The sequence below is a fragment of the Pelobates fuscus genome, chromosome 9 (assembly GCF_036172605.1).
Source record: "Pelobates fuscus isolate aPelFus1 chromosome 9, aPelFus1.pri, whole genome shotgun sequence".
Taxonomy (NCBI): domain Eukaryota; kingdom Metazoa; phylum Chordata; class Amphibia; order Anura; family Pelobatidae; genus Pelobates; species Pelobates fuscus.
The window spans coordinates 15,803,670-15,947,848 of NC_086325.1; the positions used below are offsets into that span (position 1 = coordinate 15,803,670).

The following is a 144,179-nucleotide window of genomic DNA, read 5'->3' on the forward strand; positions in this document are numbered from 1 at the left end:
CCCTACCGCCTGGCAACCCAACAGGGTGCCTTTGCCAATCAATGCACATAGTGCTTACCAAGGACTCCAAGCACTCGACCAGACACCATCAGCACTGTAGACTCTTATAAGAGCTAGTGAATATAATCCAAGGGAGTATAATGAGTATAACAATCCCCAGAGTGAATATAGCTGTTCCCTTCACACGTGACAAGGCTCTATGTTGAGGGTGAAGAGGAACTGATTTTAATGGTGCCACACTTGGCCTTATAGGACAATCCCCATGAAAACGAACAAACTACCAAACAGAGTCAATAATTTTACCGTGGAGCTTGTTCCCCTCATCCAGATGAATGATCTCACCAAACAGTGCCCTTCGAAGCTGAATAGAAACAAACGCAGGTGATGATTGAAGTCCAGCGGTGTTCGGGAGTTTCTGTATCAGATTTTTGTTCCATGAGATTCTGTAGCGGTACTTACCCTTTCCAGGGGCGGGCCGGAGTCCTCTGTTCGAGCCGCGCGCGGTCCTGCTGCTGCACGAGCCGAGCGCGGCTCATCCGACGGCTGGAACAGGAAGGCGGCAGTGACCGCGAGAAGCGGTCACGTGTCCCGCCTGACTCTAAGAGCGCACCGCGGGTCTCAGGCGCGCTCTTAAAGGGACAGTGGGAGCCTAAATTGGAAAAGGCCTCCCATTGGTCCCTGTCATACCACACTCCCCATACACTTACCTTTTGGGGGCGTGGATATGACAGGGGCCAATCAAAATAGGTGTTTAGTTATATATACTCACCTTTTTCCCTTAGTTCCTTGCCCTATCGTGGTTTGTGTTACAGTTCCCTTTAGCGCTTGTTGTATTCAGTTGTGTTCCTTCGTACTTGACCTTGGCTTTGTTCTCTGACTACGTTATCTCTTTATTCTTATCTGTTCTGTTTGCTGGCTTGCTGTTTACTGTGTACCAGACCCCGGCTAGTCCTAGTTTACGCTGTCTCTTTGTGCCCTTGACCTCGGATTGTTCCTGACTCTCTACTTCTCCTATATACGTAGAGTCCGGCCACTCTAAGGTCCGGTAGACGTTTCTCCCCTCTGTGTTGTCTTCTGTTTAGCTGAATCCTGCGTGTTGGGGTATATTTTCGTTACAGATTCATGCTCACACACCGATGCTTGCGTTCATGCGAACAAGATGGCCGCCACCTCGTGGTTGTCCATAGGAATTGCAGCCACCCAGACGAACAATTAGAACACTGCGGTGAGAACCGTTCCAAGGTGTTAATAGGTGTTAACAAGCTCCAGGGTGTTCTCTGGTTCGTACGGATGTTCGGTAATTCGGAGTGCTGCTTCGAAAGTTAGAAGTGTGGCCATACAAGTCCAAAAAGGCACACACAGTGGTTTTATTAAGGTTTAACACAGGGGCCATAGTCACAGGGTAGGAGGTTGGCAAACAGGACCCTCCAAAAACCAGTGGCGAGGTTACTTTTGCCACAATATATTTCACACCAACTCTATCATGGTTATTTATTGTAGTGAGAATTCAAAGTGAATTTTTTCAGGTCAGCTGTGCTTCAAGTTTGGCTTCTTAGGACTAAAATGTTAAATCTTTGCATCTTAATTCCCACTTTAGTAAAATAACCCTATATATTACTCAATCGCACTCTATATCACCTACACTCGAACACTGTTATTTAAAGGGACACTATAGTCACCTGAACAACTTTAGCTTAATGAAGCAGTTTTGGTGTATAGAACATGCCCCTGCAGCCTCACTGCTCAATCCTCTGCCATTTAGGAGTTAAATCCCTTTGTTTATGAACCCTAGTCACACCTCCCTGCATGTGACTTGCACAGCCTTCCATAAACACTTCCTGGAAAGAGAGCCCTATTTAGGCTTTCTTTATTGCAAGTTCTGTTTAATTAAGATTTTCTTATCCACTGCTATGTTAATAGCGTGCTAGACCCTGCAAGAGCCTCCTGTATGTGATTAAAGTTCAATTTAGAGATTGAGATACAATTATTTAAGGTAATTTACATCTGTTTGAAAGTGAAACCAGATTTTTTTTCATGCAGGCTCTGTCAATCATAGCCAGGGGAGGTGTGGCTAGGGCTGCATAAACAGAAACAAAGTGATTTAACTCCTAAATGACAGTGCATTGAGCAGTGAAATTGCAGGGGAATGATCTATACACTAAAACTGCTTTATTTAGCTAAAGTAATTTAGGAGACTATAGTGTTCCTTTAACCCCTTAAGGACACATGACATGTGTGACATGTCATAATTCCCTTTTATTCCAGAAGTTTGGTCCTTAAGGGGTTAAGAAAGCTAGAATTATTTTATTTATTTATTTATTATTGCCATTTATATAGCGCCAACAGATTCCGTAGCGCTTTACAATATTATGAGAGGGGGATTTAAATATAAATAGGACAATTACAAATAAACTTACAGGAACAATAGGTTGAAGAGGACCCTGCTCAAACGAGCTTACATTCTATAGGAGGTGGGGTGTAAAACACATTAGGACAGGAATTTACAATCAAATAAGGTGGGCTGCCCTTTAGGAGAGGGCAAGAGACAGGTATGTGAGGTAAGGGTTAGTCTTGGAGGCCATAAGCTTTCCTAAAGAGATGGGTTTTAAGGCACTTCTTAAAAGATGCAAGACTAGGGGAGAGTCTGATGGCGGTAGGCAGGCTATTCCATAGGAAGGGAGCCGCCCGCGAGAAGTCCTGCAAGCGCGAGTTGGCCGTACGAGTGCGGACAACGGACAGGAGGTGGTCACGGGCAGAACGGAGAGACCGAGAAGGGACATACCTATGGATCTGTGAGGAGATATAAGAGGGGCTAGAGTTGTTCAGTGCTTTATAGGTGTGAGTTGGTACCTTAAATTGACTCCGATAGCATACAGGAAGCCAATGTAAGGACTGGCAGAGGGGTGAGGTGTGAGAGAAACGACTAGAGAGGAAAATCAATCTAGCAGCAGCATTCATTACGGACTGTAAGGGTGCAGTACGGCTATTGGGGAGACCAATCAGGAGAGGGTTACAATAATCCATGCGGGAAATTACTAGAGCATGGACAAGCTCCTTGGTAGTATCTGGTGCAAGAAAGGGGCGGATGCGGGCTATGTTTTTAAGATGGAATCTACAGGATTTGGCAACATGCTGGATGTGAGGCTCAAAGGTGAGACCAGAGTCAAGTATGACGCCAAGACAGCGCGCTTGCAAGGATGGACTGATGTTGGTACCACAAACTTGGAGGGAGAGCGAAAGAGGAGGATCAGTATTAGGAGGAGGAAAGACAAGGAGCTCAGTTTTTGAGAGATTGAGTTTCAGAAAGCGGGAGGACATCCAGTCAGAGATGGAAGAAAGGCAAGCAGTGACACGTTGCAGGACGGCAGGGGAGAGGTCCGGGGAGGAGAGATATAGCTGGGTGTCATCAGCGTACAGGTGGTAGTGAAATCCAAAAGAGGTAATAAGTTTGCCAAGAGAGGCAGTATAAAGAGAAAATAGAAGGGGACCAAGGACGGAGCCTTGGGGAACTCCAACTGAGACAGGGCAAGGGGAGGAGGTATCATTAGAAAAGGAGACACTGAATGAGCGTTGGGAGAGATAGGAGGAAAACCACGAGAGGACAGAGTCACAGAGACCAAGCGATTGAAGAGTTTGAAGAAGGAGAGCATGATCAACGGTGTCAAAGGCCGCTGAGAGGTCAAGAAGAATTAGTATGGAGTAGTGGCCTTTGGATTTAGCTGCGATTAGGTCGTTAGTAACTTTGATAAGGGCAGTCTCTGTAGAGTGGAGAGGGCGGAAGCCAGATTGAAGAGGGTCAAGGAGAGAGTTGGAATTGAGGAAATGAGACACACGGGTAAAGACAAGTCTTTCCAGAAGCTTTGAGGAAAAAGGGAGCAGGGATATGGGACGGTAGTTAGAGGGGGTGGATGGGTCGAGGGATGGTTTTTTTAGTATAGGTACTACAGTGGCATGTTTAAGGTCAGCAGGGACGATGCCAGAGGAGAGCGAGCAGTTGAAGATGTGTGTTAGAGAAGGCACGAGACAAGTGGAGAGAGATCTAATAAGGTGAGATGGGACAGGATCGAGCGGGCAAGTGGTGGGGCAAGAGGAGCAAAGAAGAGCAGCCACCTCTTGGTCAGTAGCTGGGGAGAATGTCTGAAGGGTAGAATTCAAAGTAAATATCGAAACTAAGGTCAAAACAGTCAAACTGGGAAAAAATCTTTTTAACCCCTTAACGCTGTTAGGGCATACTATGCCGCCCCTGCATTTAGTGAGCCTAAATGCCGTTAGAGCGGCATAGTACGCCCTAATGATCGTGAGCTCCCCTGTCTCTGCAAACTTACCTGGTCCGGGGGGGGGGGGAGACGACTGCCTCCCAGGCAGAAAGTCCAGCAAATTTAATTTACAAGCCCTATATTTAACCCTGTAACTTTCCAAAACCCCATAAAACCTGTACATATGGGGTACGGTTATACTGGTGAGACTTCGTTAAACATAAATATGAGTATGATATCATCAGTATTATTGCATTTTGTGTGTGAAAAATGCAAAAAAAAAATAGAAATACTAACTTTGGCTAGGATTTGTGACTAAGTGGCTACTACAAAAGACCAGACACCCAATTCTGAATACCTTGGTTGTCTACTTTTATGAAGAGGATGTCATGATGGGGGTAATTTTCATTCCTGGGCTGCCATATGGTCTCAAAGGCAGCCTGGGCCCAGTAAACCAATCAGGCAAACTGAATTGGGCAAGCCCTGTACTTGTCCCTGTAACTCTCCAAAACCCCATAAAACCTGTACATATGGGGTACTGTTGTACTCGTAAGACTTTGTTGAACACAAATATGTGTTTTCTAGAACACTACAACTTGTAATGATGATGATGATATCATCAGTAAAACTGCAGTTTGTGTGTGAAAAAAAAAACCACACAAATATGAACGCTACATTTGCCCAAGGTTTGAGACTAAGTGGCTACTACAAAAAAACGGACTTACCACATTCTGAATACCCTGGGTTGTCTACTTTTATGAATGGTATGCCATGATGGGGTAATTCTCATTCCTGATCTGCCATATAGTCTCACAGGCAGCATAGGCCAACCAATCTGGCCAACTGAAATAGGAAAACGCTATATTTGACCCTGTAACTTTCCAAAACCCCATAACACCTTTTAGGAGGGTACAGTTTTACTCGTGAGACATCGCTGAACATAAATACGAGTGTTTTAGAGCAGTAACATTTAGAATGATATTTATATCATCAGTGAAAGGGCACTTTTAATATTTATTTTTTAAATGGAAAATAAATATGAATGCTAATTTTAACCATAGTTTGTGACTAAGTGGTCTAAAAAAAAAAAAAACAAACAAACAAAAAAAAGCACACCTTTGCAAATGGCATGCGATGGAGGTATTTCTCAATCCTGGGCTGCCATACAGTCTCAAAAGGCACCGTAACCAATGTGGTAAATTTTAATGTGAGAAAAATGAAATGGGTAAGCCCAATATATTGCCCTGTAACTTTTATATATATATAAAAAAAAAATTATAAAAATAAATAAATAACAAAACCAGTACATGCAGGGTACGGTTTTACTCATGATAAATGGTTGAACACAAATATGAGTGTTTTAGAGGAGTAAAATATATAATAATAACGATGATGATGATGATGATGATATCAATGAAAGTGCTGTTTTTGTGTGAAAACTACAAAAAACAGAAATGGACACTAACTTTGGCTTCGGTTTTGTGACTAAATAGCTACTAAAAAAAAAGACTGGACATACCCCATTTTGAATACCTTTGGTTGTCTACTTTCGCAAATGGTATGCCATGATGGGGTAAATCTCATTCCTGGGCTGCTATACGGTCTCAAAGGCACCATAACCAATCTGTCAAATTTCAAAGTATAAAAAAATGAAATGGGCAAGCCCTTTATCTGACCCTGTAACTTTCCAAAATCCCATAACACCTGTACATGGGGGGGTACTGTTGTACTCGTAAGACATCGCTGAACACAAATGTGTTATTTAGTGCAGCAAAAACTAACATGATGACATTTACAGTTAAATGCAATGGAGAACTTGAAAAATAACAAAATGTCTTAAATTTATCAAAGTTGTTTTTTTTATGTTTCAAATATAAATATTTGATATGAAGTGAAAGCCCAGTTTCTTGTAAACAAAATGATAAATAATACATGTGGGTGAACTTAATATGAATGAGGTACATAGTGCAAATTCCAGGTTTTGTTTTGATCAGAACATGTACAATTGACTCCGACCGTAAGAGGTTAAACCAGCAATGCTTTCAGCACAGCCCCTGCAGCCTTAAAAGGACCACTATAGTGCCAGGAAGATAAACTTGTTTTCCTGGCACTATAGGGTCTATGGGTCCCCCACCCTCAGGGTCCCATTCCCGCTGGGCTGAAGGGGCTAAAACCCTTACCTTTCTCCAGCGCCAGGCTATCTTGGCGCTGGGGAACTCTCCTCCCTCTGCCGATGTCAGCGCCGAATGCACATGCTCGGCAAGAGCCTCGCACGCATTCAAACCGCCCATAGGAAGGCATTTCTCAATGTTTTCCTATGGACGTCCAGCGTCTTCTCATTGTGATTTTCACAGTGAGAATCGCAGAAGCAGCCTGTAGCGGCTGTCAGGGAGACAGCCACTAGAGGCTGGATTAACACTCAGTGTAAACATAGCAGTTTCTCTTAAACTGCTATGTTTACAGATGTAGGGTTAAAACCTGAGGGACCTGGCACCCAGACCACTTCATTGAGCGGAAGTGGTCTGGGTGACTATAGTGTCCCTTTAAATTTGAAATTTACTTTAAATTCTGTCTTTAGTAATATGTAATTCGCTCTATATCACTCATAATATATAAAAAGAACCAACTCTGTATATTTTTTGAACTCACGAGATAGAGAGAAAGAGAGATCAAACTCCATGTCACACACACGCACTATATATCACACACACTCTATATATACCCCTTACACGCAATGTCACTCACTATAAGTTATTTTGTTTATTTCATGTAATTCCATTTGGTAGCTGTAACAACGGAACACCGACCACCCCCTGGCTCATTACCTTCCAAGAGAACAGTCATTTAAGCCCTCTCCCTGTGTGTCGTATAACCGAACGCCATGTGGCTGAGAAAACGGCGGCCATCTTGTTTACACGAAAGGAGGCAGCAGGACCTGGTCTTCGAGTGTCTGGAACTAAAATCGGACACTCGACTTCACGAACACTGGTCCCACTGTACAAACACCTGCTTACTTTTCCCGAACAGCGGGGAGAGCGCTGTTCGGTAGTTTTGTTCCCACGAACGAGGGGAACAATCGCTACTATGAGCCAGGGGGAGCCGTTCATGCATTTATTCGCTTTTTGAGACTTTGCGAACTAGACCAGCAAAACCACCAAAACTTGTGGAACTGTTTTGGGCAGGAGCCCCGTGTGTGGCCGGTCACCTAAGACTTCCATGGAATTAGAAAACCCCTGAACTGATCTGGATGATTGTTGGATATGTTGGTCACCCAGATCAGGGCTATCAGGGGATATGACTTTTGTGGAAATACTGTGTGTTTTGGGGTACGTTTCAGAGTTTGGGGAAATTGTAACATTTTCTGCCTGGAGACAATTAAGTTATTACTTTATCAGCCTCAATTATCTCCAGGTAGAGAGGAGGGGATTGTATGTTTGAACTGGGAGTGTCACAGTTTTTTTCTGTATTATTATTGGCTGTATGATTTATGTTCCTGTGTGAGGTCCCCTTGCAGTGGGACTTGCATAAAAGCCAATGTGGGATCAATAAAATTTAGTTATGTTACACCCTTCATCTAGACTTCGGCTGATGTTTGGGTACCTGTCTGCTTTACTGGAAGGATTCACTTGGGAAGCTGTTATTTCGTTTAAATCGCTTACTTTATTTCCCGAAACTGACGAACGGGTATAGGAGATACCAGCGTTCGTTACAATATATCTCCCACACTCTATATATCCCACTTACACTTAATGTCACTCAGTATATATCAAACACACTCTATATATACCCCTTACATAGAAATATAGAATGTGACGGCAGATAAGAACTATTCGGCTCATCTAGTCTGCCCAATATTTTAAAATACTTTCATTAGTCCCTGGCCTTACCTTGTCACTCACTATATATCCCACTCACACGCTGTCACTCACTATATATCCCACTTACACGCTGTCACTCACTATATATCCCACTCCCACTCTGTCACTCACTATATATCCCACTCACACTGTCACTCACTATATATCCCACTCACACTGTCACTCACTATGTATCCCACTCACTATGTATCCCACTCACTATGTATCCCACTCACTATGTATCCCACTCACACACTGTCACTCTCTATATATCCCACTCTCTATATATCCCACTCACTATATATCCCACTCACTATATATCCCACTCTGTCACTCACTATATATCCCACTCACTATATATCCCACCCTGTCACTCACTATATATCCCACTCTATATATCCCACTCTGCCACTCGCTATATATCCCACTCTGCCACTCGCTATATATCCCACTCTGCCACTCGCTATATATCCCACTCTGCCACTCGCTATATATCCCACTCTGCCACTCGCTATATATCCCACTCTACCACTCGCTATATATCCCACTCTGCCACTCGCTATATATTACACTCTGCCACTCACTATATATCCCACTCACTATATATCCCACTCACTATGTATCCCACTCTGTCACTCACTATATATCCCACTTTGCCACTCACTATATATCCCACTCTGACACTCACTATATATCCCACTCTGCCACTCACTATATATCCCACTCTGCCACTCACTATGTATCCCACTCTGTCACTCACTATATATCCCACTCACTATATATCCCACTCACTATATATCCCACTCACTATATATCCCACTCACTATATATCCCACTCACTATATATCCCACTCACTATATATCCCACTCACTATATATCCCACTCACTATATATCCCACTCACTATATATCCCACTCTGCCACTCACTATATATCCCACTCTGCCACTCACTATGTATCCCACTCACTATATATTACACTCTGCCACTCACTATGTATCCCACTCACAATATATCCCACTCTGCCACTCACTATATATCCCACTCTGCCACTCACTATATATCCCACTCTGCCACTCACTATATATCCCACTCACTATATATCCCACTCACTATATATCCCACTCTGCCACTCACTATATATCCCACTCTGCCACTCACTATATATCCCACTCACTATACATTACACTCTGCCACTCACTATATATCCCACTCTGTCACTCACTATATATCCCACTCACTATATATCCCACTCACTATATATCCCACTCACTATATATCCCACTCACTATATATCCCACTCTGCCACTCACTATATATCCCACTCACTATATATCCCACTCACTATATATCCCACTCACTATATATCCCACTCACTATATATCCCACTCACTATATATCCCACTCTGCCACTCACTATATATCCCACCCTGCCACTCACTATATATCCCACCCTGCCACTCACTATATATCCCACCCTGCCACTCACTATATATCCCACCCTGCCACTCACTATATATCCCAACCTGCCACTCACTATATATCCCAACCTGCCACTCACTATATATCCCACCCTGCCACTCACTATATATCCCACCCTGCCACTCACTATATATCCCACCCTGCCACTCACTATATATCCCACCCTGCCACTCACTATATATCCCACTCTGTCACTCACTATATACCCCACTCTGTCACTCACTATATATCCCACTCTGCCACTCACTATATATCCCACTCTGCCACTCACTATATATCCCACTCACTATATATTACACTCTGCCACTCACTATATATCCCACTCACTATATATCCCACTCTGCCACTCACTATATATCCCACTCTGCCACTCACTATATATCCCACTCTGCCACTCACTATATATCCCACTCTGCCACTCACTATATATCCCACTCTGCCACTCACTATATATTACACTCTGCCACTCACTATATATCCCACTCACTATATATCCCACTCACTATATATCCCACTCACTATATATCCCACTCACTATATATCCCACTCACTATATATCCCACTCACTATATATCCCACTCTGCCACTCACTATATATCCCACTCTGCCACTCACTATATATCCCACTCACTATATATCCCACTCACTATATATCCCACTCACTATATATCCCACTCTGCCACTCACTATATATCCCACTCAGCCACTCACTATGTATCCCACTCTGCCACTCACTATATATCCCACTCACTATATATCCCACTCACTATATATCCCACTCACTATATATCCCACTCACTATATATCCCACTCACTATATATCCCACTCTGCCACTCACTATATATCCCACTCAGCCACTCACTATGTATCCCACTCTGTCACTCACTATGTATCCCACTCTGTCACTCACTATGTATCCCACTAACTATATATCCCACTAACTATATATCCCACTCCCACTCACTATATATAAAGTACTTACTCTATATGACCGTTAGGGGCCTCCGCCATCTTTGTGCCTCCAGCTAAGCAGAGCTTTACCACCGGCGCGCGGCCTCTGACGTCATATAGCGGTGCCGGTAATATTGCGCAGCCCCTCCTCCTCCCCCCCCCCCCGCGGAGAGACCACGCCCACTAATACAGGTAGGCGGGGGCGGGGCAGGAAGAGAACTGGAGGGACAGTATGGCGGCGGAGGGGGGAGGGTAGCATGGAGACTCCCTCACTCCATCTGGGTGAAATATATTAACTGGATTAAATAAAGTCCTGAAATAATAATAATAATAACAGCATAGCCTCCACTCCGCGTCACACTCAGCCTTCACTCCGTGTCACACTCAGCGTCACACTCAGCCTCCACTCCGCGTCACACTCAGCCTTCACTCCGTGTCACACTCAGCGTCACACTCAGCCTCCACTCCGCGTCACACTCAGCGTCACACAGCATAGCCTCCACTCCGCGTCACACTCAGCCTTCACTCCGTGTCACACTCAGCGTCACACTCAGCCTCCACTCTGCGTCACACTCAGCCTTCACTCCGTGTCACACTCAGCGTCACACAGCCTCCACTCCGCGTCACACTCAGCGTCACACAGCATAGCCTCCACTCCGCGTCACACTCAGCCTCACACTCAGCCTCCACTCAGCGTCACATCACACAGCATAGCCTCCACTCCGCGTCACACTCAGCCTCACACTCAGCCTCCACTCAGCGTCACGTCACACAGCATAGCCTCCACTCCGCGTCACACTCAGCCTCCACTCAGCATCACACTCAGCCTCCACTCAGCGTCACACTCAGCCTCCACTCCGTGTCACACAGCATAGCCTCCACTCCGCGTCACACAGCATAGCCTCCACGTCACACACAGCCTCCACTCAGCGTCACACACAGCCTCCACTCCGCGTCACACAGCATAGCCTCCACTCCGCATCACACAGCATAGCCTCCACTCCACGTCACACTCAGCGTCACACTCAGCCTCCACTCCGCGTCACGTCACACAGCATAGCCTGCACTCTGCGTCACACAGCATAGCCTCCACTCCGCGTCACACTCAGCCTCCACGTCACACTGAGCCTCCACTCCATGCTCATTGTAGTTATGGTGCATATAATATTATGGTTTATATTGTATATGATATATATTATTAGTATGCTGTATAATATAGGATATAGCACCATGGCTCACTGTAGTCATGGTGTATATTGGTATATAATATATGATATATTAGGAGTATGCTGTATAATATATGAAATAACACAGCGCTGGCTGCAGGCACTGTGGCTCACTGTAGTTATGGTGTATATAATGGTGTATAATATATGATAGAACACACTGAGGGCCCCCACCCCTTAACCAGCCCCTCTCCCTGTCCATTATTGGTCCCCTCCCTTCCCTGTCCCTTAGTGTTCTTCTAACCTCTCCCCTCTTTTCCCTGTCCCTTGGTGCACCCCCTTAGTGGTCGCACTCCCCTTCCTGGTGTGCCTCCTACCTCTCTTGTAGCGTTGCGAGTGGAGGATATCCCCTACAGGAGCTTCAATTTTCTGTACCTGGCTGGACTGACAGGGAGTGCTCTCTCAGTGAGCACCTCCGGTCAGTCTGGCCGGGTACAGGAAACAGAAGCTCCTGTACTGCGCTCTGCCACGCTACACTCAGTGGTGTATACACACTGACCGTCACACACACACTCAATGACAAAACACACAGACTCACTGATCTGACACACACTCATTCATTGACACACACTGATTGACACTCATTGACAGACACACTGATAGTCACACACAGAGTCAATGACAAAGATACTCTCACTGATTTGACAGACACTCACAAACACACACATACACTCACATGCAACACTCATACAATCACTCACAGACACACACTAATTATTTTTATAAATAAAAATTTTCCACCCAGCCTCCCTACCTGGAGAGCTGGTGTGGATGAGAATCATTCCCTGGGTTCCAGTGGGGCTGATGAGCGGCGTGCGGCAGTGCTGTGATCAGACGCGGCGAGGGAGCTCTAATCTCACCGCTCTGCTCCCTCGCGCGCTATCTGCTGATGCCGCGGGAGCCGGAATATAACGTCATATTCCGGCTCCCACGGCATCAGCAGATGGCGTGCGAGGGAGCAGAGCAGTGAGATTAGAGCTCCCTCGCCGCGTCTGATCACAGCACTGCCGCACGCCGCGCCGGGGGTCCAGAAGGTGGCCTGGCAGGCCTGAAATCTTGTGCCCCCGGAGCGCTCTAAGGCGGCCGCCTGTGCCGCCTTATGGACGCGCTGGCCCTGGCTGCAGGCACTGTAGCCATAGAGTATATAATATAAAAGTACTGCTCTGGACTGAAAGGAAGGACAGACATGACTGCTGCCCAGTAGTAAAGGGGGATGGCACAAAGGTACAAACATTGTTGTAACTTGGAGGGGAATAAAAAGGAGAACCAGGGGAGAACCTCACCAGTCACCTAGAAGGAGTGTAGAGAGAGGCAGTGTTATATACCTTGGGTAATGATCCATCTGCCTCAGGTGGTCTTTGATAGACAGGTATAGCCACAGGAAAAGTGCAGGCCCCTAGTGCTGGAAACAAGACAAGGTTTAACATCAAGCTAAAACATGAGTTGAAGTGTGGTTCAGAGGCAAGACAGCAGGAACAGAACACATGAGGGCCTCAGTTCAAATCCCATGTTGGGCACTTTGGGGGAGACTGCATCTGGCCCTTTGAATATCACGGTGAGAACCTTGTCCAATTCAGTTGGTCAGGGCTTATTTGGATGCAAGGCCAGGGGCGTCGTTGTCTCCATTGGGTCACCATTGACACGATACCAGTTCTCCTCATTGCTTCGGTTAGGGTTGGGTGCCTGTAGAGTGGACGCCTCTGGGTATTCTGCTCACTCTTTTCGAATTGGAGCCGCCACGCCACTCTTAGGTTATTCAGCAGCTGCGATTAAGCGCTTGGGCAGATGGGACTCAGGTCATTTTTGGCTGTATCTTCCACCGCACTTGTTACGCTTCCCTCTCTTGTAGGTCCCCCTCCTTATGTGTGGATCCTGGGCCACTCATATGTTTACTGGGCAGCTCGCAAAGCGGAAGTGAGGTCCTACGGCAGGAACTTAGGCTTCCCGGATGAAGTGGCCAGGGTTCGATGGCTGGGGATTAGGGGGCTTTCCTGGGGTCAGTTTTATAACGAATGTGTTGAACTTAGGAGGTTTGTGTCGGGGCCGGTAACTCTGGTGGTGTACATGGGTGGGAACAATTTGGGCTGGATGAGAACGGTAGATCTAATTCACGTAATCAAGCAGGATCTGGCCCACTGTATGGCTCTGTTTCGGGATCTAACGCTTGTCTGGTCCAAAATCGTTCCACGCCCTTGTTGGCGTTGCATGCTCGGGGCCTCGAGCGTGGGCGGCAAAAGTTGAACATGACGGTCTCTCAGTTTGTGCAATGGATGGGTGGCATGGTGGTCCTTCACATGGACCTGGAGGGCACAATTTGGTCTTAATGAGGAGAGATAGCGTTCATCTGACGGGGATTGGTCTGGACATTTTTAACTTGGGACTACAGTCTGGGTTGGAGGTGGCGCTGGCTGTGGGGGTGCAATGCCGACCGAAGGGGTTAGTGTCGGTCGACATCGCGGAGGCGGTGCTCCTGGCCAGCGAAATGGAAATTTATGGGAAACGATGAGTCGGCTTGGGGAGTCACAGGCTGCCGAGGGCTGATGACGGTAGGCAGGCTGATATGAACTCTGGACAAGGAAGTGGTACCTGTCTGTTGTTGGAAGTTACCCAACAGCTGACAGTTGGATAGAATGCTGGTCCGTTAAAAAGTTGTAAAATTAATAAAGCTGTGGTCGTTGCCCTTACCCCTATTTCTGGTCTCATGTGTTTTGTTGAGGGCAACTGGAGGAGAGGATTGGTCAGCAGTCATGGGGTGCATTGGTATATAATATATGATATATTATTAGTATGCTGTATAAAATATGATATAACACACTGTTTTCTGCAGGCACTGTGGCTCACTGTAGTTATGGTGTATATAATATAATGGGGTATATTGGTATATAATATATTATCAGTATGGTGTATAATATATGATATAACACACTCAGTTCTGGCTGCAGGCACTGTGGCTCACTGTAGTCATGGTGTATATACTATAATGGTGTATATATTATATTATTAGTTTGGTGTATATAATATAATGGGGTATATAATATATTATTAGAATGGTATATAATATAATATTAGTATGGTGTATATAATATAATGGGGTATATAATATATTATCAGTATGGTGTATATAATATAATGGGGTATATAATATATTATTAGTATGGTGTATATAATATAATGGGGTATATAATATATTAGTATGGGGTATACAATATATTATTAGTATGGGGTATATAATATATTATTAGTTATGGGGTATATAATATATGATTAGTATGGTGTATATAATATAATTGGGTATATAATATAGTATGAGTATGCTGTATATAATATATGATATAATACACTCAGTGCTGGCTGCAGGCACTGTGTCTCACTGTAGTCATGGTGTCACAGGATTTATAGCCTGGATGGCACCTACACCACGCCCATGCCCCCAAACCACGCCCACCCCACACTGTCACCAGGAGGGCGCAGTGACATTCAAATCCAGCCAATAGGAGCAAACAAACCCTCTGCCCCGCCCCCTTCATTAATTATTACACACGGTAGTCAATCAATTTTAACACGCCCAGTGGGCCTGCAGGAGGACCTGGAAATGCCCGCCCACTACTTGCAATCCTTGGCCAATCACAGGGAGACATTGTCTCTCTGGCAGAACCAGTTTATAATGGCTGTGGGAAGGACCCCAGTGTGAGGTGTCCAGCGCACTGCCTGCTCTCTGCCTGCTCACTATTTAAAAACTCCTTTTAAGTTGTCTTCCTGTGTGGGGCAGAGAGGCAGAACATGGACTAAATAACCAGCTGGGGGAGCATAGTGATACCCTCTATTACCCCGTGTTACCCTCTAGTGCCCTGTAATGCCCTCTATTACCCTGTGTTACCCTCTAGTGCCCTGTAATACCCACTATTACCCTGTGTTACCCTCTAGTTCCCTGTGTTACCCTCTAGTGCCCTGTGTTACCCTCTAGTGCCCTGTAATACCCACTATTACCCTGTGTTACCCTCTATTACCCTGTGTTACCCTCTAGTGCCCTGTAATGCTCTCTATTACCCCGTGTTACCCTCTATTACCCTGTGTTACCCTCTAGTGCCCTGTAATACCCACTATTACCCTGTGTTACCCTCTAGTTCCCTGTGTTACCCTCTAGTGCCCTGTGTTACCCTCTAGTGCCCTGTAATACCCACTATTACCCTGTGTTGCCCTCTATTACCCTGTGTTACCCTCTAGTGCCCTGTAATGCTCTCTATTACCCTGTGTTACCCTCTATTACCCTGTGTTACCCTCTAGTGCCCTGTAATACCCACTATTACCCTGTGTTACCCTCTATTACCCCGTGTTACCCTCTAGTGCCCTGTAATGCCCTCTATTACCCTGTGTTAACCTCTAGTGCCCTGTAATACCCACTATTACCCTGTGTTACCCTCTAGTTCCCTGTGTTACCCTCTAGTGCCCTGTGTTACCCTCTAGTGCCCTGTAATACCCACTATTACCCTGTGTTACCCTCTATTACCCTGTGTTACCCTCTAGTGCCCTGTAATGCTCTCTGTTACCCTCTATTACCATGTGTTACCCTCTAGTGCCCTGTAATACCCACTATTACCCTGTGTTACCCTCTATTACCCTGTGTTACCCTCTAGTGCACTGTAATACCCTCTATTACCCTGTGTTACCCTCTAGTGCCCTGTAATACCCTCTATTACCCTGTGTTACCCTCTATTACCCTGTGTTACCCTCTAGTGCACTGTAATACCCTCTATTACCCTGTGTTACCCTCTAGTGCCCTGTAATACCCTCTATTACCCTGTGTTACCCTCTAGTGCCCTGTAATACCCACTATTACCCTGTGTTAACCTCTAGTGCCCTGTAATACCCTCTATTACCCTGTGTTACCCTCTAGTGCCCTGTAATGCCCTCTATTACCCTGTGTTACCCTCTAGTGCCCTGTAATACCCTCTATTACCCTGTGTTACCCTGCAATACCCTCTACTACCCGTGCTACCCTCAAGTGCTCTGCAATACCCTCTATTACCCTGTGTTACCCTCTAGTGCCCTGTAATACCCACTATTACCCTGTGTTACCCTCTAGTGCCCTGTAATACCCACTATTACCCTGTGTTACCCTCTAGTGCCCTGTAATACCCTCTATTACCCTGTTTTACCCTCTAGTGCCCTGTAATACCCACTATTACCCTGTGTTACCCTCTATTACCCTGTTACCCTCTAGTGCCCTGTGTTACCCTCTAGTGCCCTGTAATACCCTCTAGTACCCTGTGTTACCCTCTAGTGCCCTGTAATACCCTCTACTACCCTGTGCTACCCTCAAGTGCTCTGTAATACCCTCTATTACTATGTGTTACCCTTTAGTGCCCTGTAATACCCTCTATTACCCTGTGTTATCCTCTAGTGCCCTGCAATACCCTCTATTACCCTGTGTTACCCTCTAGTTCCCTGTAATACCCTCTATTACCCTGTGTTACCCTCTAGTGCCCTGCAATACCCTCTATTACCCTGTGTTACCCTCTAGTGCCCTGTAATACCCTCTATTACCTTGTGTTACCCTCTAGTGCCCTGTAATACCCTGTGTTACCGTCTGTTAATTTTTTTGTTATTACCATGTGGTACCTTCTATTACCCTGTGATACCCTCTATTACCCTGTGATACCTTCTATTACCCTGTGATACCCTCTATTACCCAGTGTTAGCCTGTGATACCTTCTTTTACCCTGTTATACCCTCTATTACCCTGTTTTACCTTCTATTACCCTGTGATACCCTCTATTACCCTGTGATACCTTCTATTACCCTGTGATACCCTATATTGCCCTGTGATACCCTATATTGCCCTGTGATACCCTATATTGCCCTGTGATACCTTCTATTACCCTGTGATACCTTCTATTACCCTGTGATACCTTCTATTACCCTGTGATACCCTCTATTACCTAGTGATACCCAGTGATACTCTCTATTATCCAGTGATACTCTCTATTATCCAGTGATACCCTCTCTTATCCAGTGATACCCTCTCTTATCCAGTGATACCCTCTCTTATCCAGTGATACCCTCTATTATCCAGTGATACCCTCTATTATCCAGCGATACTCTCTATTATCCAGTGATACTCTCTATTATCCAGTGATACCCTCTATTATCCAGCGATACTCTCTATTATCCAGCGATACTCTCTATTATCCAGTGATACTCTCTATTATCCAGTGATACTCTCTATTATCCAGTGATACTCTCTATTATCCAGTGATACCCTCTATTATCCAGTGATACCCTCTATTATCCAGTGATACCCTCTATTACCCAGTGATACCCTCTATTACCCAGTGATACCCTCTATTACCCAGTGATACCCTCTATTACCCAGTGATACTCTCTATTATCCAGTGATACCCTTTATTACCCTATAATGCCCTCTATTATCCTGTGATTCCCTTCAGTACTCTTTTGCCTTGCGATACCCTCTATTACCCTGTGTTACCCTCTAGTGCCCTGTAATACCCTCTATTACCCTGTGTTACCCTCTATTACCCAATGATACCCTCTATTATTCTGTATTGCCCTGTGATACCCTGTTAATCTCTATTACCCGGTGCTACCCTGTTTTACTCTGTATTGCGCTGTGATACCCTGTCAAACAGCTCTAGTACTGTAAACAAAATATTAATTTTTACCCCTTTGTGCACAGATTAGTCTATTTAACCATCTTAAAATATGGTAAAATGAATATAGAATTCTTGGAATTTACCATTTGGGCTTTGGCAGAGGTTAAATTATTATCTGTGTCATATTGTAAGTATTTTAAAATGCAAAGCTCTTATAAATAGCTATAAATATATATATATATATATATATATATATATATATATATATATATATATATATATATACACACACACACGTTTGAAATTGTGTTTTGTTTTTTAATTTAGTGTTTCTTGTTGTAATTGGAAATTGTAGCACTTGTTGTGTAAAGTAGGAGCCTGTCCAGTAATGTCGTCAGGACTGGCGTGCAATCCCTCGCCATAGCCAGTTAATGTCATAACTTCTGATCAATCACCATCACAACCGTTACTCCTTGACCATGTAATGCCACCGGCTCTCTGCTGCTAATCACTGCGGGCATGCACAAATGGCTGCATGGCTTTGCCTTCTCTGGCTGTATAAGAACTTGGATGGAGTGTGCATGCATGGAGCGTGGAAGCCCTCAGTTAGAACTTTCTCAGAACACAAAGTTCAATTACTAATTATTATATTACGAAGAGGAGTTGTATGGCCCTGTATTAGAACAGTCAATATAGAGTAAGCAAATACAGAGAACATTTCAAATAGATTGCTGTGGGTTCCTACACTGGTCTAATGCAAGTTGGTATATATGAGGGGTTCTCTGATAGAACTACAACTCCTTAGATGTTTTGCCAGCTTTTAGAATGGTAAAACATCTTGCCATGTACAATAGTTGCCATTGTAAAACATCTAGGGTTCTACCTTTTGCTCCCCAATATCAGTGAGGCCAGTAGCTACCCAAAATCATTGGTGACATGAGCTCTCCAATGTCAGAGGGGCCAGGAGCTCTACAATGTCAGAGGGGCCAGGAGCTCTCCAATGTCAGAGGGGCCAGGAGCTCTCCAATGTCAGAGGGGCCAGGAGCTCTCCAATGTCAGAGGGGCCAGGAGCTCTCCAATGTCAGAGGGGCCAGGAGCTCTCCAATGTCAGAGGGGCCAGGAGCTCTCCAATGTCAGAGGGGCCGGGAGCTCCCCAATGTCAGAGGGGCCGGGAGCTCCCCAATGTCAGAGGGGCCGGGAGCTCTCCAATGTCAGAGGGGCCGGAGCTCTCCAATGTCAGAGGGGCCAGGAGCTCTCCAATGTCAGAGGGGCCAGGAGCTCTCCAATGTCAGAGGGGCCAGGAGCTCTCCAATGTCAGAGGGGCCAGGAGCTCCCCAATGTCAGAGGGGCCAGGAGCTCCCCAATGTCAGAGGGGCCAGGAGCTCCCCAATGTCAGAGGGGCCAGGAGCTCCCCAATGTCAGAGGGGCCAGGAGCTCCCCAATGTCAGAGGGGCCAGGAGCTCCCCAATGTCAGAGGGGCCAGGAGCTCCCCAATGTCAGAGGGGCCAGGAGCTCCCCAATGTCAGAGGGGCCAGGAGCTCCCCAATGTCAGAGGGGCCAGGAGCTCCCCAATGTCAGAGGGGCCAGGAGCTCCCCAATGTCAGAGGGGCCAGGAGCTCCCCAATGTCAGAGGGGCCAGGAGCTCCCCAATGTCAGAGGGGCCAGGAGCTCCCCAATGTCAGAGGGGCCAGGAGCTCCCCAATGTCAGAGGGGCCAGGAGCTCCCCAATGTCAGAGGGGCCAGGAGCTCCCCAATGTCAGAGGGGCCAGGAGCTCCCCAATGTCAGAGGGGCCAGGAGCTCCCCAATGTCAGAGGGGCCAGGAGCTCCCCAATGTCAGAGGGGCCAGGAGCTCCCCAATGTCAGAGGGGCCAGGAGCTCCCCAATGTCAGAGGGGCCAGGAGCTCCCCAATGTCAGAGGGGCCAGGAGCTCCCCAATGTCAGAGGGGCCAGGAGCTCCCCAATGTCAGAGGGGCCAGGAGCTCCCCAATGTCAGAGGGGCCAGGAGCTCCCCAATGTCAGAGGGGCCAGGAGCTCCCCAATGTCAGAGGGGCCAGGAGCTCCCCAATGTCAGAGGGGCCAGGAGCTCCCCAATGTCAGAGGGGCCAGGAGCTCCCCAATGTCAGAGGGGCCAGGAGCTCCCCAATGTCCGAGGGGCCAGGAGCTCCCCAATGTCCGAGGGGGCAGGAGCTCCCCAATGTCCGAGGGGCCAGGAGCTCCCCAATGTCCGAGGGGCCAGGAGCTCCCCAATGTCCGAGGGGCCCGGAGCTCCCCAATGTCCGAGGGGCCAGGAGCTCCCCAATGTCCGAGGGGCCAGGAGCTCCCCAATGTCCGAGGGGCCAGGAGCTCCCCAATGTCCGAGGGGCCAGGAGCTCCCCAATGTCCGAGGGGCCAGGAGCTCCCCAATGTCCGAGGGGCCAGGAGCTCCCCAATGTCCGTGGGGCCAGGAGCTCCCCAATGTCCGTGGGGCCAGGAGCTCCCCAATGTCAGAGGGGCCAGGAGCTCCCCAATGTCAGAGGGGCCAGGAGCTCCCCAATGTCAGAGGGGCCGGAGCTCCTCAAGTTTATTAACCTGTAAAGGCAACTATTTATTGGAATTTACATGTTTTGTGGTTAGTTTGCTTTTTGTCTGTGCTGGCAGAAGGAAATGTCAGGGTGTGATATATAAAGTAATGATTGTTACTCTGTATAAGGAGCTGGTCACTGTGTATGAAGTGATGATGGTGACTCTGCATGAAGTGATGATAGTGACTCTGTATGAAGTGATGATGGTGACTCTGTATGAAGTGATGACGGTGACTGTACAAAGTGACTGTATGAAGTGATGATGGTGGCTCTTTATAAGGTGACTCTGTATGAAATGATGATGGTGACTCTGTATAAGGTAAATGTATGAAGTGATGGTGACTCTGTATAAGGTAAATGTATGAAGTGATGGTGGCTCTGTATTAGGTGACTGTATGAAGTGATGATGGTGACTCTGTATTAGGTGACTGTATGAAGTGATGATGGTGACTCTGTATTAGGTGACTCTGTATAAGGTGACTGTATGAAGTGATGATGGTAACTCTGTATTAGGTGACTGTAAGAAGGGATAATTGATGGTGACTCTGTATTAGGTGACTCTGTATAAGGAGCTGGGTCCCTCCCATTGGGCTGTATTGTTTGTGGTGGGGAGGGGCGGCCATTTTGTTGGGGGAGGGGTGGAGCCATGTTTCGGGCAGTGGGATCTCATTAACCCCTGTATAGCCGCCTGCCGGCTGTCTGTGTCCCGCTAACCCCCTGGAAGTCCCCTGAGAGCCCGGCCGCCGTGGGCCCCCGTGATCAGGCATCGCCCTGGCCAGCTATCTGGCTGGGCCGCCGGGGTCCTGCGCTGAGAGCCCGTGCTGGGGGGACTGGGAGACCCCGGGCCGACTGCTGCTCAAACACCGCGGTGAGTTGTTACATTGTAGCGATTTCTCTTTAAATGTCTGTAACCTGCACCCCCCCAGCACCCCCAGCCCTCACCCCTCCCCCACCGCGGGCACTGGGGGGCTGGCACCGGGCCCCCCCTGCCCCCCGCATTCCTGGCCTCCAAATCAACCCCGATCACAGGCAGCCGGGGGGAGCACAGGGGGGGCTGGGCCTGGGGTCTGTATACACAGAGAGAGAGACCCCCACCCCAATAATATACCCGCCGCCCCCCACAGCCCAGCCTTGGGGGACCGGGCCTGGGGTCTGTATACACAGAGAGAGACCCCCACCCCAATAATCTGCCTCCCACAGCCCAGCCTGGGGGGGCCGGGCCTGGGGTCTGTATACACAGAGAGAGAGAGAGAGAGACCCCCACCCCAATAATCTGCCTCCCACAGCCCAGCCTGGGGGGGGCCGGGCCTGGGGTCTGTATACACAGAGAGAGAGAGAGAGAGACCCCCACCCCAATAATCTGCCCCCCACAACCCAGCCTGGGGGGGCCGGGCCTGGGGTCTGTATACACACAGAGAGAGAGAGAGAGAGACCCCCACCCCAATAATCTGCCTCCCACAGCCCAGCCTGGGGGGGGCCGGGCCTGGGGTCTGTATACACAGAGAGAGAGAGAGAGAGAGACCCCCACCCCAATAATCTGCCCCCCACAACCCAGCCTGGGGGGGCCGGGCCTGGGGTCTGTATACACACAGAGAGAGAGACCCCCACCCCAATAATCTGCCTCCCACAGCCCAGCCTGGGGGGGCCGGGCCTGGGGTCTGTATACACAGAGAGAGACCCCCACCCCAATAATCTGCCCCCCACAACCCAGCCTGGGGGGGCCGGGCCTGGGGTCTGTATACACAGAGAGAGAGAGAGAGAGAGACCCCCACCCCAATAATCTGACCCCCACAACCCAGCCTGGGGGGGCCGGGCCTGGGGTCTGTATACAGAGAGAGAGAGAGAGAGAGACCCCCACCCCAATAATCTGCCCCCCACAACCCAGCCTGGGGGGTCCGGGCCTGGGGTCTGTATACACAGAGAGAGACCCCCACCCCAATAATCTACCCCCTGCCCCCCACAACCCAGCCTGGGGGGGGTTGGGCCTGGGGTCTGTATACACGGAGAGAGAGACCCCCACCCCAATAATCTGCCCGCCACAAGCCAGCCTGGGGGGGGCCGGGCCTGTATACACAGAGAGAGAGAGAGAGAGAGAGAGAGACCCCCGCCCCAATAATATACCCCCTGCCCCCCACAACCCAGCCTTGGGGGGGGCGGGCCTGTATACACAGAGAGAGAGAGACCCCCACCCCAATAATATACTTCCTGCCCCCCACAATTACGATCTCAGCCAGCCTGGGGGCCTGGGTACTGTATACACAGAGTGAAACACCCCAATAGTATGCCCCCCACAACCCCGATCATAGCAAGCCTGGGGGGTCGGGCCTGGGGTCTGTATACAAAGAGAAAGACTCGCCCCCCCCCCCCCATTAATATACACCCTGCCCCCATCACAGGCAGCCTATTATTATTATTGCCATTTATATAGCGCCAACAGATTTTGTAGCGCTTTACAATATTATGAATCGGGGGATTTAACTATAAGTAGGACAATTACAAGAAAACTTACAGGAACGATAGGTTGAAGAGTAGTGATGTCCCGAACAGTTCGCCGGGAACCGTTCGCTGGCGAACATAGCGAGTTCGGTCCACCCCCTATTTGTCATCATTGAGTAAACTTTGACCCTGTACCTCACAGTCAGCAGACACATTCCAGCCAATCAGCAGCAGACGAATGACGAATAGGGGGCAGACCGAACATCGCGCGTGTTCGCAACCGCGAACACGCTATGTTCGCCTGCGAACGGTTCCTGGCGAACTATTCGGGACATCACTATTGAAGAGGACCCTGCTCAAATGAGCTTACAATATATAGGCCTAGGGGGTATATCAAGAGAGACCCTCATCACTGGGAACTACCCCCAATAATCTACCCTCCCTGGGCATCTACCTCAATGCCCCAATAATCCACCTCCAATCCTCTTCTCCCCTCTACCTCCATTAATGAACATCCACTGGGCATCTATCATCTCTACATACAGTCATCTACCCTGTGTACCTCCGACCATGTACCCCCACCACCTCCAACTATGAACGCCCCTCTGCCTTCAATTAGGTACCCCCGCCTCCATTCGTCTACCCCCTCTACAGCTCCTGTAACCCTCTTTCCTCAAATCTCCTACTCCCTAACTCTGCTTAGCTGTCAGCCTTCTCCTAATCAATATACCCTGCTAAGCAACTTCTACTGATTAATTACCCCCCTGCACCTAATCCGTTTCCCATTGCTCCTATAAAGTTATTATTCTGTATAATTTGGAGGACACAGGGTTAGTTTGTAAGGAATTTTGTTGTGGATGTATTTTTTTTTTTTTTTTTAAATGTGTTTATTATTCAGAAATTACTTTGCAGTTTCTGTGCAATAAAATGATGAAACCAGCCCCGTAGTGAAAATTTATGTATGTATATGTGTATAAGTACACACACAGGGATGCCTATTTCTGAGTGCAACTTGTTTCAATGCTCCATAGTATATGCCACGGACATTGTACCAAAGTTATTCTATACTATAGAGAGTCAGTTTGTTCATACTGTATGTTAGGAAAAATTCCTATGATCAGCTGAGTAAACTGACCGTAATATAGGGGATTTGGTTTGTAAACATGTCTGTGTGGGACATTGTACTGGTGGGACTTGGTGTATATTGCTTGTTGGATGGGGACATTGTACTGGTGGATATGGTGAATGGACCTGGTTTGATGGGGACATGGTACTGATGGGATATAGTGTTTGTAGCTGATTGGATAGGGAGATTGTGCTGGTGGGACGCGTTGGATAGCGCTAGTGGGATTTGGATGTTTTGCAGCTGAATGGATGGAGACATTGTACTGGTGGGATGCGTTTTATAGAGCTTGTGGGGTTTGGTGTTTCAAGATGATTGGATGGGGACATTGTAACATGGTGTATGAGGTTGGTTGGATGGGATACTGTGTTTTGGAGCTGATTACATGGGGACATTGTACTGGTGGGATGCGTTTTATAGAGCTGTTGGGATTTGGTGTTTGGAGCTGATTGCATGGGGACATTGTATTGGGGGGACATGGTGGTGTATGGATGGGGACATTGTACTAGTGGGATTTGGTGTTTGGAGCTGATTGGATGGGGACATTGTACTGGTGGTACTCAGTGCATGGAGCTGAAAAAAATATACTTTTTTATGTTGGATATAGTGGCACATCCATTGTATTGGTGGGAAAAAAATAACACATTTTCAAAAATGCCTGCAAGAGTAAGCTAGAATATAAGTTAGTTTGAGCAGGGCCCCTCTGCACCTTCTGGTCCTCTACGTCCAACTTGTCTTCTTGCAGCTACTTGTTGTTAGTCCATCAGTTGTACAGAACTGCACAATTGATGGTGGCTGTTTGGTATACAGGTTGCACATAGTATGGGTCACATTTGGGGATACTGTACCCAGAGCATTGTCTGCAAAGAAGGTTCGTTTCCGGCTTTGTACTGGTTTGTTGTATTGATAACCGTATATGGAAGTTGTGCTTTGTAGACATTGTTTGAAAATGTGAGGGGACGCGGTGATGTTCGCAAATGTGAGGGGACGCGGGGACGTTCGCAAATGTGAAGAAGTTGGGGGTGTTATTAAATGTGAAGGAAGGCACCAGAGGGGAAATAAAGGAAAAGAGTGTTGACATTTGGATCCAGTAAATCGCTGGAAGGTGATGACATAACACTGGTGGAACTGGTTAAAATCTAAGAAGATTATGGTGTGGCATCACATGGATCTGATAGTTTGGAGGAAAATTATGATATCTTTAGCATCAGCCAGTAAGAAGAAGGTTGTATAGAACCATAAATCAGTAGAACTATGTAAATGGAGGGGGGTGGTACGAAACCAAAGGGCATGCTAATTGGATCCTAGTATGGAGTCAATGGGACCTAAAGGGACACTCCAGGCTCCCCCACACACTATATGCACTGTGTAGGTTAGATTACAGTTAGTTATACTGGGTGGGTTTATATTATTAAAGGGACACTCCAGGCTCCCACACACACTAGATGCATTCTGTAGGTTAGGTTACAGTTATACTGGGTGGGTTTATATTATTAAAGGGACACTCCAGGCACCCAGATCACTGGGTGCCAACTCCCACTACGCCTAACCCTGCAAGTATAATTATTGCAGTTTTCTATAAACTGCAATAATTACCTTGCAGGGTTAACTCCACCTCTAGTGGCTGTCTACTAGACAGCCACTAGAGGGTGCTTCCTGGATTATAGCACAGATTATCTGTGCTAGAGCGTCGCTGGACTTCCTCACGCTGTGTGAGGACCTCCAGCATCGCTCATTTCCCCATAGGAAAGCATTTAAATTATTTTTCAATGCTTTCCTATAGGGAGCGCTAATGCGCATGCGTGGCATTGCCGCGCCTGCGCATTAGGACTACCCGGCCGGTGGGCGGGATCAGTCTCGCCCACCGGCCGACGGAATCAGTAGGAGGAGCGGCTCGGAGGAGGAGACGGTGACGAGGGACATTGTCAATGCCTCAGGTAAGTGACTGAAGGGGTTTTCACCCCTTCAGTAACCGGGGATTGGGGGGTGGGAGGGAGAGGGGACCTGCAGTGCCAGGAAAATGGTTTGTCTTCCTGGCACTGGAGATTCCCTTTAAAGGGACACTCCAGGATCCCACACACGTTAGATGCACTGTGTAGGTTAGGTTACAGTTAGTTATACTGGGTGGGTTTATATTATTAAAGGGACACGCCAGGCTCCCACACACATTAGGTGCACTGTGTAGGTTAGGTTACAGTTAGTTATACTGGGTGGGTTTATATTATTAAAAGGGACACTCCAGGCTCCCACACACGTTAGGTGCTCTGTCTAGGTTAGGTTACAGTTAGTTATACTGGGTGGGTTTATATTATTAAAGGGACACTTCAGGCTCCCACACACGTTAGATGCACTGTGTAGGTTAGGTTACAGTTAGTTATACTGGGTGGGTTTATATTATTAAAGGGGCACTCCAGGCTCCCACACACGTTAGATGCACTGTGTAGGTTAGGTTACAGTTAGTTATACTGGGTGGGTTTATAGTATTAAAGGGACACTCCAGGCTCCCACACACATTAGATGCACTGTGTAGGTTAGGTTACAGTTACTTATACTGGGTGGGTTAATATTATTAAAGGGGCACTATAGTCACCTGAACAACTTTAGCTTAATGAAGCAGTTTTGGTGTATATAACATGCCCCTGCAGCCTCACTGCTCAATCCTCTGCCAACCTCCCTGCATGTGACTTGCACAGCCTTCCATAAACACTTCCTGTAAAGAGAGCCCTATTTAGGCTTTCTTTATTGCAAGTTCTGTTTAATTAAGATTTTCTTATCCCCTGCTATGTTAATAGCTTGCTAGACCCTGCAAGAGCCTCCTGTATGTGATTAAAGTTCAATTTAGAGATTGAGATACAATTATTTAAGGTAAATTACATCTGTTTGAAAGTGAAACCAGTTGTTTTTTTTCATGCAGGCTCTGTCAATCATTGCGGGGGGGGGGGGGGGGGGGGGGGGGGGGGGGGGGGGGGAGGGGTGTGGCTAGGGCTGCATAAACAGACACAAAGTTATTTAACTCCTAAATGACAGTGAATTGAGCAGTGACATTGCAGGGGAATGATCTATACACTAAAACTGCTTTATTTAGCTAAAGTAATTTAGGTGACTATAGTGTTCCTTTAAAGAGACACTCCAGGCTCCCACACACATTAGGTGCACTGTGTAGGTTAGGTTACAGATAGTTATACTGGGTGGGTTTATATTATTAATATTGTTGCCATTTTTCCGAAGTGTTAAAATTCTCTTCAATCTGTTCTCCAAGGATTAGTTAATAAGGACCGAATGACAGACGCTGTATTCTCAGCTTTAGTAACATTTCCAGTTAATGATGGTTCTTTTTATGGGATTTGGGGTAACAATGAATCTTTACAATGTCTCTCCAGGCAGTCTCTGACTCTGTAGCATGTGCAGACACCGATTGTAATACTGGATTAATTGAGTGATTGGTAGAATTCAGGCAAGAGTGCCAAATGAGCATCAGTATATATAATCTGTTTCCTAACTTTATATCTGTTTTGTGAATGGTGATTTACATTGTTTCTTTAGAGGAATGTCCTCAACCGCTCAGGTAGGTAAAAATTGGCTACGGTTTCATGGTGTGCATGGCCTAGTGGGTCCAGGTGGCTGCCTGCAGATCCCTTCAGCACACTGAGATACTCCAGGCGGGTGCGTCTCATTCTGGACTATAGAGACTGATCTTTGTCCATAATGTCTTGTCTAGCAGGTGTTTATGGGATGTGTAGTTAATCCTTAAAGAGTTACTAAAATGTTCACATAAGATTATTTTAACAGCTCAGTAAACTGATTGCAGCTGCAGTATGGCAGTTATCTGTTTATAAATATCCCGGTTCCCCGTTTAGTGAACAGAGGTGTTTTACTATTGTCAAAGTTGTAGACTGCGTGTGCACACTCCACGACACAGGTCTCTCCAGGGAGTGGGAAGAGAGACCCTTCTTTATTGTGTATGAGACATGCGCAGAAACGCTGCTTAATTGACCAAAGGCTACGCAGGTAACTGAGAGCTAGTGCATGTTCATTAATCCTGGCATCACGTTCACTCACCTCAAACCAGTCTTGGCTGTTTAAAGGGACACTATAGTCACCAGAACAACTACAGCTTATTAAGTGTTCTTGCATAGCAAGACCACTTAATGTTATCTCACATATATATTATTATTCTTATTATAGCCAAATTTACCACCCTAACTCCTCCCACAGTTTTTACACTACATAGACAAAAATATACCAAAACGTGTGGATTGTTCCCGATCGGATTGCTATTACTTTGTGGAACGTTTCGACCGAATGGTTCACGGAATATCGTCGTTCTTGTGGCGAAATTGGTCCCATAGGAATGAATGGCAAAATGTTCAAAGCTAGAGTGGGAACTGGCAAAAGCTGAAAAATCAGGACATGATTTCTAAACTGCCACCAATCCCTCATTTTCAAGCCCACCTGCACAAATCGTATATCAAAATGTTCAGCTATCCCTGCTGCCACTAGAAATGTCCACGGCTAATCCATGGTCCTGATAGTTTTCACAATATGACCATTTGTTTGCAACTCACGCCTTCTATTGACATTCATTGAAACTTCACTCAAGCCAGCTCAAACTTGAAGGGTAATTTCTAAACTGCGACTGTGCCTTCATTTGTAATACTTCAGAGACATACTATGCATCAAAATGTAGGTCTGGGTCTTGTGATTCTCACAATATAAAGCTCTTCACTGTAGGATGTATAGTTTTTAAAATACGACCGTTTGAAGATGGCAACCGCCAAAATACTCTGACCTGTGCCAGGCTGCAGCAGCAAGTGATGTCATAGACAGGGCCTTTTGCACCTGATAATGTTTTCATAACTGTATGTTTTAATGTAACTGTGAAGCACTTTGGGCAACAACGTTGCAATTAAATGTGCTATATAAATAAATAATAACAGTTACTCCGCCCACTCCAGTTGTAGACTACTGGTGGAGGCAAGAACACTTCACACAATTTCCCCAGAAATTGTAGCTTTTCTAGTTGAATTTGTTCTGGTGAGTAGAATCCTTCCCTTCAGGCTTTTTGCTGTAAACACTGTCTTTTCAGAGAAAATGCAGTGTTTACATTACAGCCTAGTGATAACTTCACTGGCCACTCCTCAGATGGCTGTTAGAGATCCTTCCTAGGTTCAATGCATCTCTATGAGGAGATGCTGATTGTCTAGGGCTGTGCTTGAATCATTCTGGCTCTGCCCCGATCTGCCTCCTTGTCAGTCTCAGCCAATCCTATGGGGAAGCACTGTGATTGGATCAGGCTACCACTTCTGATGATGTCAGAAGACTGCTTGTTTTTCTGAGACAAACAGCATGCAGAGTTACAGCTTCAGGGTTGAATACAGTAAGACTTTGCTATATGTATGGATGCATGAGGGTCCCAGGGGGGCTAGACGGTGGTTTTAACACTATAGGGTCAGGAATACATGTTTGTGTTCCTGACCCTATAGTAATCCTTTAAATTGCTCATTGGTCTTCTGATAAATTATGCTTTCAACCAAAGTGTTCTTTAAATGTACATAATCCAGTGGACTCGCTCACTATAAACTAGCTGCAAAATCCACAAATATATTTGTTTTAGGACATATCTGATTTAGTCACAAGTAACAGGGCTTTAGTTATATGTATATGATCATACATTGCATACGCTTGCCTTGTGTACTATAAATAAATAGATTTTGTCTCCCCACCTGGGTGGTATGTACGTGTATTCCTCATTCTCGGTTCCTCTACCAGAGGCCTGGGAGTTTGAGGGTTCTGCGCAGTATCTTAGCTGTTCCCAGAATGCATTTTTTTGGACCGTGATTTCAGATGTCCCACCTGGCAGCTGTTGAAGCCACTCCCCCAACTTGGGGGTCACAGCGCCGAGTGCTCCTATCACAACTGGGACGACTACTACTGCCTTCACTTTCCATGACCTTTCTAGCTCTTCTTTCAGTCCTTGGTATTTGTCCACCTTCTCATGTTCCTTCTTCCTAAAGTTATAGTCACTGGGTATTGACACATCCACCACCATTGCAGTCTTCTGTTTCCTGTCTACCACCACAATGTCAGGTTGGTTGGTGAGTAGATCAACAGAGAAATATTTAATAACCCCTGTATGGGGGATATCCCAGTCAGGGGTGGTCAGTGTGAGTGGTACCAACCCACACTGGGCATGAACCCTAATAACGTTAGAAAAGAAAAGGGGGAACATCTCCTGAGGATATACTCTATAACATCAACCTCTTACCTTACATTTGGACAAGTCAGCATCTTGGCAAATCTCTCCCCTTTTACCATTCTTTTCTGTGTTTTGGTTCAATAGAAGCCCATTACCGTATATACTCGAGTATAAGCCGAGTTTTTCAGCACATTTTTTGTGCTGAAAAAAACCAACTCGGCTTATACTCGAGTCAGAGTCTGTATTATGGCAATTTGCATTGCCATAATACAGACAGGTGGCTGTGGGGGCTGCAGAGCGGTTACTTACCTCTCCTGCAGCTCCTGTCAGCTCTCTCCTCCTCCGCGCCGTCCATTTAGCACCTCGGTCAGCTCCCAGTGTAAAAAGGAGAGCCCCCTCCCTGCCATGTATCAAGCAGGGAGGGGGGACGAAAAATATATATATTATAATACTAAAATTAAAAAATAATAATTAAAAAAATAACAATCTAACAAAAAAATAAAAATTAATAAAGTAAATAATATAACAAAAAAAGATTAAAATAACAATAAACAAAATGCCCACCCCCCAACACATACACAAACACACACTGCATCACACAAACACACACTGCATCACACATACACACACTGCATACACACACTGCACTCATACACACACACTGCACTCATACACACACACTGCACTCATACACACACACTGCACTCATACACACACACTGCTCTCATACACACACACTGCTCTCATACACACACACTGCTCTCATACACACACACTGCTCTCATACACACACACTGCTCTCATACACACACACTGCTCTCATACACACACACTGCTCTCATACACACACACTGCTCTCATACACACACACTGCTCTCATACACACACACTGCACTCATACACACACACTGCACTCATTATATACACACACTGTAAATAAATATTCTATTAATATACGGTAATTTTTTTATGATCTAATTTTATTTAGAAATTTACCAGTAGCTGCTGCATTTCCCACCCTAGTTTTATACTCGAGTCAATAAGTTTTCCCAGTTTTGGGGGGTAAAATTAGGGGCCTCGGCTTATATTCGGGTCGGCTTATACTCGAGTATATACGGTAATTTAAGGTCGATTCAAACCAGATATCCTGATGGCTTAATACAATAACTGTTTGTAATTGAGAGACTTTATGCCATAACAGACTAATACCATTAGTACCATTCTGCCATTTATTGACAGATATGGGTGTTTCTGGGTTATACATTTTAGGCAAATAAATATAGCCTGTTTGTTTACATATTAGATATCTAGTCATCCTACTGTCACTATATGGTATCTACTATAGTATCTCTTCCACATTAATTGTTATGTTGTATTTTTTTGTCACAGCCTATTTACCATTTTGTACCCCAATGGGGATCTCTCCTCAGGAGATTATCCCCATCTTCTTTTCTGGTTGGCTAGTACTTGCTTGTTTGTCTGGATCTTAGCCCTGTCTTTCTCAACCACCCTTTGTAGTATCTCTCATCTGGACGTAGGCAGGTCCAGCCCATATTCTTTGCAGATATTTTGGTACACAATCCTCCTTCCTTCCTGCTGGAGTACAGTCTCCGGTTGATGGTTTTCGGGTGAAATCGTTTCTGGGTCTTGACATCCATGGTGACCAGCTCTTCTCTTGGCCAGGTTATTATTCCAGCTTGGTACCTGATGACTAGTAGGGCATATGTGTTGATGACTTTTATCTTGTGCTGAGACTTTAAGACTCTCTTTGGAGGTACTTGACTGTTGCTATCCTCCTGGTCTCTTCCTCTTGGTTGCCATGTGTTTGTAATACCCCCAGGCACTTGCTGTTCTCTACATCTCCTATTTGACCTTCTGGTACTTTAACTCCTTCTGTCATGATCATCTTCACTTTTTTGCCATCTTATTTAGTCTGGACGACATTCTGATGTTCTTGCTGTATATCCTAGTTAGGTGGATCAATGAGTCAGTATCTCGCTCACTCTTGACATACAGCTTGATGTCGTCCATGTAGAGTAGGTGGCTGATGGTAGCTCCACTCTTAAACCTTGATCCGTATCCACTCGTCACAATGACATGGCTTAGGAGGTTGAGGCCTCTGCAGGTCAGTATCATGGATTGCACATCACCTTGGTAAATGTCATATATGATGTTCACTTGTGTTATTGTCCTGGAATTGGCTTCTAGAGTTGTTTTTCTACTTTCCCATTGAGATACAGGCTCTTAATGTCTTGTTGACCTTGTTTAGAGCCAAACATTCCAGTATCCATGTGTGTGGCATTGTGCCATAGGCTTTCTTGTAGTCAATCCAGGCTGTGCACAGATTGGTCTGTCTGCTCTTCATTTCCCATGTAACTGCTTGGTCTACCATCAGTTGGTGTTTTGAGCCTCTGGTGTTGTTTCCAATCCCCTTTGAGTATTGCTCCTGTACTAATCCATGTGTCCATCGATCTTGGAGGCTATGATGCCTGACAGGACCTACTATGTTGTGGAGTGGCAGGTGATCGGCCGGTAGTTAGATGGTGGTGTTCCCTTGTGGACATTCCTCATAACCAATATTGTGTGTGTGTGTGAGGAGTCGGCCAATTATTAGTTGCCTTTTTGTACTGATTGCCGATATTCTGTACAATTAAAGTTCTCTACACAAATCTGGCATTAACTGAACATTTGGACAGGAGTCACACTCCTATCACTGTCAGCCTGCTGAGTTCATTACAGTAGACTATTTACGGTCTCCCCTCCCTGCCTTCAGCTGAGCTGCGCATGTGGGGACTCATAGAAAGGGGTGACATTAGATCTCGACGTGGCACTTCATTGGTCAACAGCGTGTGGTGACTGGGAGAGATAAGTTATCTATAGTGTCTGTAAATTACAAGGCAGATGACTATTAGCAGTAAAATATTGATCTATCACAAACGCATATAAGTATAGAAATATCACAGACAAGTGGGATACAGTTGTATACTTAAAAGAACACTATAGTCACCTAAATTACTTTAGTTAAATAAAGCAGTTTTAGTGTATAGATCATTCCCCTGCTATTTCACTGCTCAATTCACTGTCATTTAGGAGTTAAATCACTTTGTTTCTGTTTATGCAGCCCTAGCCACACCTCCCCTGGCTATGATTGACAGAGCCTGCATGGGAAAAAAAAAACTGGTTTCACTTTCAAACAGATGTAATTTACCTTAAATAATTGTATCTCAATCTCTAAATTGAACTTTAATCACATACAGGAGGCTCTTTAAAGGACCACTCTAGTGCCAGGCCCCCACCCTCAGGGACCCCCTCCCGCCTGGTTCTGGAAAGGGGTTAGGGGTTAAAACTTACCTTTTTCCAGCGGTGGGCGGGGAGCTCTCCTCCTCCGATCCTCCTCTTCTCCTCCCCGTCGGCTGAATGCACACGCGCGGCAAGAGCTGCGCGCGCATTCAGCTGGTCACATAGGAAAGCATTCATAATGCTTTCCTATGGACGCTTGCGTGCTCTCACTGTGATTTTCACAGTGAGAATCATGCAAGCGCCTCTAGCGGCTGTCAATGAGACAGCCACTAGAGGAAATAGGGGAAGGCTTAACCCATTCTCTGAAACTGCTATGTTTATGAAAAAATGGGTTAACCCTAGAAGGACCTGGCACCCAGACCACTTCATTAAGCTGAAGTGGTCTGGGTGCCTAGAGTGGTCCTTTAATTAAACAGAACTTGCAATGAAGAGAGCCTAAATAGGGCTCTCTTTGCAGGAAGTGTTTATGGAAGGCTGTGCAAGTCACATGCAGGGAGGTGTGACTAGGGTTCATAAACAAAGGGATTTAACTCCTAAATGGCAGAGGATTGAGCAGTGAGGCTGCAGGGGCATATTCTATACACCAAAACTGCTTCATTAAGCTAAAGATGTTATAAAGAAGCTTATACTATGTCCTTTCTCACTTTATTGGTGTTAAAATTTTTAACCATATTGCTATATATACACATCAATTCTAGAGAGAAAAAAAAAAAGCTTATCATGCTGTTGTAGAACACATTTATTTTTCATTTTTCTTATGAATAGCTTAATAAATTCATTTGTTAATTATATTTGCTATGGTGTTATTTACAAAAGAATATTTTGTATGTAGAAACATGTTTTATTTATTAATTTCTTTCTCTATATCTGTTTTTTTTTTTTTTCCTGTATCTGTGTTTTTTTTTTTTTCTTTCACCAACAACATTTACAAATTCTTCAGTGTTAATCATCAAACGCTTTTTTCGAAAACTATAAGAAAGATATAAAAGAAGGAAAATAAATGTATCCTATTAATAAATTCACGTTTGTTTTTTTTTGTCCTCAGTGGAAGGCAGTGTGTGACTGGCACATCCTGAGACGCATGGCTAGTAAAGTGACATGGAGACTAGCAATTTGAGGGTAATAATGTACTTTGGGGCTAAAGCACTAAAACCACTTCAAAACCTTGATTGGCCATTATTGGCTCTAAGCAAACTGCCTTTGGTTGCCGGGGAGAGAGCTGTATTTTGGACAGCACCCAGAGACCCACTGAAACATAACCACTACTGTGTGATATAATCATACAATCACTTGTAGACAAAATGCAGCTAGAACAGTGTGTCATGGCCGCCTGTTGGAATGCTCCGTTGACGCGGTTTATTTAAGCGCTTTCCATTAATCCTTTTTAATCGCGGTTAGAGCGGATTGCAGACACCGGATGCTCTCGATTTAAAAAAAAAAAAAAAAAAAAAAAAAAAAAAAATCACATTTTGTAATCATGCAAAGTTGTGATGGTGCTTGGTGTCACTTGCTGGAAGTCAGGTGGCTAATTATAGTCCTCTAATGTTATTAACGTTTCAATGAGGAAGAATGCTTTCAATTAACGGAAAACATGCTGCCAATTACCCACTGCTTATTGTAAAGCTATTCCACCGCACATAATGCGGGACCGGGTTAAATATATATTTATTGGAAGTTCTGCTGCGGTATCCCGGATATCCTATGCATTGTGACAGCTGCGCCACATCTGCAGGCGTCGATATATAGAAAGATTGATTCGCCCCTGGGAAACATTCAGTCTGGTGATCTGAGTTTTAATTTGTGGATGGATTTAATACTTCATTATACTCATTGTTCACTGAGACGTTCTTGAGCTAGGATACGCTCCCCCGTCAGCACATATATGGTGGACTACATCTCCCATAATCCTCTTCCAGCCATATGGCTTGCAAAGCATCGGGAGATGTAGTCCACCACACCTGGAGTACAGGCGGTTGCCTACACCTGTTCTATAGGTAGAATCGTCGTATTCCTTTGCAGTGCTACCTGCTGGCAGAAATGGACAATAATAATAGGGCATCGTTTGTGTATTGCATGTGTGCTCTCATTGAAAGCTGTGCTGTGTATGAATGCAAACTCAGATCTCCCATGGACAGGCCTCTACATTGTTTATCCCGTAATACCAAAGCGCTGCGTCTGGGAATCGCTACAGCGACCAGAAACGGAGCGGAGGCAGGGGAGCTCTGGGCAGCATAAGCTCTGGTTAGCGGTACTGGTAGCTCAATGTATTTCTTACTTTCACCTTAAATGAGAGATTTTTTTTATATTTGGTGCTTTGCAGGCTCTACACGCTGCCCCTTCAGGGCAACCCGCTGATTTAAAAAATTACTGTGCATTATTTACGTTTGGAAATGCATAGGCCTAAGGTGAAACCGCTGTATGTTTTAGTATGATCATTCCCTTGAATTTATATTTCTTGGCTTGGGAAATCATATTTGCTTATTGCTGCATTAGCGACGTGTATTTTTCTTGCATAATTCCATTGCGGGGGCAGCTTTGTTTTACAATACGCTGGAACTGATCAGTAAACTCCAGGTGAATAAAATTGTCTTTACGTTCCTTTAATAGAAAGCATTAATGGGTTTAATAGGTATTTTTACACATAGTTACAGATACTTGGTTTGAAGTACCGTATGTTCTTTTATACATGCACAGAAATCGTTCCAATTTCCTAACTGGTAAAGGAACAGGTTTTTGTTGTTGTCAGTCTTTCTTTTATTGAGGCGTAAAGTTACAAGGGTACAGAATGAAGAAGGGGAGACGATAAAGATGCATACAGGATGGGGATAGTACAGCACAATATAGATCATTATATATTAATTCCCGGCAAGTAGATTAAGGGCATGCATGTAACTGTAATGTAAGATTGTTAAATTATTACTGAAACTACGCTTGTAGCAATACGATTAATGTAGAGGCAATATGCTAGTTGTTAAAACAAGCTAGTGCGGTTAAACTATTCAGTAGTTGAGTGTTTAGAAGCATGCTAAGCTGCTGCGTCTTAACTGTGTGTGTGAACATAGAAAACGTAACGCCTTACGCGAGATGGTGATGTCTTAGCTAACTTTCCTATTGCCCATGAGTGATAATAAGGCATGTTGGGTATCGTGAGTGTAGGGAAATGCATTGGTATTGTACTGCGTTTAGAGAGGCTTTGTAGGCAAGATTAAGTCTCAGGCATGTCAGACGTTGAGTATGGTATGCAAAAAGTTAACAGAGGGAGCGTGTCTGCTAGGCGGGAGCCCTCCATAGAGCATCAATTTGGACACTGCGGTGGGTCCCATAAGGCGCACAGCCAGGAGCTTTTTCTGTCGGGACTGTGAGGCAGAGTCATTAGTCAGCCGATACCCCTGCTGGGCAAGGTGGCACCTTCGGCTAAGAGAGTCCACGGGGGGGGGGGGGGGCAGCAGGATGCGGGTATGTGACGGCTGTCTGCAGGCCCCAGGTCTGGGTGCTGGATGATAGGTACTCACACGCTTAGCCGTCCGTTGGCCGCAAGGTGAGTATGGTAGCCTGGTGTGGACTGGGATGACCTCGTCTGGTGGGGGGGATGTCTAGCATGCTTCTAAACACTCAACTACTGAATAGTTTAACCGCACTATTGTTTAACCGCACTGTTGTTTAACCGCACTGTTGTTTAACCGCACTGTTGTTTAACCGCACTGTTGTTTAACCGCACTGTTAGTTTAACCGCACTGTTAGTTTAACCGCACTGTTAGTTTAACCGCACTGTTAGTTTAACCGCACTGTTAGTTTAACCGCACTGTTGTTTGTGAGCCTGGAGAGCGGCTGTCTCTCTGTGTCTCAGCCTTGTGTAGGCCGTAATCCTCGGTCTGACAGCGTTAGGGGTTGCGTGGTGTAGGTTGCGGTCAGTGAGTGTCGTTTTATGGGGTGGAACACCCCAGTTTGTGTCCCCAAACGTGGGAGCTCGTGCTGAGCACGTCTGGTTTGCTTGGCTGCTAGGCTCTGCCCCCCGCTCCCTCCAAGGAACAGGTTTTGATTACCATTATACTGATTTAGAGAGGATATACCAGTCTTCTCATTACTTATAGTGAGATTCAGGGGTACGGCAGCTTGACTTATCTTAACCACTGTGCTATGCACCTTGCTGACTATAGTTTGGTGATTTTTAAAAAGAAAACACCAGTTTTGCATGTGATCTTCCTGAAGCTTTATAAAGTACTATCACTACCTCTCTATGTCCTCCTGGGGTCTGTGGCTTTCACGATTAGATTTTCTTTAAAATGATAGTTTAATTTTTTTTAACATTTATTTATTTATTTTTTAAATAAATGCATTATATGTAAGATTAGGAAAAAATATATCCAAGATATAGGCCAGGAGCCCCTCATTCTTGTTGTGGTCACAGAACAAGACCACAAAATGCTAAAGAGCAACACTTTTTTTTTTCTTTCTCCCCCTCCCCTCTTCTCTGATTGCAACACTTCCTGCCGAGCTCCTAACTGCTTCTGGAAGTAAAGCCAACACAGAAACTGTTCATCTGGAGCTTCAGAAAACTGGTTCCCATGGGCGAGCAGCTTTACGTATGTCACGCTCACTGTGTGCCGTGCCCAATGTTGGCTAGAGTGGTGTAATTCATTTAAAAAAAACATTTTTTTTTTTTAAATTTTATTTTTTATCTTTTGAAAAGTGGAACAATATCACCTGTAATGATGAATTGATCATCACCCTCAGATGGACAAGTCTGGAGGCACTATGATAATGCTGCCTGCCCACGTAGGACCAACCTTCGATGATTGGTGGAGGAAGCATGGTGTCTGGGGCCGTTATTCATGGCTTGTGCCAGGCGTGTTAGTTCCAGCGAAGAGATGTTTTTAGTGTCGCAGCATACAGTGATGGCCTAGGCTATTCTGTACTTCCATCCTTGTGGCAATATCTTGGAGAAAGCCCTCTCCTGCTTACCAGCTATTCAGAGCCGCAAGCTACTTGACCACTCCCAGGCCCGTAGTCTAGTTTACCTCTCAGAAGTGGGGTCCGAGCTCACCAGTGTGCCATCTCGTGAAAATGTTCCACGCTAGGACGAAGAAGTGAGAGGAGGAACGAGGGGTCCAGCTTCATGTTAATGGTCAAGATTTTTATATGGGAGAAAAACACCCACAAAGTAACTGCTTTCAGTTTCCACAAGGAAAGGTTTAGAGTCATTATAAGATGTTGAATCCAGAGAAACTAACCGTTTATTATTTTGGTCTTTCTTTACACTGAGTAACCATGAAGGTAAACTTGCTGAGCCAGTCCAAGTTCGGTGATTCTAAGAGGTTTAATGAATTTAACTTGAGGACAAACAAACATGCTTTTTGGATGTATTCAGAGTTTGGAGAGAGGATGGGGGGCTAGCAATGTTACACTTCAGCTTTACAAATAAATAATTTTATTGCTAAGAGTGGAGTTCCCCCAGATCTGGTTTACAAGGATCCCTCAGCTCTGCTTTGAGTGAATGCTCAAAGCCATTGAGAAATGCCATCCAGCTTCGCTCATGCGAAGGAGTGCGGGTTTCTCTTAAATTTGGCACTTTTATAACATGAGAGCGAGGGGACTTGCACGGCTTGCTCACGGTTTTTAGGGGTTTAAAACACTGAGGCAAAATAGTCTCTACTTTATCTTTTGGCTGAATTTCAGTGATATTCCAACACCATCAATGTAAGCATTTCATAAAGATTCAGTGTTTATGAAATACTCTTTTTTTTTTTATATCAGGGTGACCGTACTGCTTTAACCCATTAAGGCAAAGGGAGGGCTTTAACGCCATTGGGGTAGCATTGAACTCCCTAACGATTGTCAGGCAGATCCCCCAACATAGGGAGAGGGGGACCACTTAATTATGACCAAACAAAATGTAAATATGCAGTGTGTGTGTGTATATCTCAATAGTCTGCAAAATGCCTAGGTGCTAACCCAATTAAATCTGAATAAACCTATTTGGATGTCTTAATAATGACCCCATAGGGTCAAAACGTCAGATTTTTGTTGGACGTGTAGCAGTAAAGACACTTTTGTGATGTCCTCTGAGTGCTGCCAATTATTGTGTGTGTGTGTGTGTGTGTGTGTGTATATATATATATTCTATTGAGAGACCTGCATGACAACCAAGGCAGAAGGTCCAGAGAATTAAATTTTTTAAAAACTCCTAAAACCTGTACATGGGGGGTACTGTTGTACTTGGGAGACATCACTGAACACAAATATGAGTGTTTTATTGCAGTAAAAGACAACAATATGAAGACATTCACAATTAAAATGCCGTGCAGAAGTTGGAAAATAGCAAAATGTCTTAATTTCACACTTTTTTTTTTTAAGATTTCATTCATATTACATTTTCATATATAAATATTTGATGTGAAATTAAAGTCCTGTTTCTCCTGAAAAAAATGACATCTAGTAAGTGTGGGTGCAATCAATATGAAAGAGGTATATTATGGATGAACAGACATATGGTTCAAATTTGAGGTTTTGCTTTTGTTTTGGTCCGAACTTGTACAATTGCCTCCGTCCTTTAAGGGTTTAAACCTTAGATCTGACCTGCAGGGAGGTGTGCTGCCAGGAAGGGTTTATTTCCTGCGGAGCATTCTTATTCAGGAAGGATGTAAACCTAAGTGTTGTAAGTTGTGGAATTGTGTTTGGAAAAGAACTTCATGCTTTTTTAGATCAATTATGTACCAATTGTATGCCACAGCTGTAATATTCACCCCTCTTCACATTAAATTGGGCGGGTAAACATTAATAATAAATTATTGATGGTGGTACTGGATAATTACTGCCCTAAATCCCCATGCCGTGCTTTAAATTTTTGCAATAGAGATAAAATTATATATTTCTACAGAAGTTCTGTACATAGTTCTGGATGCTTCTTTCTGTTTAAAATCTCGACAACTGTTGCTGTTTCCCTCTGTTGCTGCCGGTTTCTCTCTGTTGCAGTCCTATTTGTTAGCTGCCGGTTTCTCTCTGTTGCAGTCCTATTTGTTAGCTGCCGGTTTCTCTCTGTTGCAGTCCTATTTGTTAACTGCCGGTTTCTCTCTGTTGCAGTCGGTTCGTTAGCTGCCGGTTTCTCTCTGTTGCTGCCGGTTTCTCTCTGTTGCTGACTGTTTCTCTCTGTTGCAGTCGGCTAGTTGCTGCCGGTTTCTCTCTGTTGCAGTCGGTTAGTTGGTGCCGTTTTTTCTCTGTTGCAGTTGGTTAGTTGCTGCCGGTTTCTCTCTGTTGCAGTCGGTTAGTTGCTGCCGGTTTTTCTCTGTTGCAGTTGGTTAGTTGCTGCCGGTTTTTCTCTGTTGCAGTTGGTTAGTTGCTGCCGGTTTTTCTCTGTTGCAGTTGGTTAGTTGCTGCCGGTTTCTTTCTGTTGCAGTCGGTTAGTTGCTGCCGTTTTTTCTCTGTTGCAGTCGGTTAGTTGGTGCCGTTTTTTCTCTGTTGCAGTTGATTAGTTGCTGCCGGTTTTTCTCTGTTGCAGTTGGTTAGTTGCTGCCGGTTTTTCTCTGTTGCAGTTGGTTAGTTGCTGCCGGTTTCTCTCTGTTGCAGTCGGTTAGTTGCTGCCATTTTTTCTCTGTTGCAGTTGGTTAGTTGCTGCCGGTTTCTCTCTGTTGCAGTCAGTTAGTTGCTGCCGGTTTTTCTCTGTTGCAGTCGGCTAGTTGCTGCCGTTTTCTCTCTGTTGCAGTCGGTTAGTTGCTGCCGTTTTTTCTCTGTTGCAGTTGGTTAGTTGCTGCCGGTTTCTCTCTGTTGCTGCCGGTTTCTCTCTGTTGCTGCCGGTTTCTCTCTGTTGCAGTCGGTTTCTCTCTGTTGCAGTCGGTTTCTCTCTGTTGCAGTCGGGTTCTCTCTGTTGCAGTCGGGTTCTCTCTGTTGCAGTCGGGTTCTCTCTGTTGCAGTCGGTTTCTCTCTGTTGCAGTCGGGTTCTCTCTGTTGCAGTCGGGTTCTCTCTGTTGCAGTCGGGTTCTCTCTGTTGCAGTCGGGTTCTCTCTGTTGCAGTCGGGTTCTCTCTGTTGCAGTCGGGTTCTCTCTGTTGCAGTCGGGTTCTCTCTGTTGCAGTCGGGTTCTCTCTGTTGCAGTCGGGTTCTCTCTGTTGCAGTCGGGTTCTCTCTGTTGCAGTCGGGTTCTCTCTGTTGCAGTCGGTTTCTCTCTGTTGCAGTCGGTTTCTCTCTGTTGCAGTCGGTTTCTCTCTGTTGCAGTCGGTTTCTCTCTGTTGCAGTCGGTTTCTCTCTGTTGCAGTCGGTTTCTCTCTGTTGCAGTCGGTTTCTCTCTGTTGCAGTCGGTTTCTCTCTGTTGCAGTCGGTTTCTCTCTGTTGCAGTCGTTTTTTTTTTCTGTTGCTGCGTTTTTTTTTTCTGTTGCTGAAAAAGTAGAAAATAGGTTAGCGCTAATAATATAATAGGTAGGCAGCAACCTTACAGAGGGTAACCCTCTTACCCTCTAGAGTGAGAATGTATAACAAAAAGAGAAAAGGGCTGCGCAGCCCTTTTCTCTTTTTGTTATACATTCTCTCTGTTGCTGCCGGTTCGTTGCTGCCGGTTCGTTGCTGCCGGTTTCTCTCTGTTGCCGCCGGTTTCTCTCTGTTGCCGCCGGTTTCTCTCTGTTGCCGCCGGTTTCTCTCTGTTGCCGACGGTTTCTCTCTGTTGCAGTCCTATTTGTTAGCTGCCGGTTTCTCTCTGTTGCAGTCCTTTTTGTTAGCTGCCGGTTTCTCTTTGTTGCAGTCGGTTCGTTAGCTGCCGGTTTCTCTCTGTTGCTGCCGGTTTCTCTCTGTTGCAGTCGGCTAGTTGCTGCCGGTTTCTCTCTGTTGCAGTTGGTTAGTTGGTGCCGTTTTTTCTCTGTTGCAGTTGGTTAGTTGCTGCCGGTTTCTCTCTGTTGCAGTCGGTTAGTTGCTGCCGGTTTTTCTCTGTTGCAGTTGGTTAGTTGCTGCCGGTTTTTCTCTGTTGCAGTTGGTTAGTTGCTGCCGGTTTTTCTCTGTTGCAGTTGGTTAGTTGCTGCCGGTTTTTCTCTGTTGCAGTTGGTTAGTTGCTGCCGGTTTCTCTCTGTTGCAGTCAGTTAGTTGCTGCCGGTTTTTCTCTGTTGCAGTCGGCTAGTTGCTGCCGTTTTCTCTCTGTTGCAGTCGGTTAGTTGCTGCCGTTTTTTCTCTGTTGCAGTTGGTTAGTTGCTGCCGGTTTCTCTCTGTTGCTGCCGGTTTCTCTCTGTTGCAGTCGGTTTCTCTCTGTTGCAGTCGGTTTCTCTCTGTTGCAGTCGGTTTCTCTCTGTTGCAGTCGGTTTCTCTCTGTTGCAGTCGGTTTCTCTCTGTTGCAGTCGGTTTCTCTCTGTTGCAGTCGGTTTCTCTCTGTTGCAGTCGGTTTCTCTCTGTTGCAGTCGGTTTCTCTCTGTTGCAGTCGGTTTCTCTCTGTTGCAGTCGGTTTCTCTCTGTTGCAGTCGGTTTCTCTCTGTTGCAGTCGGTTTCTCTCTGTTGCAGTCGGTTTCTCTCTGTTGCAGTCGGTTTCTCTCTGTTGCAGTCGGTTTCTCTCTGTTGCAGTCGGTTTCTCTCTGTTGCAGTCGGTTTCTCTCTGTTGCAGTCCTTTTTGTTAACTGCCGGTTTCTCTTTGTTGCAGTCCTATTTGTTAACTGCCGGTTTCTCTTTGTTGCAGTCGGTTCGTTAGCTGCCGGTTTCTCTCTGTTGCTGCCGGTTTCTCTCTGTTGCTGCCGGTTTCTCTCTGTTGCTGCCGGTTTCTCTCTGTTGCAGTCGGCTAGTTGCTGCCGGTTTCTCTCTGTTGCAGTTGGTTAGTTGGTGCCGTTTTTTCTCTGTTGCAGTTGGTTAGTTGCTGCCGGTTTCTCTCTGTTGCAGTCGGTTAGTTGCTGCCGGTTTTTCTCTGTTGCAGTCGGTTAGTTGCTGCCGGTTTTTCTCTGTTGCAGTCGGTTAGTTGCTGCCGGTTTTTCTCTGTTGCAGTTGGTTAGTTGCTGCCGGTTTTTCTCTGTTGCAGTTGGTTAGTTGCTGCCGGTTTTTCTCTGTTGCAGTCGGCTAGTTGCTGCCGTTTTCTCTCTGTTGCAGTCGGTTAGTTGCTGCCGTTTTTTCTCTGTTGCAGTTGGTTAGTTGCTGCCGGTTTCTCTCTGTTGCAGTCGGTTAGTTGCTGCCGGTTTCTCTCTGTTGCAGTCGGTTTCTCTCTGTTGCAGTCGGTTTCTCTCTGTTGCAGTCGGTTTCTCTCTGTTGCAGTCGGTTTCTCTCTGTTGCAGTCGGTTTCTCTCTGTTGCAGTCGGTTTCTCTCTGTTGCAGTCGGTTTCTCTCTGTTGCAGTCGGTTTCTCTCTGTTGCAGTCGGTTTCTCTCTGTTGCAGTCGGTTTCTCTCTGTTGCAGTCGGTTTCTCTCTGTTGCAGTCGGTTTCTCTCTGTTGCAGTCGGTTTCTCTCTGTTGCAGTCGGTTTCTCTCTGTTGCAGTCGGTTTCTCTCTGTTGCAGTCGGTTTCTCTCTGTTGCAGTCGGTTTCTCTCTGTTGCAGTCGGTTTCTCTCTGTTGCAGTCGGTTTCTCTCTGTTGCAGTCGGTTTCTCTCTGTTGCAGTCGGTTTCTCTCTGTTGCAGTCGGTTTCTCTCTGTTGCAGTCGGTTTCTCTCTGTTGCAGTCGGTTTCTCTCTGTTGCAGTCGGTTTCTCTCTGTTGCAGTCGGTTTCTCTCTGTTGCAGTCGGTTTCTCTCTGTTGCAGTCGGTTTCTCTCTGTTGCAGTCGGTTTCTCTCTGTTGCAGTCGTTTTTTTTTTCTGTTGCTGAAAAAGTAGAAAATAGGTTAGCGCTAATAATATAATAGGTAGGCAGCAACCTTACAGAGGGTAACCCTCTTACCCTCTAGAGTGAGAATGTATAACAAAAAGAGAAAAGGGCTGCGCAGCCCTTTTCTCTTTTTGTTATACATTCTCTCTGTTGCTGCCGGTTCGTTGCTGCCGGTTCGTTGCTGCCGGTTTCTCTCTGTTGCCGCCGGTTTCTCTCTGTTGCCGCCGGTTTCTCTCTGTTGCCGCCGGTTTCTCTCTGTTGCCGCCGGTTTCTCTCTGTTGCCGCCGGTTTCTCTCTGTTGCCGACGGTTTCTCTCTGTTGCCGACGGTTTCTCTCTGTTGCCGACGGTTTCTCTCTGTTGCCGACGGTTTCTCTCTGTTGCCGACGGTTTCTCTCTGTTGCCGACGGTTTCTCTCTGTTGCCGACGGTTTCTCTCTGTTGCCGACGGTTTCTCTCTGTTGCCGACGGTTTCTCTCTGTTGCCGACGGTTTCTCTCTGTTGCCGACGGTTTCTCTCTGTTGCCGACGGTTTCTCTCTGTTGCCGACGGTTTCTCTCTGTTGCCGACGGTTTCTCTCTGTTGCCGACGGTTTCTCTCTGTTGCCGACGGTTTCTCTCTGTTGCCGACGGTTTCTCTCTGTTGCCGACGGTTTCTCTCTGTTGCCGACGGTTTCTCTCTGTTGCCGACGGTTTCTCTCTGTTGCCGACGGTTTCTCTCTGTTGCCGACGGTTTCTCTCTGTTGCCGACGGTTTCTCTCTGTTGCCGACGGTTTCTCTCTGTTGCCGACGGTTTCTCTCTGTTGCCGACGGTTTCTCTCTGTTGCCGTCGGTTCGTTGCCGACGGTTTCTCTCTGTTGCCGTCGGTTCGTTGCCGACGGTTTCTCTCTGTTGCCGTCGGTTCGTTGCCGACGGTTTCTCTCTGTTGCCGTCGGTTCGTTGCCGACGGTTTCTCTCTGTTGCAATTATTCTACCCATTCTGTTTTTAGCTGAAATATGACAAAGCACTTAAAATGAGGAAATCCTGAGAGGTCCTCCCTCCCTGCGTGTGATGCAACAACCCAGTACCTGTTAGAAAGTCATTAAAATAGGTGACCCTTCTATTAAGGCCAATAAATCATTCACTGGTGTGAGTGCGGGGTGTTAATCCTGCTATCTGTGTTGGGTGCTGTTATTGCTAGCTCTCCCGTGTGCGCTCCTTAGATACATGGAATAGCATTGCAGCAGAGGTGGTAGAGATTAAGAATGGAGGTGCTGTGTTTGTGCTAAATCTGCTAGATAAATCTACCACGTTATTACGGTCTATGCTGCAGTGCAGTTGAATGGGGACATTTAAGGTCAGAATTGTTTCCTCTCGACATATTAAGGACGGTGTCTTTCATTGTGTACTTTCTTTATACTCCTCCTTGATCCCGTGTTTCAGCAGATAATATGTATTTTGTACAGATAGGACCTGCTGTAACAAGAATCACCATAGAGTAGTACTGTCAGCGCCAGAATGCATGGACTAGGGACACATCTAGTAAATAACTCTATGGTGTGTTCTGTCTGTATCAGCGGGCACAATATAGAAGAAAGGTCCAGGCACTCCAAGGTACAAACCAGGCAATTTTATTGAACCCACTCCATCAGTAAAATTGCCTGGTTTGTACCTTGGAGTGCTGGACTTTTTGTTGCTCAGCATTTGGTCTCTGGTACTGAGACTGCCCGAGTTGCACCCAGCTACATACTACTTAAAGGGACAGAGTGCAGTTTCACACCCTACCATAACTAGATCAGCGGGGGCGTCCTCCAGCTCCCCATCGGAGCTTTCTAAACTAGAACCTCAAAAATGAATTCTGAAAGGCATGTCAGCTGGCCATTTATTAGAGAAAAAGCATTTAAACTGCCCAGAAGCGAATGAGTCAAAGAGCAACTGTCTCCTTTGGGGTCGGGACTTGTTTAACCCCTTAACGCCGTTACGGCGTGCTATGCCGTCACGGGTTAAGTGGGCTTTAACGCCGTTATGACGGCATAGCACGCCGTAACGGCTTGCAGCCCCAGGAGGTAAGTTATACTTACCTCCGCCGCGATCCGCTTCGGGAGGACTGCCTCACAGCCCAGGCAGCCCTCCCACGGCAAATGAGGCCCCCGGGGGCCATGTGATCGCTCTCAAAGAGCGATCACATGGCCCCCTATAGCTGGCTGTGGATATGCCAGCAGGGGGACTGTTTGAAATATCAGACAGTCCCCCTGCTGGTGGGAAGAATTAAAAAAAATAATTAGACATGTGTAAAAATAAAATAAATGCATTTTTATATATATATATAATATGTATATATATTATATATATACATATTATATATATGTAACGTCATACAAAGTGTATTTTAATATTAATATAAGTATATATATTAATATTAAAATACACTTAGAATGACATTACATATATATAATATGTATATATATTATATATATAATAGATGTACATATATATATTATATATAAATACGTATAATTAAAATAATAAATAAATTAAATAATAAAATAAATAAATAAAATATTGAAACAAAATTTAATATAAATTATATATGCATATGTAATTTCATTCTAACTGTATTTTGTTATTAATATATATATATCGGTAACAAAATACACTTAGAATGACATTCTATATATATCTATCTATATATAAAATGCAAATAACCGCAAATATATATATATAGATAAATACATATAATTACATAAAAGATTACATCAGTATACACGTAGAATTTAAATACCTATAAATGCATATATATTAAAATTCTACATGTATATTTAAATAATCTTTTAACATAATTATGTGATTTGATTAATTAAAATTTGATTGACATGCATGACAACACAGGGAGAAAGTGCAGAGAATTTAATTTGCAAGCACTATATTTGACCCTGTAACTCTCCAAGACACCATAAAACCTGTACATAGGGGGTACTGTTTTACCCGGGAGACTTCGCTGAACTCAAATATTCGTGTTTCAAACTGGTAAATTGTATTACAACGATGATATTTTAAGTAAAAGTGACGTTTTTTGCATTTTTTACAAGCGAACTGCACTTTTATGGTCTATATTATTGTTGTAATATGTTTTACTGTTTTAAAACACTAATATTTGTGTTTAGTGAAGTCTCCTGAGAATAACAGTACCCCCCATGTACAGGTTTTATGGTGTTTTGGAACGTTAGAGAGTCACATATAAGGCTTGCATTTCATTTTTTTCACATTGAAATTTGCCAGATTGGTTATGTTGCCTTTGAGAGCGTATGGTAGCCCAGGAATGAGAATTACCCCCATGATGGCATACCATTTGCAAAAGTAGACAACCCGAGGTATTGCAAGTGGGGTATGTCCAGTCTTTCTTAGTAGCCACTTAGTCACAAACACTGGCCAAATATTCGTTTTTTGCTTTTTTCACACAAAAACAAATATGAACGCTAACTTTGGCCAGTGTTTGTGACTAAGTGGCTACTAAAAAAGACTAAACATACCCCACTTTCAATACCTTGGCTTGTCTACTTTTTCAAATGGTATGCCATTATGGGGGTAATTCTCATTCCTGGGCTACCACACCGTCTCAAAGGTAACATTACCAATCTGGCAAATTTCAATTTGAAAATGTAATGTTCTATATTTGACCCTGTAACTTTCCAAAACAACATAAAACCTGTTAATGGGGGGTACTGTTGTACTCGTGAGACATCGCTGATTACAAATATGTGCATTTTTTTGCAGTAAAACCTAACAGTATTATGACATTCACAGTTAAAATGTCAGACGGAAATGCAAATTTAAAAAAAAATCTTATTTTCTCACATTTTTTTTACTTTTATTCATAATAAATGATGTTCCATATATGAATAGTTAATGATAGATTAAAGCCCTGTTTCTCCTGAACAAAATGATATATAATAAGTGTGGGTGCATATAATTTGAAAGAGGGGAACTACGGGTGAACAGACACATAGCGCAAATTCCAGTTTTTGTTTACGTTTTGTTTTGATCAGAACGTGCACTATTGACTCCGTCCTGAAGGGGTTAAAAAGCTTGTTGTTGTGTGTGTGTGTGTGTGTGTGCGCACGATTCCTTTTACTTTGTTTTTAATCTTTTGTTGACCATGAATTTATCCAAGGCAGTCAGAGAACTCTATCTGTAGAGATTGTACAGTCTAATCAGGGATGTCTGGCCTCCCATACGGTTTGTGTTATCTGCCGCTGAGATGTCGGGGGTCAGAGGTCCACAGGAAGGAGCTGTGACATAAAGTGTGACAAACATTTGTTGTTATACTATGTGACTAGTTCAGTAAACAATATATAAAGTATAGCCACTACATGCAAAAGTGGAAAAACTTAGTGGTTAACTGAAAAATAGTTTATAAAAATCAGGCGAAAAGCTGTTGCAATAAAAAGTAAAAAGGCACTTTTGCAATTTGTCTCTTTTTTTGCTTTATTTTGAAAAGTTGATATTTTTAAATTGTTGCAACTCAGTTTATTATAGTTTGAGATTATTTGCATCCACTCTGATACAGGGGGTTCAGACTACCATTGTACAGCGCTATGGAATTTGCTGGCGATATATAAATAATGTAAGACCTTGGAAGGGGCTGGCCTGGGAAGCAATTCCCCCCCAGGAGCTGCCATGGACTGTCAGAACCCAGCTTCCAAAATACCAGACCAGGCCACATTCCTTCCATCAGTACCCCCACCCCCCTGGTGTTTAACCCCCCGCTGACTGGAACACCATACATGTCCTGGTGTTTAGGGTCAATACACGTCTGTGCTTTCACGAAACTTGCATTGTGTCTGCATGATTTATGTTTGGAACACAGACATACACCGAGTACACTATTATAAATGGTTAACTGCACTCCTGATGGTGGTGGTGGTGTTTTGTGGTTTCGAATACTTGTGGTCGTACATGTAAAGGAGATTCCCTGCTTGTCTTCTACTGGAGGAAACGGCCAGATTCCTTTATGCCATCTGCTGTGTGCCATGTCTCCTTGGCACATTTTTTGATTACAGTGAGCTGTTTGCAGAAATGAGGCAGTTGTTGGAGCTAGATGTGATACAGTGTTTGTTTGTGATTGAGGGGGCTCTGGGATGAGCTGGGATTCACCCTTCACTCCCCCCTCTGTTTCTTTGGAATGAGTGCTGTGTGTGAGTGTGTGCAAGGCAGGAAAGAATCTGTTTCTGGGATATTCCATGTGAGGAGGGCCGATGTGTTTTGTGTTTTCGTTTGATTTTCAGCAGGAACGAAGAATGACAGAGTCAAATTCTCCACACCACAAACATGCTGTGCGCTATTACAATGCGGGTGCCATGCAGCCCCCGTAACTGACATCATTATTTCATTGCTACCAGTTAAATGAAAATGCGGCATCTGATGCGTGCCGTGGCAGTATTGGAGGGGTACGATGCGTTGTGGCAGTATTGGAGGGGTACGATGCGTGCCGTGGCAGTATTGGAGGGGTACGATGCGTGCCGTGGCAGTATTGGAGGGGTACGATGCGTGCCGTGGCAGTATTGGAGGGGTACGATGCGTTGTGGCAGTATTGGAGGGGTACGATGCGTTGTGGCAGTATTGGAGGGGTACGATGCGTTGTGGCAGTATTGGAGGGGTACGATGCGTTGTGGCAGTATTGGAGGGGTACGATGCGTTGTGGCAGTATTGGAGGGGTACGATGCGTTGTGGCAGTATTGGAGGGGTACGATGCGTTGTGGCAGTATTGGAGGGGTACGATGCGTTGTGGCAGCATTGGAGGGGTACGATGCGTTGTGGCAGCATTGGAGGGGTACGATGCGTTGTGGCAGCATTGGAGGGGTACGATGCGTTGTGGCAGCATTGGAGGGGTACGATGCGTTGTGGCAGCATTGGAGGGGTACGATGCGTTGTGGCAGGCAGCATTGGAGGGGTACGATGCGTTGGGGCAGCATTGGAGGGGTACGATGCGTTGGGGCAGTATTGGAGGGGTACGATGCGTTGTGGCAGTATTGGAGGGGTACGATGCGTTGTGGCAGCATTGGAGGGGTACGATGCGTTGTGGCAGCATTGGAGGGGTACGATGCGTTGTGGCAGCATTGGAGGGGTACGACGCGTTGTGGCAGCATTGGAGGGGTACGACGCGTTGTGGCAGTATTGGAGGGGTACGATGCGTTGTGGCAGTATTGGAGGGGTACGACGCGTTGTGGCAGCATTTTAGGGGTACGATGCGTTGTGGCAGTATTGGAGGGGTACGACGCGTTGTGGCAGCATTGGAGGGGTACGATGCGTTGTGGCAGCATTGGAGGGGTACGATGCGTTGTGGCAGCATTGGAGGGGTACGATGCGTTGTGGCAGTATTGGAGGGGTACGATGCGTTGTGGCAGTATTGGAGGGGTACGATGCGTTGTGGCAGTATTGGAGGGGTACGATGCGTTGCGGCAGTATTGGAGGGGTACGATGCGTTGCGGCACTGTTGGAGGGGTACGATGCGTTGCGGCAGTATTGGAGGGGTACGATGCGTTGCGGCAGTATTGGAGGGGTACGATGCGTTGCGGCAGTATTGGAGGGGTACGATGCGTTGCGGCAGTATTGGAGGGGTACGATGCGTTGCGGCAGTATTGGAGGGGTACGATGCGTTGCGGCAGTATTGGAGGGGTACGATGCGCGTTGCGGCAGTATTGGAGGGGTACGATGCGCGTTGCGGCAGTATTGGAGGGGTACGATGCGCGTTGCGGCAGTATTGGAGGGGTACGATGCGTGTTGCGGCAGTATTGGAGGGGTATGCCGCGCGTTGCGGCAGTATTGGAGGGGTATGCCGCGCGTTGCGGCAGTATTGGAGGGGTATGCCGCGCGTTGCGGCAGTATTGGAGGGGTATGCCGCGCGTTGCGGCAGTATTGGAGGGGTATGCCGCGCGTTGCGGCAGTATTGGAGGGGAGGGGGTATGCCGCGCGTTGCGGCAGTATTGGAGGGGAGGGGGTATGCCGCGCGTTGCGGCAGTATTGGAGGGGAGGGGGTATGCCGCGCGTTGCGGCAGTATTGGAGGGGAGGGGGTATGCCGCGCGTTGCGGCAGTATTGGAGGGGAGGGGGTATGCCGCGCGTTGCGGCAGTATTGGAGGGGAGGGGGTATGCCGCGCGTTGCGGCAGTATTGGAGGGGAGGGGGTATGCCGCGCGTTGCGGCAGTATTGGAGGGGAGGGGGTATGCCGCGCGTTGCGGCAGTATTGGAGGGGAGGGGGTATGCCGCGCGTTGCGGCAGTATTGGAGGGGAGGGGGTATGCCGCGCGTTGCGGCAGTATTGGAGGGGAGGGGGTATGCCGCGCGTTGCGGCAGTATTGGAGGGGAGGGGGTATGCCGCGCGTTGCGGCAGTATTGGAGGGGAGGGGGTATGCCGCGCGTTGCGGCAGTATTGGAGGGGAGGGGGTATGCCGCGCGTTGCGGCAGTATTGGAGGGGAGGGGGTATGCCGCGCGTTGCGGCAGTATTGGAGGGGAGGGGGTATGCCGCGCGTTGCGGCAGTATTGGAGGGGAGGGGGTATGCCGCGCGTTGCGGCAGTATTGGAGGGGAGGGGGTATGCCGCGCGTTGCGGCAGTATTGGAGGGGAGGGGGTATGCCGCGCGTTGCGGCAGTATTGGAGGGGGTATGCCGCGCGTTGCGGCAGTATTGGAGGGGGTATGCCGCGCGTTGCGGCAGTATTGGAGGGGAGGGGGTATGCCGCGCGTTGCGGCAGTATTGGAGGGGAGGGGAGGGGGTATGCCGCGCGTTGCGGCAGTATTGGAGGGGAGGGGAGGGGGTATGCCGCGCGTTGCGGCAGTATTGGAGGGGAGGGGGTATGCCGCGCGTTGCGGCAGTATTGGAGGGGAGGGGAGGGGAGGTATGCCGCACGTTGCGGCAGTATTGGAGGGGAGGGGAGGTATGCCGCACGTTGCGGCAGTATTGGAGGGGAGTGGAGGTATGCCGCGCGTTGCGGCAGTATTGGAGGGGTATGCCGCGCGTTGCGGCAGTATTGGAGGGGAGGGGGTATGCCGCGCGTTGCGGCAGTATTGGAGGGGAGGGGAGGGGGTATGCCGCGCGTTGCGGCAGTATTGGAGGGGAGGGGAGGGGAGGGGGTATGCCGCGCGTTGCGGCAGTATTGGAGGGGAGGGGGTATGCCGCGCGTTGCGGCAGTATTGGAGGGGAGGGGGTATGCCGCGCGTTGCGGCAGTATTGGAGGGGAGGGGGTATGCCGCGCGTTGCGGCAGTATTGGAGGGGAGGGGGTATGCCGCGCGTTGCGGCAGTATTGGAGGGGAGGGGGTATGCCGCGCGTTGCGGCAGTATTGGAGGGGAGGGGGTATGCCGCGCGTTGCGGCAGTATTGGAGGGGAGGGGGTATGCCGCGCGTTGCGGCAGTATTGGAGGGGAGGGGGTATGCCGCGCGTTGCGGCAGTATTGGAGGGGAGGGGGTATGCCGCGCGTTGCGGCAGTATTGGAGGGGAGGGGGTATGCCGCGCGTTGCGGCAGTATTGGAGGGGAGGGGGTATGCCGCGCGTTGCGGCAGTATTGGAGGGGAGGGGGTATGCCGCGCGTTGCGGCAGTATTGGAGGGGAGGGGGTATGCCGCGCGTTGCGGCAGTATTGGAGGGGAGGGGGTATGCCGCGCGTTGCGGCAGTATTGGAGGGGAGGGGGTATGCCGCGCGTTGCGGCAGTATTGGAGGGGAGGGGGTATGCCGCGCGTTGCGGCAGTATTGGAGGGGAGGGGAGGTATGCCGCGCGTTGCGGCAGTATTGGAGGGGAGGGGAGGTATGCCGCGCGTTGCGGCAGTATTGGAGGGGAGGGGAGGTATGCCGCGCGTTGCGGCAGTATTGGAGGGGAGGGGAGGTATGCCGCGCGTTGCGGCAGTATTGGAGGGGAGGGGGTATGCCGCGCGTTGCGGCAGTATTGGAGGGGAGGGGGTATGCCGCGCGTTGCGGCAGTATTGGAGGGGAGGGGGTATGCCGCGCGTTGCGGCAGTATTGGAGGGGAGGGGGTATGCCGCGCGTTGCGGCAGTATTGGAGGGGAGGGGGTATGCCGCGCGTTGCGGCAGTATTGGAGGGGTATGGTGGCTGCTGTGGCATTAACGAAGAGTTGACGTGCTATTAATGGCATTGGAATTGAGATTCTCTGTCACGAACTAGCTTCCCTGTTAGACATCCCTGTTAGACATCCCTGTTAGACATCCCTGTTAGACATCCCTGTTAGACATCCCTGTTAGACATCCCTGTTAGACATCCCTGTTAGACATCCCTGTTAGACATCCCTGTTAGACATCCCTGTTAGACATCCCTGTTAGACATCCCTGTTAGACATCCCTGTTAGACATCCCTGTTAGACATCCCTGTTAGACATCCCTGTTAGACATCCCTGTTAGACATCCCTGTTAGACATCCCTGTTAGACATCCCTGTTAGACATCCCTGTTAGACATCCCTGTTAGTTCGTATTGTTTTCTGCCATTCGGCTGCTGTGAGTGAAGCTGTACTGGCGAAAAGCCAAGATTGGCAGGTTGCCAGGACTCCTGTCTACCAGAACAAAGTCATCTCTCACCTTGCAGCTCCCAGACATGCCGAACAACGCTCAGCATTGTCCTCTGATGATGTCATCAAAAACCGTCCAGGTCCCATGGCGAAGTGTAAAATATAGGGATTGCCTCTATCTGCTTTGGTGTACTGATTGGGTCAGTTACTATCAAAAAATTATTTCCATATCCATTTAGATGTAATTTTTTTTTTTTTTTTTTTTAAATTAATTATTTTTGTTTGATCATTGAGCCCAATATAAATCGGTGTTGGAAAGTAAGCCTCAGCCACTTTTATAGCCGGTCCCGTCTAAGACCGCATGGGCATTATTACTGGATATTCTAAATAAACAGTTTATTTTTTTTTATTTATTTTTTTTTCATTGACAACAAACAGAGATTTCTCTCGCGGTGTACGGCTATAGCGATGTCTCTCGCGCTGTCCGGCTATAGCGATGTCTCTCGCGCTGTCCGGCTATAGCGATGTCTCTCGCGGTGTACGGCTATAGCGATGTCTCTCGCGGTGTACGGCTATAGCGATGTCTCTCGCGCTGTACGGCTATAGCGATGTCTCTCATCTCTCTATCCATGTGCTGTACAGTCTAGGTATCCTGTATGACCACAGCTCTCTCTTGTCTCTTGCAGTTGACATGGATGATGAAGACGGCCGGTGTTTGCTAGATGTGATTTGGTGAGTAGATTAATTTGTGTGCAACCCTTCCATGTACCATATTTTCACCATAACTAGTTGAGGCTTTTCGGATTTAGCTGTACCCCTGGATACACTTTAGGAGTTGATTCCCTAAACACCAAATTGTATTGAATTGAAAACCAAACTGCCAAAATTTAGGGGGGGGATGCAAATTTAGAGAAAATTCTCAAATTTGCATATCATCCATATTTGGTTTTAAGTTTACTGTATTTTGCTGTATAGTAAATAACCTGGAATAGAGAGATTTACATATTTGGAATAATTCCATATAATAACACATTTTTCTGTGTTTCTAGTGAATACTGTATGTAAAATGGAAAAGTTAAAGATTCTTCCCTTAAAATGTGCTTCTTTCTTTTCCAGCGACCCACAGGCTCTGAATGACTTCTTACACGGATCCGACAAGGTGAGTTCTCCTGGCCACTTCCCATGATATTACACTGCCGACATCTATTTTAGAAATCCAAACTTTTACTACAAGTAGAAATATTGTTATGCAGAGTTTGACAAACACCTGAATCTGGTGCCTTTCATAAAGCTCTATAATATTGGGATTGTGCAATTAATTTAAACCGATAATTACTGTTAATTCCTTTTCAGCTTGATGGAGATGACTTGTTGGAGAACACCGGAGATGCGACTAATGCCTTCTTTGTGGGCACAGGGGTAATTACTGCTCTTCTGTACCTGGCTGGGGTTAGGTTTACTGTGGGGAGTACAAGGGTGTCTTGTGCGAGGTGACAAGACCTTTTATTTTGCCTAAATGGCTACTTAATGAACCTCTTTTTTTCAATAACTGCTTATATCCGTCTATAAGAATGAAATGCACATGTTTTGAAGCCAACTACAGCTAATTCTCACTTGGACTGTCATTCCTTCTGTCTTTGTTTATATAGCATGAAGCAGTGGTTCCCAAACTTTTTAGGTTCAAGGCACCCTTAATATTTCAATATTTTTCCAAGGCACCCCAAGTCAAAATGTCTAGGTTGTATGGGTACAGCGCTGCAGCATTTACTGGCGCTATAGTGTAATGTACAGTGTTGGTGTTTGTATATACCGTAGTTATTGTTTTAATACAGAGATGTGTTTGTATGTAATGTTTGCATTTGATTGCAGGGGTGTGTCTGAATGTAATGTTCACTTTTAAATGCGGATGTACATTTGTGTGAGTGAAGGGGTGTGTTTGTATATATTTTTTGAGTTTGAATGCAGAGGTGTGTTTGTATGTAATATTTTGTTAGATTGCAGGAGTCTGCCGGTGTTTGGCTGCTGGGTGTATGCACATAGACTACCACATACATACATACATACATACATACATACTTACACAGATATTCATGCACATTCATATAGACACCAACGCATACACACGCATAGATACACATGCACCCTGACACACACAAACATTGATACATCAACACACTGACATAAAAACACACACCCTGACACAGATGCACATACACGGACGTGTGCACAGACATAGAAGCACAATGACACACATACATATTCATATACATATACATATACATATATATATATATATACATATACATATATATATATATATATATATATATATATATATATATATATATATATATATATATATATGCACATACACACACATACAAGTGATTTTTTATTTTATTTTTTTAATATCTCCAGCCACCCTCCTGTTCCCTCCAGCTTACCTTATGTGCCAGGAGGGTGGCTTGGAGTCCTGCTGCTGTGGGAGTGAGGGGTCTGGAGCTCTTTGTTCTCCTCTCCCTTCACGCTGCAGCTGCCTCCTCCCGCGGTGTCTCCCTGCAGGATGCTGGGAGGAAGTGACAAGATGTCACTTCCTCCCAGCTGGCCGACCTTACAGGGGCCCGGTCGCGGTCCTAAAGGACTCCAACATCCAACCGGGCCCCTGTTCAGCAGTAATGCTTCCCTAGTGCTATAATCACGGCCTCGGTTTGGGAACCGCTGGTATCAAGGATATCTCTTATCAGGCGTTACTGTCATTTAGTACTGAGGAAAGTTGGTTGATGGTGGTTACCATAAAGCTTGATTTAAAAAATATATTTACATATTGTATGTTCTTTTTGTTTCAGCTACATGTACAGGAAAATCCTGGGAACCATCTAAATGCCGAACCGAACCCTCCGGCTGCCAGTGTAGATTTGGACTTTTTGGAAGATGACATACTCGGGTCACCGTCAGGGGCTACGTCCAGCCTCGCCAATTCTGACCAGCCCTGTGACATTCTCCAGCAGAGCCTCCAGGAGGCTAATATCACAGAGCAAACTTTGGAGGCTGAAGCTGAACTGGACTTGGGTTCCTTCCAGCTCCCCAACCTGCAACCGGTGGTGCAGGCCGCCCCGGATGGTACATCCCAGATATTTTCCGGAGGGGCTGACCTCATTGGGTTGCAGCAGCCGGCAGTGCTGACTCACCAAGCCCTCGTTCAGCAATCTGTAGGGGCAGATGTCGTCAATAAAGCCATCAGTGTCCAACCGTTCATTCAGCAAGTTGGCCTGGGCAATGTCACCATCCAGCCAATATCTAACCTCCCAGGTTTGCCCAATGGCAGCCCTGGTGGGGCACTGGGCATTGGACAAATACAGGTAGTGGGTCAGCAAGTAATGGCCATCAACCAACCTACACAGCAGATCATTGCCAAGCAGGTGCAGCCAACACAAGTAACCAATCTGCCAGTTGGCAGCTACCTTACAGGACCATCCCCAGAGCAGCAGCAAGTCACGCTAGCATCTAGTGGTGTGTCTCCACAAAGTGCAGGACTGGTCCTGCAGAACAAACTTCCAACAGTGGCCACCACACTCAATGGAAACTCCATGTTTGGCAGTGTGTCTGCAGCACAGTGCACTCAGTCCCTTACGGTTACTTCCAGTTTAAACAGCCCAGTTATCATCCAACGCACCCCTACCCCTATTCAGCCCAAACCCACTGGTGTTCTGCAGCCGAAGGTGTTTCAGATTTCACCAAAATCTTTAGCTCCTAATAACACCACGCTTACCATACAAGGAGAGGCTTCCCTGCAGCAGCAAAAGCCTCAGCAGAATCTAACCTTTATGGCTGGAAAGTCTGGGCAGAATGTCGTACTGTCCAGTTTCCCCCAAGGCCTCCCAGCCAATGTCTTCAAGCAGCCGACTCCACAGCAGCATGCACTGGGCAAGCCGATGAGTGTCCAACTTGTCAATCACCAAGGAAACAGCATCGTAATCCCTGCACAGCACGCCCAAGCTATGCTTCAAGGGCAAAACCAGTTCCTGCTGCCAGGGCAGCTGACAGGAGCCTCCACCGTACAGCAACTGTCTGCCCTCCAAGCTAATATGGGGGGCCAGATCCTAACTGCCTCTCATCCTAGTGGACAAGCTCACATCATTGCCAGCCAAGGTCCTGGGGGTCACCTCCTCAATCAGGCCCTGCTCACAAACCAGAATCTAGCAAACCAACTAAACCTAGGACAAGTACTTGCATCTCAGAACGCCCATGGTACGGCCCATATCCTTTCTGGGCCTATTCAACTGCAGGCTGGGCAGGTAGGACAGCCCACCTTGTTCCAGATGCCTGTGTCTATAGCTGGCAACCTGAGCACCCAGAGTCAACCTACAGTCACCACGTCTTTGAACCAGGCAGGACAGACCGTTATCCAAGGGGTAACATTACCCAACCAAGTAGCCATGTTTAATTCATCTGAGAGCCTTGGTCAAACAGTCAGCATCCAGCAGGCCTCCACACGTAGCAGCCAGAGCCCAGGAATTGTGCATCAACAGGCCCAGCAAGTTGTCCAGAGTGCAAGCCACCTGTCTAGTGCAGAGCAACCCTCCTTACTCACCGTCCAAACTCAGCAGCCTTCACAAGGACAAACCCAGCTCCAGCTGAATGTACAGTCTCAGCCTCTAGCAACCCCCCAGCAGGCCATGCCTATATCTTCTCAGCCTAGCCCTAATCTGACCTCAAGTCCGGACAAGATCATCCTTGGGCAGACCACTTCAGGAGCTATTCTGAATGCAGAGTCCATGCAGATGTTCCTGCAGCAGCAGGTAAGTCTCTTTCTTGATCGATGTATGATCTGATAAATTCATCAGTCCTGCTGAAGGTACTGTCCTCCAGTCCACATAAACACAGACTTTCAAATAAGGAGCTGTTAAGTTAATACTTCTCTCCATTGTGCCATGATTGCCATGACAGATTGAACCTGGCTCATGTCCCCTTTAATTAGCCAGTCTTCCTAAGGTAGGCTAATACATTGGCATTTCAACTGAGTGACAACTGTCAGGTCATTCCTGTACTGCTCTAGGAAAGCATATAAGGATTAATCACAGCAACTACAGTGCCCGTGCTGTAGTTGCTGTGGTGTAGAGCAGAGAAGCTATTTGTAGGTGCGTTGTTCTGTCCTTCCTGTCACTCATGTTTGTATAGTCCTGTCTAGCGAGAATTGTTTGACATGTTTGGATAGATCAGTTTTTCTAAGAATCTGTATGTTTGCTGCATGTGTGTGGGTACTACGGAGGAATATGTTTTTATCATCTTTAAATTAATATACTTCCCTTCTGTCCACCCAATTGGTTAAAAAAAAAATTATAATTTAACATTAAAAATTAAAACTTAGGCAGTTAAAGCACCACCATAGGCACCCAGACCACTTCAGCTCAATGAAGTGGTCTGGGTGCTAGGTCCCTCTAGTTTTAACCCTGCAGCTGAAAACATAGCAGTTTCAGAGAAACTGCTATGTTTACACTGAGGGTTAATCAAGCCTCTAGAGGCTGTCTCATTGACAGCCGCTAGAGGATTTTCTGCGATTCTCACTGTGAAAATCACAATGAGAAGACGCTGACGTCCATAGGAAAGCATTGAGTAATGCTTTCCTATGGGCTGTTTGAATGCGCGCGCGCGACTCTTGCCGCACATGCGCATTCGGATCTGATGTCGGCAGGGGGTGGAGAGTTCCCCAGCACAGCGGGAACCTGGTGCTGGAGAAAGGTAAGTGGCTGAAGGAGTTTTTTCCCCTTCAGCCCAGCGGGTGGGGGGGACCTAATGACCCTATAGTGCCAGGAAAACTAGTTTGTTTCCTGGCACTATAGTGCTTTAAGAGGTTAAGTACCTCGTTGCCAGCACTGGGCCTCCTTCGCTGCAGTCGTCCGCTCCACCCATCCGAAGACGCCATGCATGCCTGCTTGCGTCCCTGTGATCCCTACAATACATTGTATTTTTTGAGACGCAATGTATTGGAAGTATGCATGTGCGGACAAACGCCATGCTTCTCCAAATGCTACTATCAGCCGCATTTGACTCCCATACCGAGTTTTACTCTGTGAGTGCTGCGGAATCATTTCTAGTGGCAAAAACAAAAAAAATCAACCAGCCCCATGACCAGACCGCTTCACTGAGCTGGGCGACTATGTGCTATATTGTGTGCTAGGACAGGTACCCGACGTTATTGTAACATTTTATCATTGCTCAGACAAGCTCTCACTTCAGAAATTGATCTTTTATTAGCAGATTAAAACTGCTGCCAATTGATTGTTAATTTAATAATTGCCGACTTACCAGAGCCATTGGGCACACAGATTGAAATGAGACAGAGACAGTAGTTCGAGTCTGCTGCTCACACAGTGCTCCCCCTAGTGGTATACTCAGAAACCTGCAAGGAATGCCAAGTGTAAAAAATCTGCCTGAAAATATCGGGACCGTGTTTTCCAAACTGTGTCCGATATGTGTAGATTTTTATATTTAAGTTATTAGTGAAGAATGTATGTTTCAAGATTATTAAAAAATGAATGATTGAAATGTATTCAGTCGCCGCACAGGAGAGTCCTATTTATAATAAACTACATTTGTGTATAAACCCACTATGATTGCAGTGAGTCCCGTTTGCCAAGTACAAGTTTACTATTTCATGCAATACAAACTATATGTCAGATGGAGGAGGACAGAATGGCGTTAAACGAACACTCCAAGCACCATAACCACTACAGCACACTGTAGTGCCAAGAGTTCTCTGGCTCCCCATTGTAATGAGGCAAACTGGGGTTCACCGGTTCCTTCCTTTACTACAGCTCAGTGGGAGCTGGGCAGCGCTGCTCAGGACCTTCCACTGTATGTCCTGAGCTGAGCCGTGTAAGGAGGGGCTGGGATTCCACCGTACTCAAATGGTTTGACTCTTTACAAAGGGGGGATGACAGGGGTACAGTAGTGGTTATGGTGCTCGGGAAGGTTTCTTTAAATGGTGGACGCACCAAACACCCAGCGCAGGGACAGCAACCATTTCCAAATTGTGTTTTTAAGGGAGAGGATGTTATAATAATCTTTGCCTGGCATACTTTGGGCAGGATATAAATCGATGACTTTGCATTGTGTGAGTGGGGGCTTTATTAACGGAAAGTTGCTGCTGTTGGCCATTTCAGAAGGAGCAGCACTTTTACGAAGCAGCCTTGAAATCCCAGCAGGAGAGCGGCTTGGTTCAAACCTGTGCCCCACCACACCTCCCCATGCCAATCTACAGCATAGCCACCTCCAGCAGCAGCAGTACCTCCACCAGCAGCAGTAGCGTGCCCGCTTCCGTCATAGTGAGCAGCAGTGCCGGCTCCTCCATCCAGCCCAATCGCGAGCTGGGCCAGAACCACGGAGCAGCATCGGATCCCAAAGGACAGATTCAGATACCTCATTTCCCAGCCAACCAATCTCAGCAGGCTCTGTCCTGCCAGGTAGCCACTGCTTTACTGACACTTCTCCTGACTCCAATCCTTTCTCTGCCTTTTTCTCTAACCTTCTTCCAGCAGCCTGTGCAGGGGAAATGTCCCACCACTTTGGGGTGTCTCACTGGCTCACTGTGGTCATTCAGCTGATAGAGTAGGGCAGTCCCAGTAACAGCAAGTAGAGTGGAGGCAGTCCTGCAAACCCTGTGCTGTGTGTGCCAGTATTTCCCGCTCTATTTAAGCTCACAGAGCGTGCAGTATTTGTGCCGGTAGCCAGCTCTTTCTAAGCTTACAGAGATTGTGGTATGCGTGCTGGTAACCGGAATCTAAGCTCACAGAGCGTGCCTGTATCTGGCTCTAAGCTCATAGAGAGTGCAGTATGCGTACCGTTATCTGGCTCTAATCTCACAGAGCGTGCACTATGCATGCCAGGCTCTGGCTCTAAGCTCACAGAGCGTGTAGTAAGCGTGCTGGTATCCGGCTCTATCTAAGCTCACAGAGCATGCAGTGTGCCAGTATCCGGCTCTATCTAAGCTCACAGACCGTGCAGTATGCGTGCCAGTATCTGGCTCTATCTAAGCTCACAGTATGCGTGCCGGTATCTGGCTCTATCTAAGCTCGCAGTATGCGTGCCGGTATCCGGCTCTATCTAAGCTCGCAGTATGCGTGCCGGTATCCGGCTCTATCTAAGCTCGCAGTATGCGTGCCGGTATCCGGCTCTATCTAAGCTCACAGAGTGTGCAGTATGCGTGCCACTATCTCCTAGCCATACATATTTTTCTGTAGATCCCAAGGTGCACCTAGGTTATGATAAGGGCCCAAAATTGTCTGAACACTGAAGTGCAGCAGACGTAGGGGGTTATATCTGCTTCAGGATTTAGTGAGAGAATCAGGAGAAGCGATAGTTCCATTTTAAAGAGCAATGTCCTATATCTGGATTGTGTTCTCCCAAATACAAATGAAATCCAATGTCTCTGTTCTGTCTCCATGTGGTAATATGTCTGTCTGGGGGGGGTCATCGTGCATACGCCATCTAATGGTCACGGTATGCAGGGTTCAACGTATTCGGAATGCCGGGGATGCACCAAGTGCACCATGGGTACACAGCGCAGCCTCTTCATTATGCTAATGGAGACATTGCTAGTTATTATTTAGAAGCAATGTTTGGATTAAAGTCCATCTGCCAGGTTGACTTTCCCCCCCTTGTATACAGTAGGGACATCATGTTAGGAGGGTTGTGTCCAGTTGAGAGGTGGCTGCTCTTGTGTGCTGGGTCCTGCTTGCTCACTACCTTGTGTTCTTCACTAATTCCTTCCCCCAACGCTGCTGCTGCTGCTCTCGTGTTAATCCCCTCCTCTTCCTGCACACTCCTCGCTGCCCATTTACACTGCTCACTCTTTATCTCCTTCTCCAGGTGTTGGGCCCTGTTTCCTGTATTTTGGTTGGATGTTCTAGAACGCGCATGTTTATGGAACACAAACTGGCTCTTTTTTTCTCTTTCTCACGCAAAACTTTTCGTATGGCTAAGTGCATAGGCTGTCATTATATAACATGTTCCTTCTTTTTCCTCTCATTATTTCAGATTCCCACAGGGCAACAGAAACTCCCTGGAGCGTCTCCTTCCCACTCACTACCTCATCCTCCAAGTCCTCAATTGCCATCCTCCACCTCTCACCTTTCTCAAATGCAGTCACCCCATCAGTCACGACCTCCTTCCCAGCCACAGCCTTTGTCACGGCCCCCTTCTCGACCTCATTCCCGCCCCCCTTCACAGCCTCAGAGTGTCCCCCGTCCTCCTTCTGAGCCTCTATCCCGCTCTTGCACTCCACAGATGCAAAACCTTTTTGTCATTCAGAATCAGATCTCTTCCCCGCATGGTGCATCCCAGCACCCACTACGCCCCCCATCTCAGCCTCAGGTACAGACCACCTTTACCCCTCACCAGCAGCACCCCTCAGACGTTCCCCAAACATTGTCCTCACCCCAGCAACAGCAGCACATACAGTTCCAGGTGCAGCTGAGTTCCCCCCAGGGTGAAATTCGGACTGGGGTTCCCATTTCTCTGCAAACTAACCCTCCCACATCAGAGGCACAGACCCACTCATTCCAAGTGCACCTCCCAGCTCAAACTCCCATGAAAACCCAGACCCCCGGGCAGCCCCTACATCTTGCAGCCGACAGTCAGCGGACGTTTCAGATGACCCCGAGTCAGTTCCAGGCACTGTCTCTGTCCAATTCTGTGCCGCAGCACAAACAGCTCCTGGAGAGGTACCAACAGGTAAGGAAGCATTGCATGCATGTGGCAGAACGCAAGCTAGAATCGTTACGGAGTTAAAAATGTCAATTGAAAATCATTGTGAAGTTGAGTAGACCAAACTTTGTTGACGAGGAAGACATTTCCTATTGCAACTCTTGTCTGGTTTATGACTTTGAGGAAAAGTCCCGTAGCATCTAAGATGAAATCTCTTATTACAGGAATCCTAAAAAGACTAAGCACATTACCACAAGATATAAGCCATTCTTTTTATATCAGTGTATCATTGAATATTCAAAATGGATAACAAACATGCACCATGTATTTCTACCAGTCCAATATTTTAGCGATCCTTCTCCACATCACGAGAAAGGGGATGAGGGGCCCTTCCTGAGGAGACCAAACAAACTCGTGGTCTGTGAATAGATGGATTGGTAGTTCTGGTTCTTGGGATGTCCTGTATTCCATATCTGCATACAGGCTTCCATATTGACACGATGAGCAGCCGTCTGCCATGGTTCTTGGATAGCACAGTAAAAAGATTGTATTTTAATATTCAATTAACTATTAAATGTTAAAAAGAAAACAAAAACAACAATTTGACTGATTCACACGTTATTCACTCCTTCTCTCTTTCATTCCACTCTGACTACCTGTTAAATCTTAACTGGGTCATCTCTGAAACACTCAAAGGAAAACTGTCATCAATTGTTAAAATAAGACTACACACATTTTAGCATGCATGGGTATTAATTCAGTGCATACGTATAAGTAAATACCTAATTTCACTGCATTTCCCTGTTTTGTCTTCCGCTATGGAGCAGCCATCTTTAAGTTCACCCTGGTCGGAAACATTGCATATCTGACCAAAAACAAGCTAGATTGCAAACGCCGTGCACCTTGAAAATTCACCCTGTAACGTGTTCAAACTTTCAAATTGTATATGGTCTTAGATGACCACACGGACTAGGGGTAAGCCAGGAGCTGCTCAAAGAGTTCTTAAAACTTGAGAGAGACGTAGAGTTTCAAGCCAAAGGATGCGATATTGCTGCATGCCATAACAAACCACACTAGACCCTCACTGTGAGTCCTTTCTGCTAAAGTGCTATTGATTTAAATAGATCGTCATTACAAGATAACACTCCATGCCGTTACATGTAAACCTTTTTTCAGTAATAGTAAAGATTGTCTTTGACGCTACCATGACTAGTTTATATTCATATATGAAGGGTTAGTAACATCTAGATATCTGTGGGAATTAGGTTATTAATCGTTGGTACGGTAGAAACATAGTGGACGATATCTGGCTTTCCTTTTCTGTTTGTGTCTCATGTGATATGTTGCTTTCTCTGTGCCCCCTCATTGCCGCAGTGAAGATGTTTAATGGGACGTTGTTGTTCTTCCCTCAGATGCAGCAAGGTCTGATGCTGACAACTGCACAGCCCTCCAACACTCAGACATCCCCAGCGGTGGGGGGGCAATATAGTGGGCAGGCCCAGTCTGTGCTGATGAGTGGACAAGGGCAGGCTGTGTCTGCTCAGAATCCCTTACATGGTCATTCACCTGGTCAGGTGCTGGTTCAGCCCTCGCCCGTGTCACACGGCGATATGCCCAAAGTGCAGGGAGCAGGTGGAAACCAGACGTCTCAGCTCTCAACAATGATGCAGCAGCAACTGCAGCAGCAGCAACAGCAACAACTGCAGCAGCAGCAACAGCAACAACTGCAGCAGCAGCAACAGCAACAACTGCAGCAGCAGCAACAGCAACAACTGCAGCAGCAGCAACAGCAACAACTGCAGCAGCAGCAGCAACAGCAACAACTGCAGCAGCAACAGCAACAACTGCAGCAGCAGCAACAGCAACAACTGCAGCAGCAGCAACAACTGCAGCAGCAGCAGCAGCAACAGCAACAACTGCAGCAGCAGCAAATGCAATCACAGCCACACCAACTGCAACAGCAAGCAACTGTTCTGGTCAAAACGTCAGGTGAGCGAGCACAAGTTGTGTCTTTTGGGAGAGCTGCTGTGTATGCACTGGTAATGTTCTTACACCAAGAACCTTTTCTGTCTGTCCTCTATCTGTTGTGTTAGAACTTGCATCCATCCCACGTAAACTCAGAAGTTTTTACCTATTGTCCTTTGTCTACAGGCCCAGTTAGCGGTTCAGTGCCCCCTGAAACAAATGTGTACCACAACCATGGTGGGAAGCCAACTTCAGTCCAGGCCAAAGCGGGCACTGCCATGCCTGTGGCTACACAGGTAGGATTACTGAGATTTCGATTTTTTTCGATAATTCTTGCTCTTTTGCTGTTACTCACAAAACCATTGTTTTTTAGGCTAAACCTGGGGTGATCAGTTCTGTTTCTGGGCTCAACCTGGGCAAAGGCTCGCTGCAGATCCAGGTGGTTGGCAAAGGGATTACACAGATGGTGCCTGCTGCTCCGGTCCAAACCCAGCCACAGGTAAACGTCTGTGGCCTTTTACAATATTGGCAATAAGAGAGAGCCCCCTATTCCTGGTAGTAGTGTGATGTGTTCAGGGTGTATCGTACAGCACACACCCGGTTGATTATTGGACTATGCTTCAATATGGAATTTACCAATATTAAATCCCAGGTGCAAACTGTCCCACATCGGCAGATTTCTACAGTGCCTTCCTGAGCTAGGATATAGAGTATGAAGATCCCCTGTGTACATGCAGGGTTCCTCACTAAAGGGAGAATTTCACATTTGAGGTCAAAACAGCCGAACTGGAAAAATTCTCCAAGTCCGCTATGCTTCTGGTTTGGCTACTCTTGTCTTAAATTTGAAATTCACCTTCAATTCTTTCTGACTTTAGTGAATACGCCCTGATAGTGTCTGGAGACATGTCTCACTCAGTCACTGCTTTCATTTTAGCTAAAGTATTTTCAAGAATTGGGAGCATTTGTTTTAAGAGATCTATCTTAAAGATTTTTATTTCACCAGGTGTTCTATATCCTCCATAGAGTGATATTTATCTCTGGGTTAAGGCTTCTCACACTATTTCTGCTGCTTTGTTTTGCATCCTGAGATTAACCTGCTGGTAGATGTCATTTCTTGTTAGGGGCTCTTGGCTTCTTGCTCCGTTATCTGAAACACTGTTTGCTTCTCTTTCTGTTAGTTTGAACATAAATTTGGAGCAATGAAGAAACTCCCCACACTACAGCCAAGCAAGGAGGCTTGGTAAGAGTCCCGATACTTGATTATATAGGTGACTCGATCCTGAATATAGTCATGGTCTAACTCGCTTTCTCTGTCTTCAGCTTCCTTGAGCAGTTACACAAACACCAGGGGGCAGTCCTGCACCCAGAATACAAATCCGCCTTCCACTCATTCGAAGATGCTCTGCATAGACTCCTGCCGTATCACGTCTACCAGGGCCTGCTCCCGTCCTCCCAAGACCTGATGAAAGGTGAGCTAAATCCACGGTCTTATTTCGTATTGAAAACACACATTTGTGTGAAACGTACATTCACCATAGATGTTGATAGATTTTGCTACTAAGCTGGACAGATGGAATGTATTCACTGATTTTTTTGTTATTTTGCCATAAAAGAACTTCATGGTTTTGGTTTGTACTTCTCCTTCCTTTTATGACGACTGTCATTAACCCTGACTTTGGTGTTACCCTCTCTGCCGTCAACCCTGACCTTGGTGTTACCCTCTCTGCCGTCAACCCTGACCTTGGTGTTACCCTCTCTGCCGTCAGCCCTGACCTTGGTGTTACCCACTATGCCGTCAAACCTGACCTTGGTGTTACCCTCTCTGCCGTCAATCCTGACCTTGGTGTTACCCTCTCTGCCGTCAACCCTGACCTTGGTGTTACCCTCTCTGCCGTCAACCCTGACCTTGGTGTTACCCTCTCTGCCGTCAACCCTGACCTTGGTGTTACCCTCTCTGCCGTCAGCCCTGACCTTGGTGTTACCCTCTCTGCCGTCAACCCTGACCTTGGTGTTACTTTCTCTGCCGTCAACCCTGACCTTGGTGTTACCCTCTCTGCCGTCAACCTTGACCTTGGTTGAAGCCTCTCTGCCATCAACCTTGACCTTGGTGGTAGCCTCTCTGCCATCAACCCTGACCTTGGTGGTAGCCTCTCTGCCATCAACCCTGACCTTGGTGGTAGCCTCTCTGCCATCAACCCTGACCTTGGTGGTAGCCTCTCTGCCATCAACCCTGACCTTGGTGGTAGCCTCTCTGCCATCAACCCTGACCTTGGTGGTAGCCTCTCTGCCATCAACCCTGACCTTGGTGGTAGCCTCTCTGCCATCAACCCTGACCTTGGTGGTAGCCTCTCTGCCATCAACCCTGACCTTGGTGGTAGCCTCTCTGCCATCAACCCTGACCTTGGTGGTAGCCTCTCTGCCATCAACCCTGACCTTGGTGGTAGCCTCTCTGCCATCAACCCTGACCTTGGTGGTAGCCTCTCTGCCATCAACCCTGACCTTGGTGGTAGCCTCTCTGCCATCAACCCTGACCTTGGTGGTACCCACTCTACCACCAAACCTGACCTTGGTGGTACCCTCCCTGCTATCAACCATGATCTTGGTATTACCGTCTTTGCCACCAACCCGGAGTACTGTTAAAATAACTTTAAAACAAAGTTGGATGATTAAATACATTTTTAAAAAGTGTACCAAGATGGCCACTGTGGCATTCCCGATAGGAGTTCTAAGATGGCTGCCGTCGGCTGAAAGAGCTTAGGCATGAATACATAATTAAAATGATAAATTGCCCTAGATGCTCTGAGGAGTGGGGAGGTGGAAGGAACCACTGCCCACTCGACCGAGCTGTACAACGCAACGCATTGGAGTATCAATATGGCGGCACAGCCCGTAACACGTTATCGGCGCGGGCCGCGTCTTCATAGAAACATTGAGTTTGTGTAATATTTTTACTTTTATAATGTAGTTACATTTTTTGTGATTATTTCCTTTTGTGACAGTGGATGAAGAGTTTGAGGTAGTATCTACTCATCTTCTCAAGAGAACTCAGGCAATGCTGAACAAATACCGCCTTCTACTGCTGGAGGAATCCAGGGTGAGAGAGAATGAATTATATCTGTCATTAGTAAACTGTGACCCTGGGAGGGAAGGACCCTTAAACTTATCACTGTCATTAATATGGTTAAGGATAGATTGGTGTGGGTCCATGACTTGTATTATTTCCAAAAATCCCATTGCCTGACAGGCCGGTATGTTTTCCTGTTTCAGAGGGTTAGTCCTTCCGCAGAGATGGTGATGATTGACAGAATGTTTATTCAGGAAGAAAAGGTTGCGCTTTCTTTAGACCGACAGTTGGCAAAGGAGAGACCAGGTATGTATTACTGTGTTTACCTGATCAGTCAATCTTGTTCCCAGCCCTGATCACAGCACGTGCAGGAATTAAGCACATCCGGCGTGGTTATTTTAATTTTTTTTGTGTTTTGGAAAATGTCTCTTAGAAATCTTTTCAAGTGTAGACTTAATATTGCCTTCTTGATATACAGTATTTTCAAAGGAAAAGGGGGAGGTGCTGGGAGGGATGGCTGTCAGGGGGAGGTGCTGGGAGGGATGGCTGTCAGGGGGAGGTGCTGGGAGGGATGGCTGTCAGGGGGAGGTGCTGGGAGGGATGGCTGTCAGGGGGAGGTGCTGGGAGGGATGGCGGTCAGGGGGAGGTGCTGGGAGGGATGGCGGTCAGGGGGAGGTGCTGGGAGGGATGGCGGTCAGGGGGAGGTGCTGGGGGGGTGGCTGTCAGGGGGAGGTGCTGGGGGGGGATGGCGGTCAGGGGGAGGTGCTGGGGGGGATGGCGGTCAGGGGGAGGTGCTGGGGGGGGTGGCGGTCAGGGGGAGGTGCTGGGGGGATGGCGGTCAGGGGGAGGTGCTGGGGGGGATGGCGGTCAGGGGGAGGTGCTGGGGGGGATGGCGGTCAGGGGGAGGTGCTGGGGGGGATGGCGGTCAGGGGGAGGTGCTGGGGGGGATGGCGGTCAGGGGGAGGTGCTGGGAGGGATGGCGGTCAGGGGGAGGTGCTGGGGGGGATGGCGGTCAGGGGGAGGTGCTGGGGGGGATGGCGGTCAGGGGGAGGTGCTGGGGGGGATGGCGGTCAGGGGGAGGTGCTGGGGGGGAATGGCGGTCAGGGGGAGGTGCGGGGGGGAATGGCGGTCAGGGGGAGGTGCGGGGGGGAGATTGTTGTTGGCAGGGGTGGAGGTTGTTGGGAGGTATAGGGTGGTAAGGAGGGATATTGGTCGATGGATGAGTGGGAAGGTTAGTTGTTGGGGGGGGGGGAGGGGATGGAAGGCAAAGGAAATTGAAGGGATAGTAGTCAAGTGAGTAAGTGGGAGTGATAGCGTGATTGGGAAGGAGGAGCAGGAAGCCAAGTAAGCAACAGGACTGCAGAATTTACGTTGGGGGCACTCTGGGCATTGGTACTTAGCCCATTTATGGCTGTCATATGTTGGTATATTTATTCATTGTACTCTTGAGAGATGCATGTCCATGGATCAGACTTCCTTCACTTTTTTGCCTCAAATGTTTAACGGTGGCTGGGGGTTTGCTGCACCGCTCCCCTACTCTACTACTAATACCAAAGAGTTGAAAATTCCCAAGGAATGCAGAGCTTAGCTCATTGGCTGAGAGCAGTCAGCTAATGATGAGCCATGAAAGGCTTCCTTATCAGTGTATGTACACGGCTCAGCCGTTGACTGTAAGTGGCTTGTAAATTCACAACCTGTCACTACAAACAGGTAGTGAAATCCTTACTATATGTCTACGTGGGAGTACTCTCCATCTAATGCCAGGTTGCTCTGTTGTTCAGATCATTCAGTACTGTCCGTGAGTGAGCTGAACTGTGTGCATGCATTTGATAAGGAAGTCTTTTTCTGTAGTAATGGGGCATGGCTAAGGAGGCAGGCTTATGGTGCACTGTTCTGCACAACATTTATTTATTTGTGCAAAAAGATTTGAGCATTTAAAAAATTACAGAATATTAATGAGGTCAAATGTATCAAGTTTTATTGGTGCCTGGAATGTCCCTTTAAATTTAGCAGCCCTCCGTGTTCTAAATGTGCCACCACTGAGGATGTGTGCAGTAAATTAGTGGAAGCTTAACCCCTTAAGGACACATGACATGTGTGCCATGTCATCGTTCCCTTTTATTCCAGAAGTTTGGTCCTTAAGGGTTTAAATTTTTAGGAAAAGAGAGCAGGATTCTGTTCCTAACTTATTTCGGATGTTAATTTCTTTGTTCTTCTCTTGGTAGATGAGTATGTATCAACGTCTTCTGCTCGATCTCTGTCCATTACACCATTGGTGGCATCAGTTTCGTCTTCTCCTTGTCCTGCCCCAGCACCTGAGAGCCTGAAGCCTCCAGTGGTGCAGATGTCAACCCCAATCCACCCAACTAAGCTAGTGATCAAGCACAGTGGCGGTGGTTCCCCTTCTGTTACCTGGGCCAAAGCTTCCCCTTCTCTTGACACCGATGATGATGCTCTTCCGTCACGCAGTAAGCCACCAATCAAGACATATGAGGCCCGTAGCAGAATTGGCCTTAAGCTTAAAATAAAACAAGAAGCTGGGCTGAGCAAAGTCATTCACAATACAGCCTTGGACCCTGTCCATCAGAATCCTTTACCACCACCACCACCTCCTCCTCCTCCTGTGACACCTGTCTCTGTTCCCACTGTTATTAAGACAACAGCTCATACAACGCCGGCCACCACCACCACCACACCAACTGGGCAAATGAATGGCACTCTGGACCACTCCTCACCTGCTGAGAAGAAACCTCTTGCCACATACTGCCGGTTACCTTTGCGCAAGACCTACCGCGAGAATGTGGATGCTTTTGTGACCGGAAAACCACCGGATGCTAGAATGAAGGTGGAGAAAACACAGCAGGTGCCAGTTTCAACCCCACCAATAAAGCCGGAAGAAGGGTTACGGAGCGTTATTACATCTCATAAGACACAAGGGGTGTCTGAGCATGAAAAGGGAAGGAAGGAGGACAGTTCCAAGTTGTTTTTTAGCAGAACAGAGACCAAGACCACCAAGAATGAGGAGAGTCTGGTTGGATTGAGGCGGGAAGCAAAGGATGAAGATCAGAGCTACTTCCGAAGGGCTATTAAGACCGAACCACCAGATAATGAGACAGAGCTGAACTGGGATGTACCATTTCCTTCTGCAAAAAGGCTTAAATCTGAACAATTTGACGTGGACAATGCTAGCTTCTCCAGTGATAGTCCTCAAGATGATACTTTGAATGAGCATCTCCAGAGTGCCATCGACAGTATCCTCAATCTACAGCAACCCCAGGGTGGAGGAGGATCAAACACGCTCCTCCGTTCTTCCACCCAGCCTTCTTTCCACCACTCCTCCTCCTCCTCACCCTTTTCCTCTCCAGTTCACCGCACAGACTCGTACCTAACCCCTAATCACAATGGAGGCCTAGGGGCCAGGACGTTAAATAGATAACGGAGGGAGGGATTGTTATAATAAACTTGAGCGAGCCGTTGAAAGTAAATCAATGAAATTGCCTGGGGAAAAGGAGATGATAATGGTTGTAGGACATAAATAGCCACATGTATTCGCAGGTGAAGGAGGTTCACATTTCCAAATTTAAGCCTCAATTCTTTTGTCCATTTGTTTGCTATGGGCGACAAGTGGTTTATGGAAAAATTGTGTTGCACCTCCTGTATCCTGGCTTGAGAGGACAAGCCGTACCATAAAGAGGTACTGGTATATGGGGATGTTTCTTGTCTGTCTTTGAAGACGAGTATCAAGGACATAATCCAACCAGTGATCTGTTGCCTTCAGAAATGTATGCTTTCTGTTCCCCATCCTCACCACCTCCTCACGCCTTTTCCCATCTCAGCCCAATGAACTGTCAAATGAAAATGGACTTAATGGAGAGGAAAGAAGATTCACTATAATATGAGACTGGCTTTAAAGCAGCACGTATTTGATTATATTGATTATTTTTCTTTAAGTTATTCAAACATCAAGTCAGGGGATATTTTTTTTTTCCATGTTCTATATGTTGTGTTTTTTTATTTTTATTTTATTATTTTTTTATTTTCCTGTCCTGGGGAAATAGCTAATGAATGCACAGTTCACACAGAACAGCGTTAAACTGTTAACGTACATTTAAATGTTATAATTATTATAATTATTATTATTATTATGGGGGCACCTAGAATTTGCAATGGATTCTTGACAAACTGGGGCAGTGAGTGGAAGAAGAAAGCATCAGAAAACAAAAAGGTCATGGAATGCTTCTCTAGGCAAAAGTTGTTTAGTGCTAGGGTAACGATTGGCCACGGAGCACGGACTGAGCTCTCAAATTCCTCCTATTTAATTGGCTGAATGTCAGAAGGTGTTACGGTTTGTTGTAGTTGCTCTAGTCCATTGGACGAGGCGCCCAGAGAGGGTATGTTGGATAAGATCAGCGTTGAATGCCTGTAGACTATAATTTGCACACGGCTAAGAATGTGACACTATATATAAATATATATATCAGAGTTTTGTTTTCCGTTATCGCAATGCGTTGGGGTTGGACTGCCAAAGTTTCACTTCATGTTGAATATAATGAAAGCCAGCCAACACCAGTAGTCACTTGCAGCAGGTAACATTATCTCCATGGTGGGTGGAGACTTCCACAACTAGGGGTTCCCTTTTATATCAGAGATCTCAAAGAGAAACCGTTGATGAATTCCACCACTATCACTTGGCTTCGCAAGGCGGAAGCTGACTGGTTTCTTTTAAAAGTAGCACAGAAACCCAATAAAGGGTATGTCGTGACTTGCAGATCGCACAGTATAGAATCTGAATATATTGCCCCTTTACTAAAGTTCTACCTAAAACTCCCATTTCTCCAAAGGGTGATGCGATCAGCCAATCCTGTGTAACTAGTGCGGGTTTAGGCAGACCGGTGCACTCATTAAACAATATTCCCAAATTCACGCCAATATCATGTATTCTGTGCCATTTTCAAATACATTTTCTGTTTTATTTTTAAAAGAATCACAAAACATTAAACTCATCCCCCATCTCATCTGTCACCCTCCAGCTCCCCCAAACCAACATTACAGTCTGAATATAGTACTATAAAGAATTTGTACTGTATTTATAATGTATAATGATTTTTTTAAAAGAATGATGTACATTTAGTACTTTGTGTAAATTAAATTTGCTCCTCTTTTTAAAAACTGCATATCACTGTTTGGTTTCATAAAGTGCATTTCAGAGTAAATTGCGCTGGAAGTCCTGTGCATGGTCGCATGGTGCCTTGACGTCACATTAGATGCAGGGATTGGTTTGGGAGTATTTTCTGTGTTCTTGACGTGCTGCCCTCTACTGCTAGCAAGGTGCAACCGCACTCAGTGGAAACTTGTCAATTTCAGCCACTGTGCAATAAACAAGACAATGTTTACACATCACTCTAAGCCACAGCCGAATGCCTTTTAGAAAAACAAAATCCTAACCAGGAACAAAGAGTTAACCCCTTAAGGACACATGACATGTCTGACATGGCATGATTCCCTTTTATTCCAGAAGTTTGGTCCTTAAGGGGTTAAACAAGAGGAATGTAGATACAGGTAAATTGCTCTGGTGCAGACACTGTGCTGACTGATTACTGTGAGAAACGTCTGTTCTAAGTCTGGCATAGGGTGTCCAGCACGGGCCGCCATGGGAGCTTTGAATGCAATACGTAATGAGTGCAGGGAACATTACATGAACTGTAAGTGGAGCTTAGTGCTCTGTCTAAATCAGGTCAAGCAATGCCTTTCCTTTGAGATTTTATCAGGATTGTAGCGTTATATGTGTAACAGTCTGGGGATCTGACTGCCTGCACTGGGAGATTGTCATTATTGCCAATAAGGGTGCAGGATGGCCCCCCGTTTGTAGGATTAACAGGTTATCTCAGCAGGGTTTCTGTGCGAGTATTTTCAGTGTTACACAGTGTAATTGTTATTGGGACGAGTGTTTGGCTGCATTACACTCGGGTTAATAGATCCACCATCTTTCCCTGAGCACATACACTATATGGACAAAAGTATTGGGATACCTGAACATTGCACCAACAAGTTAGTTCATGAAATTGCTTTCTAAATATATTGACATTAATACATAGTGATGGGGTTGAGGTCAGGGCTGTGTGCGGCCAGTCAAGTTTTCTCACACCAAACTTATCCAACCATGTCTTTCTGGACCTTGCTTTGTGTACTGAGGCGGGAATAGAAAAGAGCCTTCCCCAAACTGTTCCCACAAAGGTGGAAGCTCATCATTGCCCCAAATGTCTTGGTATGCTGCAGCATTATCATTTCATTCACTGGAAGTAAGGGATTTGGCCTAATCCCTGAAAACAGCCCCATACTATTATCCTTCCTCCACCCAACTTTACAGCTGGCCCAATGCAGTCCGGCAGGTAGGCTCGCCCATCAGACTGAGAAGTGCGATTGGTCACTCCACAGGACACATTTTAAACCCCTTCCTGATCGCGGATCTGGTATGTCTGACAAAACAGTCCTTAAGGACCGCAGACGTACGGAGTGCTGGAAACGATCGTGATCGCTTCCAGCCGCTCTATGGGTATTGCACGATACCTCAATGTCGAGGCATCATACAATACCCATCACCCCCCCCTCACAGCCGGGCACCCAAGTGATCGCTCCCCCCGGGTTCGGGTTTCCTTACGTGGCGCACGGCAGTGTAGAGCAGAGCATCGGAAGCAATCAGCCAGGCTTCCGATGCTCTGCCTGTACCGAGTGCCTCGAGGGGTTGAGACACTCCCATTAGAATCAAAAAATTAACCTCTCCCCCTCCCTCCCCATGTACTTACCGATTGCCGCCGGTGATTTGTCTTCTTCTAAGGGGGGGGGGGAGGCTTGCCTGGGCTGCAAATTAGGACCCCTAGGGGCCATGTGACCTCTTTAAAAGAGCGGTCACATACCCGCAATAGGTGTCCATAGTGCTGCCTGAACTGACAGGCAGTGCCCCTGCTAGTAAAAAGTGTTTTTTTTTTTTTTGTTTTTTTAGTAAAAAAAATAAATTAACAAAAGTTTATAAATGGGGTAGAAAAAAAATTAATATATATATATAAATAAAATAGCAATGATGAGGTGCACTCCTGGGTTGAAAAAATATTACATTTATTGTGCAAAAAATAGTGTTCAAGACATCGTTTCGACCTATACAATGTCTTTTTATATTCTTGTATATAACCTCATACTAAGTGCATTTTTTGTATTAATATATACATATATTAATATAAAATAGAGTAAAATTACTCACGTGTGTGTATATATATATATATATATATATATTATTAAAAATAAAAAACTAATTTAAAAAAAATTATATAATTTTTATTCTAACTGTGTTTTGATAATATTTATATCAAAATACACTTAGAATGAATATATATATATCTCCCCTTAACAACCTTGGATGTACTAGGTTCGTTCAACAAAAAAAAAAAACAGTTGTTAAGGACCACAGACGTACCTAGTACGTCTGAGGCAAATAGGAGCCCCGGACTGGCGATTACGGTCGGGATGACTGCCGGAGACCCCAGAAGCCCCTTGCAGCAGCTCCGGCCCTCCAGGACCATGTGATCACCACGATCACATCGCCGCAATAGGAATCTAGCAGCTGCCAGCAGAGGGACTGTCTGAGCTGTCAGACAGTTCCCCAGGCTGCTAAAAAAAAATAATATAAAAATATATTATAAAAATTAAAGCATTTTATACTATATAATGCATATATATTATTTCATTATAAGTGTACTTTGACATATATACATATATCTCAAAATACACTTATAATGAAATCATATATATGTATAATATAAAATGCTTTATTTCATAAAATATTAATATATATATATAGTGTGCGTGCTCTCTGACTGCATGGCTAGGTACTTGATTTTATACACTTGTGGCAATGTGTCTGAAACACCTGAATTAAATGATTAAGAGGAGTGTCCCAATACTTTTGTCCATATAGTATCTTAATGCTGATGGGCTATGCATGAAAGCTTGTGCCTTGTAGTTTGTTGATGGGCTATGCATGAAAGCTTGTGCCTTGTAGTTTGTCTCAACTAAGGCAGTTTATCCTTCCTGGATTAATAAATGTTCTTATTCCTGCACCGTAATAATACTACAAGGTAGCAATCTTCATGCATTGCCCAGCAGGGTGAAGAAATGACGTGTCGAGGAGAAGATGGTGGATCTGGGGACTTTATTCTACCTGTTTTATTTGAAATTTATTTATTTTAATTCATAAAATCACTTGTTTTAGTTTCACTTCCTGAACCAGGTTAAAATAAGAGAAATTCTGCACAATGTGTGAATTCTCAGCTGTAACCGTGTCCCCAGTCACCCCTCACCTGCTGCTTAGTGACGCTGACTACCCCATCTTTGTCCAGGTCCAAACTGCGCCATTTTCCTGGAGAGGAGACAGAAAGCAGCGTATACATTAATCTGTCTAATAAAAGATAAGAAACTGTAGCAACAACTGTCCCATACAATGCAGGCAATTACAAACATTCCTAAAAATAAGTTTTAAAAAAAAATTGTGTGGGAGGGGGCGTGGAGTAAAGAGGAAGATCTACTAAATATCTCTAAAAAGAACGGCTCTATACGGGTAACATACCAAAACTAAAATAAACAAACACAGAGCCAAAACAACGAACTGGATGTCAGCGCAGGAGCTGATACAAGGGATCTGCCGTAAATAATTCTACAAAATATAAATCACTCAACTATACACTATAGCAGCGTTTCCCAATTAGAATTCTGCAAGAACAAAATTGGGGATCTGTGGCGATTTGTCCGTCGGTTGGTCCGTCAGGCGCCACGGTCATCATAAAAAAATAAAATAAAGAAAAAAGCGACCGGCCCCCTGTAGTATTGGATACTGGGAAGAAGTGAGTATGTGTATCTGTGTACCAATATGTGCCAAAATAACCAAGATGAAAATTTAGCTGATTTGGAAAATTGTTTTTTTTCACGGTTTTGGCTTGAAATTTGAATTTCTGCTCCGATTAGTATATAATCCTTGAGTGTCACTCACTGCAAGAGAGTCTGTGTGATAACGGCTCAGCCAGATCCCGGATTGGAGGCCAGGCGGTGTAATAACAGCTCTGCCAGATCCCAGACAGGAGGCCAGGCGGTGTAATAATGGCTCTGCCAGATCCCAGACAGGAGGCCAGGCGGTGTAATAACGGCTCTGCCAGATCCCGGACGGGAGGCCAGGCGGTGTAATAACGGCTCTGCCAGATCCCGGACGGGAGGCCAGGCGGTGTAATAACGGCTCTGCCAGATCCCGGACGGGAGGCCAGGCGGTGTAATAACGGCTCTGCCAGATCCCAGACAGGAGGCCAGGCGGTGTAATAATGGCTCTGCCAGATCCCGGACGGGAGGCCAGGCGGTGTAATAACGGCTCTGCCAGATCCCGGACAAGAGGCCAGGCGGTGTAATAACGGCTCTGCCAGATCCCAGACAGGAGGCCAGGCGGTGTAATAACGGCTCTGCCAGATCCCGGACGGGAGGCCAGGCGGTGTAATAACGGCTCTGCCAGATCCCAGACGGGAGGCCAGGCGGTGTAATAACGGCTCTGCCAGATCCCGGACGGGAGGCCAGGCGGTGTAATAATGGCTCTGCCAGATCCCAGGCCGAAGGCCAGGCGGTGTAATAACGGCTCTGCCAGATCCCGGACGGGAGGCCAGGCGGTGTAATAACGGCTCTGCCAGATCCCGGACGGGAGGCCAGGCGGTGTAATAATGGCTCTGCCAGATCCCGGACGGGAGGCCAGGCGGTGTAATAACGGCTCTGCCAGATCCCGGACGGGAGGCCAGGCGGTGTAATAATGGCTCTGCCAGATCCCGGACAGGAGGCCAGGCGGTGTAATAACGGCTCTGCCAGATCCCGGACTGGAGGCCAGGCGGTGTAATAACTGCTCTGCCAGATCCCGGACGGGAGGCCAGGCGGTGTAATAACGGCTCTGCCAGATCCCGGACGGGAGGCCAGGCGGTGTAATAATGGCTCTGCCAGATCCCGGACAGGAGGCCAGGCGGTGTAATAACGGCTCTGCCAGATCCCGGACGGGAGGCCAGGCGGTGTAATAACGGCTCTGCCAGATCCCGGACGGGAGGCCAGGCGGTGTAATAATGGCTCTGCCAGATCCCAGACAGGAGGCCAGGCGGTGTAATAACGGCTCTGCCAGATCCCGGACGGGAGGCCAGGCGGTGTAATAATGGCTCTGCCAGATCCCGGACAGGAGGCCAGGCGGTGTAATAACGGCTCTGCCAGATCCCGGACGGGAGGCCAGGCGGTGTAATAACGGCTCTGCCAGATCCCGGACGGGAGGCCAGGCGGTGTAATAATGGCTCTGCCAGATCCCAGACAGGAGGCCAGGCGGTGTAATAATGGCTCTGCCAGATCCCAGACAGGAGGCCAGGCGGTGTAATAACGGCTCTGCCAGATCCCGGACGGGAGGCCAGGCGGTGTAATAACGGCTCTGCCAGAACCCGGACGGGAGGCCAGGCGGTGTAATAATGGCTCTGCCAGATCCCAGACAGGAGGCCAGGCGGTGTAATAATGGCTCTGCCAGATCCCAGACAGGAGGCCAGGCGGTGTAATAACGGCTCTGCCAGATCCCGGACGGGAGGCCAGGCGGTGTAATAACGGCTCTGCCAGATCCCGGACGGGAGGCCAGGCGGTGTAATAATGGCTCTGCCAGATCCCAGACAGGAGGCCAGGCGGTGTAATAACGGCTCTGCCAGATCCCGGACGGGAGGCCAGGCGGTGTAATAACGGCTCTGCCAGATCCCGGACGGGAGGCCAGGCGGTGTAATAACGGCTCTGCCAGATCCCGGACGGGAGGCCAGGCGGTGTAATAACGGCTCTGCCAGATCCCGGACGGGAGGCCAGGCGGTGTAATAACGGCTCTGCCAGAACCCGGACGGGAGGCCAGGCGGTGTAATAATGGCTCTGCCAGATCCCAGACAGGAGGCCAGGCGGTGTAATAATGGCTCTGCCAGATCCCAGACAGGAGGCCAGGCGGTGTAATAACGGCTCTGCCAGATCCCGGACGGGAGGCCAGGCGGTGTAATAACGGCTCTGCCAGATCCCGGACGGGAGGCCAGGCGGTGTAATAATGGCTCTGCCAGATCCCAGACAGGAGGCCAGGCGGTGTAATAACGGCTCTGCCAGATCCCGGACGGGAGGCCAGGCGGTGTAATAACGGCTCTGCCAGATCCCGGACGGGAGGCCAGGCGGTGTAATAACGGCTCTGCCAGATCCCGGACGGGAGGCCAGGCGGTGTAATAACGGCTCTGCCAGATCCCGGACGGGAGGCCAGGCGGTGTAATAACGGCTCTGCCAGAACCCGGACGGGAGGCCAGGCGGTGTAATAATGGCTCTGCCAGATCCCAGACAGGAGGCCAGGCGGTGTAATAATGGCTCTGCCAGATCCCAGACAGGAGGCCAGGCGGTGTAATAACGGCTCTGCCAGATCCCGGACGGGAGGCCAGGCGGTGTAATAACGGCTCTGCCAGATCCCGGACAGGAGGCCAGGCGGTGTAATAACGGCTCTGCCAGATCCCGGACGGGAGGCCAGGCGGTGTAATAATGGCTCTGCCAGATCCCGGACAGGAGGCCAGGCGGTGTAATAACGGCTCTGCCAGATCCCGGACTGGAGGCCAGGCGGTGTAATAACTGCTCTGCCAGATCCCGGACGGGAGGCCAGGCGGTGTAATAACGGCTCTGCCAGATCCCGGACGGGAGGCCAGGCGGTGTAATAATGGCTCTGCCAGATCCCGGACAGGAGGCCAGGCGGTGTAATAACGGCTCTGCCAGATCCCGGACGGGAGGCCAGGCGGTGTAATAACGGCTCTGCCAGATCCCGGACGGGAGGCCAGGCGGTGTAATAATGGCTCTGCCAGATCCCAGACAGGAGGCCAGGCGGTGTAATAACGGCTCTGCCAGATCCCGGACGGGAGGCCAGGCGGTGTAATAATGGCTCTGCCAGATCCCGGACAGGAGGCCAGGCGGTGTAATAACGGCTCTGCCAGATCCCGGACGGGAGGCCAGGCGGTGTAATAACGGCTCTGCCAGATCCCGGACGGGAGGCCAGGCGGTGTAATAATGGCTCTGCCAGATCCCAGACAGGAGGCCAGGCGGTGTAATAATGGCTCTGCCAGATCCCAGACAGGAGGCCAGGCGGTGTAATAACGGCTCTGCCAGATCCCGGACGGGAGGCCAGGCGGTGTAATAACGGCTCTGCCAGAACCCGGACGGGAGGCCAGGCGGTGTAATAATGGCTCTGCCAGATCCCAGACAGGAGGCCAGGCGGTGTAATAATGGCTCTGCCAGATCCCAGACAGGAGGCCAGGCGGTGTAATAACGGCTCTGCCAGATCCCGGACGGGAGGCCAGGCGGTGTAATAACGGCTCTGCCAGATCCCGGACGGGAGGCCAGGCGGTGTAATAATGGCTCTGCCAGATCCCAGACAGGAGGCCAGGCGGTGTAATAACGGCTCTGCCAGATCCCGGACGGGAGGCCAGGCGGTGTAATAACGGCTCTGCCAGATCCCGGACGGGAGGCCAGGCGGTGTAATAACGGCTCTGCCAGATCCCGGACGGGAGGCCAGGCGGTGTAATAACGGCTCTGCCAGATCCCGGACGGGAGGCCAGGCGGTGTAATAACGGCTCTGCCAGAACCCGGACGGGAGGCCAGGCGGTGTAATAATGGCTCTGCCAGATCCCAGACAGGAGGCCAGGCGGTGTAATAATGGCTCTGCCAGATCCCAGACAGGAGGCCAGGCGGTGTAATAACGGCTCTGCCAGATCCCGGACGGGAGGCCAGGCGGTGTAATAACGGCTCTGCCAGATCCCGGACAGGAGGCCAGGCGGTGTAATAACGGCTCTGGCAGATCCCGGACGGGAGGCCAGGCGGTGTAATAATGGCTCTGCCAGATCCCAGACAGGAGGCCAGGCGGTGTAATAACGGCTCTGCCAGATCCCGGACGGGAGGCCAGGCGGTGTAATAATGGCTCTGCCAGATCCCGGACAGGAGGCCAGGCGGTGTAATAACGGCTCTGCCAGATCCCGGACGGGAGGCCAGGCGGTGTAATAATGGCTCTGCCAGATCCCGGACAGGAGGCCAGGCGGTGTAATAACGGCTCTGCCAGATCCCGGACGGGAGGCCAGGCGGTGTAATAACGGCTCTGCCAGATCCCGGACGGGAGGCCAGGCGGTGTAATAATGGCTCTGCCAGATCCCAGACAGGAGGCCAGGCGGTGTAATAATGGCTCTGCCAGATCCCAGACAGGAGGCCAGGCGGTGTAATAACGGCTCTGCCAGATCCCGGACGGGAGGCCAGGCGGTGTAATAACGGCTCTGCCAGATCCCAGACAGGAGGCCAAGCTGTCTAATAACGGCTCTGCCAGATCCCGGACAGGAGGCCAGGCGGTGTAATAACGGCTCTGCCAGATCCCGGACGGGAGGCCAGGCGGTGTAATAATGGCTCTGCCAGATCCCGGACAGGAGGCCAGGCGGTGTAATAACGGCTCTGCCAGATCCCGGACGGGAGGCCAGGCGGTGTAATAACGGCTCTGCCAGATCCCGGACGGGAGGCCAGGCGGTGTAATAATGGCTCTGCCAGATCCCAGACAGGAGGCCAGGCGGTGTAATAATGGCTCTGCCAGATCCCAGACAGGAGGCCAGGCGGTGTAATAACGGCTCTGCCAGATCCCGGACGGGAGGCCAGGCGGTGTAATAACGGCTCTGCCAGATCCCAGACAGGAGGCCAGGCGGTGTAATAAGGCTCTGCCAGATCCCAGACAGGAGGCCAGGCGGTGTAATAACGGCTCTGCCAGATCCCGGACGGGAGGCCAGGCGGTGTAATAACGGCTCTGCCAGATCCCGGACGGGAGGCCAGGCGGTGTAATAACGGCTCTGCCAGATCCCGGACGGGAGGCCAGGCGGTGTAATAACGGCTCTGCCAGATCCCGGACGGGAGGCCAGGCGGTGTAATAATGGCTCTGCCAGATCCCAGACAGGAGGCCAGGCGGTGTAATAATGGCTCTGCCAGATCCCAGACAGGAGGCCAGGCGGTGTAATAACGGCTCTGCCAGATCCCGGACGGGAGGCCAGGCGGTGTAATAACGGCTCTGCCAGATCCCAGACAGGAGGCCAGGCGGTGTAATAATGGCTCTGCCAGATCCCAGACAGGAGGCCAGGCGGTGTAATAACGGCTCTGCCAGATCCCGGACGGGAGGCCAGGCGGTGTAATAACGGCTCTGCCAGATCCCGGACGGGAGGCCAGGCGGTGTAATAACGGCTCTGCCAGATCCCGGACGGGAGGCCAGGCGGTGTAATAACGGCTCTGCCAGATCCCAGACAGGAGGCCAGGCGGTGTAATAATGGCTCTGCCAGATCCCGGACGGGAGGCCAGGCGGTGTAATAATGGCTCTGCCAGATCCCGGACGGGAGGCCAGGCGGTGTAATAACGGCTCTGCCAGATCCCAGACAGGAGGCCAGGCGGTGTAATAATGGCTCTGCCAGATCCCGGACGGGAGGCCAGGCGGTGTAATAATGGCTCTGCCAGATCCCGGACGGGAGGCCAGGCGGTGTAATAACGGCTCTGCCAGATCCCGGACGGGAGGCCAGGCGGTGTAATAAAGGCTCTGCCAGATCCCGGACGGGAGGCCAGGCGGTGTAATAACGGCTCTGCCAGATCCCGGACGGGAGGCCAGGCGGTGTAATAACGGCTCTGCCAGATCCCGGACGGGAGGCCAGGCGGTGTAATAATGGCTCTGCCAGATCCCGGACGGGAGGCCAGGCGGTGTAATAACGGCTCTGCCAGATCCCGGACGGGAGGCCAGGCGGTGTAATAACGGCTCTGCCAGATCCCAGACAGGAGGCCAGGCGGTGTAATAACGGCTCTGCCAGATCCCGGACGGGAGGCCAGGCGGTGTAATAATGGCTCTGCCAGATCCCAGACCGGAGGCCAGGCGGTGTAATAACGGCTCTGCCAGATCCCGGACGGGAGGCCAGGCGGTGTAATAACGGCTCTGCCAGATCCCAGACAGGAGGCCAGGCGGTGTAATAACGGCTCTGCCAGATCCCAGACAGGAGGCCAGGCGGTGTAATAACGGCTCTGCCAGATCCCGGACGGGAGGCCAGGCGGTGTAATAACGGCTCTGCCAGATCCCGGACAGGAGGCCAGGCGGTGTAATAACGGCTCTGCCAGATCCCGGACGGGAGGCCAGGCGGTGTAATAACGGCTCTGCCAGATCCCGGACGGGAGGCCAAGCTGTCTAATAACGGCTATTAATTCCTGCCTTTTTTTTCAGCTTGGCTATTTTGGCTGAAGATTTCACCACAATTCTCCGGTTAGTAACCGTTCTACCAATTTACCAAACATTAACCTCTCTTTAGCTGACTTTTCATTATTGGTGTCAGTTACAAGCTTATTGTCAAAGTCTATGAGGTTTTATGTTTTTACCAAAAATGTGGGTGAGATGCGCCAGACATGAGAGGAAGCTGTCAAAATCCACCTTCATGATGTCATCGCCGTACCTCTGACAAAGCGATTCTACAAACTGGTTGTTCAAATGGAATCCTGAGACAAGCGAAAATATAAAATTAATGAATGAAAATAGAGTATAAATCGATCGGAGTTTAGAGAAACGTCTTGTAGACTTACCGGCAGCCTCCAGTGCTACCCGTAACTCCTGCACATTCATAGTCCCTGATTGGTCCTTATCATAATTTTTGAAAATATGCTAAAACAAAAAAAAAAGTTTCACTATAAAAGTTAATCCTGATTAGATATAAACCCAGCGCTGTCTGAGCCTGTCCTGATTACTTGCAGTTGTTACATTAGATATAAACCCAGCACTCTCTGAGCCTGTCCTGATTACTTGCAGTTGTTACATTAGATATAAACCCAGCACTCTCTGAGCCTGTCCTGATTACTTGCAGTTGTTACATTAGATATAAACTCAGCGCTGTCTGAGCCTGTCCTGATAACGTGTGGTCATTACATTAGATATAAACCCAGCACTGTCTGAGCCTGTCCTGATTACTTGCAGTTGTTACATTAGATATAAATCTAGCGCTGTCTGAGCCTGTCCTGATAACGTGCGGCTGTTACATTAGATATAAACCCAGCACTCTCTGAGCCTGTCCTGATAACGTGCGGCCGTTACATTAGATATAAACCCAGCGCTGTCTGAGCCTGTCCTGATAACGTGCGGCCGTTACATTAGATATAAACCCAGCGCTGTCTGAGCCTGTCCTGATAACGTGCGGCCGTTACATTAGATATAAACCCAGCGCTGTCTGAGCCTGTCCTGATAACGTGCGGCCGTTACATTAGATATAAACCCAGCGCTGTCTGAGCCTGTCCTGATAACGTGCGGCCGTTACATTAGATATAAACCCAGCACTGTCTGAGCCTGTCCTGATTACTTGCAGTTGTTACATTAGATATAAATCTAGCGCTGTCTGAGCCTGTCCTGATAACGTGCGGCTGTTACATTAGATATAAACCCAGCACTCTCTGAGCCTGTCCTGATAACGTGCGGCCGTTACATTAGATATAAACCCAGTGCTGTATTATTAGCATGTTTGTATCTCTAACATATTCAGCGTTTTGCTATTATAGAAAGGGGATATGAAAAGTCCCTGCTCAGACAAAGTTACAATCTATGAGAATTTGAGGAAGTTAATATATCTCGGCAGTTTCTCTAACCTGACACTATTGTATTTACCTCCCAGTCTTTAATTTTGCTCCACAATTTTTTAAATTCTTCCAAATTCATTTTTCCGTTGGTGTCACGCTGTGTTTAGTAAATTAAGGAAAATGGACTTTGGGGGAATTTATGAGATTTGGGGGAGAGGATGGAGATAATGTGGCAAAAGATTGAAAGCTCTGGAACTGGTCCTTGTTTCGGAGGATCGAGCGGAGTCCAAGATTTAAGGACCCCAAATATAAGAGCCCAAGAGCGTTGCACCCCTTTCAGCCCTAGATGATGATAATCTGTGACTTTTTGTGTGATCCCCTGGGTCGGTACTTGTTAATTATATCCCGTTGGTTCCCAACGTGGACCACCAAACCAATCTGAATCCCTAACTGGAGCCGAGGAGTCATATCCAGTCTATTGCTGGCTGCTAGGAGTATTATTTACAAGTACTCACACGTAGGGCCGGCCCGTCCATAGATACTGGTGGGACCATGGCTCCTGGCGGCACTGTGACACCCTGTCATTATATAACAGGCGAGTATAACAGTGAGTGTATGGGGCATATTACTGTTCATGCAGGTCTCTGCGTGCAATGTAGAGAGAATGGGTACATGTCAGTATGTCATAGTGTTATATGTGTGAAGATGGCACAGTGTGAGCAGAGAATAGTTATGTATGTCTGTCAGTGAGTACGCGTGTCTCTGTCAATGAGAGCGTTTCTATCAGTGAGTATACGTGTCTCTGTCAGTGAGAGTGTGTCTGCCAGTGAGTATCCATGTCTCTGTCAACGAGAGCGTGTCTGTCAGTGAGTATGCGTGTCTCTGTCAACGAGAGTGTGTCTGCCAGTGAGTATCCGTGTCTCTGTCAATGAGAGCGTGTCTGTCAGTGAGTATGCGTGTCTGTCTGTCAATGAGAGTGTGTCTGTAAGTGAGTATGCGTGTCTCTCTCTGTCAGTGAGTATGTGTGTCTCTGTCAATGAGAGCGTGTCTGTCAGTGAGTATGCGTGTCTCTGTCAATGAGAGCGTGTCTGTCAGTGAGTATCCGTATCTCTGTCAATGAGAGCGTGTCTGTCAGTGAGTATCCGTGTCTCTGTCAATGAGAGCGTGTCTGTCTGTCAATGAGAGTGTGTCTGTAAGTGAGTATGTGTGTCTCTGTCAATGAGAGCGTGTCTGTCAGTGAGTATGCGTGTCTCTGTCAATGAGAGCGTGTCTGTCAGTGAGTATCCGTATCTCTGTCAATGAGAGCGTGTCTGTCAGTGAGTATGCGTGTCTCTGTCAATGAGAGCGTGTCTGTCAGTGAGTATGCGTGTCTCTGTCTGTCCATGAGAGCGTGTCTGTCAGTAAGAGCATGTCAAATCAGTTAGTGTGTGTGTGTGTGTGTGTATGTAGGTGTGTTTTGGTGGGCATTTTGTTTTGGGGGGGGGCAACATTTCATCCTTAGACCCATCCAAACCTTAACCTTCATATACTGCGCTCAGGCTAAGGTTAGCAATTGGAGTATTGTCACTACAGCTGTGTTTTGTATCCCTCTCACACAGTTATCACCAATAGGTTCTTTACCAAAGTGAGAATTCAAAGTGAATCTGAAGTTTAAGGCCAAAGTAGCCGCACTCGAGGGATAGCTGACAGGGAATTTTTCCAGTTCAACTATTTAGCCTTAAATGTGAAATTCACTTTGAATTCTCACTTTAGTGAACAGTCCTGTAAGATTTCAATTCCAAAACTGGAACGTGTTCAGGACAATCCTGTGGCACAAATCTTGACTTTAATCAAAAATATTTTAATCTCGGAATTAGGCAAGTCCGCTCTGAAATGGCCATGAATTTCCCCTTTAGATGGATTTTGAATGATATTATCTGAGCTGGAGACCCCGACTCCAAATCGACTGCTGATCCATTAGCACTAGAACCAAAACAAATGGTACTACGAGGGTGTATAATGGAGCAGGGGCGTTTGTTCTGTTATTGACCCTTGCACTCCCTGCTATGCAGCTTTACATTTGAAAGATACATCCACGAGATTTAACAGACTTGTGCAGGTTTCAAGCGTGAACCCGTCCGTCTTCAAATGGGTGTCTGGAAACAGAACGGAAGAACATGTTATCTCTGGCTTGGGAGACATATTAGGAAATTTCCAAAAAGGGAAAAAAGACAATTTCCGTCCTCCCCCCACCCGGCCATTGTAGGAAAGAACCAGTCTATACCAGCATCATTACATTATACAGCCCCGCCGCTGGCCACACCCCCTCTCACACACAGAACAGCCTGCCTTTGGCCACACCCCCTCTCATACTCAGAACAGCCCCGCACCTGGCCACATCCCCTCTCACACAGAACAGCCTGCCCTTGGCCACACCCCCTCTCACACTCAAAACAGCCACACACCTGGCCACACCCCCTCTCGCACACAGAACAGCCTGCCCCTGGCCACACCCCCTCTCAGAGCATGCCCTTGGACACACCCTCTCACACTCAGAACAACCCCGCACCTAGCCACACTCGTTCTCACACTCAGAACAGCCCCGCATCTGGCCACACCCCTTCTCACACTGAGAACAGCTCGCCACTTGGCCACACCCCTTCTCACACTCAGAACAGCCCCGCACCTGGCCACACCCCTCTCACACTCAGAACAGCCCTGACCCGGCCACTCACATCCCATAAATTAAAGAGGTCTTCTGTGCCACCATTTAAGGCTATGCTATGAGATAACAGAAAAGATACACACCTAACCCTGTGAAACTGTCCCTTGCTGCATATATTACTAATCCTAACTATGCTCATTCTAATGTCTTTGAATATCTCGCATCTCTGTGTAATACGAGTCTCCAGTAATGTACTTCTCTGGATAAGGTGAGTCTCCAGTAATGTACTTCTCTGGATAAGGTGAGTCTCCAGTAATGTACTTCTCTGGATAAGGTGAGTTTCCGGTAATTTACTTCTCTGGATAAGGTGAGTCTCCAGTAATGTACTTCTCTGGATAAGGTGAGTTTCCAGTAATGTACTTCTCTGGATAAGGTGAGTCTCCAGTAATGTACTTCTCTGGATAAGGTGAGTCTCCAGTAATGTACTTCTCTGGATAAGGTGAGTCTCCAGTAATGTACTTCTCTGGATAAGGTGAGTTTCCGGTAATTTACTTCTCTAGATAAGGTGAGTCTCCAGTAATGTACTTCTCTGGATAAGGTGAGTTTCCGGTAATGTACTTCTCTGGATAAGGTGAGTCTCCAGTAATGTACTTCTCTGGATAAGGTGAGTCTCCGGTAATTTACTTCTCTGGATAAGGTAAGTCTCCAGTAATGTAATTCTCTGGATAAGGTGAGTTTCCGGTAATTTACTTCTCTAGATAAGGTGAGTCTCCAGTAATGTACTTCTCTGGATAAGGTGAGTCTCCGGTAACTTACTTCTCTGGATAAGGCGAGTCTCCGGTAATTTACTTCTCTAGATAAGGTGAGTCTCCAGTAATGTACTTCTCTGGATAAGGTGAGTCTCCGGTAACTTACTTCTCTGGATAAGGTGAGTCTCCGGAAATGTACTTCTCTAGATAAGGTGAGTCTCCAGTAATGTACTTCTCTGGATAAGGTGAGTCTCCGGTAACTTACTTCTCTGGATAAGGTAAGTCTCCGGTAATGTACTTCTCTAGATAAGGTGAGTCTCCAGTAATGTACTTCTCTGGATAAGGTGAGTCTCCGGTAATGTACTTCTCTGGTAATGTACTTTTCTGGGTAATGTGATTCTCAGGTAATATACGTCTCTGGGTAATGTGAGTCTCCGATAACGCACGTAACTGGATAATGTTAGTCTCCGATAACGCACGTCTCTGGGTAATGCAAGTCTACTATAATGCATTTCTCTGGGTAATGTGAGCCTTCACTAACGCACGTCTCTAGATAATGTGAGTCTCTGCTAACGCACATCTCAGGATAATGTGAGTCTTCGGTAATGCAAGTCTCTGGGTTATGTGAGTCTTCGGTAACGCACGTTTCTGGGTAATGTGAGTCTTCGGTAACGCACGTTTCTGGGTAATGTGAGTCTCTGGAAACGCACGTCTCTAAGTAATGTGAGTATTTGGAAATGCACGACTCTGGGTAATGTAATTCTCCAGTAACGCATGTCTCTGGATAATGTGAGTTTTCGGTAACGAACGTCCCTAAAACATGTGAGTGTTTTGCTGAATAAAGTGTGTCACGGCTCTGCTTATACTATGGCACTCAATAAGGACTACTATAGTAGCATTACTTTAACATATACAGAATTTGTGTGGTACGGAAATGGGGTGCCCCCACAATACCTGTACCCTTTCATAGTCTTACGTTTAGATGTTATCTGAAGAAGTATTCTTTGTAATTCCTCTGCGCTGATCTCCTGGTCCTGAAATTTCAGACAATAAAGGAATGGTCATGAGTTTGAGATTAGTTGGAAATGTTTAGTCTCTTTTAGGGACCAAAAATACCACATCATCATCATATATAATAATTGATAAGTCTTCACTCGCTATTGAAGTCTTTTAATAACAAACTACTGTCTGGCTTGGGCTTAGCAGCTGGAGCAGATTGGGGGCACAAGAAGTTACATCACACACACACCACGTGTGAAACACAAGTCAGACGTGTACCGGTTCCCATACACTCTGCATCTGCCCCACAGGGGACGGAGTGTGCCGCATAGCTATGGGCTTACCTGGCCGGACAGCCGCGCAAAGTGAGCATTGAACGTTTCCAGAGAGCCATGCAGCGGGCTTCCCTGCAGGAACGGAACAATGAATAAATATACCGTGTAATGTATGACATTAATAGAATGAATTAAACAATAAATAAATATACCGTGTAATGTATGACATTAATAGAATGAATTAAACAATAAATAAATATACCGTGTAATGTATGACATTAATAGAATGAATTAAACAATAAATAAATATACCGTGTAATGTATGACATTAATAGAATGAATTAAACAATAAATAAATATACAGTGAAATGTATGACATTAATAGAATGAATTAAACAATAAATAAATATACCGTGTAATGTATGACATTAATAGAATGAATTAAACAATAAATAAATATACCGTGTAATGTATGACATTAATAGAATGAATTAAACAATAAATAAATATACAGTGTAATGTATGACATTAATAGGATGAATTAAACAATAAAAAGATACATTTGAAGTTGCTGCATTTGCAGTAATTCCTGGAACATTTCTACCAATCCTGGGTCTTTCTGACTTATTGGTCTCTCTACCCAGCGACTTACATTCCCAGACCGTTTTTGGGGTTCACTTTGGTCGAAACCCACCGACCGTGAGCACCCTCATTTCCAACACGATTACTCATTAATCACAGAATATGCAAACGTCCTTAGAGCAGACAATAATAATACTAACTTATTATTTTTCCACTTCTTTGTAGATTTACAGTTCTTTGTCTTTCATTTCTAAAGCACATTATTGTTGAGTGAATATGAAGGCCACTTTACCGTATAGCGCCTCTTCGTGAAAGAGTTCTAGGGCTCAGACAAATTGCTAATTACCTTCCAGTGCGTGAAGGGCCAATCTGCCCATTGTAAAACTTTACATTGGATAATTTGGAGCTAATACAAAATGTAAATAATCCTGATTTTGGGCCCGACTCCGGATGTATATTTGCTGCAATAAAATGCAAAGAAAAAACCACCAGGAGATTCAGCAGGTGAACCTGGTCAGGTTAGGGCCTGTAGGCACTCGATTCAGAGAAACTCTACTCTTCCATCAAAAATAAAGTTAACAAGTCTAACACGTTACCCGGTCCGCGGGCGGGTCCCCTCTTCCCCTACCTGTCGACGAGCGGCGTCCTCTCTGCTTGACGCGCCGCTCGCGTCCTCTCCTCTCCTCCCAGCGGCAGCATGTATAACGCTGCAAACTGGGAGCCGGCACATTTATCCAAACGCAGGGGTCACTCACGTGACCCGGCGTTAAAGAAACAGCACAATAATCACAGTGGGAGGTATAGATATCCCCCACGTGTGATTGTTAATTCTGATTGGAAGTTATCCAATCAGAATTAAGCACAGGATTTAAATACTTACCTTTCCTGTCTCTCAGTGCCCTGTTGTGGTCTTATGATACCTGTATTGCTATTTGCTTGTGTTTCTCTCTGGTTACCGAATATTTGACTTGTTATTCCGATTCTCCATTCCTTTGACCTCGGCTTGTTTCTCGTTCTCCTGTTTTCTGGCTCCCTTTACTTGGCTTGTCTCCTGACTATTCTTAGTGTGCTTAACCTGGCCATTCTAAGGACCGGTATTGCACCCTTTACTATCTGTGACCTGTTAGCGTGTTAGGTTCCCGAATCGTGACAGCGAGTCCTCATCGGCCACTGTTTCATTTGTTAATGTATGGAATACATGATGGGGCTTTGAGCTCCCAAGCGGCCCCCGTCTCTACCTTAGTATGCCTCTGCTGACCTTCTGCCCAAGAAATGGCGTGGGAAGTCACAACAGAAAAAAAAAACACTAACAAACAAATGCCTGTATGCAATGCCCTGCTTTACGTACTCGCGTTCTCACGCCTGGGAATGACATTTAGACGTAAGTATCCACGGTAACGTGCATTATAAATGCGTTATCACTGTAATAAACGTATCACCCAGGGTGGCAATTTCATCCTTGCAGTCCATGTCCTTTTTATCACAATTCACAATGTGAAACCGACTGTTGGATGACCTCAGCCATCAATCAAGTAACTCAGCAGAATGAACCAATAACATTCTCATATTGGAAACAGGAATGAAGCCCATGATTTGAAACAGTCCCTACTTTCACCCAGCAATTATTGGAAAAACAGAAAAAAAAAAACAAAAGCCCATGTATCCAAGTTTGTAATGTGCGTACAATGACTTTTGTCAACGATACCGAAAATACCAGAAAATAAAAAATAAACATTTTGTGATAGGTAAGTATCCCGACACTCACTTACCTGGAATACGGATTGCTCTGCCATGATCTCATAGTCAATTTCCCTAAGGAAGAAGAATTGGGAGATTTATTAACAGGGTTTAATAATATTTTATAACAGGATGTGAGAGGGAGTGCATGCTCACGTGAGTGTGTGCTGTTTCTCTGTGAAGACCCTCAGGCTGAAGACTGCCTGTTCGTGTGGGTGGAAGGTGCTGGGGATTATCATGTAACGTCCTGGGGGCAGCTGGTACCGGCTGGTCACATCTCGCTGGGCCACAAATGGTGAGAGACGCACAGGAATCAGACTGGGGATTAGAGTCATCCTCTGAGACACTAGGTTCATCTGATCAAACTGCAGGGAGGCACAGGTTCAACAAAATACTCTGCAGGGGGCACAGGGTCAGCAAAATACTCTGCAGAGGGGCACAGGGTTAGTGAAATACTCTGCAGAGGCAAAAGGTTAGTGAAATACTCTGCAGGGAGGCACAAGGTCAGCAAAAAACTCTGCAGGGGGGCACAGGGTTAGTGAAATACTCTGCAGAGGCAAAAGGTTAGTAAAATACTCTGCAGAGAGGCAAGGGGTTAGTGAGATACTCTGCAGGGAGGCACAGGGTCAGCAAAATACTCTGCAGGGGTGCACAGGGTTAGTGAAATACTCTGCAGAGAGGCAAGGGGTTAGTGAGATACTCTGCAGGGAGGCACAGGGTCAGCAAAATACTCTGCAGGGGGGGACAGGGTTAGTGAAACACTCTGCAGGGGGGCACAGGGTCAGCAAAATACTCTGCAGAGATGCACAGGGTTAGTGAAATACTCTGCAGAGAGGCACAGGGTTAGTGAAATACTCTGCAGAGAGGCACAGGGTTAGTGAAATACTCTGCAGAGAGGCGCAGGGTTAGTGAAATACTCTGCACGGAGGCACAGGGTTAGTGAAATACTCTGCAGGGAGGCAAAGGGTTAGTGGAATACTCTGCAGGGAGGCACAGGGTTAGTGAAATACTCTGCAGGGAGGCACAGGGTTAGTGAAATACTCCGCAGGGAGGCAAAGGGTTAGTGGAATACTCTGCAGGGAGGCACAGGGTGAGTAAAATACTCTGCACGGAGGCACAGGGTCAGCGAAATACTCTGCAGTGAGGCACAGGGTTAGTGAAATACTCTGCAGGGAGGCAAAGGGTTAGTGGAATACTCTGCAGGGAGGCACAGGGTTAGTAAAATACTCTGCACGGAGGCACAGGGTCAGTGAAATACTCTGCAGGGAGGCACAGGGTCAGCAAAATACTCTGCACTGAGGCACAGGGTTAGTAAAATATTCTGCACGGAGGCACAGGGTTAGTGAAATACTCTGCAGAGAGGCACAGGGTCAGCGAAATACTCTTCAGGGAGGCACGGGGTTAGTGAAATACTCTGCAGGGAGGCACGGGGTTAGTGAAATACTCTGCAGGGGGCACAGGGTCAGCAAAATACTCTGCACTGAGGCACAGGGTTAGTGAAATACTCTGCAGAGAGGCACAGGATCAGCAAAATACTCTTCAGGGAGGCACGGGGTTAGTGAAATACTCTTTAGAGAGGCAGAGGGTTTGGAAAATGCTCCCCAAGGAAGCACAAATGATCGGATTATAGGATGGATGAGCCAATTATTGTATTATAGAATACGAGGGCCCTAGGAAAGCAGTGATTATATTATAGAATAAGAGGACCCCTAGGCATGCATTTATTGTATTATAGAATACGAGGGCCCTAGGAAAGCAGTGATTATATTATAGAATAAGAGGACCACTAGGCATGCATTGATTGTATTATAGAATAAGAGGGCCCTAGGCATGCATTGATTATATTATAGAATAAGAGGGCCCTAGGCATGCATTGATTATATTATAGAATAAGAGGGCCCTAGGCATGCATTGATTGTATTATAGAATAAGAGGGCCCTAGGAAAGCATTGATTGTATTATAGAATAAGAGGACCCCTAGGCATGCTTGATTATATTATAGAATAAGAGGGCCCCTAGGCATGCAGTGATTATATTATAGAGTAAGAGGGCCCTAGGCATGCATTGATTATATTATAGAATAAGAGGGCCCTAGGCATGCATTGATTATATTATAGAATAAGAGGGCCCTAGGCATGCATTGATTGTATTATAGAATAAGAGAAGCCTAGGCATGCAGTGATTATATTATAGAATAAGAGGGCCCTAGGCATGCAGTGATTATATTATAGAATAAGAGGGCCCTAGGCATGCATTGATTATATTATAGAATAAGAGAGCCCTAGGCATGCATTGATTGTATTATAGTATAATAGGGCCCTAGGAAAGCAGTGATTGTATTATAGAATAAGAGGGCCCCTATGAAAGCATTGATTGTATTATAGAATAAGAAGACCCCTAGGCATGCATTGATTATATTATAGAATAAGAGGACCCCTAGGCATGCATTGAATGTATTATAGAATAAGAGGGCCCTAGGCATGCATTGATTATATTATAGAATAAGAGGGCCCTAGGCATGCATTGATTATATTATAGAATAAGAGGGCCCTAGGCATGCATTGATTGTATTATAGAATAAGAGAAGCCTAGGCATGCAGTGATTATATTATAGAATAAGAGGGCCCTAGGCATGCATCGATTGTATTATAGTATAAGAGGGCCCTAGGCATGCATTGATTATATTATAGAATAAGAGGGCCCTAGGCATGCATTGATTGTATTATATAATAAGAGGGCCCTAGGCATGCATTGATTATATTATAGAATAAGAGAGCCCTAGGCATGCATTGATTGTATTATAGTATAATAGGGCCCTAGGAAAGCAGTGATTGTATTATAGAATAAGAGGGCCCTAGGCATGCATTGATTATATTATAGAATAAGAGGGCCCCTATGAAAGCATTGATTGTATTATAGAATAAGAGGACCCCTAGGCATGCATTGATTATATTATAGAATAAGAGGACCCCTAGGCATGCATTGAATGTATTATAGAATAAGAGGGCCCTAGGCATGCATTGATTATATTATAGAATAAGAGGGCCCTAGGCATGCATTGATTATATTATAGAATAAGAGGGCCCTAGGCATGCATTGATTGTATTATAGAATAAGAGAAGCCTAGGCATGCAGTGATTATATTATAGAATAAGAGGGCCCTAGGCATGCATTGATTGTATTATAGTATAAGAGGGCCCTAGGCATGCATTGATTATATTATAGAATAAGAGGGCCCTAGGCATGCATTGATTGTATTATAGTATAATAGGGCCCTAGGAAAGCAGTAATTGTATTATAGAATAAGAGGGCCCCTAGGCGTGCATGCAGTGATTGGGTTTTAGGTTGTGGGAGTCCCTAAGTAGACAGTGCTATAGGATGGAGAGGCCCTTAGTCATGCAGTGATTGGTCAGATCAGCAGGTGCTGGTGCAGTTTGCATTAGGGAGTGGGGTTTACGTAATTAAATAAACTGCCCAAATGCCCCCCATAACACTCCCTGATGTAAGGAATGGGCATAATGCCCTGTGCTCCAGGGGTGGCAACTTCCATTGGCAACTTCAGTTTATTCACCTTTTCTGGAACCTGTAAAAAAAGTATATCTTTAGAAACCCCTAAATCCAGTAAAGCAGTGGGTATAATAGACAGGGGTTAGCAGTGAGTTTCACACAGTGATAGGTAGGTTACTCCCACACAGTGGTAGGTAGGTTACTCCCACACAGTGATAAGTTGGTTATTCCCACATAGTGATAGGTAGGTTAGTCACCCTCAGTGATAGGAAGGTTAGTCCCATTCAGTGATGGGTAGATTATTCCCACATAGTGGTAGGTAGGTTAGTCCCATTCAGTGATAGGTAGGTTAGTCATCCTCAGCGATAGGTAGGTTAGTCCCATTCAGTGAGAGGTAGGTTATCCCCACATAGTGATAGGTAGGTTATCCCCACATAGTGATAGGTAGGTTATCCCCACATAGTGATAGGTAGGTTATCCCCACATAGTGATAGGTAGGTTATCCCCACATAGTGATAGGTAGGTTATCCCCACATAGTGATAGGTAGGTTATTCCCACTTTGTGATAGGTGAGTCTCACTCAGTGATAGTTAGGTGAGTCCCACTCACAGTCAGCCTGTACCTGAAAGATCTCAAATCCTATGATCAGGAAATCACGTCCCACGGACCTTTTCTGACGCCTGTCCTTCTGCATTAGGGACACTAGCAATGTGCATATTCCTGCCTCATCCTCGTCTTCCTCCCTCAGGGTCACCAAGAACTGCGGGTTTGTCCAGAAAGTGCCTGGATTGGGTGGGAGAGCGTGCACTCAGTCTCTATCTAGTTAATAATAGTAAACATTACATGTAAAAGCCCCAGACCCTGCGGGGCACAAACATGGCTCTCACTTGTGTAATTCCGGCAGCCCCCAGCATTATGTCCCCTGACCCAGCTTCCTTGGAATGAGTTTGCGTTCCACGACTGAGCATTTTCATCGCATAAAGAGTCCGGAGTCAGATTGCAGATTTCCAAGGTGTTGAAACAGCGCATGAAATCTTCCATCTGCATCCTGCAGAAACAAACCCATGCAGAGTCTGCACTTGGCACCAACTGGAGGGCTTTCCATGGAATGTGATCAGTGGCACTCGGTAGGATCGGGTTGGTGGCTCTTGGTGTGATGATGGCTCTTGGTGGAATGGAGGAATGGGGGAATGTGTAAAATTGGCTCTCAGAGGGATGGGGATGTTGGCTCTTGGTCTGATGATGAATTTTGGTGGGATCGCTGCTCTTGGTGGGATGATGAATCTTGGTGGAATGGGGATGGTGGATCTCAGTGGGATGGGGATAGTTAATTTCAGTGTGATGAGGATGGGAATGGTTGGATGGGAATGGTGGCTCTCGCTGGGATGGGAATTGTGGCTCTCAGTGGGATAGGGATGGTGAGTCTTGGTGGGATGGGAATGGTGGCTCTCGGAGGGATAGGGAAAGTGGCTCTTGGTTGTGCGAGGATGGTGGATACCAGTGAGATAGGGATGGTGAGTCTTGGTGGGATGGAAATGGTGGCTCTCGGAGGGATAGGGATAGTGGCTCTTGGTTGGGCGAGGACGGTGGATACCAGTGAGATAGGGATGGTGGATTTTGGTTGGTGGGATGGGGATGACTAAGATGCAGTTGAGAATAATTATAGTTAGGGTGGCCGAGGTTTATGGGAGGTTACGTTTATGTTAAAGGGGCTTAGGATTAGGAGATGCATGCAGGGCCGGCCTTAGGGGTGTGCGAGCTGTGCGGCCGCACAGGGCGCCATGGAGCAGGGGGCGCCCTGCGGCCGCACAGCTCACACGGGCCGGCCGGGATAAAAAAAATTGTGGCGGGGCGGGGCTTACCGTGCGGCGGGGCTTACCGTGTGGCGGGGGCGGGGCTTACCGTGCGGTGGGGGCTGGGCTAAAATGCTGTGTAACTGTTGCAGGGGAAGCAGGAAGGAGTCCCTGCGTCCCCCAACAACCAGAATCCAGGACCTGCACTGCCTCCACAAGGAACAGAGGTAACTATGTGATTGTGTGGCTATGTGTTTGACTCTGTGTGTGTGGCTGTCTGCCTGTTTGTGTGTGTGGCTGTCTGCCTGTGTGTGAGACTGTGTGTGTATTTGACTGTCTGCCTGTGTGTGTGTGTGTGTGACTGTCTGCCTGTGTGTGTGTGTGTGTGTGTGTGTGTGACTGTCTGCCTGTGTGTTTGTGTGTGGCTGCCTGTTTGTGTGTTTGTGTGTGGCTGCCTGTTTGTGTGGCTGCCTGCCTGTGTGTGTGTGTGTGTGTGACTGCCTGGGCAGACTAGATGGGCTGAATGGTTCATATCTGCCGTCACATTCTATGTCTGTGTATGTGTGTTTGTGTGTGGCTGTCTGTGTATGACTGCCTGCGTGTGTGTGTGTGTGTATGGCTGTCTGCCTGTGTGTGTGTGTGACAGGGTGTGTGGGAAAGGGGAAGGAGTGGGGGAGAGGGGCGACAGGAAGGGGGGCGCTGTGTAGATTTTTCGCACAGGGCGCCCAAAGGCCTAAGGCCGGCCCTGGATGCATGCTTTCAAAATGCGGTAACTCTAATCAATAGCTTTTTTGATTTTGCTTGGGAATAACACCATTACTGCTTGGGAATAATACAGAATTGTCAGAAATACAACTCCCCGCCCCCACCCCCACCCCCTTACCAGAATTCTCCGTTTTCCGCTTTGATGTGAAGTTTGGCTTGAAGTGCAGGGTTTAGTTGTGACCACAAGGGGGAGCTGGAAATAAATGCAATTCTGCTTAGTACTGAGCTTCTCTGTCTGTGCCATGGGATGGACAAACATTACAAAAACAATGTAAATATTATAAAATATTAAAGTTTTTCTTATCTCCACATAATGATGCACGTCAAGTTATAGTCATTATCTGTCACAAACGGCTTTCACTTTATTCACTAAACTCTGGTTATTCTGAATTTTACATTTTTTTTGTCAAAATATCTAAATGGAAGCACAACTAAAGAGATGGTGGAAACAGGCAAAGCGAGCCTGGCTGCCCAAGACACAGCTCCCTGATACAGCATAATGCTTTCAATTTAGCCCATTAAGCCCTTCTGCGCCAGTGCTGGTCCTTGTCTGCTGGAAAACAAAATAGCTCTAAGCAATCGCTGTGTTAAACTGGTGCAGAGGGACTGGAAATACTCTGAGCCCCAGTCTGACTCCTTTACTGTACAAGAGCCAATAAGGCACAAATATAACGCTGAGATCACTGGAGCAGGGAGCGCAGGCATTCTACAGAGCTTCTACACAGGCTGCAATGACCTTCCCTCATCAAATACTGTATACTATAAACATGTTGACAAATATCTGTTTTTCCCACTATTTTAGTTGTGTGACGCATTGCAATAAATATTAGAGTCTAGGCAAGTCAGGAAAAGGAAACTTAGTGGGGAATAAAAGTTACAAAAGAAAGCAATATAAAAGCAGGGTTAAAATAGGAGGTAGACAATAACAGGGTTAATTCAACTGGTTCAAAGAAAATGTAAAACATGAGAGAACGTGATAAAGCAGAATAAAAAGCGGTCCGGGTGGATAGGGTTAAACAATGGGAGGGAAAGAGAGTTAAGAAATGGTCACAAGACAGCGAGGAAAAAACATGGTAAAAAATGAAAAAAAATCCCTATGCAAATATTGTGTTAAAAAAGAAAGTAGTTTAGAAAGACAGGAAACTACGTTGAAATAAAAAGCTGATACTGGTTGTTATTTTGATTGTTTGTTTTTAATGCAGTTTGCGGAGTAAAATTAGATCTCAGAGAACTACACGGATAAAAAATGGAGCGCAAGTAAAAGGCAAGACTAAGAATGAGGCACCTGTTGGTTTATTAAGGAAAGAGACAGTCCAAAGGAAAGCTGCTAAAAGGAAGGAGGAGAGAGTGCGTGCGGACGTGCATTCATTTATGTGTTTCACAATTACGGGAACTAATCAAAAAAAGTGAAAAAAATCTTTATTTAGTAGATATACTCCCAATGACAACATGCATTTTTAATATTAATATATATATAGTGATATAACAACAACAACAACAACAACAACAAAGGCCTCCCCTTTCAGTTTGTGCCAGGGAACCGATCGAGAAGCCTATCATTCTGAGCCACAAGAGCGCTCAGGGGTGGGCCATGGGGGAGACTGCAGCCGGGGACGCAGAAGGAAAGCCCTGGAGAACCAGGTCCAATGGAGTCATGTGGACACGCTCACTGGCACTTGTGGGAAAAGGGACTTGAGACCTTTTAATTATAAATTCAAACTGTGTGTGTGTAAGAATGTGTATATGTGCTTTGTAGATGTGTGTTTAGTAGATCGGTCTCTGATTTGGTATTGTTAAATATGGTGCTCACATGAGGATAGCAAATTAGGGGGTTATCTACTGAACTGCTGAGTAAACAAACATAAGAAAATGGCTTTCCTTAATGTTTATAATTCAGTTGTTTAGTAGATAGCTCCCTGATTTAATATTCTTCTTTTTGGTTATTAAATATACGTATACCAAATTATATTGTACTTACAAGTTTAATATCTGTAAACAAGAATCTTATCATCAAGCTTGCTAATAACTGTTTTGGGGTTAAAAAGGATAGGAGGCATCGGATCAGGGGTATGGCCTAGGGCGCTGTGAAGATTTTTCCCGCAAGACGCCTAAAGGCCTAAGGCCGGCGGTTATTATAATATATTATACACTGCATTAAATGTTGAAAGATAAGGTGCTGTATAATCTCTGAAATGTTTACTCCCCCACCTGTAATAAAGCATAGACAAAACAGATACATACAAAATAAAACTCATTAAAGGGATTCTCCAGTTCCAGTAAAACAAACCTGTTTCTCTGGCACTAGAGAATCCTGGAGTGCCCCCCTCCCTCCCGTCCCGCCATCCCATGTCGCTGGTTAAAACCCCTTCAGTTACTTACCTGACTCCAGCGCTGATGTCCCTCGGTGCAGGGTCAGGCTCCGCCCACGCTCCTCCCCCGCTGCCTGCAGCCGGCTGGGGAGATCAAATGCGGATGCGTGGCAATGGACATGAGAACGTCCAGCATCAGATTCCGGAAGCCCTCTATTGGCTGTCTGTTAGACAGCCACAGAGTTCTCTGGAACTGCAATGTTTTCCATTGCAGCACTAAATGCAAAAGGGACACAGCGCCCAGACCACTTCAATTAGCTGAAGTGGTCTGGGTGCCTACAGTGTCCCTAACTAATTGTAGTTTTCAAGTGTCAGTGATCAGCAATCTATGTGTTAGAGCAGCTCTGTCACCTTCTGGGGTCCTTACATATTTAGTAAAGACACCCCTCACCCCCCTGTTGTCGGCATTTTTGTTTGGGGTGTGGTGGCCCTGGGGTGCGTCGGAGGTGAGTTATACTCTCAAAATTTGTCAACTTAAGTATTTTCCATAAGACAAAGTAGTCCCTATTCTGTTCTGTGATATCTTTTGACTGGGCTGGAATTTCATTGAAATGATCATTTTATAGAGATTGTATCTTCACGAATTGTCGCTCAGTGTTTATATAGAGATATCAGCATGGCTGTTAGTGAGACTGCAGTCTGCAGTTTAGTGCCAGCATCCAATGTCCCCATTACAAGTGGATCTGAGAGCAGTCAGTTATTACCTGGAGATATACCATACGCAATCACTATGTGTAATGATAACAATTTATTGCTATTGATCCATTTCCTGTGGTTAGGGTCACACTCACTTGTCGCTCCAGCGTCCGTTCCACTCCACCTTACCCCAGGGATTTCTCAGTTGGAGGAGTTGCACTTTACCACCATTTTTTTCCACCTGCAGAGTATTACAGAGAAAGGACGGAGTGAATATATAATAATAATATAAATAAAAGAAGTGGTCCTTTATAATATAAAACAATAAACCTTACTTTTTGAGTATGTCTGATATCTAGTGTATCAATAGACGAAACATACTGCCACGGGCCGTGTTTATACCTGGGCCACACAGACAGCCAAACATGCTGCCACGGGCCGTGTTTATACCTGGGCCACACACACAGCCAAACATGATGCCACGGCCATGTTTATTCCTGGGCCACACACACAGCCAAACATGACACCACAGGCCGTGTTTATACCTGGGCTACACACAGCCAAACATGATGCCACGGCCGTGTTTATACCTGGGCCACACACACAGCCAAACATGCTGCCACGGGCCGTGTTTATACCTGGGCCACACACACAGCCAAACATGATGCCACGGCCATGTTTATCCCTGGGCCACACACACAGCCAAACATGACACCACAGGCCGTGTTTATACCTGGGCTACACACAGCCAAACATGACGCCACGGGCTGTGTTTATACCTGGGCTACACACACAGCCAAACATGACGCCACAGGCCGTGTTTATACCTGGGTCACACACACAGCCAAACATGACACCACAGGCCGTGTTTATACCTGGGCTACACACAGCCAAACATGACGCCACGGGCTGTGTTTATACCTGGGCCACACACACAGCCAAACATGACGCCACGGGCTGTGTTTATACCTGGGCTACACACACAGCCAAACATGACGCCACAGGCCGTGTTTATACCTGGGCTACACACACAGCCAAACATGACGCCACGGCCGTGTTTATACCTGGGCCACACACACAGCCAAACATGACGCCACGGGCTGTGTTTATACCTGGGCTACACACACAGCCAAACATGACGCCACAGGCCGTGTTTATACCTGGGCTACACACACAGCCAAACATGACGCCACGGCCGTGTTTATACCTTGGCCACACACACAGCCAAACATGACGCCACGGCCGTGTTTATACCTGGGCCACACACACAGCCAAACATGACGCCACGGACGTGTTTATACCTGGGCCACACACACAGCCAAACATGACACCACGGACGTGTTTATACCTGGGCTACACACACAGCCAAACATGACGCCACGGCCATGTTTATACCTGGGCCACACACACAGCCAAACATGACACCACAGGCCCTGTTTATAGCTGGGCCACACACGCAGCCAAACATGACGCCACAGGCCGTGTTTATACCTTGGCCACACACGCAGCCAAACATGACGCCACAGGCCGTGTTTATACCTGGGTCACACACACAGCCAAACATGACACCACAGGCCGTGTTTATACCTGGGTCACACACACAGCCAAACATGACGCCACGGACGTGTTTATACCTGGGCTACACACACAGCCAAACATGACGCCACGGCCATGTTTATACCTGGGCCACACACACAGCCAAACATGACACCACAGTCCCTGTTTATAGCTGGGCCACACACGCAGCCAAACATGACGCCACAGGCCGTGTTTATACCTGGGCCACACACACAGCCAAACATGACACCACAGGCCCTGTTTATAGCTGGGCCACACACGCAGCCAAACATGACGCCACAGGCCGTGTTTATACCTGGGCCACACACGCAGCCAAACATGACGCCACAGGCCGTGTTTATACCTGGGTCACACACACAGCCAAACATGACACCACAGGCCGTGTTTATACCTGGGCCACACACGCAGCCAAACATGACACCACAGGCCCTGTTTATAGCTGGGCCACACACACAGCCAAACATGACGCCACGGCCGTGTTTATACCTGGGCCACACACACAGCCAAACATGACGCCACGGCCGTGTTTATACCTGGGCCACACACACAGCCAAACATGACGCCACGGCCATGTTTATACCTGGGCCACACACACAGCCAAACATGACGCCACGGCCATGTTTATACCTGGGCCACACACACAGCCAAACATGACGCCACGGCCATGTTTATACCTGGGCCACACACACAGCCAAACATGACGCCACGGCCATGTTTATACCTGGGTCACACACACAGCCAAACATGACACCACAGGCCCTGTTTATAGCTGGGCCACACACACAGCCAAACATGACGCCACGGCCGTGTTTATAGCTGGGCCACACACGCAGCCAAACATGACGCCACAGGCCGTGTTTATACCTGGGCCACACACACAGCCAAACATGACGCCACGGCCATGTTTATACCTGGGTCACACACACAGCCAAACATGACACCACAGGCCCTGTTTATAGCTGGGCCACACATGCAGCCAAACATGACGCCACAGGCCGTGTTTATACCTGGGTCACACACACAGCCAAACATGACGCCACGGCCGTGTTTATACCTTGGCCACACACACAGCCAAACATGACACCACAGGCCCTGTTTATAGCTGGGCCACACACGCAGCCAAACATGACGCCACGGCCGTGTTTATACCTTGGCCACACACACAGCCAAACATGACGCCACAGGCCGTGTTTATACCTGGGTCACACACACAGCCAAACATGACGCCACGGCCGTGTTTATACCTTGGCCACACACACAGCCAAACATGACGCCACGGCCGTGTTTATACCTGGGTCACACACACAGCCAAACATGACACCACAGGCCCTGTTTATACCTTGGCCACACACGCAGCCAAACATGACGCCACGGCCGTGTTTATACCTTGGCCACACACACAGCCAAACATGACGCCACGGGCTGTGTTTATACCTGGGCTACACACACAGCCAAACATGACGCCACGGGCTGTGTTTATACCTGGGCTACACACACAGCAAAACATGACGCCACGGCCGTGTTTATACCTGGGCTACACACACAGCCAAACATGACGCCACGGCCGTGTTTATACCTGGGTCACACACACAGCCAAACATGACGCCACGGCCGTGTTTATACCTGGGTCACACACACAGCCAAACATGACACCACAGGCCGTGTTTATACCTGGGTCACACACACAGCCAAACATGACACCACCGGCCGTGTTTATACCTGGGTCACACACACAGCCAAACATGACGCCACGGCCATGTTTATACCTGGGTCACACACACAGCCAAACATGACACCACAGGCCCTGTTTATAGCTGGGCCACACACGCAGCCAAACATGACGCCACAGGCCGTGTTTATACCTGGGTCACACACACAGCCAAACATGACACCACAGGCCCTGTTTATAGCTGGGCCACACAGACAGACAAACATGACGCCACGGCCATGTTTATACCTGGGCCACACACACAGCCAAACATGACGCCACGGCCATGTTTATACCTGGGCCACACACACAGCCAAACATGACGCCACGGCCATGTTTATAGCTGGGCCACACACGCAGCCAAACATGACGCCACAGGCCGTGTTTATACCTGGGCCACACACACAGCCAAACATGACGCCACGGCCATGTTTATACCTGGGTCACACACACAGCCAAACATGACACCACAGGCCCTGTTTATAGCTGGGCCACACACGCAGCCAAACATGACGCCACAGGCCGTGTTTATACCTGGGTCACACACACAGCCAAACATGACGCCACGGCCGTGTTTATACCTTGGCCACACTCACAGCCAAACATGACGCCACAGGCTGTGTTTATACCTGGGCTACACACACAGCCAAACATGACGCCACGGGCTGTGTTTATACCTGGGCTACACACACAGCAAAACATGACGCCACGGCCGTGTTTATACCTGGGCTACACACACAGCCAAACATGACGCCACGGCCGTGTTTATACCTGGGTCACACACACAGCCAAACATGACGCCACGGCCATGTTTATACCTGGGTCACACACACAGCCAAACATGACACCACAGGCCGTGTTTATACCTGGGTCACACACACAGCCAAACATGACACCACAGGCCATGTTTATACCTGGGTCACACACACAGCCAAACATGACGCCACGGCCGTGTTTATACCTGGGCCACACACGCAGTCAAACATCATGCTGCCACGGACCATTTTTATAGCTGGAACACACACACAGCCAAACAAGGTGCTTTATAGCTGGACCAAGTATAGTTTCTTACATAGTGTGTGAAAGAGACCTGAGGAGCTCTGTCCCTCGTGGGCATCACCCAGTGCTATAGTTTTATTAGAACTCCACACTCAGTTTTTTCACTTACTACAGAGGTTGGAACATGAACATTTTAAGGTGATGAAGATGTACCTCCATTGGATTTTTCAGAAAGCAACGTTGGCTGTGAGGATGATCGGTAACCGCAGGTGAGACCTTACCTCGTACACTCCGATCACTGAGTACGCGTGACCCTTCACCAATCCTTCCGGGGTCTTCATTTCACTCTCATTCTGGTTCGCAATCTGCAAAAACAATGTGTGGATGGATTTTTGAAAAAATACAATATTCAGGAATTTAATAAGTTAATATGAGTGGTGATGGCGTGTTGATCTAACGATAAATCTGACTGATAGATTTTATTCCAAGTTTGTGACAACATTTTTAATCACTTTAGGTTGGGGTTTTCATTTTCACCTTCTTTTGGATCAACAGCTATATAACTCTGTAACGATTTAACTCTGTAATGATATAACCCTGTAACAATGTAAATCTGTAATTATATAACTCTGTCTATATAACTCTGTACTGATACAACGATATAACTCTGATGATATAACTCTGTAATGGTATGACTGTAACAATAAACTCTAACGATATAAAAATATAACTCTATAGTGATATAACTCTGTAACAGTATAACTCTATAACTATGTAACTTTAACGATGTAACTCAATAACTCTGTAATAATATAACTGTAACAATGTAACTCTGTCACTATGTAACTCTGTCACTATGTAACTCTATATAATTAAAAGTCTACCTGAAAAGCCAGGATTATATTTCACACCCAGTACGTTTAAGACCTCAAACAAAGGACATCTTAAGGGAATTTGAGAATCTCTTTAAATTATGCTGTTTATATTTTATAGATTTCTTCACTGAATAATGCATTCAATTCTTACATTTTGAGAGGTGAGAGGGCTAAATTTGGGAGAGAAGAATCTGTCTTCAGCCAGCATGGTGCAGCTGGTAATAAATAAATGTAACTACATGCTGATACATCCATTGTCACTGTGTCACTAGGACAACCGAATTCAGAAAGTGACTGGTGGCCGTTGTACAATATAAAAATAGAGGATGACTCTCTGATAGTGAGTAGTGGCCAGTGGACCAGGTAGGAGTAGAGGATGACTCTCTGATAGTGACTGATGGCCAGTGGACCAGGTAGGAGTAGAGAATGACTCTCTGATAGTGACTGGTGGCCAGTGGACCAGGTATGAGTAGAGAATGACTCTCTTATAGTGACTAGTGGCCAGTGGACTAGGTATGAGTAGAGTTTGACTCTCTGATAGTGAATGGTGGCCAGTGGACTAGGTATGAGTAGAGTTTGACTCTCTGATAGTGACTGATGGCCAGTGGACCAGGTAGGAGTAGAGAATGACTCTCTGATAGTGACTGGTGGCCAGTGGACCAGGTAGGAGTAGAGGACGACTCTCTGACAGTGGAAGACAGGTGGAGGATATTGATGGAACTCTTACATTGATTGACGTTCCCATCAGTGACCTCTTCTCCACAGCTTTTTGGATCAGTGGATACAAGTTTGGAAGGGGAAGCTGAAGATTAATACTTTCGTCCAGACCTCCAGTGAAATCGACAAATGCCTCGTTAATCCAGCCTCCATTTAGGGCCTCGTACGATCCATTCAGTCTAAGAGTAAAACCAACAGTGTCTTAAAATAGGGCTTTGACCCAAAAACCTGACACGAGGTGAACCTTTACACTACTTCCCACATACACACCAATACACCACTACAAACCAACTGCAGCACCCATAAACAACACAAGCAACAAACACACCTCAATTTAAAAATAAATAGGACCGGCACACCAAGGGACTCTACCCCGGTCTATGCCGTCATACCGGAATGATCTGCTCGATGTATGACCCAAGGGTTGTATAAAACTAATACAACTACTAAGGAGAACATTCCATGCTGGATACTCAGGGACCGGACTGTGATGACAGCAAAAAGTGACTTTTGATTCTGAAGGGGTTAAGGGATTGTAAAGTTTTGTGTTTTGTTTTAAATCCGCTGGTCGATCGTTTCTCACTAAACCTACCTTGCCTGAAGGTAGGTTTGGTTTCCCCTGGGTTATTATTGAAAGACGCAGAGTAAGCTGTGTACATAGCAATGATTTCTGGGCGTTACAGAGTGCCATAGATTGCGCATGTTTATTGTATAAGAAACAATTATTTTTTCGTTTATTGATAAGCCTTCTATGTGCAACAGTGTCAAAAGCCTTACTGAAATCTAGGTAAGCAATGTCTACTGCACCACCCTGATCTATAATTTTAGTTACCCAATTAGAAAAATATCCCTCTCGGTCTCATTAGAGATTTTACCTATAGCTGACGACAGCAGGGTGAATTGTTAGCATAGGGTTTACTTACAATGTTTTGCCTTGACTTGGCAGGTGAGCTTACACTTAAATGACCATTGGAGTGATACCAAAACCCTCCAGTAATTTAAATGTGCATAGGGATTTGGGACAGTGCGCAGGTAACTGTTTTAAGTTATACGTACAATATTTTCTTAAAACTTAAATGATGGGAATAAACAGGATTCTGTTAAAAGAAAACATTTCATGGGACCCTGCTAAATGCAGGGAAAGAGTATCTGCTCACCGAGTAAACCCCGCCCCCTGCGCAGCCACGCATCATGCACAGGACAGGACACTTTCCTTTTTAAGCCTATTCAATAAATAGCTGTCGTTAGTTGTCCCTATTAACCCCTACAGCTACTTATTACTGACTGGTTATGGGGAATGTGTGAACCGTGTACTTACTTGGCGTACGCTTTCTCCAGCAACGCCGCCCAGAATTCAGTCTTCTGTGCAGAACTGACGAAAACCAACTCTCCATGTTTTGTTGGAAGACGATCGTCAATCACAACATCCTGCCATTCTCCATACTGCCAAAACTGCGGGTAAAATTTATCAGTACATCATTTATATAAAACAGACATCAATGCATTCATGTTGACTATTTAATTCCATTCAAATAAAGCATATTTCAATAAAATACTCTGAAATCCCTCATTGTATAAGATTAATATTTATAGCAGACTACATGAAATGGCATGTACACAAAGTTATAGGATGTTGGATTGCGACAATGGCAGGAACGGACTTTTAAACATTCCACTGTCATTAGGACACTGTGACCCTGGGAGGGACTGACCCTTAAACATGTCGACCCTTAAACATGTCACTCTCATTAGCACGCTGTGACCCTGGGAGGGACTGACCCTTAAACATGTAACTGTCATTAGTACACTGTGACCCTGGGGAACCGATCGTTAAACATGTCACTGTCATTAGTACGCTGTGACCCTGGGAGGGACCGACCCTGAAACATGTCACTGTCATTAGTACGCTGTGACCCTGGGAGGGACTGACCCTTAAACATGTCACTGTCATTAGTACACCGTGACCCTGGGAGGGACTGACCCTTAAACATGTCACTGTCATTAGTACACTGTGATCCTGGGAAGGACTGACCCCTAAACATGTCACTGTCATTAGTACGCTGTGACCCTGGGAGGGACTGACCCTTAAACATGTCACTGTCATTAGTACACCGTGACCCTGGGAGGGACTGACCCTTAAACATGTCACTGTCATTAGTACACTGTGACCCTGGGAGGGAACAGGCCCTTAAAAATGTCACTGCCATTAGTGACTGTGGGAAGGACATACCCTTAAACATGTAATTGTCATTAGTACACTGTGGCCCTGGGAGGGACTGACCCTTAAACATGTCACTGTACTAATGACAGTGACATGTTTAGGGGTCAGTCCCTCCCTGGGAGGGACCGACCCTGAAACATGTCACTGTCATTAGTACGCTGTGACCCTGGGAGGGACTGACCCTTAAACATGTCACTGTCATTAGTACACCGTGACCCTGGGAGGGACTGACCCTTAAACATGTCACTGTCATTAGTACACTGTGATCCTGGGAAGGACTGACCCCTAAACATGTCACTGTCATTAGTACGCTGTGACCCTGGGAGGGACTGACCCTTAAACATGTCACTGTCATTAGTACACCGTGACCCTGGGAGGGACTGACCCTTAAACATGTCACTGTCATTAGTACACTGTGACCCTGGGAGGGAACAGGCCCTTAAAAATGTCACTGCCATTAGTGACTGTGGGAAGGACATACCCTTAAACATGTAATTGTCATTAGTACACTGTGGCCCTGGGAGGGACTGACCCTTAAACATGTCACTGTCATTAGTACACTGTGACCCTGAGAGGGACTGACCCTTAAACATGTCACTGTCATTAGTACACTGTGACCCTGGGAGGGAACAGGCCCTTAAAAATTTCACTGCCATTAGTGACTGTGGGAAGGACATACCCTTAAACATGTCACTGTCATCAGTACACTGTGACCCTGGGAGGAACCGACCCTTAAACATATCACTGTCATTAGTACACTGTGACCCTGGGAGGGACTGACCCCTAAACATGTCACTGTCATTAGTACACTGTGACCCTGGGAGGGACTGAGCATTAAACATGTCACTGTCATAAGTACGCTGTGACCCTGGGAGGGAGCGACCCTTAAACATATCACTGTCATTAGTACACTGTGACCCTGGGAGGGACTGACCCCTAAACATGTCACTGTCATTAGTACACTGTGACCCTGGGAGGGACTGAGCATTAAACATGTCACTGTCATAAGTACGCTGTGACCCTGGGAGGGAGCGACCCTTAAACATGTCACTGTCATAAGTATGCTGTGACCCTGGGAGGGACTGACCCTTAAACATGTCACTGTCATTAGTACACCGTGACCCTGGGAGGGACTGACCCTTAAACATGTCACTGTCATTAGTACACTGTGATCCTGGGAAGGACTGACCCCTAAACATGTCACTGTCATTAGTACGCTGTGACCCTGGGAGGGACTGACCCTTAAACATGTCACTGTCATTAGTACACTGTGACCCTGGGAGGGAACAGGCCCTTAACAATTTCACTGCCATTAGTGACTGTGGGAAGGACATACCCTTAAACATGTCATTGTCATTAGTACACTGTGACCCTGGGAGGGAACAGGCCCTTAAAAATGTCACTGCCATTAGTGACTGTGGGAAGGACATACCCTTAAACATGTCACTGTCATCAGTACACTGTGACCCTGGGAGGAACCGACCCTTATACATATCACTGTCATTAGTACACTGTGACCCTGGGAGGGACTGACCCCTAAACATGTCACTGTCATTAGTACACTGTGACCCTGGGAGGGACTGACCATTAAACATGTCACTGTCATTAGTACGCTGTGACCCTGGGAGGGACTGACCCTTAAACATGTCACTGTCATTAGTACACTGTGACCCTGGGAGGGAACAGGCCCTTAAAAATTTCACTGCCATTAGTGACTGTGGGAAGGACATACCCTTAAACATGTCATTGTCATTAGTACACTGTGACCCTGGGAGGGAACAGGCCCTTAAAAATTTCACTGCCATTAGTGACTGTGGGAAGGACATACCCTTAAACATGTCACTGTCATCAGTACACTGTGACCCTGGGAGGAACCGACCCTTATACATATCACTGTCATTAGTACACTGTGACCCTGGGAGGGACTGACCCCTAAACATGTCACTGTCATTAGTACACTGTGACCCTGGGAGGGACTGACCATTAAACATGTCACTGTCATTAGTACGCTGTGACCCTGGGAGGGACTGACCCTTAAACATGTCACTGTCATTAGTACGCTGTGACCCTGGGAGGAACTGACCCCTTAACATGTCACTGTCATTAGTACACTGTGACCCTGGGAGAAACGGACCCTTAAACATGTCACTGTCATTAGTACACTGTGACCCTAGGAGGGACTGACCATTAAACATGTCACAGTCACTAGTACATTGTGACCCATGTCACCATTACTTTGTCCATTGTAAGTCTGTCTCAACAAATGCCTCCCCTCACAGCTCCTCTCCCGCGCACTGGAACACACCTTGAAATGGAAGATTCCGGCATACCCTGTGGTGAAGCTCTGCTGGGAAGGTACCACCTGTTCCATGAGCGCGGGGTACAGGGTTAGAGAGGCTGCCGCCGCCAGGAACCAGCAGTTCCCTGTAGATTGGAAATTATTTGTATGTTAGCGTTTCTTGTTTCCTGTCATCAGACAATCAATATGGCGGGAGCCCCGGCAGGATTCAGGGACTATGCTCCCACCTTGCATGAAAAGTGTGTAAAACTTTGCAGATTGTGACTATTTTCCGGATTTTTGGGATCTGGTGGGAGGTTGGGGAAGGTTTATCAAGAAGAACCCGAATAAATCTAACATTTAATTTTTTTAGAGCCTTAAAGTCCTGGCTCTGAGGGTGGTAGACTTTGTGCCACTCTGAGGGGGTTGGCACTTTCCCCAAATGAAGGTATTTGAGGCTTCTGTGGACTTTGTATAAAATATAATCTATTTATTAATACAAATAATCTATTGTTAAGGCTCTAAAAAAGGTGAGCATAATACCTGTTCACATTCTATCCAAGATATCCTTGAATTAACTATACTACACATTGGATGTTCCTAATGTTTTTATCTTCCCGGAGAAAAATTTCAGCAGAAAATAGTGGTGGGATGCTGCCCTAAATAGCATACCAGTCCAGTTTACAGAGCCATAGGCTCTTGAAAATGTGAGTGATACATTTATCTACCTCACTTAAATTGCACAAGTATTTTACAATCTGCACTATATTATATATTTTTATCTTTCATATTTGTATGCGACGTATACGATCTGATCAAGATTCTGTGAGGTAATCCCTCAACATCTATAGCGCTCCACTTGAGGTATTTATAAATGATATACCAAACTCTCTTTCTAGATTAACCAGACTAGTTCAGTTCCGATCCAGTTATTGATTTCCTTCCCCAATTTCTTCCCAGTATTTCTACATAATGCTGGGTAGCACTTTACACGCACAGCCCATCAGCAAAAAAACAGGGAGGGTCTGGCAGCCCTAGTGGGTCATGGTATGAGGGTCACTGACTTAAAATGCCATTAGCTTGTGCGTAGGAAGCCCTGTACTAGCAGCGATATCCCCGCCATTGATATGAAATATTCTGACTGTGTCGACCCCATACAGGATGTGCATCAGGGATTATTCTATGTAAAATAAACCCTGCAGACGGCTGTGTGCACTTTGGTACCGACAGCCCTGGAGGGAGCATTTTTAAAGCGTTCCTGATATAATTAGCACTTGAGTCAGTCTGCCTTAACAGCTTAGTGCTTCAAATAATAACCATACACTCCAGGTTTTTCATTCAGTCCAGCTGGAAAGGGTAGGGCCGGGTGGAGGAGGGGTAAATCGATCCTCTTTTGTCTTTGATGAATAATGGACTTGTCCGCACGCACACTAACTCAGCATAAATTAGCAGCAAATCTACAGAGTTTCACGGGGGTGGCTGTGAGGGACAAGGCCAGCAAAATGTCATAGTTTAAGAGCTATTATTGGAAAATCTTGGGTCACTGTCCCTTTAAATGAGGGGAAGGTGAGAGATTAGTACATAGAGTGTGTAATGAAATGTAAAAGAAAGTGATTCATTCTTTATTGTTACATTATATTTACACTGTCTACAGACTTGGAATAAGCAATGCGATAACTGGTTTAAGATACATTATGGGAAAATAAAGGTAGGTTTTTGGATGGCTTTAGGGTTAGTGTTAAGTTGAGGGTTTGAGTGGGCATTAGGGTTAGCATTAGGGCTAGGTTTTGGGTTGGCATTAGGGTTAGCATTAGGGCTAGGTTTTGGGTTGGCATTAGGGTTAGCATTAGGACTAGGTTTTGTGTTGGCATTAGGGTTAGGGCTAGGTTTTGTGTTGGCATTAGGGTTAGCATTAGGGCTAGGTTTTGGGTTGGCATTAGGGTTAGGGCTAGGTTTTGTGTTGGCATTAGGGTTAGCATTAGGGCTAGGTTTTGGGTTGGCATTAGGGTTAGGGCTAGGTTTTGGGTTGGCATTAGGGTTAGCATTAGGGCTAGGTTTTGGGTTGGCATTAGGGCTAGGTTTTGGGTTGGCATTAGGGTTAGGGCTAGGTTTTGTGTTGGCATTAGGGTTAGCATTAGGGCTAGGTTTTGGGTTGGCATTAGGGTTAGGGCTAGGTTTTGGGTTGGCATTAGGGTTAGGGCTAGGTTTTGGGTTGGCATTAGGGTTAGCATTAGGGCTAGGTTTTGGGTTGGCATTAGGGTTAGGGCTAGGTTTTGGGTTGGCATTAGGGTTAGCATTAGGGCTAGGTTTTGGGTTGGCATTAGGGTTAGGGCTAGGTTTTGGGTTGGCATTAGGGTTAGGGCTAGGTTTTGGGTTGGCATTAGGGTTAGGGCTAGGTTTTGGGTTGGCATTAGGGTTAGGGCTAGGTTTTGGGTTGGCATTAGGGTTAGGGCTAGGTTTTGGGTTGGCGTATGGGCTAGATTTAGGAGTATATTAAAGTGTGGCATTACTGCTATTGCTAGTGTAGAATATTATTTCAAAAGTTTAATTTGTATTAATGACTGTATGGTGCCGTATGGAATTACTGGGCAATTAGAAAATGTTTAAACAGACCACAAAGCCGCTGTATAACGAAACCCATTGTGATAACAATCTCAGTGACTCCTTACAATATATTCCCATTGGTATTTATTAGTTTAATTAGAGAGATCTATGTGAGGGATCTCAGTGACCCCTTATAATATAGATGAATATATCACCAGTGGTATTTATTAGTTTAATTAGAGGGATACGTGAGAGGATGACAGGAGAAACCAGAATATCCTGAAGGTTTGGCAGTAAGTGGAGTAATATGAGAGGACTAGGACAGGGAATGTATATACTGTGAGTCAGTTTGTCGAAGGGGCCGACCATGTGAGAGCACTGTCCAAGCTTGCTCTCTGACCAACACGGAAGATTAGATATGGGAAGAGAGAGCATCCCAAGAAACTTTATTCTCTAAAGGAACGTGTCGGCCATACTGTGCGTATACTGACAGAGCGATACCTACATATCCTGGGTTATTCTCTAAAGGAACGTGTCGGCCATACTGTGCGTATACTGACAAAGCGATACCTACATATCCTGGGTTATTCTCTAAAGGAGCGTGTCGGCCATACTGTGCGTATACTGACAGAGCGATACCTACATATCCTGGGTTATTCTCTAAAGGAACGTGTCGGCCATACTGTGCGTATACTGACAAAGCGATACCTACATATCCTGGGTTATTCTCTAAAGGAACGTGTCGGCCATACTGTGCGTATACTGACAAAGCGATACCTACATATCCTGGGTTATCCTCTAAAGGAGCGTGTCGGCCATACTGTGCGTATACTGACAGAGCGATACCTACATATCCTGGGTTATCCTCTAAAGGAGCGTGTCGGCCATACTGTGCGTATACTGACAGACCGATACCTACATATCCTGGGTTATTCTCTAAAGGAGCGTGTCGGCCATACTGTGCGTATACTGACAGAGCGATACCTACATATCCTGGGTTATCCTCTAAAGGAGCGTGTCGGCCATACTGTGCGTATACTGACAGAGCGATACCTACATATCCTGGGTTATCCTCTAAAGGAACGTGTCGGCCATACTGTGCGTATACTGACAGAGCGATACCTACATATCCTGGGTTATTCTCTAAAGGAACGTGTCGGCCATACTGTGCGTATACTGACAGACCGATACCTACATATCCTGGGTTATTCTCTAAAGGAGCGTGTCGGCCATACTGTGCGTATACTGACAGACCGATACCTACATATCCTGGGTTATTCTCTAAAGGGGGTATTGTTGGGAATTAAAAAAGTCACATTTGAGGCTACAATAGTGAAACTGAAGGAATCCTCTGAAACGTGAGACACACATGAAGACAGACAGAGAGAGAAGAGAGACAAACAGAAATTCTATGATTGAAAAAAACGAAATAGTTTGAATTGTTGACCCTTCACACTGTAGTAGTTCACAGAGTAATAACTCTGTAGTTTCTGCGCTGGCGGCCTGATTTGCATCCTGGACACCGTGCGCTATTGTAGCAATGCTGTTACTTGAAACCGCGTTACATACTGCCCACACAGTCTTTTAAGGTATGTTCGAAAATATTGGTGAGTTCTTTACCTGATTCTTATCCAAACCCATCACGTCACGTAATAACTCCCATCATGCAACTCCTCTCAACTGCCCTCTGATTGGCTACTCATTTTCTATCCAACTGGTGCAAGACTCAGGTATTTCGTATTGTATCTCATGACAGATACCCCAAATCTTACTATATATGGAAATGTGTTTTATGCTGTATTTAGTCATGGCACGTTTTCTGTCGCTGAATATTATATAAAATAAAAATAAGATTTTTGTGAGTTTCTTATGAGACTCGGAGTCAGTGGAATGACTGTGAGAGGGGTGATAGGACCAGGTTCCCACGCCAGGACACACTGAATAGGGCTCCAAACACAGCATATAAGCCTCACAGCGTCTATAACCAGCAAACACAACTTGGCGCTTTCTGAGCTCAATGCAATACGCACCATTGAGTTGGGTAATAGTAAGATGCACATGTAGTTGGAAGCTTGCCGCAAGTTATTAACCCTTTAGCGGTTAAATACTTTGATATTATTACATTATTATCGCACTCACCGAGCTGGCCCTGGCACACATCCGTCCATTTCATGTCCTCGCAGACAAACTGCGGCGATTGGCAGATCTCCTGAAACAGACAGACAGACAGACACAGTGGGTTAGTTAAAGGGACACTATAGTCACCTGAACAACTTTAGCTTAATGAAGCAGTTTTGGTGTATAGAACATGCCCCTGCAGCCTCACTGCTCAATCCTCTGCCATTTAGGAGTTAAATCCCTTTGTTTATGAACCCTAGTCATACCTCCCTACATGTGACTTGCACAGCCTTCCATAAACACTTCCTGTAAAGAGAGCCCTATTTAGGCTTTCTTTATTGCAAGTTCTGTTTAATTAAGATTTTCTTATCCCCTGCTATGTTAATAACTTGCTAGACCCTGCAAGAGCCTCCTGTATGTGATTAAAGTTCAATTTAGAGATTGAGATACAATTATTTAAGGTAAATTACATCTGTTTGAAAGTGAAACCAGTTTTTTTTTTCATGCAGGCTCTGTCAATCATAGCCAGGGGAGGTGTGGCTAGGGCTGCATAAACAGAAACAAAGTGATTTAACTCTTTAACTCCTAAATGACAGTGAAATTGCAGGGGAATGATCTATACACTACAACTGCTTTATTTAGCTAAAGTAATTTAGGTGACTATAGTGTTCCTTTAAATCTTCAAGTTCTGTTTGTGAAGCCCCCATCGTTTAAAAGGGAGTCGTTTATTTTCCTAGGGCTGCGGTGCTTAAAATCCTATAAGATCTTTAACTCCAGCAGCACTGGGGCATGGTCTGACCACGTCATTTGTTTTATGTCGCACAAGACCATTTGGTTCAGGTTGGAACCTGATATGAGAAGGCTATCTATCCTAGAGTAGGAGTTATGGACCGAGGAGAAGTGCGTGTATGCTTTGTCCTCGGGGTGTGTGATTCTCCATGTGTCATAGAAGTGATATGTATGGAGGAGTTTTTGTATGGCCCTGCATTGTCTTTGTAAAGGGCGATGTCGTCGGCTTTGTTGGGACAGGGTAGTGTCTAATTTGGGATCAAGGACATAATTAAAGTCCCCGCAGAGCACTGTAATGCCCCATTGTGTTTTTGGAATATTTTATGCAAGAAGTTGCGTTGATTTGTATTTGGTGAGCAGATGTTCGCTACCGTATACAGCATGTAATTTATTGTGCCCGTCACAATGACATACCTGCCATTAGTATCTATGTCTTGGGAGTGCAGGGTAAAAAATCAATCTGGCGGCAGCATTCATTACAGACTGTAGCGGGCAATACGGCTATTGGGAAGACCAATTAGCAGAGGGTTACAATAATACACGGGAAATTACTAGAGCATGGACAAGCTCCTTGGTAGCATCTTGTGTAAGAAAGGGGCGGATGAGGACTATGTTTTGTCATTTCTAACCTGCAGTTAGGATCCCTAGCATTGCGATGGTTAATCACAGAAGATATTATGTATCTGGGATGGGCAGATCAATAAAAGCTAGATAAGCGACAGATGGAGAGACGGTGCTGGGTTACACTGACTGCTAACAGCTTCCCACTCTGACTCCCTCCTCTCCTTCTCCTACTCCACTTTCTCTGTGTATGCTGGGAGGAGTGACCAGGACAGTCACTTCCTCCTAGCATCTGGCCTCGTCACAGGGGGCCTGGTCGCGCTGTTAAAGCACCGCAGCGCTGACGAGGCCCCCTGGAAATGCTTTGCCATCAGGTGGCCCTTAAAGCATGGGCCACCCGATGGGCCCTTGAACGCGCGGCTCCAGTGGTTCTACCGTGCGGGCCAGGGCTGCAACACATGGCCGGTGGGTACCCTTCTGACCCCTGCGACCGCGGTAGCTCCGCCACTGCCTTGGATAGCTCCAAGAAGCTATCACCTCATTAATTAAAAATGATACCCCTGAATATTATGTTTTTGCAAGTATTTATCCAATTACTGTTTAAACTTCGATACAGACTCTGATAAAACAACCTCTTCAGGCAGAGAATTCCACATTCTTATTTTTATTACTGTAAGAAATCTTTCCTTTGCTTTAGACTAAATCTCCTTTCTTCCAGTCTAAATGTGTGACATCGTGTCCTATGTATAGTCCTGTTTGTGAATAGATTTCCAGAGAATGGTTTGTATTGGCCCCGAATATATGAGCATAATTTTATTATATCCCCTCTGAGGTGACGTTTTTCTAACCTACAGAGGCTTACATTTGTTAACCTTTCTTCATAACTAAAATTCTCCATTCCTTTTATTAATATTTGTTGGGCGTAAGTACCGCAATGCAGCTGAAAGTGTAAGGTGACGTCTCTCGGGTTTATCTCGCTTGTGTTGGGTCTAGGACAATATTGACATTCCCTCCCATAAATCATGTGGTGTATGAGCTGTTGCATGTAATATCCCTATTATATTATAATTCACCGGTTACCGTTGCCCTGGTTGAGGAGAAGCTGAGCTTGATCCCTTCCCAAATAAACCTCTCCCTCTCTAACCCAAAGTGTAAACAGCATGTGGTGTTACAGGGCGGTCGATAATGTCACGGCAGGAATCCTCGCACATTAACAAATAAAATAATTAGCACTTTTCTTGCGCTAGTAGTGATTTACTAATCTAATAGCGAGATCTTAATAAATTTCATAATTACAAAAATGGATTCACTACATAGAACTATGTTAAAACTCGATTTTTACCATGATAATATCCCTGCGCACGTTCGTCACTATTTATCACAGTGGCGCAATTACATTTGCCATCTCGATTTTTCATGGCTAAGGAACATGCGAGTAGGAATACTTTAAAAGAATGATGTTTAGTTCGTGTTCCCAATGGTAACTCGCCTATAATCAATATTGAGTCTGTCACTCAGGACTCGGCACTGGCAGGGTTACGCTGTGTAGATATCAGTCCTTTCCGTGGCACACGTTCCGCAATACGCCAGTTTCACTAAGTACAGGCAGTTTTCGAGAAGATAAAATATGTTTAAACCGTAATTTCTACAGGAACCGCTAGTGTCCTAATCAATATCAGCAACAGCACAGTACAGAAATTTCAATCAGACCCCCAACAAACTGTGGTGGGCCTACGTTGTACAATAATGGGCTAAAGTGTGTCATGTTATCTGGCGTTACAGTCCCCCCTCGTTCTATAATAGATTATGGGTTGTCCACGTGACGGGCTCTGTATTCCCCCCATACATTGCTGGTCTATGAATGTCCAGTATCTGAGTCCTATATTCCCCATACATTACTGGTCTATACACACCGAGTTGCCCACTAGTATTACCCCACCATGGGTTACTATGTTTGCCCCCCAAACTAATGATGGGAATTGTAGTGACAATCCACAGCCCCCTCATTCATTGAAAGTATGAATGTCCTTCGGGCATTCTCTGTCTGCGTCCATACCTGGGGTCTCTTCCATTGGATGTCTCTGGTTTCTGAAGACCAAGGTCCCAGCTGGTTGTACCCCATTGATTTGGGCTCCGCAGGAAACATGGGATCCTCAAAGAGTCGCCCTTGTTGCAGACACTCCTGAAGCAGCTTGTCATAGTCCTGCTCCAGGTATGGTCGGGTCACTTGCCTGGGAGAAGGTAAGTCCCCATCCTTCAGCAGACGCACAGTGATAGCTGCTGGAGCCATTGTCACCGTACAGATCCTTCCTACGAATGTGAGTGTAGTGTATGTGTGGGAGGAGGGGGAGAGGTCAGAGAACATTTCAAGGCTGATATAGAGATTTTCATACAGGTGGCACTGGGCGGAGAGTAACTGTATCAACTACACCCTAAGGCACCTAATACTATACACCTGCAACCTGTCAATACACACAGATACACACCTACAAAACGGTAACACAATGCTTTATAGGCATGACTTACTTTATGTAAAAAAAAATGTGATGTTTATACAAAGACAGAGACCGACACCAAGACAAATACAGAGATACACAAACACACACAAAGATACAGAATGACACAATCACATTATACACACTGTATTGCTCAGGAGCTCTGTGATACTCATTGATACATTGCACATTACTGTGAGTTTATAGCTGTGGAGCTCTGTGATACACTCATACATTGCACATTACTGTGAGTTTATAGCTGTGGAGCTCTGTGATAACTCATACATTGCACATTACTGTGAGTTTATAGCTGTGGAGCTCTGTGATACACTCATACATTGCTCATTACGGTGAGTTTCATTGTTGTGGAGCTCTGAGATACACTCATACATTACACATTACTGTGAGTTTTATTGCTATGGAGCTCTGTGATATACTCATACATTGCTTATTACTGTGAGTTTTATTGCTGTGGAGATCTGTGATACACTCATACATTGCATATATCACTGTGAGTTGTATTGCTGTGGAGCTCTGTGGCATTCATACATTGCTCATTACTGTGAGTTTTATTGCTGTGGAGCTCTGTGATATACTCATACATTGCTCATTACTGTGAGTTTCATTGCTGTGGAGCTCTGTGTCACTCATACATTGCTCATTACTGTGAGTTTTATTGCTGTGGAGCTCTATGATATACTCATACACATTGCTCATTACTGTGAGTTTTATTGCTGTGGAGCTCTGTGACACTCATACATTGCTCATTACTGTGAGTTTTATTGCTGTGGAGCTCTGTGATATACTCATACACATTGCTCATTACTGTGAGTTTTATTGCCGTGGAGCTCTGTGACACTCATACATTGCTCATTACTGTGAGTTTTATTGCTGTGGAGCTCTGTGATATACTCATACACATTGCTCATTACTGTGAGTTTCATTGCTGTGGAGCTCTGTGATACACTCATACATTGCACATTACTGTGAGTTTATAGCTGTGGAGCTCTGTGATACACTCATATATCGCTCAATACTGTGAGTTTTATTGCTATGGAGCTCTGTGATACACTCATACACTGCTCATTACTGTGAGTTATTGCTGTGGAGCTCTGTGATACACTCATACACATTGCACAATACTGTGAGTTTCGTAGCTGTGGGGCTCTGTGATACACTCATACATTGCTCATTACTGTGAGTTATTGCTGTGGAGCTCTGTGACACTCATACATTGTTCATTACTGTGAGTTTCATTGCTGTGGAGATCTGTGATACACTCATACACATTGCTCAATACTGTGAGTTTTATTGCTGTGGAGCTTTGTGATACACTCATACACATTGCACAATACTGTGAGTTTTGTAGCTGTGGAGCTCTGTGATACACTCATACATTGCTCATTACTGTAAGTTTTATTGCTGTGGAGCTCTGTTATACACTCATACATTGCTCATTACTGTGAGTTTTATTGCTGTGGAGCTCTGTGATATACTCATACACATTGCTCAATACTGTGAGTTTTATTGCTGTGGAGCTCTGTGATATACTCATGCATTGCTCATTACTGCGAGTTTTATTGCTGTGGGGCTCTGTGATATACTCATACATTGCTCATTACTGTGAGTTTTATTGCTGTGGAGCTCTATGATACCCTCCTACATTGCTCAATACTGTGAGTTTTATTGCTGTGGGGCTCTGTGATATACTCATACATTGCACATTACTGTGAGTTTTATTGCTATGGAGCTCTGTGATACACTCATACATTGCTCATTACTGTGAGTTATTGCTGTGGAGCTCTGTGATACATTCATACACATTGCTTATTACTGTGAGTTTCATTGCTGTGGGGCTCTGTGATAACTCACACCCTATATATACCTGTGAGTTTTATTATTATCATCCTTTAAGTTTTTATAGTGCCAACACATTCTGCAGATAGTATATAGCACTGTCTATTCATTGGATTTATATCTTGGTTGGAATTATATAGCTGTGGCCGTTGATGTTGTTATTAATTATTTGGTTAATATTTTACCAAACAGGGAAGGAGATATAAATAAAGAGTATGAGGGGGAGGGATTTTGACTCATATTGAGAGATTATGAGATTATGCACAGTATTACTCCAGTTCAAAGTACCAAGTCTAGCCTCTAAAAGTACTGACAGCAGTCCAGCCAATCTTGGCATGGTGAGACAGTCCAGCTAAGCCTGGCACGGCGAGACAGCCCGCCAATTCTGGCACTGTGAAACCGCCTAGCCAATCCTGGCACAGTGAGACAACCTGGTCAATCCTGGCATGATGAAACATCCTGGCCAATCCTGGCACCATGAGACAGCCCTGCCAATGCTGGCACCATGAGACAGCCCTGCCAATCTTGGCACAGTGAGACAGGCCGGCCAATGCTGGCACAGTGAGACAAGCCGGCCAATGCCTGCACAGTGAGACAGCCTGGTCAATCTTGGTATGATGAAACATCCTGGCCAATCCTGGCACCATGAGACAGCCCTGCCAATCTTAGTACATTGAGACAGTCTGATCAATTTCAGCACAGTGAGACAGGCCGGCCAATGCTGGCACAGTGAGACAGCACAGCCAATACTGGCACGGTGAAACTGACTGAGACAGCCCAGCCAATCCTGGCACGATGAAACCACCCAGCCAATTCTGGCACAGTGAAGCCGGCCGGCCAATCCTGGCACTTGGAAACAGCACTACCAATATTGGCACGGTGAGACAGCCCGGCCAATTCTGGCACGGTGAAATCCCTGGACAATCTTGGCACGGTGAAACAGCCAAGCCAATTCGGGCACATTGAAACCGCACGGCCATTCTAAGCACGATAAAACCGCCGGCCAATCCTGTGATGGTAAAACAGCCCGGCAGCTCAGCGAATGTCCTATACTGACAGCAGCTCAGCTAGTCTCCACATCGGATACCTGTGTTCAAGGTCATCCAGGAACCATTCCCACCCTTCTTTTTATTTTTGTAAAATGAATGGCTTACAAAAAGTAAACTAAACAGAAATCATCTTATTGAGTCAAAATACTTATTTTCACCTCAAGATTTTAAGCTCTTTCGAGCAGGGTCCTCATCAACCTATGGTTCCTGTAACAGTTTGTTATTCTCTCATTTATTGTTAAATTGCCCCCTTTGATAATATTGTAAAGCGCTGCGGAATATGCTGGCGCTATATAAAAGATGATAATAATCATTTCCTCCATAAAATAAAAAATAATTATTAAATGTTGGAACCCCAGTTAGTTGAGATGAATACTCTTATATAAACACAAAGAATACACCAATTAATATAACATATTGATTAAAAAACTAAAATTGGGGAGGTTAAGAAATTATCATTATTTTTTACAAGGAGTTAGAAGGTTCAGATTGAAATAAAGACACAAAATGAATATTGATGGATGTTTGCGTCATTAGCGAGTGCGTGTCTGACTGTTGCAACACTATTCTCTGTCACAGGTTCATCCATATAATTCGCTCAAGATGGCGGCTGTAAAGATGGCGGCTTTGAAGATGGCAGCTGTGAAGATGGCGGCTGTGAAGACGGCGGCTGTGAAGACGGCGGCTGTGAAGATGGCAGCTGTGAAGATGGCGGCTTTGAAGATGGCGGCTTTGAAGATGGCGGCTATGAAGATGGCGGCTGTGAAGATGGCAGCTGTGAAGATGGCGGCTGTGAAGATGGCGGCTGTGAAGATGGCAGCTGTGAAGATGGCAGCTGTGAAGATGGCGGCTTTGAAGATGGCGGCTTTGAAGATGGCGGCTATGAAGATGGCGGCTGTGAAGATGGCGGCTGTGAAGATGGCGGCTATGAAGATGGCAGCAGTGAACATGGTGGCTATGAAGATGGCAGAAATCAAGATGGTGGCGGCTATGAAGGTGGCAGAGAGCTAAAAAGGCATGTCATACGTACACCCATTGCTCTGTTTACAGTAAGATGATATTAAACACGTTATAGATATTTGGGGAATACTGAATACTGTATTAATGCATTATACTGGGAACTAATAGCTATTTGTAAGGTGATTAATTACGCGATTTTTGCTCATTATTTCAGATTCTTCTTCTGTGCCTCATATTTCTCTTTTACGATTTCGGACAGAAATCGACTGCCGTGTTGCCACCATTATGTGCTTTTCCTGACTACTTACCACAGTGTGATGATGACTGCCTTTTTAATTCGGATACCCCCTTAAACCTTTCAATACCTTCCATTGCAAATAAAGGAAATTAACCTCTCACCCACTAACTCTTAACCCGAGTCACAGTGCTATCCATCTGTTCTTTACAGACCAGCCCTCTGCCTATTAAACTTATTCAAACACATCGCTCGATATCAGAGCTCATGTTCTATTTAGAGACACGCTAAGCTGGGAACAAACATCAGTCAATATTGTATGTGGACACATTATGTGAGATCACAGAAAGCCGTCTGCATTATTTGCCAGTGAGCGGAACGCAGTGAGTGCAGTATATCGGTGGGGGATGGGGGCAGAGCTTATGACTGAAAGACAAGAGGTGGGGAGTCTGTGATTGGACAGCCTCAGAAAGTCTGGGCGGGGTTAGGAAGGGAGGGCTTGCAAAGGCTGCAGAAAAGAGATCTGCAGCTTTTTGCAATCTGTTTTTAGATATAACTCCAATTAATAAATGTATAATTAAATTAATGCATGCTTTTATTGGGGATATATCAAACAAACAGTGATTTTTATTTGGGCAGTGGAGTGTCCCTTTAATCTCTATCGTGGACTTCAAAGACAATATTCTAGTCCACAGCAGGTGTATCGCCAGGCTGGATGGGCTCTGTAGGACGATGCTGCCACCTAGTGGAGTAGTGATTCTCTGCCAGTCATTAATACATAAAGTGCTATAAAACGGATGTCTTAGGGTGCAGGCTGCTGTGACATTGTCCTATAAACACGGGTTTATTAACACAGTAAAGACGACGTTGATGTGCAGGTGACGTTATGAAAAAGACGCACAAGCACGTTTTGTGGTCAAGGGCTAGGTACAGCCAACCGGATCTGCAAGAGGGTTATTTAAACTCACTTATTCCTTAGCTCATTGCCCTGTCGTGGTTTCCCTTAGATGGTTATCCGAGAGTGTGTTCCTGATCCTGTTTTTCTGGTTTTTGACTTTGGCTTCGTTTTGACTTCCCTGATTTCTGGCACCCTTGACTTTTGGCTTTTCCTTATCTCTGTGTCTCGTTCTGTGTCCCTGACCTTGGCTAGTTTTCTGACTATTCTCGGGTACGTTAAGTCCGGCCATTCTAATGCCCGGTAAGACGTTACCCTTAGTTCTAGGGTGTGATACTATTCTGCGTGCTGGATCAATATAATCCTGATATTACGACATGACCACAGATCCTGCAGATATGTGTCAGCACATAGTAGCTTGTGAGAGAAAGCTAGAGGAGAATGATCACCGTATGGATCAATTTGCCCAAGCTTTCGATACGCTACTAATACGTACAGCGCATTTGCAGCCTGAGGTCCCTTCGGCAGGTACACCCACATCTACTGTACCTACACCTATCGTATATAGGGCACATACGATCACCCTATCTTTACGCCCGCATTTTGAAGGTAATATTCATGAATGTCGGGGATTTCTTAATTCAATTGAGTACCATTTTGAAGTCTCATCTGGGTCTTTCCCCACGGATAGAGCTAAAACCGGGTACTTAATTAACCAGCTACAAGGTAAAGCCTTAGCATGCACCAATCCATTTTGGGAGTGTAACAGAACCTTAGAATTACCTGGTTCATGTGGAATAATTTGTATTTAATGTTGTAAAAGACCGAATACCGGACCACCTGGCTGGTAATTAAGAGATATTTTACCTCCCAGCTTTATTTCAGCCGTTCGCATGGTTCAGCACGAATCCTTTGTGTAAAATATAGGTGGCCGCCATTTCGGGACTTTACACGTGTTCGTGCCATCTTGCGCACGAACAGCGGTGTTTGTCAGCAATCCTCTGGAACTAAAAACAGGCGAACACCGCTGACACCTCCATAGCACCGGGGATTCGTGCCAAAACTACCGAACACCCTGCTGTTCGGTAGAAAGACTTAATAGACTATGGGGATTCTAGCGACCATCAAGAACCAAATGGATGGCAAGATTTTCGTGCCTTTTTACCGCACGAACGAGGACCGACCGCAAGGCCAAAACTTATGGAACTATTTTCGGCTAGTAGGTCTGCACGGTCGGTCAAAACTTTGGAGCTCCATAACTCCCGAACCGTTTATCCGAATGGGCTGATTTTTAAATATGTGGTTCTCCTAGACTGGGGCTATCTGGAGATACTGAATTTAGGGATCTTGGGGTACATCCAAATCTCGGGTAAAAATGTGTGTATAATAATTACGTTAACTGTTTATCTGAGGGGAGGGAATGTGTGGGTTGTACTGTTATTTGATTGGTCATTTTATACCTCCCCCTGGGTGTGTTCTGTATGTGCACAACTGTAATAAAAACCAGGCTGGGTGTACCAGCACTCAGTTCTTTTTGACCCTTCAAAACGTAGCCTCGTCTTGTTCTTGGAAGGGGATTGTATTGAATTATTACCTTGCCTTTTTCTACAGCTGAACCTGACTCTCCCCCTGGATCTTGTGGATGGGATTATACCAGCTCTACTTCTACACAGCGACTTGCCGGGGAAAAGGACGTCTCCAACGGCCGATACCCTCTCACTACCAGGGTAGCCGTTACAGGGAGCGTAATAAGACCGTTGCCCATAATTATCAGGAATTCCTTGCAGAATTCAAATTAACGTTTGTCAAACTAACTTGATTGCGTTCTACGAAGAAGTAAGTAGAAGTATAGATCAGGGTGTTGCAGTGGATGTGATCTATTTGGATTTTGCCAAGGCATTTGATACAGTTCCACACAAAAGATTAGTGTTCAAACTCAAGGAAATCGGTCTCGATGAAAATGCTTGTTCTTGGGTAGAACATTGGCTTAAAAACAGAATACAAAGAGTTGTCGTTAATGGTAAATTTTCAAGCTGGACAGAGGTGGCAAGTGGTGTCCCTCAGGGGTCTGTTCTGGGACCCCTTCTATTTAACATTTTTATAAATGATCTTGAAGACAGCATTGAAAGTCATGTTTCAGTGTTTGCAGATGACACAAAACTTTGTAAAATAATACAATGTGAGCAAGATATTACTTTGCTGCAGAAGGATTTAGATAGACTGGAGGACTGGGCACTCAAATGGCAGATGAAATTTAATGTTGAAAAATGCAAAGTTATGCACTTCGGCGTAAAGAATACACAAGCAACGTATACCCTTAATGGAAGTGAATTAGGGATAACAACACACGAAAAGGACTTGGGAATTGTTATAGACAACAAACTATGCAACAATGTGCAATGTCAATCAGCAGTGGCCAAGGCCAGTAAGGTATTGTCATGCATGAAAAAGGGCATTCATTCTCGGGACGAGAATATCATTTTGCCTCTCTATAAATCACTGGTAAGACCACATATTGAATATGCTGTGCAATTTTGGGCACCTGTTCTAAAGAAGGATATCATGGCACTAGAAAAAGTGCAGAGGCGGGCTACAAAATTAATAAAAGGAATGGAACATATCAGCTATGAAGAAAGGTTAACAAATTTAAACCTATTTAGTTTAGAAAAACTAAGAGGGGATATGATAACATTATACAAATATATTCGGGGCCAATACAAAACCATTGTGTGGAAATCTATTCACAAACCGGACTTTACATAGGACACGAGGCCATGCGTTTAGACTGGAAGAAAGAAGATTTCGTCTAAGGCAAAGGAAAGGTTTTTTTACTGTAAGAACAATCAGGATGTGGAATTCTCTGCCTGAAGAAGTGGTTTTATCAGAGTCCATACAGATGTTCAAACAGCTACTAGATGCATAATTGCAAAGACATAATATTCAAGGATATAATCTTTCAATGTAGGGTAATAACTGCTTGATCCAAGGATAAATCTGACTGCCATTCTGGGGTCAATAAGGAATTTTTTGTCCTAGCTTGTTGCAAAATTGTGCTTCAAACTGTTTTTTTTTTTTTTTTTTGCCTTCTTTTGGATCAACAGCAAAAAACAAATGTGAGGAAGGCTGAACTTGATGGACGCAAGTCTCTTTTCAGCTATCTAGCTATGTAACTATGTAACCATTGGGAAGGGAGAGCAACACCTCCACTGCCCTAATGCATATCAAGCAAGGGAACCAGTCTGTATCAGAGTATGCCATAGAATTCCGCACCCTGGCTTCTGAGATAGACTGGACCAATGGCGGATTGATCACCGCATTCTCAGAGGGATTATCCGAAGCTATCCTTGATGAGATTGCAGCCAAAGAACTACCAGGGAGATAAAATAAATACATCACTTACATGATGCCTATAGGTAATTGACTAAGGAATTGGGAGATAAATAGAAATAGAACCAGACGTAGGAATATGTCATTGGCGCCTCGCTTCTCTAGTCCTGTTGTTTCTGGCCCTCCTGTGCAATCTGAAACTGAACCTATGCAGTTAGAGGTTATGAGACTGTCAGAGTCAGAAAGACAGTTTAGGAGAAAAGAGGGCCTTTGCTTATACTGTGGCAAGGAAAAAACATGAGAAATGCTTGTCCCATACGTCCGGAAAACTTGCGCACCTAAGAACCATAAGGTGACCGGTCTTAGGTGTGATGGATATGTCCCGTGGTACTACACAAAGTAGATTTCTCCTTAATATTACTGCTCTATGCAACAAGAAAAGTTTTTTTATGTAAAGCCCTGATGGACTCAGGTGCTGCAGGATACTTTTTGTCATTAAACACCTCCTACCCATCAAGGAGAGATCATCACCCCTGGCCGTCAAGGCCATTGATGGGAGACCTCTCTCTCAACCTCTAATTACCCACAAAACTATGCCTATTACTGTTACTATAGGAGCGTTACATAAAGAAATCATTACATTTCAGATAATTGCTTCCCCTTCTTGTCCCATTATACTAGGATTCCCATGGCTTGTTAAGCATAATCCTCATATTGACTGGGCTAAGGAAATACTGGAATGGGGTAAAGAATGTAGTAAGAGATGTATGTTACCCATTACTAAAAGAGTGGGCATCATTGCTCTACCTATTCCTACGCCTCAGTCTACAGAAATTCCTGTGTTTAGTAAAAGTCACACCAATACGATATCTCCTCACAGATCTTATGATTGCTCCATAGATTTGTTACCCGGCACTATGCCCTTTAAGGGGGCAGTTTATACCTTATCACCACAGGAAAGTAAAATTATGGAGGATTACATTAAAGCGTCTCTACAAAAAGGTCACATACGTAAATCTTCTTCAACTTCTTTTGTATCCAAGATAGATGGAGAGTTATGGCCATGTACTGATCTTGAGCAAGATCACCATCAGAAATGCTTACCCCATTCCCCTTATCTCGGAATTGTTTGACAGTCTCCAGGGCGCTAAGGTGTTTACCAAACTCGACCTTATGAGTGCTTACAATTTGGTAAGGTTTATAGGACCACTATAGGCACCCAGACCACTTCAGCTCAATGAAGTGGTCTGGGTGCCAGGTCCCTCTAGTTTTAAACCTGCAGCTGAAAACATAGCAGTTTCAGAGAAATTGCTATGTTTCACTGAGGGTTTATCCTGCCTCTAGTGGCCATCTTACTGACAGCCGCTAGAGGTGCTTCTGCTATTCTCACTGAAAATCACAGTGAGAAGACGCTGGACATTCATAGGAAAGCATTGAGTAATGCTTTCTTATGAGCGGTTTGAATGCGCGCGTCTCTTGCCGCGCAATGCACATTCGGATCTGACGTCGGCAGGGGGTGGAGAGGTCACCAGCGCTCGAGAAAGGTAAGTGGCTGAAGGGGTTTCAACCCCTTCAGCCCAGCGGGAGGGAGGCCTTAATGACCCTATAGTGCCAGGAAAACGAGTTTGAGAACTGCATTTAACACGAGAAGTGGTCACTATGAGTATCTTGTCATGCCCTTCAGCTTATGCAATGCTTATGCATATTTCAGGATTTCAATGATGTTCTCAGAGACTACATTTATACTTTTGTATTAGTATATCTGGATGATATTCTCATTTATTCCCCCGATCTCTAGACTCATCATAGGCATGTTAAACAAGTATTGCAAACTTTGCTTAGAAATGGGCTATATTGCAAACTTGAGAAATGCACAATTGATCAGATGGAGGTACAGTTCTTGGGATATAATATTTCTGGTTTTCAGATAGACCCTCGCAAACTAGAAGCCGTTCTACACTGGCCATTACCTAATGGGTTAAAAGCCATTCAAAGGTTTATTGGGTTTGCAAATTACTATAGGAGATTCATCAAAGCGGTTTAGTCCTCGGATCGATTTACATTTACTTACTTACTCTGTTATTGGGCCAGAAGAGTGGCTTAGTGTGAGAGTAGAATCTTTTAAGGGGTGCATTAGCTCCCTATGCAGTTAGGGGTTATGAGACTGTCAGATGCAGAAAGACAGTTTAGGAGAAAAGAGGGCCTTTGCTTGTACTGTGGCATAGAACAAAAATGAGAAATGCTTGTCCCATACGTCCGGAAAACTTGCGCACCTAAGAACCATAAGGGGACCGATCTTAGGTGTGATGGATATGTCCCCTGGTACTTAGGAGTATCAGGTTAGTTATTACTTTCCACTTCTCCTCTCCACTTCTAAGCTACTCTACATCGGCATTAGAAAAATTATATATTGATTACATTGGTTACACTTATTCCGATTATCTGCCTAATTAAAAGTACCTGATAATACTAAGAGGACCTTAATCAGCATATTATATTTGATTCAATTCTAATTTTAATCGAATAAATTAATAAAAGTTAAGTTTTATTTTCCTATTCTCTTTCGATATATGTAACGGATCACCTGGGTACCTCCGGTGAAGGATGCTCCTAGCGCTTCCTGAGGACTCCAAGCACTGCAGCAGACACCATAACCACCATAGACTCCTCCAGAGAGCAAGGCAGGAACAAGCTCTTACAAGAGCTTAGTAGTGATTTAGCAAGGGAGTATGACAAGCATAGCAATCCCTTGTAGCAGATTCCCCCAATAAGAGACGGCACTCCAAATTGAGAGTGAAGTAGAACTCAACTTTTATTCAAACACTCTGCTTTTATGCCTATTCTACAAACATAGTACCGTCCACAGGGTTTTGAAGTACAACCAATCAATACATACAATACACTCAGAAACTCCCACACAAAATCCTCCCCTCTGCCTGTGATATAATTACTGAACACAATGAGCTAACCTAATTATCACAGGCAGGAAAATACACAGTTTTGCACAATATTCATAACTCCAAAAGTATACATCACATACACATAACTTACATCTTCAGAATCAGCATACTCCAAATACCAACATCCGTCAAAATCATACAAATTGGTCCAGTGGGTCAAAAGTTAGATCGACATTCTTTGTGACCAAATGAAGCATGGCTTTTCTGCCCAAAACCAGTTCCACAGAATCTTCTATCCTGGAGATAATTGGGAAGTAATCCAATTATCTCCAAGGACAGAGGCAAAACTCCATTGAACACATGGTAGCAAAATACAATAAAATACATAAAAATAGGGCGTGGCCTAGCGCTGGAGCTGAACGGTCGCATGTAGGAGCAGCTCCCAGCAACGAAACCGAAAAGGAGCCAATATAACCGGAATAACAAGCAAAACAGCAAGTATATGAAGGGGAAACGAGCATTATGTCCCAGCGCCCCAAAACCAAATCCGGGAAAGCGGATAAAGCCTCATTTTTCGGGGCAAAAACCGCGGCCTCCAAACATCACAAAGATGCTGAGCCTGGGCAAGATGGCGGCGTCCCGAAACCGCGGGAAAATTCCCTCTCACCACCTTCATCTCCCACAAACAACACGGACGATCAACCTCCAACGATGAGAGGCATAAGAGAACTGATGGCAGAGTTCTCTAACACTATACAGAGAAATCTGCAGCTGCAAATAAAGACCATGACAGCAGACCTGCAAAAAGACATACAGGACATTGGGAACCGTACAGCCCAAATGGAGTTCAAGATGGACGAGTATGCTGAAGCACATAACAGTTTAGCTGATAAATTCCAAGAATTTGAAGCCACACTGGAAGCACAAAGGTTAAAGCTAGCTGACATGGAGGACAGAGCGAGGAGGAACAATCTCCGGTTCAGGGGAATACCAGAGACTATCACAAATGCTGAATTGCATAACTATCTCTCAACTATGTTCCAGAGCCTGGTACCAGAATTGCATCCAGACCAGCTGTTAATTGATAGAGCTCATAGGCTGCGCAGGGCGAAACATCTGCCGCAATCCGTCAGAGATGTAATCGCCAGAATACATTTTTTCCACGCGAAAGATAAGATCATGAGAGTCAGCAGAAACTCTAACATGCCAAAAGAATATAGCTCCATCAAAATATTTGCAGACCTATCCGCAGACACGCTGCAGTTCAGGAAAATGATGGCGCCGATTACTTCTACCCTACGCGAGCACGGCCTAAATTACCGTTGGGGATTCCCGGCTAAGCTTCTGATCTCCCATCAAGATGCGATACACTCCATCACAACTCCGACTCAAGGCATCCAGAAACTGAAAGACTGGGGACTACCAGAACCGGCCAAGCAGACGGGAGTGCCCAGGTTGTTGCCTGAATGGACCGCCAAATGAAGGACTATTACCCTCCTGGAGAATGCGTAACTATTCTAACATTATGGTGCAACACTAGTTACTAGGACTTTACCTCAGAATAATTATAGGTGCACTTCAAATGTAATTGTATTATGTTGCAGACTAAGCCCCATTATAAGCGGCAGCAAATGCTGGCTAGAATACGCCACTGCCCAATGTCTAATCCAACCCCCATACTCATGGGGCCATGCACCATTATGTAAGCTTTGCTCCAGGGGATACTGTTAGACAGTAAGGATACACTTACTTAATTGTTGAAATATGTTATCGTTGTTTTTTTCTTCTACTTTAGCACACTATTGGTATGGTTAATCTTTATGTTAAAAGTGCTCCTAAGGTTTCATGGTGGAAGTCCAACATGAATACAGACTTCACCACCACTACCCCCGTTAGACGTGCCTACCTACTAGGCAGAATCTCAAGGCTCTATTTGGTGGAGCCGACTTGGGTGTGTCACCCACTTGTCCCTATGACCCCGTCCCACCCCGCTCACAGCCCTACCCTTCTTCTTTTTAGTCACGAACCTAAAATTCTGAAAAGGCAGTACAACCCTAAAGATTGGATGCCACAACCTGGTAACAGACCGATGGTTCCTGCTAGACAACTGTCCAAACAGATAGCATCCCTCACCCCCCTGAGTTCTAATGGTTAAGATACTAACGTATAATGTAAAAGGCCTAAATTCCCCCGGCAAACGCAGGCTGTTACTGCAAGACCTTAAGAAAGACGGGATAGACGTAGCGTGTATACAGGAAACACATTTCACAAAAGCCCGAACTCCTGCTGTGTTCACTAAACTATACCCCGCACAGTACGATGCCCTATCTGACAACAAGACAAAAGGGGTATCTATCCTGATACATAAAGACATAGCATTTCAAGAACAAGCCCTCTCTGTGGACACCCAGGGGAAATATATTATTTTAGTGGGCCTTTTCAATAATGTTCAATACACATTAGCCTCGGTGTACTTCCCCAACACGGATCAGGAAAAATTCCTGCGGCACATACTCCATGAGATAGACAAACTGAAACAGGGAGGATTGATATTGTGCGGGGACTTTAACTTTATAACCTCACCAGACATTGATACGACTGCAACCCCCACAGGGACCAGACGAACAAGTACAATATCTATGAGTAAAAAACTATCTAGATTACTCATGCTCCATAACCTATATGATAGTTGGAGAGTACTCCATCCAAAAGAACGAGATTATTCCTTCCACTCCAAGGTGCATAACACCTACACCCGCATAGACACCTTTTATGTGGACCAATCCACGCTGGCACAGGTATCAGGGTGTGTCATGGGCGACATTATCTGGTCGGACCATAGTCCGGTATTCCTTGAGCTGTACGATAGGTTCCAATTCAAGGGGAGAGGGAACTGGAGACTAAATGAATCCTTATTACAAGATAAGACATTTGTGGACCAAATAACAGCAGAACTTTCATATTACTTCCGGACAAACTCTGAGGGAGGGACTCCGGACAATATAGTATGGTCGGCCCACAAAGCTGTAGTAAGAGGACTGTTTATTAGACACTCCTCATACCTTAAAAAAACAGGCAAATTACTACATTAGACTGCCAAAAACAACTGGTGACCTTAACCGCCCAGAATAAACAAGCCCCCTCACAAAGCTTAGCAAGACAAATCCAAACTATAACGGACAAACTTGCAGATCTGCAGGCGGCCAAAACCTCCTACTTCCTACAGAAGCTAAAAGCGACCCAATATCACCATAGTGGAAAAGCCACAAAACAACTAGCTGCTAGGCTCAGAGAGAAACTAGCAGCAGCTAAAGTAGCATACTTACATGGCTCAGACGGCCACAAAATACAAAATCCAGAGGACATTACCCAGGAATTTGCAAAATATTATTCGGGGTTGTATAACCTAGGTGACAAACCTGACACCCCTCCCATACAAGAGGGAAATATTAAGAGTTTCCTGGCCCGACTCCCCCTCCCTAGACTACATCAGTCCCACATAGACTCATTACTTCAACCCATCACCCTACCAGAAGTATTACGCACAATAAAACTCCTTCCTTCAGGGAAGTCACCAGGGGCAGACGGTCTACCCAACTCGTATTATAAGACGTTTGCCGAAATCTTGGGCCCTAGACTTGTCCGAGTGTTCCAAGCAGCCACAGCCAAAGGGGAACTGCCACCGGAGATGTTACTGGCAACGATTGTTACTCTGCCAAAACCAGGGAAATCCCCAGACCAATGTAAGAATTTCCGGCCTATTTCCCTGTTGAACACAGATGCTAAATTATACGCAAAAATCTTGGCCACTAGGCTGAGCACGATACTACCCTCACTCATTGGGGACGACCAGACCGGATTTGTACTGGGGAGACAGGGCCTTGACAACACCCGAAAACTATCCCTACTAATGGAGAAACTGAGGGGGACCGGCCCAGGTGGGTTGCTACTGGCTCTAGACGCAGAAAAAGCGTTTGACCGCCTGAACTGGTCCTTCCTTCAGCAGGTCCTATTGACATTCGGATTCTCACAACAGTTCGTCCAACAAATATTTGCTTTGTACTCCCATCCTAGGGCCCAGGTCATGCAGGCGGGATTTAAATCTGACACATTTACAATTACAAATGGCACCAGACAGGGATGCCCCCTGTCACCCCTGCTGTATGTACTGGCACTAGAACCACTACTTGTAGCGATTAGAACACATCCGCATATAATGGGAATGGACTGGCATGGACATCAAGTTAAAGTCGGTGCGTTTGCAGACGATATCCTATTGTATGTCTGCCAACCCGATAAATCTCTACCACACATAATGCAACTCATCAAAGACTATGGGGACATCTCCTATTACTCTTTGAACACATCCAAAACACAAGCACTAGGGCTACGCTTGGATCCACAGATACTGGCACAATTGCATAAAACCTACCAATTCGAATGGAGGAAAAACGATATTAAATACTTAGGTCTGACATTCACTAAGAAAGCCTCTGAAATGTTCCCTATGAACTACACTAGGGTGTGGAATGAATGCGTGTCTATGATGAGGGGTTGGGGGAGGCTGTTCCTTACTTGGACGGAACGCATTGTTGCTATTAAGATGTCCGTGTTACCGAAGTTACAATATGTGTTCAGGAACCTCCCTCTAAGGGCCCCACAATCCTACTTTAAACTCATACAATCTAAACTACTTCAGTTTGTCTGGGGGACGAGTCGGGCAAGGATTTCTAGCAAACTGCTGATGGCTCCAGTAAACCAAGGTGGCATGGCATTTCCAAACGTAAAATCCTACTACCAAGCCGCGATTCTAACGCCGCTATTGACACACATGGTGAAAGGACCCCGGCCACAATGGGTGACTCTAGAAAACTTAGCTATTAAACCTTTCCTGACCACTAATCTGATATGGTTACATAAAAATAACAGACCTAATACCCAGTTAATGCCTCTGCAGTTACGATTAGCGCTACAAATATGGGATGCGCAACGTGTAAAACTTGAGACTGCTAACCCCCTTTCTATGGCAACTCCTATTGACGCCATAACATACTGCATTCCAACGTTTCATGCTAAACCATGGATTGAGAAAGGGGTAAACTGCTTGGCTCAGATATTTGACTCAGGTGAACTAATGAGTTTTGAGTATCTGAGCAGAGAGTATGACATCCCATGCACGTCACAATACTCGTACATTCAACTTAAGTCCTTCCTACACAAACGTAACAAACCCAGGGTACTATCAGTATGGGAACAAATAGGAATCGCAGGTCAATTCCCCCCAAGGTTCAAACCACTCTCTGAGAGCTATAAGCTCATACTGCTATACCAGCCTTTTGCTGGCTCAGTACAGGCCAATCAATGGGAGCTGGACCTCCTAACCCCTGTTACTGCACACCAATGGAAGGAAATCGCACACTCCCCCAGGAAACTGATCAAATCTGCCCCTCTTATGGAGCAGCATCAAAAAATGTTGTATAGGTGGTATATGGTGCCCACACGCTTACACAAAATATATCCCCACACATCCCCGACGTGTTGGAGATGCAAACAAGACATTGGCTCGGTCCTCCACATTTGGTGGAGATGCCCACGCTTAATTAGATATTGGATAGATATCCAAAAGATCATTACTGCAGTCACAAACATTACCTTACCCCTTGACCCCATGACCTATTTGTTGCTGGGAGTCCCCAAAGATATATCTACACAATCGAGGAAACTGATATATCATGTACTATTAACAGCACAAAAACAGATAGCAAGATCATGGAAGACCACGGGAGCCCCAAGCATACCACACCTTCTCCAAGAAATAGATAACCAAGCGATCTATGAGACAAATTTCTCTAAGACGCGTTCTGGAGCAAACCGCCTAGGCGGTGCGTGGGACCAGTGGCGTGCTTGGAGAACGACCAACCCATAAAGACCAACCCATAAACACCAGGCAGATCACAAAGGTAGAGTTGGTCTAGTGGACGGATAAGGTAGGCAGCAGGTAGCAAGAAGCGTGGAGTCAGGCTAGGACCAGGATCCAGGCCTAGCAAGCAGGTTCCGTAAAAGGTTGTTTGGAAATATAATTAATCTAACTGAGGTGTAACACTAGATTAATGTACCTAGATGTAATCGCTTGCTAACTCTACTGCATTGGAAAAGAATGTACACCATTGTATAGTGACTATATCCCCCCCCTACTCCCCTCCCTCATCACCTGTCTTCTTTCTGTACCCCCCCCCCCCTTCCCCTTATGTTTATGACATGAAAAAACTAATAAAATACAAATTTCAAAAAAAAAAAATACATAAAAATATATAACTGTGCAGCTATTGCATAAAACAGGTACATTCAACATATCCCCAGATAGCTTAGATCTGAGCGCACATTATTACTGAATGGCGCTCAGACCACACACATACAGTTCAATTGCCATGGAGCCAAAGTATTTCCCATTGTCTTTCGTTATCCGAATGGGCTCCATGGCATAGCTATCTGGGGTATCACTGTTCAAATAGGGCAAGTACCGAATGACACGGCTTTCGGGTCTTTGCAGGGGAAAATCAAGTGTTTCAACATGGGGCAATAGTCACAGGGCAGGAGGCTGGCAATCAGTCTTCTCCAATGCCCAGTGGCGAGCCTGGTTCCGCCACAACATACTTTTTGTTTATTTATTTATTTATTTTTATAATTTGAATTTCACTACTTAGGGGTTACCCCCTTTTATTTGTTTATGCTTCTTCGCGGTGAAACATGTCCGCTTTTGATTAAACCAATGAGATACAGCTTTTGGATCATGTGCTTGGATGTTAGTGGCCAGTGCTCACATGGCTAATATGATGGCCATGTATACTGCACAGAAGACCCAAATAATTGATGCCCAGCTCCCTGACGAAGGCGAAATTATATACTGCAACAGGTATCTGGTCTTCTTTATATATCTTGTCATTCACTACGGGTAGCACGTAATACATATCTCCTCTTAGCACCCTCTGAGGTTATCGCATTGTTTTCAATGGGTTAGAATTCTCATCTCTCCTTATATATCCCTGTAGGATAGCTTGTTTATATGTATATGCTTTATCTCTAGGTGTTACAGCGTACCGGTTGGTTTGTTTGGCAAGGAACTCAGTTGCAGTGGAACGGCAACCCCTTGCAAACACGACCATCCCAGGTGCTTGAGAGTCCTACGGGAATCTAGGAGACCTATATGGCATGGGTGCCTTTATTTACAGAGTAGGAGAAAAAGTCAGAAAGGAACAGGCAGTAAGCAGTGATGGTCCGATGGTCAGGACTAGCAGCAAAGGAGAGAGGACAAGTGTCAAGCCGAAGGTCAGAAACTGGGATATCCATGAATAGACAGCATGATATCAGATGCCAAGGGTCAGAGACAAGAAGTGTGGTCAGGGTCAAAGCCAAAGGTCAGAAGCCGAGAAGTATTACTGGGAATCAGGAACTGGAAATCAGGAACTAGGAACATGGACCAAGATCAGGAACACAAAACAGGATTAGGAACATGGACCAGGATCACGAGGAGCCTGGAAGCAAGCACCAGAACAACCAAGCATTGACTAAGTGCAGTATTTATAGGTAAGAGACTCCCACCTCCTTGTAGGTGGCGCCCCAATGCAAATAAAGGAGGAGAGGAGAGGAGAGGTGCCATCTTGGCTCTTCCCAGTCACTTCCCTCTGCTTTCCCAGGTTGCCCTCCCACTGGCTCTCCCAGATCCCTTCTGCATGTCATGCCTTCAGATTTACATGCAACCTAGAGCCAATCGGTGGTTTAACACCTAGGGGTTGATGATATCTGTTGTTCCCTGAGCTACAAGTCCCATATGAGTTCACCCCAAAGTCAGACCGTGCAATGATAAGAAAACTTTCAAATAACCCAAATGTTACATCTTAGACTCTTGAAATAGTACAGATATACTGTTTATGTTGGCACTGTGCACTTGTCTCTGACCATTTTTTTTACTTTATGTGAAATAAACCGTGTTATTTTATTACACATTATGGTTTTATTTCAATAAGCATCTTATTTTTATTTTTATATATCTGATAATTTCATGCATCGTTTGGGTTGCAAGCTCCCTTTAGTGTTTGATAAAGTATTTACTCACTTTTCACTTTTTTTTTTTTTGTCCAACACCTTAGGCTCTACAAACCTCATCTGTTATGTTAATAACAGTACAATTAAAAACATACTAAACAATTGTTGTTTGTTTGCAAGGGTTAACAGGAGAAAGTATCTTCTCTCTAAAAAGAACATGGCAGCATGACTTAGGTTTGCAAAGTTGTAGCCGAACAATTCACAAGAATTCTAGAACAATGTTCTTTGGGCAGACAAGACCAAAGTGGATATATTTGACCATAATGCACTGCGCCACGTTTGGTGAAAACCAAACAGAGCATATCAGCACAAACACATCATATCAACTGTCAAGCATGGTGGTGGAGAGGTGATGAATTGGGATTGTTTTGTAGCCACTGCACCTGGGAACCTTGCAGTCAGACGACCATGAACTCCTCTGTATACCAACGTATTTTAGAGTTACATGTGAGGTCATCTATCTGACAGCTCTAATTTGGCATAAATTGGGTCATGCAACAGGACAATGATACCAGGCACGCCAACAAATCTACAACAGAATGACTGGAAAATAAAAGAATCAAGGTTTTGCAATGGTCCAGTCCTCAACCCGATTGAAATGCTGTGGTGGGACCTTAAGAGAGCTGTACATATATAAATGCCAACAAACCTTAAAGGAACACTATAGGGTCAGGAACACAAACATGTATTCCTGATCCTATAGGGTTAAAACCATCATCTAGTCCCCCTGGGCCCCACTTGCCCCCATATATATAGCAAAATCTTACCTTTATTCCAGTATGCTGCTGCTGGCTCTGCCCCTGACCTGCCTGCTTGGCTGACATAATCAAAAATGGTGATCTGATCCAATCACAATGCTTTTGTAGCGGACCACCAGGTAACCCGACCAGTTAGGGACGGCACTCAGTCCTGGAAGCTCTTAGTCCTTCAAGGACTTTCCCCTCTGCATCTTCTGCAAGCTGGAACAGCAGACACAGAGGTTTAATCTTCCTTCCCTCCAGTAACCAGACGAGACAAAGTTCTGGAGGTTAAAACACTGACAATCTTTATTTGGAACACACAGCTTTTATGCACAGACCCCCACAGGGGGTCTCCATTCAGTACAACGCAACCCCAGGCAGGAGGGTGCTGGGTTACAGATAGCCATCTCCCGCTCTGGGAGATACCAACAGCACATAGGGACACACATTAAAACATATTACATACCGGGGAGTAAACTTTGGGGCTCGGCGCCCCGGGAAAGGAAGGGGTCACACAGATAAAACGTATCTTACTAGATAGCCCTGGGTCCTATCTGGGATCCCTGCAAATAGCGGGGCGATCAGATATACAGAGCCCAAGAAATCATTGTCTACATTCTAGGGCTCGAGGTTCTGTACACCCCCGAAATTAGTTCCATGGAGTTGCTTGGTTTAGTCCGGCAAATTCAAACTTCGCGCCTAAACAAAGCAACAACCAATCAGCTATAAAAACGCAAAACCAAATTGCGCCAATAAGCTTGCAGGGAGGAGAGGAGTTTCACTGACCAATCAGGCGAAAGGGCGCAAGAATTGGTTACACCAATCGGCGCTCGGGGAGGAGAGGGGTTTCGCCTCCCAATCAGGAGAAAAGGCGCGAAACCCCATTTGAAAGAGAGCTCCTCCTCTGATAGGTCGCCGCAGCAACTGATCAGCACCCGTTCATGCCGACCAATCAGGAGAATGGAGCGAACCTAGTTTGAATGGGCGCACCTTCTCCCATTGGTCGACAAGCACTTCCATGCGGCCAGCGGGACCCCTGTGGCTGTGTAGCTGACTCACAGCTCCAGGGATGCCACTGGGGCTCGCGCCCCTCTCCGGGGCAACCTCCACTCAGGTACAAACCAGAGAGAGCGCTCGCTTGGGCAGCTACAAGCCCAGCCTTGTAGCTCCCAGGCGGGAGGGGGGGGAGGTGGACAGTGACTATAGCTCCGTTAGGAGCAGGTATGGCGATCCCCGACGCGGGGACCTAAAACAGTGCGAGCATGCTGGTTCGGGATACGAATGCTATCCCTGGTTGGTGTTCATTTATCCGAACCAGCGGCCACCTAGGGGAAGCATGAGGCGCTTGTTTCCCTTGCGGTTTGTGGTTTTCACACATCGTTACAAGGTGTGAACGTTCTATACCTACATTCTAAATGAGGTATTGGGGTGGTCCCCATTCGGGCCCCGTTAGTATGAGCTCTCCCAAACGGGGAGCAGGTAAAACACACGAATACATTACAATTACATGGGGAAACACAGAATGCAAGGGAAAATCGTGGAAATAAGCATTGGGTACACAAAATACAAGGGCAAAACATATGAATATTCAGTGGGCATGGTACTTAGTGGCAGTGGCCTGGCACAGCTTTCACATATGAAAGCATTAGATTGGCTGATCATCCTGATCAGCCAGAGTCAGCATCTCCTCATAGAGATAAATTAAATCAATACATCTCTATGAGGAAAGTTCAGTGTCTGCATGCAGAGGGTGGCGACACTGAATGTCAGTCACACTGTGCAGCACTGCCCCAGGAAGCACCTCTAGCAGCCATCTGAGGAGTGGCCAGTGGAGGTATCCCTAGGCTGTAATGTAAACACTGCATTTTCTCTGAAAAGACAAGGTTTACTGCAAGGCAATATGCAATAAACTGTAGTTGTTTTGGTGACTATAGTATCCATTTAACCCCTTAAGGACACATGACGTGTGTGACACGTCATGATTCCCTTTTATTCCAGAAGTTTGGTCCTTAAGGGGTTAAGGAACTAAAGCAATGTTGTAAAGAAGAGTCAGACAAAATCCCTCCACAATGAAGTGAGAGCCTGATAAAGTCATACAGAAAATGATTACTTCGGGGGCGTGGTTTGCACCGGAGCAAGATGGACGTCTCCATGTGAAGCTCCGCTGGGACCACACAGCCAATAGCTTATTTTAGCGCATAAACTCACGAAGCAATCTGGGGTGCTATCGGGGGAACAGCCATGGAGAAGCGGCCCTGAAGAAACAACCCAAAAAGCAGACGGAACAGGGCACCACTGTCTCTGAAATGTTCGCGGCCTCCCGCGCAATGAGATCCATGCTTCAAGATGGCGGACGGGAGAGCCCGCGAGTGTCCCACTCACCTTCCAGCCCTGGAGCAGCGGCGACATCGGAGGTCTCGGACACAAGTGCCGCACAGATCTTGGCGGATCTGGCGGAGGTACGTAGCTACCTAGCCACCGAAATCGCCAGAAACACAAAGGAAGTGAAAGCGGAAATACAGGCCCTGGGCGCGAGAACGGCCGAGCTGGAAACGCGGGTTGAGTCCACAGTACTGGCTCACAACACTGCTACAGCTCACATTAACACACTGACCTCGCGATTGACTATAGCGGAAGCTGCCCTGGACGATATGGGGAATAGATCCCGCAGGAATAATATCCGACTGCAAGGTCTGCCAGAGAGGGAAGGTGAAGGCCCCCTGTTGGAGGTCGTCACTGAGACATTGAAGTCGCTTCTCCCCGGGATCCCTGACTCCCAATGGCATATCGAGCGGGCACATAGGGCACTTCAGCAACAGCGGGCTGACGATAAACGACCCAGGGACATCATCATTAAGTTTATGTTCTTCCGAACGAAGGAAGCCCTTATGAAGCGCGGCCGTGAGGGTCCTATCAGATATGGCGGTGTTGAACTTGCCCTTTATCAGGATTTGACGCCGGAGACCCTGCAAAAACGGAGGCGGTGGCGGCCGGTGACAGAACTCATCCAGAAACATAAAGTGCGGTACGCTTGGGGCTTCCCTTTTCGGCTGCTGGCGTTCCGGGACGGGCGCACCAAAACCCTGTACCCGGAAGGAGATCCGGTTACCTTCTTGCGGAGCGTGGGGATCCAGATTGATCTTGAGGCAGCAGCGTTTCCCCCGGCAGCAGAGGAGCTCCGACCCCTCCCGCGTGAATGGTACGCGGCAGGCGACTGAGGCCAGTTGGGTTAGCGGTCGACGGAGAGATCCCGACTGCATCACTGGCTGGGCCGGGTAGGTGAATGTCCGTTGGGGGGGCTCCTGCAGGTGACGGGCCTGTCCTGGGGGGCCCCAATGGGTGGGGAGCCGACTTTTCCTTTTTTATTTTTAGGAGGGGCATTTGGTAGAGCTCCTGGGGCCAACGGGTGGGGTGTACCAGGGCCACCGGATCCCGTTTTTGGGTGGGCTAGGGTTGAGAGCTTATGCTACCTAGCGAATTACCGGCAGCACAACCAATATAGCGTGACTTCCCATCCAGTCCGGCCCCTTCAGGACTGGGCATTAAATGTT

The 144,179-nt window shown here is 46.4% G+C and overlaps 3 protein-coding genes across 4 annotated transcripts; 1 reads left to right on the plus strand and 2 right to left on the minus strand.

Moving 5' to 3' along the window:
- Positions 1 to 21,635: 21,635 nt before the first annotated feature.
- BICRA (BRD4 interacting chromatin remodeling complex associated protein) lies at positions 21,636 to 74,141 on the plus strand. 2 transcript variants are annotated; one of them, XM_063431282.1, is made up of 15 exons: positions 21,636 to 21,813; positions 54,920 to 54,965; positions 55,350 to 55,392; positions 55,587 to 55,652; positions 57,080 to 59,032; positions 61,397 to 61,696; positions 63,270 to 63,965; positions 65,351 to 65,927; positions 66,090 to 66,199; positions 66,277 to 66,402; positions 67,082 to 67,143; positions 67,224 to 67,372; positions 68,903 to 68,997; positions 69,171 to 69,273; positions 71,193 to 74,141. In XM_063431282.1, the coding sequence occupies exons 2-15, from the start codon at positions 54,925 to 54,927 to the stop codon at positions 72,401 to 72,403; spliced, it is 5,532 nt and encodes a 1,843-aa protein (XP_063287352.1). In that variant the 5' UTR covers positions 21,636 to 21,813; positions 54,920 to 54,924; the 3' UTR covers positions 72,404 to 74,141. The 2 variants fall into 2 exon arrangements, with proteins under 2 accessions (XP_063287352.1, XP_063287353.1); XM_063431283.1 differs by lacking the exon at positions 61,397 to 61,696.
- Positions 41,670 to 45,721, minus strand: LOC134573599 (trichohyalin-like). Its single transcript, XM_063433385.1, has 5 exons — positions 44,821 to 45,721; positions 44,124 to 44,744; positions 43,169 to 43,762; positions 42,512 to 42,841; positions 41,670 to 42,346 (listed from the first exon to the last, which is right to left on the minus strand). Exons 1-5 carry the CDS (start codon positions 45,719 to 45,721, stop codon positions 41,670 to 41,672), a joined length of 3,123 nt encoding a protein of 1,040 aa, XP_063289455.1.
- On the minus strand, positions 73,909 to 120,436 carry LOC134572360 (calpain-2 catalytic subunit-like). The gene is made up of 21 exons (XM_063431285.1): positions 120,124 to 120,436; positions 116,739 to 116,808; positions 112,083 to 112,201; positions 108,875 to 109,008; positions 107,567 to 107,735; positions 106,246 to 106,329; positions 101,835 to 101,920; positions 98,793 to 98,867; positions 97,004 to 97,164; positions 96,739 to 96,899; positions 96,181 to 96,192; positions 92,766 to 92,974; positions 92,642 to 92,684; positions 90,360 to 90,422; positions 89,993 to 90,050; positions 87,694 to 87,758; positions 85,712 to 85,780; positions 84,643 to 84,721; positions 84,442 to 84,558; positions 77,319 to 77,377; positions 73,909 to 74,334 (listed from the first exon to the last, which is right to left on the minus strand). Exons 1-21 carry the CDS (start codon positions 120,430 to 120,432, stop codon positions 74,308 to 74,310), a joined length of 2,169 nt encoding a protein of 722 aa, XP_063287355.1. The 5' UTR covers positions 120,433 to 120,436; the 3' UTR covers positions 73,909 to 74,307.
- Positions 120,437 to 144,179: the final 23,743 nt, after the last annotated feature.

Bases quoted from the DNA above. Each gene is read 5' to 3' on its own strand.
- LOC134572360 (XM_063431285.1), bottom strand. From the start codon at position 120,432: ATGTTCTCTGACCTCTCCCCCTCCTCCCACACATACACTACACTCACA. The intron at 97,165-98,792 runs GTAAGGGGGTGG...TTGTTTCTGCAG, and splicing joins GCGGAAAACGGAGAATTCTG to GATGCAGATGGAAGATTTCA. The intron at 92,685-92,765 runs GTGAGCATGCAC...CTTCTTCCTTAG, and splicing joins GAGAAACAGCACACACTCAC to GGAAATTGACTATGAGATCA.
- BICRA (XM_063431282.1), top strand. From the start codon at position 54,925: ATGGATGATGAAGACGGCCGGTGTTTGCTAGATGTGATTTG. The intron at 59,033-61,396 runs GTAAGTCTCTTT...TGGCCATTTCAG, and splicing joins AGATGTTCCTGCAGCAGCAG to AAGGAGCAGCACTTTTACGA. The intron at 66,200-66,276 runs GTAGGATTACTG...ATTGTTTTTTAG, and splicing joins CCATGCCTGTGGCTACACAG to GCTAAACCTGGGGTGATCAG.
- LOC134573599 (XM_063433385.1), bottom strand. From the start codon at position 45,721: ATGGGTAGAATAATTGCAACAGAGAGAAACCGTCGGCAACGAACCGAC. The intron at 42,842-43,168 runs GCAACTAACCAA...CAACTGCAACAG, and splicing joins GCAACAGAGAGAAACCGGCA to AGAAAAAACGGCACCAACTA. The intron at 42,347-42,511 runs GTATAACAAAAA...AAAAAAACGCAG, and splicing joins CCGGCAGCAACAGAGAGAAT to CAACAGAAAAAAAAAACGAC.